General features: G+C 43.5%; 4 pseudogenes across 1 annotated transcript; 1 reads left to right on the forward strand and 3 right to left on the reverse strand.

The window, feature by feature from the left end:
- Positions 1-1,073: 1,073 nt before the first annotated feature.
- GYG2P1 (glycogenin 2 pseudogene 1) lies at positions 1,074-16,548 on the reverse strand (annotated as a pseudogene). Its single transcript, NR_033667.1, has 5 exons — positions 16,508-16,548; positions 15,274-15,412; positions 2,151-2,267; positions 1,754-1,895; positions 1,074-1,458 (listed from the first exon to the last, which is right to left on the reverse strand). The product of NR_033667.1 is annotated as a glycogenin 2 pseudogene 1 (transcript).
- A 17,014-nt stretch (positions 16,549-33,562) lies between these two features.
- Positions 33,563-102,567, reverse strand: LOC124905301 (glycoprotein Xg-like; annotated as a pseudogene).
- Positions 79,437-102,306, reverse strand: XGY1 (XG Y-linked 1 (pseudogene); annotated as a pseudogene).
- SHROOM2P1 (shroom family member 2 pseudogene 1) lies at positions 136,016-138,178 on the forward strand (annotated as a pseudogene).

Raw genomic sequence — 144,179 nt, forward strand, 5'->3', positions numbered from 1 at the left:
CCTCAGCCTCCTGAGTAGCTGGGACTACAGGTGCGCACCACCACATCTGGCTCTTTTTATTTTTTGTAGAGATAGGGTCTTGCTATATCACCCAAACTGTCTTGTCAAACTCCTGGCCTCAAGCAATCCTCCCACCTTGGCCCCCCTGAAGATGCGTTAATCAAATGCCTGAATTTGTTTCTTGTTCCCAATTATTAGTTGTGTTGTTTTATCTTTATGAATTTTTTTACTGCTGTTTGCTTTACTTTTTTTTATTTTAAAAATATTTGGAGCTGGGCATGGTGACTCACACCTGTAATCCCAGCACTTTGGGAGGCCAAGGCGGGCAGATCACTTGAGGTCAGGAGTTGGAGATCAGCCTGTCCAATATGGTGAAACCCTGTCTCTACTAAAAATACAAAAATTAGCCAGGCATGACGTTGGGTGCCTGTAATCCCAGCTACGCAGGACGCTGAGGCAGGAGAATCACTGGAACCTGGGAGGTGGAGGTTGCACTAAGCCAAGATCCCACCCCTGCACTCCAGCCTTGATGACAGAGTGAGACTTTGTCTCAAAAAATATATATATATATTTGAACGTATATATTTATATATATATTTAAACATATATGAACATACATGAACGTATACATAAACATATATATGTATATATAAAAATATGTATATATTTGAACTGGATGATTTCTTCACTGATTTAAATTTTCTTTCTTGTACCACTTTAGTTGCTGTCTTTGCTTTGTATAGGTAGCACTCACATTGGAATCATTTTCTGAAATAGTACGTAATTCAAGCTTTCATTTATACCCAGATCAAGTTATTTAGGAGAGCACTTCTAGTTTAAAATGTCTGAGGACACACTGGTTGGTTTTTTATTTGTTCTCTTTTTAGTTTAGCTATTAATGTCTGGATTTATTATTTCGTTGTCAAAGAATATGACATTCAATTCCTGCTACATCTACATATTAAATGCCTCCTCGTCCCATTCATATAAAATCACTTTTTCTAAGTGGTCCATGGTTGATGAAAGAAAAAGATTATTGCTTACATAATGTATGACATTTAAGAGAAGCCTTATGCTTTATTCATTAGATGCATTTATTTATGTATTTGCTTTATTTGAGAATTAAAGACAAAGGGAATTGTAAAAGGAAATTATTTTTAAAAAGACTCCTTGGCAGGGCGCCGTGGCTCATGCCTGTAATCCCAGCACTTTGGGAGGCCAACCTGGGTGGACTGAGTGAGTCCAGGAGTTCAAGATCAGCCTAGGCAATGTGACGAAACCCTGTCTCTACCAAAAATACAAAAAATAAAAATAAAAATAGCCAAGCATGCGGGCACATACTTGTGGTCCCAGCTGCTTAGAAGGCTGAGGAGGGAAGATCACTTGGGCCAGTGAGGGAGAGGTTGCAGTGAGCCGAGATGGTATCACTGCACTCAAGCCTGGGCGACGAGTGAGACCCTGTCTCAAAAAACAAAAAAAAAGAATTGAATTTTCAGTTTCCGTGGTTGGGAGAATGAACTGTAACCATACCCAGTATTGTTTTTTAAAGTATTGTGAAGCCGATCACACGCCTATATTTTCACATGATTCGAAGGTTCATTACAAATGTAAGATGCCCATCATGATTGCCAGCCATCCAGGCCGGTGAAGAACGGTGGTCAGTCATCAGAATAACTCCTAGGACCTCTTGGGGGAGAGGTGACCCTCCTTCTATAGGACCCATCTGGGCACAAGCCACATCTCTGAGCCTTACCTGAGCAGGCTGGACACCTGAGGAGTGATCAACACCACCAGCTTCCTCGTCAGCCTGTGTCTCCTCAGTGACTGCCCCAGGACCAGGGCGCCCTGGCAGTAGATGTCATCTGTGGCCAGTGTGACAAAAGCCTGATCAGTCACTGTGAAAATCAACAGAAACACCAGAGTTACACTCCTGAGGGACAGCAGGGGTGACAAGGCCATAGTCACCTCCTCTCCTCTCCCAAGATTCATGGCTTGGGCCAGATGTGGTGGCTCACACCTGTCATCCCAGCACTTTGGGAGGCTGAGGTGGGTGAATTGCTTGACCTAAGAAGTTCGAGACTAGCCTGGGCCACATGGTGAAACTCTGTCTCTATGAAAAATACAAAAATTAGCTGGGCATGGTGGCATACCTGTAGTTACAGCTACTTGGGAGGCTGAGGTAGGAGGATACTTGAGCCTGGGAGTTTGAGGCTGCAGTGAGCTGTGATTGTACCACTCTACTCCAGCCTGGGTGACAGAGTGAGACCCTGTCTCAAAAAAGAAAAAAAAAAATCACGACTTGCAGTGAATATTCAGTATTCTAATTCACAAACATTCTTCCTTTCATTCTAAACAAAACAAAACACAGGAGGAGAATGAAGGAACCTTAAACATGAGACAAAGTCAACCCAATGGCTATGCCCGTTTCCTGATGCTGCAATGCCATGGAAACTCATAGCTACTATCCCTTATTTTATGTTGTGTTTGACTCTTGAAAACTCACCCAAAGTGTTTAGATCTTAGGTGGAAACAAAAGGCAAAAAGTGGAAGTGATGACTTGATGACCTGAGTTACAGCAAAGATGTAATCCAACTCAAAGAACTGTGTTCTGGGCTAGATGCAGTGGCTCATGCCTGTAATCCCAGTGCTAGGGCTGAAGAAGGGGGACTAATTGAGCCCAGGAGTTTGAAACCAGCCTGGGAAGCACAGCAAGACCTCATCTCTACTGGAAAAAAAAAAATTAGCCAGGCAAGGTGGTGCACACCTATAGTCCTAGCTACTTGGGAGGCTGAGGGAGGAGGATTGCTTGAGCACAGGAGGTCAAGGCTGCAAAGAGCCATGATCACACCACTGAACTCCAGCCTGGTCAACAGAGTGAGTCCCTGTCTTCAGAAAAAGAAAAAAGAAAGAAAAGAAAAGAATCATGCTCCACAAAGAAGCAGCCAAACATGTTATTTAAATTCTGGACAGACCATTTCTTACAAAGACTTCAACTTCAACTCAGGGTTGTATGAGGTGGTACAGTCAACATAAGGAGAAGTGTATTGTTTCATTAGGTAGAATGTGCTCAGTTTCCTAATGCCTCAATAGGAGAGGAAGGAACTCTCACATTAGATATAATTAATGGCTTTTAAGTCTCTGTGCATAAGACTGATGTGAACTTTGGTAATGACTTTTAAACCACTCAATTCTTGGGCACCCAAGCCCCTGTTGCCAGGAGAAAGACAACAGTCAGGAGGGCAGCCAGCAACACCAACAAGTCCCACACAGTGTGCAGCCCAGTGTACTGTCTATGGAAATTAAAATGCTCAGCATGCAGGCAACCATGGCACCTTCCCCAGAAGCAGCACTCCAAGAGAAGCCAAACCACAATTCGCACTAAATATAACAAACACAAGTGTCCCAGACGTGTGGCCCAGGGCTGCCTCCTTGACCTTTACATTGCAATGGGGTAAATTCCAAAATGCGCCTGTTACAGCTGCTCCTGTAGATTCCTCTCCCTACCCTTGCAGGAAGGAAGAACAAGAATTCCTGACATCTCCACTGGGAGTGAGTATCATAGACAGCAAACTTTACAACTTAATTCTGTAGAATAAAAGATATCTGTCATCAGTCCATATCTATCCATCTATCCATCATCCATCCATCCACCCATCCGTTCATCTATCATCTATCTATCCGTCTATCATCTATCATTGGATAATATCTGTATTATCCATCTACCTATTATCTATCCATCCATTCATCCATCCATCTACCTATCATCTACCAATTCTCTGCACATCTATTACTTTCTATCTTACTATTATCTATCTCTATCCATCCATCCAGCTATCCATCTATCTCTCATTTATCCATCCTTCCATTATCTATCATTTATCCATCCATCATCTATCTATCCATTTATTCATGCATCCATCCATCCATCATCTACCAATTCTCTGTACATCTATTTATTATCTATCTTACTATAAATCTGTCTTTATCATCTATCAATCAATCATATATCTATCCATCCATCATCTATCTATCCATCTACCTATCATCTATCCATCCTTCCATCTATCCACCTATCATCTACCAATTCTATTCACATCTATTATTTATTATCTATCTTACTATCATGTATCTGTATATCTATCTAATCCATCTATCTCTATCATCTATTTATCATATATCATCTATGTAAATTTATCATCTATGTATCTATGATCTATCATCCATCTATCTCCATCATCTCTCCACCTATAATTTTCTATTATCCATTTATCTATCTCCATCTGTCATCTACCTATCATATATGTGTCCTCTCTGTATCTACTTCTTTATATCTATCAATCTTTCAAACATCTACCTACCTACAGTCTATAGATTATAAATTGTCTCTAGCACCATTATCTATAATCTATCTATAGTTTTCTTAATTACTAGCTTTAAAATGATAATAATGGTGATTATTACTCCTTTAGACATTTCCCAAGGCCTAAGCTCTGACCAAAAGTATTTCCCAAGAAAGGCATAGCTGTCATGGACCCGTTCAGCCATCTGTAAGGCTCTTTTGTCTCTAAGCAGAGGAGAGAGATGGGAGAGGAAGCAGACATTCAGGACTGGCATCCGCAAAGCCCAAAGCTGGCCAAGGTACTGTGTGAGCTTCACCCACAGACCTCGAAAATCACACAATGCCCAAAACAGAGCCAGAGATCCAATCCCCTACCCCGTCCTCACCAAGGTTTCTCTGACCCGTATCTTGAAAGATTGTGGAAACAGAAAGAATTACCAAGTAGAACCCCCAGTGTTGAACCCTAAGTGTGAACATATTTCTAAGCAGCATAATGGGTATCCCCACACCTAAACATACGACCTGCTAAGAGCTTCACCTTTCCATGCAAACTCTCAAAAAATTAACGGGAAATTAACATAACGTAAAACAAACCATTTTAAAGTGCACAAGTGACTCGCATTTAGTCCATGCGCAATGTTGTGCAACAACTAACTCCAGGCAATCCGAGGATATTCTCATCACTCCAAAAGGAGGCCCTGTACCCATTACGCAGTCACTCCCCATTCTGGCAACCATGAGTCTGCTTTCTGTCTCTACATTCCTATTTTGGATATTTCCTATAAATGGAATCAAACACTATGTAGTTTTTGAAAATGGAATAATTTTGTATTTCCTTTTTATTTATCACAGTAAACTTCAGATGACATAAAATTCACCATTGTAAAGAGCACAATTCATCACAATGTTGTACACCCACCACCTCTATCTAATCCTGGGACATTTCATCACCCCAAAAAGAGACCCTGCACTCATTAAGGAGTATCTTCCCTTTCTCCCTTCCCTAGCTTGTGACAACCACCAATCACTTTTTATCTCTGTGGATCTGCCTGTTCTGCATATTTCATGTAAATGGAATCAAGCATCATATGGCCTTTTGTGTCCGGCTTCTTTCCATCAGCATGATGTTTTCAAGGTCCATGCATTTTCATCAATTCAACCGTGTAATTAAAAGTGTAAACCAGGAATCTTCCAAGCAAAGATGGTGGATGCGGAGCTCCTAGTTTCTCTTTCCTTCCTTCTGAGATAAAAGGAGAACAAACTAAAAAGTGTGCTAAGGAAGGCAAGTGTGAACCCCAAGCCAACAAGGAGGCAGGAGAAAACTGTCAGCCAATAAGAGAAACTGGAGAAGTCACTGAAATTCTGCAGAATTCTCGAAGGCCAAATATACCCATCACGAGAGGCAAAATCAGATAATAGGACCTACTCTACAGGAAACCAAAAGCCCAAGAAAAAATAATTACCACCACACAGAAGTGGAATTCCTAACCTATAACATAACCTTGACAAATTCAGACAAGTCGGCAACCCTTGCAAGTAGGCACAGCTCAACTGACATTCCTCATTTTTATACATGTAGATATAAACCATTACAGGCATTTGAAAAACACCTTCAACACAAAAGAGAAAACTAAAAAGTTATGGGGTAGAATGGGAAGAACCCCATAAATACCAGAGAATTCATGGAATAGAAATTCAAGGAACAGACAGACAGACATAAAAATTCTGACTGCATTAATTAGTATTCTTTCAAAAGATTACAGGGAGAGGGATACATCTATAAACCAAGAATCAAATGCTATAGAAAAGATCACTCCAAGGATAAGAAATAGTTATTAGAAGTTAAAAATATGATTTGCTGAAATGAAAATGGAATAACAGAAGGTTTGGAAAATGTCAATGAGGAAATCTCGCAGAAAGTACAATTAAGGGACAAATGGAAAATTTCAGAAAGCTAGAAGCCTACAGGAGTGATTCAGAAGGTTCACCAACATAAGTTTCAGAGTAAGAGAACAGAAAAAAAAATAGAAGAAAAGTTTTCAAAGAAATTAAACAGGAAATGTTCTCAACAGCAGCAGAAAGTCAGTCTTCAGATTTTAAAAGCCCAGAGAGTATGCAGCAAAAGAAAAAGAAAAAAGAAAGAAAGAAAGAGAGAGGAAGGAAGGAAGGAAGGGAGGGAGGGAGGGAGGGGAGGGGAGGAGAGAGGAGGGGAGGGGAGATGGGGACAGAGAGACAGGGAAAGAAAGAAAGAAACTCAACAGTCCTTATCCTGACAATATGTTTCTGGAGTTTAAAAACACCAAGGATAAGGAGAACATCGTGATAATGCCAAGAAAATGAAAGTAAAATAAAAATACAGGTCAATCCTATTAAGGATGAGACTGAGACTTCTTATCATGAATAGTGGACACTAAAACAAAGCACCATATCTAAACTCTTTGAGTGCAATGGTCCTCAACCTAAAATTGTATACCCAGACCAAGTAGCTAAATTTCTAGGCCCAGGCCAATTAGCACATCTGCTGCACATTTATACGCCACATACCATTTCTCAGGCAGGTATTTGAGTATGTGTTTCACAGTAAGAATAGACTTGTATTCTTTTAATTTAAAAATACATTTTTTTGCACATGCCTGAAGTCCTAGCTAACTTGAAAAGCTGAGACAGCAGGATTGTTTGAGCCCAGAAATTGGAGGCTGCAGTGAGATATAATTGTGCCACTGCACTCCAGCTTGGGTGACAGAGCAGAGCCCTGTCTTTAAAGAGAAAGCGTGTGTGTGTGTGTGTGTGTGTGTCTGTGTAATTGCAAAGTAGATGGCAAAGTAAAAAATAAGATAAATCAAATAATATATGTTATGAGAAGAATCATCAGCAAAGTAATGTCAAACTGAAAACAAAGTGCCATTTACCATTTTTAGCCTTCCATTGGCAATATTAAGATTTCTTTGTGATCTCCAATGTATAGATTATTGAAATCTGAGGAACCATGTTTAAGGACCCTGTGAATTAAAGAATAGAAAGGAAAAGGAGTGCATCCTTTAGGAACTACAATGACAAAGGTAATAGAACTCCCGAGGAGGGGCGTTGTTTTGAGATTTCCTCCTGAGCTGACTGTTCTGTCCACCTTCGAGATGCTCAGAGGGATTGGCTCCCCTCTGAACTTCACCACTGAATCTGAGAATGAGGGCTAAATCACACTCCAAAGGCCATGCTTTGGGATTTTCCTCCAGAAACAGATGACTGAGGTTAGACCTTGCTATTTAGATGCTTGGTCCTGCAAGAGCAAGCTTTGCAGAATATTTAGCGTGCCAACTCCTATACCCTAGTAAGGAAGAGTCTACTGTTTCCAACCCCACTTACTGACCTGCGCTCTTAAGTAGCAGAGAAGAAGAACAGAGAATGTATAAAATGAAATTTGGCACCATCTGACCTGGGACATGGGCTCCACCGGGTAGATTCAGATCCCTGTTACCCACCTCCTAGGTCTCCCTGAGAGCCCTAGAAGCCTCGTCTGTGCAGAGCATTTATGACATGAATTCTGAGGTAAGGAGAAGTCCACTTGCCTCCAATCCCACATTCTACTCTTGCATAACTAACTGAGATCTTAACCGAGAGGCACAACAGAAAATGTTGGGGTTGTTCATTATGTTGTTGTGGTGGTGGTTTTTGAGAGAAGGTCTCCCTCTGTTGCCTAGGCTGGAGTGCAGTGGTATGACTTCAGCTCACTGCAGCCTCAACTTCCTGGAAGCAAGCAATCCTCCTACCTCAGCCTCCTGAGTAGCTGGGACCACGAGTGCACATCACTACGTCCAGCTATTTTATATTTTTTGTAGAGACAGATTATGTTGCCCAGGCTGGTCTTGAACTCCTGGGCTCAGGCAATCTGCCTGCCTCATGCTCCCAAAATGCTGGGACTACAGGTGTGCCTCTGTGCCTGGCCTTTTTATTCTTTTTTGACAGGGTCTTTCTCTGTCTATCACCCAGATTTGAGTGCAGCAGCAGCATCACAGCTCACTGAAGCCTGGAACTCCTGGGCTCAAGCAATCCTCCTGCCTCGGTCTCCTGAGTAGCTGGGACTACAGATGCTCACCACCACACCTGGTTAATTTATTTTTAATTTTTCTGTAGAGATGGGGTCTCTTGCTCTGTCACCCAGACTGGTCTCAAACTCCTAGCCTCAAGCAGTCCTCCCGTCCTGGCCTCCCAAAGTGCTAGGATTACAGGTGTGAGCCAGCCACCGCACCAGACTAGAAAACATTTAAAATGGGTCTCTGATCAATCACCCTGAGCCACACTTCTCTCCTTTGCATTCTCTGCTCCACCCTGTAGATTCTGGTTCCTGTTATCTGTTTCCTCAGTCCTTAAAAACCACATTTTCTCCCCCAACACAGAGTGAAAGCCATCAGCTGCCCTGAAAGCCAACCCAACACCAAGGGTTTTCTCATTGTCTGCAAATGTAAGCTGGGTTCAGGATGCTGGTCATCTCATCCCCCACACTAAGTCCCCACGTCCAGCTCCACCCCTCTGGGTCCTCAAGCACATCCTATGATGTGTGCTACTACCATGGGGCTACTACCACTCCCTTAACTCACCTGGAACTCACTCTCCTCCCAGCACATGGTGGCCATGGAAAAAACCACCCATCCCTCAGAGATCTTCCTGCAAACCCTGCTCCCCAAGACGACCCTTCTCATCACAGTCCCTCACCTCCTATGACACAGGACCCTTCATCTCTTGTGCCATCTTACCTGCTATGCTCATTTTGCTTACTGGTGGGCTCATTGCTGACTCCTTTCCCTAGCAAACCCATGAATGAGCTTCCTGGGGCTGCTGTGAGAAAGTACCACACGCTGGGAGACTTAAACAACACACATTTACTCTCTTGCAGTTCTGAAGGCCAGGATTCCAAAACCAAACTCTAGAGAAGGGTCCTTCCTGCCTCTTCCAGCTCCTGGTGGCTCCAGATGTCCCTGGGCTTGTGGCCACATTACTCCAATCTCTGCCTCCAACTCCACATGGCCTCCTCTGTGTCTGTGTCTCTTCTTCTATCTCTTGGGACAACACCTGCCATTGGATTTAGGGCCCACCCAAATATTCCAGGATAATCTTATCTTGAGATGCTTAACTAATTACATCTGCAAAGACCCTATTTCCCAATAAGGTCTGTAAATCTAAACTAAAATTCTAGGCCTCGCAACTACCTAATTGGCCAAGGGCATTCCAAAGTTAACCTGAAAAACGAGTTCAGGCCATAATGAGGAGAGGGTCAGACATGCCTCATCATACCCTCCTCCATTTTGGAATTCAGGAAAAGCTGACCACCATAAACATCCACACAGACCTCAAGTCTGATGAGAAACCTTTACAATCTATTCTCTCTGAAGCCTGCTACCTGGAAGCTTCATCTGCGTGATAAAACCTTGGTCTCTACAAACTCTTATCATAACCCAGACATTCTCTTCTATTGAAAATAACTCTTTCGACTAATCAGAACATTTAAAAATCTACCTATGACCTGGCACCACCCCCCGCAACCCCCTTGCTTCAAGTAGTCTCACCCTTTCAGATCAAAGCATTGTGTATCTTACATGTATTCATTGATGTCTCATGTCTCCCTGAAATGTGTAAAAGCAAGCTGTACCCCAACCACCTTTGGCCCATGTTGTCAGGACCTCCTGAGGCTGTGTCACAGGCATGTCCTTAACCTTGGCAAAATAAACTTTCTAAATTGATTGAGACCTGTCTCAGATACTTTTGGGTTCACAGGTCCCATTCACAGCTTCTGGGGAGATGTGAGTTTTATGGGGGGCACTGCTTACCCCAGTCAACAGTGCTGTCCCATAAGCTGCCCACACAATGGCACCTGCTTAGAGAAAGAGTGAAGGTTTGAAGCTGGAAGCAGAAGACAAAGAAGGTGAAGGGGCAGAAGATGTCTGTGTGGGCCTAATGACATGCTGTCAGTGCATTACACGTTCACTGTGGGTTCACGTCCCAGGCAATTCCCAGGCACGAGAATCTGCTACGTGCTGGGCCCAGCAGCTAACAAGGTACAAGCTCTGTCCTCAGACACCCACAACTCCATGAGAAACATCAGCCCTAAGAAATGGGTGTTTCAATACTGCAAGGCAAGTCCTATGGCAGGCAGCAGTTTTTGAAAGGGCACCATCCAAGCTCAGGGATAAATGGCCAGGAAGAACTTATCCATCAAGAAATCAGTGGATCAATAAACAAGAATGAATATGGCTCCCATCCATCCAGGAGTGTCTAGATGGGGCATACCTATGCACTATCATTAATTCCCTTTCCAACACAGACATGTGCTTCAAAAACAAGTAAACTGGGGCTTCAATGAGTAACTAAATGTCTGAGGTCACCTCTGACTCCAACACCAACAAAAGCCCTCAAAATAGCTACTCTCTCCTGCCTCCAATAAGAAACTAAACTAAAAATAATAAGGCAAAGAAGGAAGAGGCAGAAAAAGTCCATGAACCAAGATCAGAGGTGGAGATGATAGGTTGCATGCTGCATCCTGCATTCCTCACAGTGTAGCAACAGCAGCTGGAGAATAAGGACCCACAGGAAGAGATGGGGTCAGAGGGCCAGGATTACGAAGGTGATATGCAGCCTTTTCTATTATCCTGAGGCTTATGAGGAGCTATTTCAGGGTTCTAAGACCTGTAAGAAGGTCTCATCTCCATTGCCAGGGAGGGCCCTCTGGCTGTCTAAAGAAAAGGAGGATGCAAGTGAATTGGCCCAAAGCAAGGTGCAGAGGACAACACAGAGAAATGGCAAAGTGATCAGTGATTGATCGCCACCTGTGCTAGTTTTATAGTTCTTCATGAGGGCATCACTGACGACTAAGAGAAATGGCAAAGTGATCAGTGACTGATAACCACAGACACTGGTTTTTTACCCCTTCATGAGGATCTCAGTGACAACTGAAAGAAATGACAGAGTGATCAATGATTGATAACCATGTGCATGGCCTTTTTATCTCTTCATCAGGACGTGAGTGACAACTATGCGAACTGGCAAAGTGATCAATGATTGATAGCGAGGTGCGCTGGTTTTTTTAATCTCTTCATGAGGATCTCAGTGACAACTAAGAGAAATGGCAGAGTGATCATTGATTGATAACCACATGCTCTGGCTTTATAGCTCTTCATGGGGACCTCAGGGAAAACATGAGGATTAATGGGTGTTATAGACGGATGATAACCCATCCTGAAACGCCTAGGATGAAACCCTACCCCACAGAACCTCTGAATGTGTCTGCATTTGAAGATGGGGTCTTTAAAGAGGTGATTATGGTAAAATGAGGTCACTAGGGTGGGCCCTAATACAGTAGCACTGCTGGCCTCACTACAAGAGGAGATGAGGACACAGACACACACAGAGGGATGACCTTGTGGAGATACAGAGAAAGACCACAAGACCACATCTACAAGCCAAGGAGAGAGGCGTCAGGAGGAAACAGCCCTGCCCACACCCTGATCTCAGACTTCCAGCCTCCAGGGCTGTGTGAGAGTAAATGTCTGTTGTTCAAGCTTCCCAGTCTGTGGGACTTTGTTATGGCAGCCCCAGCAGAAAAAAACAGTAGTATTCAAATACATGAGTTATCCTATTATGGGCTGAATTGCACACCTCCAAAATTCATATATGAATGTCATAACCTCCAGGACCTCAAAATGTGAGTGTATTTGGAGATGGGGTCTTTAAAGAAGATATCAAGGTAAAATTAGGTCACTAGGATGGTCTGATCCAATAGGATTGGTGTCCTTATAAGAAGAGGAGATTACGCTGAGCATGATGGCTAACACCTGTAATCCCAACACTTTGGAAGGCCGAGGCAGGTGGACCACTTGACGTCAGGAGTTTGAGACCAGCCTAACCAACATGGAGAAACCCTGTCTCTACTAAAAATACAAAAATTAGCTGGGCATGGTGGTGCATGCCTGTAATCCCAGCTGCTCAGGAGGCTGAGGAGGAGAATTGCTTGAACCCAGGAGGCAGATTGCACCATTGCCTGGGTGACAAGAGCAAAACTCCATCTCAAAAAAAAAAAAAAAGAGGAGCTTAGGACACAGACACACACAGAGGGATGACCCTGTGAGGACCAAGCCCAGGAGAGAGGCCTCAGGAGGAACCAGCCCTGCCCACACTTACCTTGATCTCAAACCCAAAAGAGAATGCAGACAGGGCTGCATTTAGAGTGAGAGTTTTATGGAACTACTGGACACCCTGTTTCTCTCTTTGGTTTAGAGTTGGGGGAATACTGACCACAGTCACACAATGACAAGACAACACCAGTTGGCACAAGAGCTCTCCAGCAACAAGGTATCCGAGACTCAGACTTCTGCTTTGGAACAAAAATGTGCACCTCCTGAAGGTTAGCCACTTCCCATCCAGGACACTGTAAAACCCATCTAAAGTGCAAAGACAGACCAGCGGATTGAAATAGAACAGATCATGAAACATTGATTGATAGGTGCTTAGCTTCCACATCACCTTGCCCTGAAGAAACAACTGGTGATCAAGTCGTGGTGCGGCGCCACAGAACATCCACAATTATCCAATGCTGCTGCATTCAAAGAGGGAGTTTCCACTTCATGTGCCAGTGCGGCAGACTTTCAGCAAAGGCACGGAGTGGAAAAACAGCAAAAGAACTTGTCACTACACTACAGCCCACAAAAAGGAGACACTGTCACAAAATCAAGTCCAGCCTGGAGATTGCAGTGGCTTAGAATTTTATGACTCTGTGACAACAGTTTCTTTCTACCCCTTGCCTGCCCCCCTGCACTCAAGGAATCTTCTGATCACCCCTCAGAATATCCTTAGCATCTTCCTTCTCAGCCCTTCTCTACTCAAAGGCAGTTTCTGTTTTCTGCAAAGAGTTGAGTCTTCTCTTCTGGCATGAGGCTGACCAAGATGTATGCAAATGTCTGTCTTGAATGCTGTTATTATACAGACACAAGCAGGCTTGGGGAAACCTGTAGCTTTCACTTTAGAGAGCTCCAAACGCGTCCCTAGAACAGAGAATCTTTTCTGCTATTCCTGGGAATAGAGTCTTCCAGTACACCTCATGAAAACAGCCCTTAAGATCCCTGCCCCGAAAATTTTCCTCTCTAAGTCCAGAGTGAGAGAAAACAAGAGAGAAGCAGCTCTGTGATTTACCAAATCTCTCCTCTGAATTAAGAAGTCATCTGTTCTGTTTGTGTGTTTTAAATTGCATTCATGGCCAGGCGTGCTAGCTTGCCCCTATAATCCCAGAACTTTGAGACGCCAAAGGAGGAAGACTGCTTGAGCCTAGAAGTTCAAGACCAGCCTGGGCAACATAGCAAGACTCTGTCTCTACAAAATTTAAAAAATATACAATTAAGGGCCAGGCACAGTGGCTCACGCCTGTAATCCCAGCACTTTGGGAGGCCGATGCAGGCAGATCACAAGGTCAGGAGTTCGAGACCAGCCCAGCCAATATGGTAAAACCCTGTCTCTACTGAAAATACAAAAATTAGCTACTACAGGCACGCGCATCTGTAGTCCCAGCTACTCGGGAAGCTGAGGCAGAAGACTCACTTGAACCCGGAAGGCAGAGGCTGCGGTGAGCTGAGAATGCAACACTGAACTGGAGCCTGGGCAACAAAGTGAGACTCTCTAGGGAAAAAAAATATATATATATATACACATACATATATATACACACACACACACACACGTGTGTATATATATATGTGTGTGTACATATATGTATGTATTATATATTTATATATGTGTATATATGTATATGTATATTTATATGTGTGTATATATGTGTTTATATATATTTATATGTGTGTATATATGTGTGTGTATGTGTATATATGTATATATGCACATTTAAAAATAAATACATAAAATGCACTCATGAATGATCCAGTGTGGTCTAGTACAAAAAGGAGGTGTCTTAATGATTTAATGATAAAAAATAGAGCCAGCATCTTTCTTGTGGGATGAGGTTACAATCTATGTTCACATATCTAGGCCTCTTAAGTCAACCGGTATATCTGAAGTCCACAAAACCCAAGGACAGGGAGATGGGGCTCACCGGTCCTTGCGGGGCAGGCCTTTTCTGCCATTCCTGCCATTCCTGCCAGCCAGCCCTCTGCCTGCAGGAGGATTAACCTGAATTGTTATTTTTTTTAATTTCAATTTTTTTAGAGACAAGGTCTCACTCTGTCACTCAGGCTGGAGTGCAGTGGTGCAATCATAGCTCACTGCCACCTTGAACTCCTGGGCTCAGGACCCTCCTACCTCAGCTTCCCTAGTAGCTGGGACTACAGGCACGTGCCGCAATGCCCAGCTGATTTTTAAATTATTTTCCTACAGATATGGTCTCCCTATGTTGCCCAGGATGGTCTCAAAGTCCTGGCCTCAAGCAGTCCTCCCGTCTCAGCTTCCCAAAGGGCTGGGATTACAGGCCTGAGCCACCAAGCCCGGCCATCCCTTTATCTGTACTGGAAACAGAAATTAAACCCACGATCTGAACTTTAAGAACTCAAGGCAGCGTCTTCCCAGAGCTTTAGTTAGGGCCGTTTCAGAACAGACTTCTTCCCATGGGCCTTCCAGGCAGTGACAGGCTCAGACACTGCTATTGGGAATAGCCAATGCTATTCCGAAGAAACAAGCCCATTGAGTTTCAGGACTATATTTTACAAAAGGAAACTGGTGAGAACCCAAGGTCCCCTTCACTTGCTGTAAATCACCCCCTCCCAGCAGCTGAGGCTGGTATCTCCATTCCCTCCAGCCCCAGAGAGACCTGGGCGAGGGAGTGAGGGGGAGACTTGGGGTTTGGGGCAATCCTGCGGTCAAAGTGGGGTTCTCCCCAGTGCAGACCAATCTCTCACCCATGCCAGTAGGAACAGGCAGGCTGAACTGAAGGAGCTTGAGCTACTCACCCGACATGGTCCGTGGCGCCGCACGCAGTGGGCGCGGACCCGCAGACCTGCGCCCAGGCGCAGTGGGTGGAAATAAATCCTCGTCACGAACCCGCAGAACAGAGGCGCCGTCTTTGGGAAGCCGCGTGGATTTCCAGGCCTGGGGGCGACAGCGTGGCTGCCTCGACACCCTCGGCTGCAGGCCTCGCCGGTGTCACCCCCGGCCTCCTACTCACTCCATGTCACCTGCGCCCCATGGGGCCCCGGCCTCCCCCGACGCCCCTGAGACCCCCACGCCCCGCAATTCCTCCTCGGCGCTCTAGGTCAGCCTCGTGCCCTCTGGCCAGGGGCCCCTTGACCCCCTGTCCTCCCCACAGTCACCTGCGACCCCGCTGATTCTTAATACCCATGCGCCCAGCAACGACACCGCACGCGGAACACCGCCCGACCTCAGCGGTGTCAGCAGCTGCCCCGTCGCCCAGCGCACTTGCTTGGAGTACTGGTACATCCTCTTCCCCCAACCCAGCTGCCCCCCGACCCGGTCACCCCTCTCCACTCCCTGGCCCACCCCTGCGCTCCCGGACCCCAGTATCTGCACCTCCTCCGAGCTTGAGCTGCCTCTGCCCGTGTCCCCAGGCCAGGCGCCCCCTCCCCCGTCACTCCAGTGCCGCCCCACCCCAGCCCACTCCTGCGCCTCTCGCCGCCCCTCCTCCCCGTCCCGGCCTTCTGCCCATCCTCTCCAAGCGCCCCCGAATCCCCTCCACGCCCTGCACCTCTCCCTCCCCGCGCGCTCCCGCAGCCTCTGCCTTGGGCCTGCGCCTCCCTCCCCAAGCCTCTCAGCTCTACGTCCCCGCCCCCGTCTGTCCTCCATACTGAGGCAGCCTCCGTCTCCCCGTGCCCACTGCGCCTGGACCACCTGTACTCCTCAGCACTCGGCGCCTCGGCTCGGCCCACCCACCCGCAAGCGCCGCTAGCCTATCCCTGCGCCCCGCACCCCTCCCCGCCTTTGCTTTTGGGCAACCTCTCTCTGACCTCCAGCTCCCAGCGCCTCTCGCCCCACCTCTGCACTCCAAGGCCGGCGCCCCTCCCCCAGCCCCCAGCCTCTGCCTCTGGGTTCCGCCCGCGCCCCGCTGTACGCCACCCACCCTCGAGACCTCCTAGGCGTTCGGGCAGCCTCAGCGCCCCCCGGCCCCCAGCCGCGCCCAGGCCTCCTCCACTGCATACGATCCCCTGCACCCCGCTGCAGCCCCCGCACCTCTTCCGGCGCCCTGGCTGCCTCTGCCCAAAGCCGGCGCTGGGGGCCCGGAGGGCAGCGATTGGCCTCTGTCCTGAAGCCCGGCCCCGCCTCCGCCCAGCCCTGGTAGGCGCGGGTCAGCTCCTCAGCCCTGCAGCCCCTGCCCGCAAGCCCGCGCGCCTCCTGGTGTCCAGCCCCAGCTACCAAGGAGAGAGACCCAGGAACCGCCAGTGGCTGCGCTCCACGCCGGCGCCCAGCCCCTCGCCCACCGCGGCCCCCTTGGCAGTTGGCGGTTTCTAGGTTTGGACATTTAACCTTTAATTGGCCGGCCCCAAAGTAAATGTTTGCGATGACTTAAGGCCCTGGGCCCAAGGCCAGCGCGCAGCCCGAGTGGAGGCCGCTCTGGAAGCCTCCCAGAGGAGAAAGCAGAGCTCATACACTATCTTGTTGAATGCATGAAAAATACACGTGCGCAAACTTGCACGCATGAATGAATGAATGAATGCACGAAAGAGAGAAAAAATGAGTGTTCAGGCCTCAGCTGTTGAATACATAGCGAGTGAGTGGCTATACGCACGCGGTGAGTGCATGTATGAGTGACTGCATGTATGCGTGAATGCATGTGAGGCGAGAATGAACAAACAACAATTCGTGAATGAGATAGCGAGGAAATGAATGAACCAGTGACTCAACATTTGCGCCAAGGAGGGAATGAATGCATGAGTTGAAGGCATGAATGGGCCAATGCATGTATGAAGGAATTTAGAGATACATGCATGAATGGAGGAGTGACTGTGTGGAAAAAATAGGTGAATGCATGCATGCATGAATGAAGGCATGAATCTATGAATGAGGGAATGAATGAGTTGAATGCATGAATGATTGAATGAACAAGTGAATTCATACATGCATAGTGCATGAATTAGTGAAAGGTGAATTCATGTATGCATGAGTAAACAAATAAATTAATGCCTGCATGAATGAGTGCATGAATGAGTGAACAACTGAATTCATGAGTGATTGAGTGCATGAATGACTTAAGTGAATTCATGCTTGTGTAAGTGCATGTATGAGTAAGTGAACAGGTGAATTCATGTATGCATGAGTGCATGTATGAGTGAGTGAGCAAGTGAATTCATGTATGCTTGAGTGCATGAATGAGTGAACAAGTGAGTTCATGCCAGCATGAGTGAGTGTATGAACGAGTAACTAAGCGAATTCGTATATGCATGAGTGAGCACGTGAATGACTGAGTGAACAAGTGAATTCATGCCTGCATGAGTGAGTGAGTGAATTCATCCATGCAGGATTGAACGAGCAGGTAAAGTCATGCATTTATACAGGAATGAATGTGTGTGTGTGAGTGAATGAACAGAATACATGACAAGTGAATATGTGGATGAATGAATGAGTGAATAAATATGTATGAGTACATGAATAAGCTGAACAAACTAGCATGTGTGTTAATGCACACACACGAGTGAATGAGTGAAGACTGCATACATTTCATGAATTCATGTATTATGTATAAGTGAATGAATGAATTGAATGCATGAACAAGTTAATGGATGCATGAATGAATTAAGTGAAAGTGTGAATGCATGCATGCGTGAGTGAATTGAATGAATCAATGAATGTGTGAATGCAAGCATGTATGAATACATGAGTTGAATGAGTGATGATTGTGTGAATGCAAGTGTGTACGAGTGCATGAGTTAAGTGAATAAGTGAGAAACCCTGCTCTGTAGCAAGAGAGCGCCTTCTGGGTGGAAGCAACTTGGAACTGCACCAAGCAGAGCCACTGCCAGGCCCTAAGGAAAGACATGGGAATGCTGCCCCTTCCTCAACCTTCCTATGGCGTCTTCACCTTGTGTTTCCAGGTATTCCCAAAGTACAGTGACAGTTGTCACAATGAACCCAATGAACACAACCCCATGCTGGCATCCTCAGGATAGATTCTGTCAGCTGTCGAGCAGCTCACTGGCAGGGTAGACAGGCAGGGGCCTGCCTCCTGCCTCCTTCTAGGCAGCTCTTATCTCTCTGGCCTGGTGAACACATTTTTCTCCCCATGCATAACAGAAGCCTCTGATCTCCTTAACACACATCACCCACCCCTGGGCATCTTATCCAGAGCAGAAGTTGGGGAAAACCCATCTTCATTATGGAGTCCCAGTGCTTAAGGGCTTGAGGTCTTTGCGGTGGCATCATCCTGTGCACTACAGCGTGTTGAGCAGTGTCCCAGGGCTCCACCCACCTGATACCTGGAGCACCCCCACACAATGGTGACGACATCACCAAGAGTCCCCCAACAGAACAAAAACTTGGGCTTCTATTTCCTTATGATGTTTTTAATGCACTCCCTAAATTAAGAAAACAAAGTAAACAGAGCTTTCCTGTGCTTCAGCAAGGATGTGAAAAACTTCAAATTACACTGGTGGTTTCTTCAGCCTATGGCAGGCTTTCTCAGACTCTTCAACCATATTTGGGGCTAGATAATTACTGTGGAGCCATCCTGTGCACTGTGCCTTGTTTAGCAGCATCCGCTGGGCTCCACCTGCTACGTGCAGTACCACACCCCACCTAATCCTAACAAGCACAAGGGACTGCACACATTACCATGTGTTCTCTGGCATCAAAATCACCCAAGTGACAGCCACTGCCATGGTTAGATGTAGAGAGATGGATGATAGATAATAGAAAACAGATAATAGCTAGATAATCAATAGATGATAGGAAGATAATGATAGATATAAATAAACAGAAAATAAGTAGATGGTAGAAAAACAATGATAAATATAGAGGGATGACAGGTAGACAGATGATAGAGACAGAGACATAAATGAGGACTGATAGATTAGAGAAACAGATAAATAATAGATAAATGTTGATGATAGATAATAGATAAATGATGATGATGATAGACACATAGATAATAGATAAATGTGATGATGATGATAGGTAGACAGGCAGAAAGCCATAATAGATAGACATAGATAGATAAATGACAGGTAATAGATAAATGATAGATGGATGGGTGGATAGACATATAGATTGATGTTAGATACATAGATTATATGTAGACAATGGACAGATAAATGATGAGGATAGATTAGATTGAGAGGCAGAAAGACAGGGAGGCAAGCAGACAGATAGATAATAGATTGATAGAAGAAGATGAAGAAGAAAATGAGGAGGAGGAAGATAGGAAGACAGATACTAGATAAATGATAGATAATACGTAAATAATGACGATAGATGGATGATGGATGGCTAGATAGATGGACAGATAATAGATAAATGATACATAGGTAATAGATAAATGATGATGATAGATGAATGGATGGATAGACAGATAGATACATAGATAGGCAATAGACAGAATCTTTCTCAACTTTACTACTATTAAGTTGAATGACTGTGGGGGGCGTCCTGTGCACTGCAGGGTGTTGAGCAGCGTCCCTGGGCCCCACCCACCAAGTGTCAGGAGCACTGTTCTTCTCTCTGGAACAGGGGTCTCCAAAATAGAGTCTCAGGCTGCGTTTTGCTGAGAACCCTCACCACATCTTTTGATTTTGAATTCGGGGTAAGATGTGCAGGCTCAGTCCTGGTCCAGCAGCATCAGCATCACCTGGGAAACTGTGTCATGCACATTCTTAGGCATCCGAACTCTGAAATCAGAACCCTGCGTCTCGGGGCTTCCCCCAACCCCGCTATGTGAACCAGGCCTCCAGGAGTTCCTAATGCGCAGGCTTGAGAGGCACTGCTTGCATTTCTGAGATTTGAGGGTGTTGGGGAGGGGTAGCTGGAGCCAGGAGGGCTGGAGAAGGTGGGGCATGGATTTGGCAGAGACAGAAAAGGGTTGAAACAGCCACAGAGAAAGAGACGTTGGCCCAGTTGCAGGGATGTTTAAACAGCATGTTTAGGGAACGCAGGAGGCCTCAGTCTCCCAACACAAACAAGTGTAGGTGTTGCACCATTCTCTGCCCCATAAATCACCCCACCTCTCCTCACCCGCCTGTTTCTCCCATTCCACTGAGAATTGGTGCTCTGAAAGCAGAGTATAAGGCACCAAGTCACAAGGCAACATTCATGATCCCCGGGCAAAAGGGTAGCTCCGTCTTTAAACCCGGAGGAGGCATCTTCCCCTGGGGGTTGCCGGGCTTCTGTTCTTGTGTGTGTTGGTCTCCAGGAAGCCATGGAGAGCTTGACAGCAGGTGAGCTTTGTCATGGGTGCATTCAGAGTAAACATTTCTCTCCTCCCTGTTGGTGGGAATAGGTGAATGCCAATTTTCCTAGGGAGGCATTTGAAGAAAACGTCAAGACATTTATATGCCTGGGACAATTTTATTGGAGAGTTAGTTACAAGACCTTTTTAAAGTTACATGTGTACTGGGAAAGGAAGGATTGAAACCCAGCAGGCAGCTGGGCATGGTGGCTCATGCCTGCCATCCCAGCACTTTGGGAGGTAAAGGCAGGAGGATCGCATGAGCTCAGGAGTTCAAGAACAGCCTGGCCAATATAGTGAGATCCCTCTGTCTTTACAACAAATTTTAAAAATTAGCACAAAGTGTTGGCACACGCCTGTTGTCCCAGCTACTCAAGAGGCTAAAGTGGGAGGCTCACCTGAGCTCAGGAATTCAAGACCAGCCTGGCCAATCTAGTGAGATACCCCTCATCTTTACAAAAAAAAATTTAAAAAAAAAAACAGCTGGGAGTGTTGGCACATGCCTGTAGTCCCAGCTACTCAGGAGGCTAAAGTGGGAGGATTGCTTGAGCCTGGAAGTTCAAGGCTGCAGTAAGCCATGATCAGCACTCCAGCCTGGGTGACAGAGCAAGACTCTGTCTCAAACAACCACAAAAAAAAATCAAAAACAGATGTTTGTGCCAAGCTATTTCATTGCACAAAATGATTGTGACAAAGTTCTAAGAATTGAAGACAAGTACAGGATGAGGGAACACATTTGCGATACACAGAACATGCATCTATATGTATGTGTGTGGGTCACAATTGCAATTACTACTCAATATTTTATATTTTGATAATGATTAACATGATAATATATAAAGAACTACATTGGCAAACAACTTGACACAAAAATAAGCAAATAATTTGCAGCACATGCTGCTGGCTACCCAGTCAACCATTATTTTTCCTTATTGTTGGTGGAGCCTGTATTTTTTCCCAGGGTTCCTTCATGCTTTCTCACCTGATCCCTTTATTTATTTATTTATTTATTTGAGAGGGAGTCTCACTTTTTTGACCAGGCTGGAGTGAAATGTGAAATGGCACAATCTTGGCTCACTGCAACCTCCACCTCCTGGGTTCAAGTGACTCTCCTGCCTCAGCCTCCCAAGCAGCTAGAAATATAGGCGCCCACCACTATGCCTGGCTGATTTTGTATTTTCAGTAGAGACGAGTTTTTACCATGTTGGCCAGGTTGGTCTTGAACTCCTGACCTTAGGTGATCCTCCTGACTCAGCCTCCCAAAGTGTTGGAATTATAGTCATGAGCTGCCATGGCTGGCCTACACCTGATTACTTTTAGTTAGGGGCTGTGTGTAAATCAGGGATGAGGAATTGGGGGTGATACCTGAAAGAATGTCTTTGTTTTTAAAAGAGAAAATCTGAGAGGAAATGATCTTAACTGGGCCTCCGGATATTAGTGGATGAGGCTGTGATGTCTGGAGGTACAGCAGCTTCTGCCATGAGTGAAGTGGGCCAATGACATATGAAACACAGGACTGCAAGACACAGGGAACTGGCTACTGGAGGACATTGTTAAGCCCTCAAATTGATCCAGCCCAGAGGTCCTGAATCTAAGTACATCTTGTTACGGATGCTGTCTTTATTGCTTCAACCATTTTGAGTTGGCAGAGATAGAAAAGGACTGAGGCAGTCAGACAGGGAGGGAGACTGATAAAACTGCAGAGATTTCAGGGGGAAACTGCCATCATTTATAAAATCGAGCAGAAATTGTGAAACATGTTGGTCACAGAATTCCTTTGCCTTCTTTTTTTGTTTTGTTTTGAGACAGAGTCTCGCTCTGTCTTGCCCAGGCTGGAATGTAGTGGCATGATCTTAGCTCACTGCAAACTCCACCTCCCAGGTTCAAGCAATTCTCCTATCTCAGCCTCTCAAGTAGCTGTGATTACAGGCACATGCCGCCACACACAGCTAATTTTTGTATTTTTAGTAGTGACAAGGTTTCACCATGTTCGCCAGGTTGGTCTTGAATTCCTGACCTCAGGTGATCTGCCTGCCTCAACCTCCCAAAGTGCTGGGATTACAGACATCAGCCATAGTGTCTGATCACCTGGACCCATTTAGATTAAATAAGTTTACTGAGGCTCCAGAGGAAGGTCTTCAGGACTCAGACCTTAGTTATAGATTAGAAGGAGTTAATCACTGTTTTTAGATGAATGCACACTTACACGTAGACATACAACTTAGAAGGTATAGAAGCTCTAGAGAACTTTGTAATTTTGAGTTAGTCTGGCTGTAATGTCCAGGCCTTCTCCATATAACTGGTTACAGAAATAAACTTCCTTCTCTCCTAGTTCATCTGCATCTTGTTTTTGGGCCACCAGAATAAGCATCCCGACCCTTGGTTTAGTTCAGGAACAAAAATTCAAACCGGAGTATGACAAATTATCAACTTGAACCTGGGAGGTGGAGGTTGCAGTGAGCCAAGGTTGTGCCACTCTATTCCAGCCTGGGCGACAGAGTGAGACTCCATCTCAAAAATAAATAAATAAATAAATAAGTTATTTTAATAGCTTATTTTTCTCATTTTCCTACTAACGTACAAGGAATAGCAAATAGCATTGTTATTATCTATTACTCCTACTGGCAGTAGGTCTTCCTAATTAGAACATTATTTACTTCATTAGCTTTCTAAAATGCTATATTTTGATAGACTGCTTTATCATTTTCTGGGTGAAATAATAAATTATTCTTCATTTTCCAGATATAAAAGGATTACTTCTAAAATCACATTAAATGGAGAATAATTTAATGAAAGTAATCAATTTTAAAAAGATTGTAGGCTTTTGTAATGTTCAAAATACCTATTTTTTTCTCTTTTAGAGACAAGGTCTCACTCTGTTCCTCAGGCTGGAGTGCAGTGGCACAATCATAGCTCACTGCAGCCTTGACCTCCTGGGCTCAAGTGATCTTCCTGCCTCAACCTTCCAAGTAGCTATAACTACAGGTACACACCACTGCATCCAGCTTATTTTTACAATATTTTTGTAGAGATGAGGTCTTGCTTTGTTACCCAGGCTGGTCTCCAACTGCTGGCCTCAAGTGATTCTTCCATCTTGGCCTCCCAAAGTGCTGGGATTACAGACATGAGCCACTGTACCCAGCCTGAAAAATCTAATTTTTAACAGATCTTTGGGGATATATGAATTTTAGTGTGGTCACCCCTTGTAAAATTTTTAGTATTTTAATCATTAAATTTAGTGACAATTAATATCCAAAACTCCCTCTTTTTTATTTTGAATATTTTGTGAAATTGTTGTACAGCTTATTTTAAAAGAACTTTCATACTACAGACCTAAGAATAATACATTGAAAAAAATAAAATTTCTGAAGCTATAAGGACAACAGCTGCAAGGCCTCCTTAATACAATATATTGTTTTTATTTTTACAGGAGATACACACACATACACGTAATATACATATTTTTCCTTTTGCACAAAAATGTTGTGATTAAAGCTTGAATGTCATTAGAATCACAAGATAACACAAGTGTCCTCCTTAGCTAAACTAATGAGCCTATTTCCATTTGGATTTTTGCACCCCAATATTTTTTTTCTCTGCAGCCTCAAGGTCTCATTTGCAGAGAAAAGTTATGAAATGAAACAAAATCCATTGTCCTCACCACAAAACATGACTTCTGCACAGAAAACATACAGTAGGAAAAGTCTGAACTCTTTAGCAGGTCCTCAAAGGCAAAAAATGGCATCTGTGGATTCAAGAGGCAAGTATCACCTTGACTCAAATCCTTCATAGAACTGCAGAATCCCTCACTTTATCCATTTGAAGGAAAACTCTCAACCCTGTAGTTTGGATCAATGAAGCCTAGCAAACAGAACAGCTGCCACTTTTGCACGGTTCTCTAAGAAGATGTGTTTTAGATCTGTCAGATAGCATTGAAAAATCTCCTCTAGGTCTGGGTCGGTTGTCAGAATGATAAATTTCAGAAAAACCAAGCTGCCCACTTCTGACTGTTTTGAACTTCATAGTAGAAAATAATATCAGAATCTTGCCATCTGCTATTTCTACCAAACCAGGGCAGCTTTCCAAAACTGGTGTCTCATCACAAGTTTATGGGTGAAAAGAATCAAATTTCCTTCCCTTCCTTCCTTCCTTCCTCCTTCCTTCCCTCCTTCCTTCCTTCTTTCCTATGTACCTTTTAATAGTCTCACTCTGTTACCCAAGCTGGAGTGCAGTGGTGCTATCACAGCTTACTATGGTCTTGAATTTCCGTGTTCAAGTGATCCTCCCACGTAGCTGGGACTATACAGGTGTGCACTACGACGCCCAGCTAATTTTTTACTTTTTACTAGAGATGGGGTCTCCCTATGTTGCCCAGGCTGGTCTTGAACTCCTAGGCTCAAGCAATCCTCTCACCTAGGCCTCCCAAAGTGCTGGGATTACAGGTGTGAGCCACTACACCCAGCCTAAATTTTTGGAAAACTATACCAAAGCCACTAATTTTTCAGGGTTAGTTATTACCTTCAAATGACACTTAACTGACATTTCTGACCATCTAAATGAACTTAACTGAAAAAAAATCAAGGGCTGTATGAAAATAGCATGTACTGAAAACCTTGATGGGTTCAGAGCAAGAATTTGCTTTTGGTGAAAAGAATTACATGGTTCACTGCTGATGGTTTTAGAATTTGAATCCTAAAGAACTGTTAAAATGAGCAGGACTATATCTGTGCATGCATGAAAAGAAAAGTCATTGTTTCAAAATACTAGACAGGAAAAAGTTTGATGGTATTTGAAATCCAGTGGCCCTATCACAATACAGTTCAACATGACATTAATCAATGAGTAAAATGGAAAGACGTATGAGATTTAACAGTCTCACTTAAGATGGCAATAAAAGATGGTGTGAATGAAAATTTCCGTTTTCATAGATGCATAAACCTGATTTCCCAAGAAGCCAATGGATGCAAAGAAAGAGTGAGTGGATTTAATGAACAAACACAAACAATATTAGAAAATACTTGCTGAAGACAGATCAGACTGCCATTCTTGGAGATGATGCAGTGGATAGTGAGCCCTTGTCATTGAGTATAAATGCATTAGAAGGTGGAGAATTGCTAGAAATCAGAAGGAAAGTTGATGAAACTGATTTATGTGTTAAGGTAAATTAGTCTTTAAAATCTCTGGAAGAAAAAGCAATGAAATTTACACATAATTATCTGAAAGTGGATAAAATAACAGTATACAGATTGTATGAAAAGTCTCCAAAATGAACAAGACAGAAAACACACACACAATTTGAAAGTCAAATTCCAAAATGTCTGCAAAAACATAAAGTCTTAGTAAATTGTACTCCCCCCATCAACATAATGAATGATCAGCAAAGATTGAAGGTGAATTTACCCTGGAAAGAAGAAGGAGAATCTTTCCCAAGCAGCTGAAAAGATCATCTATTCATTCAGGGAAATGAATGCCTATGGAATTCAAGCAAAAATTCTTCCAGCAAAAAAATATCAGAAAGAACTACTGATTTTTAGCAATTACCCTGAGAGGATAAAGCTCATCTTGTTTGAAGACTTAATGAGAAAACTTGGGGACTTGTTTAACTTAAGAAAATGTATGTATCGGGAAAAAAAATTGAGGGGGAAATTAAAATTTTCAAAAAGTATCTTTATGTTCTTGGTGTTCAAGTAAAGCAAGGATTGGTGGATGTGTAAAGATTCTCACAGAGCTCCCAGGAATTCTTTGGATAACTGGATCCCCAAGAAAAATTTAAATTTAGATTATTCCTCAGTTATTTTTCGCATGCAAAAAACACAGGGAAAGGATTCCTCCATTAGACCTACTGGGTCCTGATAGCAATTTCTCCCCAAATGCAGGACTGACTCACCGTGGTGTTCCTCATCCTGGAAGACAATTTTTCGTTAAATCATGACAGTATCTTTCAGCTTCAGAAATAGAGGTAACTCATCATTTGCCAGAGTGCAGTCATGTGACTTCACCTACCCACAAGGGATGCTGGGAAATGTAGTTGAGCTGGGGAACCATGACCGCAGTTCCATACACTAGAAATACAGCACTGTTGAAATTATTAAGACAGAAAGAAGAGATTTGGGTGGACAACGTGTGCATTCTCTAAGACTCCGTGTTTTTAGTTAGGTTGAGCAGCCTTGGCTTCATGGTCTTGACTTCTGAAACAATTCTTTTATTTTTATTTGTATTTTAAGTTCCAGAGTACATGTGCAGGAAGTGCAGGTTGTTACATAGGTAAATGTGTGTCATGGTGGTTTGCTGCATCTATCAACCTACCCTCTAGGTATTAAGCCCAGCATGCATTAGCTATTTTTCCTGATGCTCTCCCTCCCCACACTCCACCTGCCAACAGGCCCCAGTGTGTTTTGTTCCCCTCCCTGTGTCCATGTGTTCTCATTGTTCAGCTCCCACTTACAAGTGAGAACATGCAGTGTTTGGTTTTCTGTTCTTGCATAAGTTTGCTGAGGATAATGGCTTCCAGTTCCATCCATGTCCCTACAAAGGACATGATCTCATTCCTTTTTATAGCGGCATATATATATACATATGCACACACACAGACACGTGTGTGTGTGTGTGTACCACATTTTCTTTACCCAGTATATTACTTTACCCAGTAAAGTACCACATTTTCTGTGTAAGTACCACATTACCCAGAAAAGTACCACATTACCCAGTAAAGTACCACATTTTCTTTACCCAGTATATTACTGGTGGGCATTTAGTTTGATTCTATGTCTTTGCTATTGTGAATAGTGCTCCAATGAACATACACATGCATGTATCTTTGTAATAGAATGGTTTATATTCCTTTGGGTATACACCCAGTAATGAGATTGCTGGGCGGAATAGTATTTCTGGGTCTAGATCTTTGAGGAATCACCACACCATCTTCCACAACGGTTGAACTAGCTTCCATTCCCACCAACAGTGTAAAAGTGTTTCTATTTCTCCACCATCTCGCCAGCATCTGTTGTTTCTTGACTTTTTAATAATCACCATTCAGACTGGTGTGAGATGTTATCTCACTGCGGTTTTGATTTGCATTTCCTTAATGATCAGTGATGTTATGTTGAGCTTTTTTTCATGTTTGTTGCTTTTGAGCCAATCCTAAGAAATGCTCTATGTATTTCGATGAGATTGATTTTATTTACACTAACAGAAAAGCTTGTTTTTTTCCCCAACCCCTGGGCAGCCCTTACTGCCTCCCAGGCACCACTGAGAATGCTTTTCACACATTAAGTCATTTCTTTCTTTTTTCTTCCTTTGTGACAGGGTCTCTCACTCTTTCACCCCAGCTGAAGTGCAGTGGTATGATCTCCATTTACTGAAACTTTGACCTCCCAGGTTCAAGTGATTCTTCTGCCCCAGCCTCCCAACTAGGTGGCATGCACAACCATGCCCAGCTAATTTTTTTGTATTTTTGGTAGACACGGAGTTTCACCATGTTGGCCAGGCTGGTCTCAAACTCCTGACCTCAGGTGATCCACCTGCCTTGGCCCCCCAAAGTGCTAGGATTACAGGCATGAGCCACCATGCCCAGTCTTCACACATTAAGTCTTATATCCTCAACACATCTTGGAGAGGAAGATCTTCTTAGCATACCTCTCCTTTGTTGCCCCCAAATGGGATAACCATGGCCCAGAGAGGTTGTATAACTTGCCTAAGTGTGCACACCTTGAAATGGAGAAACCAGGTTGTGAATCTGTAAATTGAGTGTCAGAGTCTGGAATTTAACCCTGAGTAATCTTGCGTACTACCTCTACAGGCAAGCTAAACTAATTCCTCATCATTTTTGTTTAATTAGGGGGAAGAAACATGTACACAGCATGTGTTAACGTATATATTCATTCCCTGGAACTGCTATAGCAAAGTATTGCAAACTGAGTGGCCTAAACAATGGACATTTGTTTATTCTTGCACAGTTCTGGGGGCCAGAAGTACAAAACCAGGGTGTCTGCAAGGCTGTGCTCCCTCTGAAGTCTCTAGGGAAGGATCTGTTCCAGGGTCCTCTTGCTCTTTGGGTTGTTCTCTGGCTTGTAGTAACATCACTCTACAGCCTTCTCCTTGTGTGACTACCTGTATCCAAATCCCACATTCTTATAAAGACACCAGGCATGTGGGATTAGGAACTCACCTCACTCCAGTATAACCTCATTTCAATAAACTAATTACCTCTGCAATAGACTTATTTTCAATAAGGCCACATTCTGAGGTGCCAGGGGTTAGGACTTCAACATATGAATTTGAGGGGACATAATTCAACTCATATCAGTGTGTTAATACTGTGCTTGTGTATGTGTGTGTGTTTGTATGTGGTGTGTTTCTGTGTGTAACTGGATATTCCAATTCCAGTAGTCAAAGGCAAATCAGCAGAATCATACTTTCCTCGCCCCCAAAACCAGAAGAATTTCATATAGTGGTTTATACTTGGACAAAAAAAGTTGTTATTTTTTCATCTGTGTAGAAAAAGTTAAACAAAAATATAGCTCGTATATTTGTCATTTTCCTCTTCACCCTACTAAAATTAGTCATGTCTTCTCTTCATTCCAACGTGAAGATATTTATCCATTGACCACCAAATGCATTCAAGTCCCCACAAAGAGAAGGTAAGTGTGGCTTTTAACATTATACAATTGACCCTTGAACAATGTGGGGTAGTGACGGGAATTGACCCTCCGCACAGTTGAAAGCCCATGTATAACTTTTGACTCTCCAAAAACTTAACTACTCATAGCATACTGTTTGACTGAAAGCCTTGCTGATAACAGTTGAACACATATTTTGTATATGTATTACATACCATATTATTACAGTAAAGTAAGCTAAAGAAAATGTTATGAAGAAAATCATAAGGAAGATAAAATTAATGAATTTACTATTTATTAAGTGGAAGCGGATCACCATAAAGGTCTTCATCCTTATCATCTTCCCATTGAGTAGATGGAGGGTTGGTCCTGCTGTCTCAGTAATGGCAGAGCCAGAAGCAAACTCACATATAGGTGGACCTGTGCAGTTCAGCCCTGTGTTGTTCAAGGGTCAGCTGTACAGTCAAGGTTATCCTTCTCTAAAATACATGGAGATGACGTTTTATCAAGGCTTTTCTCATCTGTTCAATTCTCACCTTCTCAGCATGAAAACAGAATGTCCAGCAGGTGGTCCTCATGACCCCTCAAAGAGAGGTTCCCCCAAGCAATCATGATTCAAATATTTTCATCTTAAGTAGCTTGAACGTTAGCCTTGTCACCCAGGTGAATTTAGTCTCATGATTAGGTAACTATGTATTTCATATGTTCATAGAGCTATATGTTATATATTTATATCTTGAGCTTTAAAACAGATTTGTTGCATCATATTCACAGCTATGAAGGTTCATAATTTTGGGGCCACTTCTACAGTCATTTCATAAAATTTATTTGTGAGATATAGAAAAAGCTATGCAATAATCAAATCCATTTATTTTTCTTTTACGTTTATTTAAAATGATTAAAAATGGTTTATGATAGTTTTAGAAAATGGAATGGATTAAAGGCTAAAAGTGTTTAGATTCCATTTAAGTAGGTATGTATGTGTGTACGTAACTAAAAGCACAGAGACTTATTCACAAGAATTTAATTAAGCTCATGCTGAAACTCTTATAGAGAAAACAGTAATTGAGCATCAGACATCACCACTCCTGAAAAAAACCTTCTACAAGAATTGAAAAGTGTTGCAGGACCTAATACTGAAATAGGAAATATGGACTATCTTCAAATTGCACAAATGATGCATGAATCTACATTTGAGACCCGCAACTCCGAGATACCTAATGTGAATGATTAAAGATATTTTACAAACCGGGGAGCTCTTTCAAGTGCTTTCCACTTTCAACCTTCTCTCTTTGAAGATCCCAATTCATATTGGTGAGCATAAAACATGCATACTGGGAATTTTTATGGGCCCCATATATACATTCCAGACTGTACATGAATGTCTTCATCTTTGGTTCTGATATTTATGGCAAAGTCTAAATGTTATATGAACATTAACCTTAGTTTACTCAAATTATACCAATATGCCCAAACCATCATTTTTCCGTACCCACAAGTGTTTCTAAAAGGGAAGGAAAAAGCTGGTACACTTCTTGGATGCCTAAGGATTTAAGATTTCCTACTCTGATGAATAGAAAAAGTATAAACCAAGGAATGCAATGTTGGTGCCTTAGGAACTAGTACTTACAGAGTATCAAAGACTAAAAACACTACAAAAAGGCTCAATGCCTGATAATCGCCATTTCTGTCTCCTATGTGCCAAAACATATCAAAACCATATGATTTCCTAGGAAAAAGTATCCCAAGATTTGCCCCAGATGGTTTTAACATCAGTCGTTTTGCACTTAACATTTCAAAATGCAGCCTTATTTTCTTCAGGTAATAATAATTTTATGTGCAGATATATCAAAGCTGAAAGGATGATCAAACCCTGCTTGTGGGTGTCAGAAATAATGCATCCCCACTTCACTGGCAATAATGAATGCTCAATGATTTTTTATATCACTGAAGAATTTAGCATCTTTGGAACCTCAACAATATTCTTCATCTCCCAGAAGCTGATAACATCCCCTCCCCACCAAGATACTCTGCCTCCCTACTGCTCACCGCTTTGTGCCATCAACATGGTTAAGCGTGTGTGTGTTATTGCACCATGAGGTAGCTGAAGATCTCACAACAGAGAGCCACAGTCTCTTTGTGCAAATCAATGGCCAAACCAACATTGCAAGCAATCCTTTTTTAGAATGCAGGGTCTAGCTGCCTAACTTATCTTTATAACCACATCACATTCAATGAGTTGGGAATGCTTAGTGAGAAAGCTCACGTACTTCACACAGAAGAAAACACACTTTAAGACATCAAGTTGTGTCAAGAATAAAAGGAAATTTCCACAACAGTGATAAACAGCCTTCTTGTTTTAGTTGTTTTTCCTCTAAGTAATCAGGGGATCTTAACATCTTCAGACATTTTCTGGTTCTGAAAGGAAGACTGGAAATAAATGACACTGTGGGGACAAAAAAAAAGTCTATTAAACAAAGTAAAAGAAAACCAAGATCCAACTCTATGTTGTTACAAGAGACGCTTGCTATATATTTAGAGCAAGAATATTTAGCAGAAGGAAGATTAGAACAGAAAAAAATACAGCAGAAATGAAGTTGCACATCTTAAATATATACAATGTTTGTTTATTATGCTTTAAAAAAATCTAGAAGAATGAAAAATCTATTTAAAAAAAAAGAAAACCAAGATCCAACTATGTGCTGTCTATATGACATTTGCCTTACTTTCAGCAGAAGGAAATAGATTAGAAAAAATAAATTATGCAAAAATGAAGCTGTGCATCTTAAATATATACAATGTTTATTTGTCAATTATACCTTAATAAAGCTGGAAAAATTAAAAATAGAAAATATTTGGGCCAGGCGCGGTGGCTCACACCTGTAGTCCCAACACTTTGGGAGGCCAAGGCAGGCAGATCACAAGGTCAGGGGATCGAGACCATCCTGGCTAACACAGTGAAATGCTGTCTCTACTAAAAATACAAAAAATCAGCCAGGCATGGTAGTGGGTGTCTGTAGTCCCAGCTACACAGGAGGCTGAGGTAGGAGAATGGCGTAAACCCGGGAGGCAGAGCTGGCAGTGAGCCGAGATCCAGCCACTGCACTCTAGCCTGGGCAACAGAGCAAGACTCCGTCTCAAAAAAAAAAAAAAAAGAAAGAAAGAAAATATTTAAAAATTGTTAAAATCATATCTGGAAATAAATATTAGTTTTCAAAACATTGTTTTTTTACATTTTGCCATTTGTTAAGGATTTTGATGATCTTAAATGAATTGAGTAACTTTCTTTTTGGTTAAAACTAATATTTGTAGGAAATTCTTTTTTAGAATATGGCCTTGTTGGTCTTTATAACTTCTGAAGTGATGTTGTCATTTGCTCCACTTTATAAAATAAAAGCAAAGTATGATTCTTAAAAGTCCACATCAAGTGACAGACATCTGCTTCTATCTGTGCAGCTCTGTTACTACAACTCTTTCTCTACAAAGTGTGCAAGCTTCAGTGTATGGCCTCAGCATGTACACAGTTCCACAGGTTGTGCACTGCATCACATCACCGTGGATATGGTTAGTATACCATGTACGTCATCCTTTAGGAGACAGAGAAAATTAATGACCTAACTAAGGAGAAGTGGACAGCTGGGTACCATTAGCAGCAGCCTGGAACTTTAGAGTCAAGTTCGCAGAGCTCTGAGCCCCATTTGATACCAAACCCATATGTATTTGCTGTCATGCACATATTTCCTAGATAGTATAAAGGCTTTACAGCCAGCGAGGTGATATAGGCCCAGGATCCACATAAATGTCACTGCTCACCCTTGAAGAGATCTCCCTAACATCAGCTCACTCTGTCTACATCCTCCTTTCTGATCTCAGGAACTTTAAGGGAGGGGAAGATAAACTTGGTGCTTGGGAATACCTGGTGAGGGTATCATCGAAGTACAATGGAGAAAGTAGACAAAAATACTTACCAGGCAGCCAAAAGGCATGAAAGAGCTTCAAGACATTATACCTCTTTAGCAAAAAAGTGCTTCCACCTCAGATAAATGGGGCATGCATCATCCACGTTTTTAAAACTACACCTATTTCAGAAACTCAACTGGCCCCCATTCCAATGATTTTCCTTTTAAAATATTGCACTAAAATATATTTGTCTTATTGAGTTTGTGGGGGACCCCTGTACCCCGCCCTTATATTTTGTGCTTGTGGAGACTGCCTCTCTCTGCTTATTCAGTTTCAGCCCTTGGTTGACAAAGGCTTACAAATCACTGCCACGAAGGCTACTGAAATTAACACATGGTGTTCGTTAATGATGGCTGCCACGTTGGGTGAAAGAGTGTTGTCACTGAACCCAAGAATCTGCTCTCAGATTGCCAGGAAAATAAGGCAGTTTTTCAGTAACTCAGTTTCCTCCTAAAATTTCAGGACAGGGCATAACATAGATGGAGGCTTACCCCAAACAGAGGTTCATTAGCTAACGGTTGATACTGCCCATTCACCAGCAGAGAGAGCGCATGGGAAGGTTTTAGGATTTTTGAGGCCAAATGCAAATCCTAAAGCAAACACCGTAGGAATGGGCACCCCTTTCTGGTTTCCTTCGGGGACACAAAGAAGGTATGAGTTAGAGGGCCCTGGGCAAACTCCAGACAGATTCTGACGTGGGTGGCCTGAGGTTTAAACCAAGCCTCCAGAGACACCCAGTTAAAGATCTGAGTCACTCTTTAGGCTATAAAACAATCCCTGACAATCCCTGACTGTTGTTTCAGAGATTTCTTTAGGGCATCCTCTGCTCTCAAATCCCAAGTGATTCTTCAAACCCAGGAGTGTGGAGCCGGCATTGAACCAGGAAGCCACAGCAGATCTTTCTTCTCTCCTATGGTCTGAGCACACCTTCTGAATTTCAGAGAGGCTTATAATTTAGTGTTTTGGTAGTTTTCTTTGTGGGTGGGGTTCTGTGCAAAACATTCACATTCAACCCAGATATTTTTCGTGACCCACCTGTGACGAAAATTTCACTGAATACAAAACAGGACTATATTTGATTAGTTCAATCAACTATCATGCTTTAGTCCTGCAATGTAGGTTAGTAATTTTTTTGTTTGTTTCTTTTTCTTTCCTTTTTTTCTCCCTCTCTTTTACATTAGACAGATAACGTGCCAGCGTCATTGTAACAAGGTTTAGAGGAAGGTACAGACTACACCTGACCATGAAAACCAAATCGTTGACCAGGCACGGTGGCCCATGCCTGTAATCCCAGCACTTGGGGAAGCCAAGGCAGGCAGATAATCACTTGAGGTCAGGAGTTCAAGAACAGTCTGGCCAACATGGGGAAACCCCATCTCTACAAAAAATACACAAATTAGCCAGGCATGGTGGTGCATGACTGTATTCCCAGCTCTTCAGGAGGCTGAGGCAAGAGAATCTCTTGAACCCAACCCAGGAGGTAGAGATTGCAGTGAGCCGAGATCATGCCACTGCACTCCAGCCTGGGCAACAGAGTGAAACTCTGTCTCAAAAAAAAAATAAATAAATTTTTAAAAATCACATTATTGGGCAAGTTATGTATATTGAACTTAACCAGGAATAACTTTGCTAGTGACAGACATCCAAAAGTAATTTTTAAAATAAAAAATCAGGCATCGTAACAAGGAAAACAATGTTTAGAGCCAAAGTTACCATGGGTCCTGAAACAAATTCCTCCTATTGTTTAGTTTGGAATAACTGGCTGCTGCTCCCATCAGTGTCACCACCACCATGGATATGATGGAAGACACAATTTTTGCTACCATATTGCCTGCAGGAGTGGAGAAAAAGCAAGCTCATCTGAGAAAAAAATATGGCTGCAGGAAAACTGCTTAAATATTAGATTGGTCCAAAAGTTATTACGGTTTTTGCCATTGAAAGTAATGACAAAAACTGCAATAACTTTTGCACCAATCTAATAACATCTCCATCACATCCCTTCCCACCCTTGTACCCACAGAAAAAAAAAAAGAGAAAGTTAATTTAAAAAAAAAAAAACCTTAGGAAGTAATTCTGTTTTCACAAAGAGCCAAGCTTGTCAACCACATCTTATCACTGAAGACATCCAAGGCCAGGATTTGCACAGACGAGGCACTTGGTATTTTTGTTTGTTGAATTCAATTCATGTATGCCTTTTAATTAATTTTATTTATTTATTTATTTATTTATTTATTATTTTCTGAGAAGGAATCTTGCTCTGTCGCCCAGTCTGGCATACAGTGGCGTGATCTCGGCTCACTGCAATCTCTACTTCCCATGTTCAAGTGATTCTCCTGCCTCAACCTTTCAAGTAGCTGGGACTACAGGTGTATGCCATCACGTCCAGCTAATTTTTGTATTTTTAGTAGATGCAGGGTTTCACCATGTTGGCCAGGCCGGTCTCGAACTCCTGACTTCAGGTGATCCACTCACCTGGGTCTCCCAAAGTGCTGGGACTACAGGCACAAGCCACCACGCCTGGCCTGATTTATTTTTTTAGAGATGGGGTCTCACTATGCCGCCTAAGCTGGTCCTGAACTCCTGGGCTCAAGTGATCTTCCTGCCTCAGCCTCCTGAGTAGTTGGGATGACAGGCACATGTCAAAACTATTTTGTGCCTTTTTAGATGTAGAATGCCCACTCATGCAAAAATATTGTTCCACTAAAAACTGCCAGATAGGCTTGCTTTCAAAGGCATGCTGGAACTCTAGACCCAAGCACACACTAGACACAAGCATCCTCAATGCCTCGATGGCAAATTGCTCCAGAGCTTTGGCACTCCTGCACAAAGAACAAGAAGGAGCTTGATGTGACAAAAATCAACACTTCCAAAGGGAAAAAAGGAAGAAATCACTGTTTCCATTTGAAATAGCCACCCTTTCCATGCATGGCTTTCTTCAGACAGGGTTGAACACATGGGCCAATACATGGCATGGCATAGGTGAGGGACACAAGACTGCTCCAAGAATGAGGCTGCCATGTTGGGGGGAAGAGTGTTGTCACTGAATGCAAGAACCTGCTCTATGGCTGATGCTGCCACCTGCCACACCCTGCCTCCTGGGAGAGACAGCCTTCTATTCTTCCCCTCCCTACATGCACACAATCCATAGTATGATTTCACAGTGTTCCCCGTCCAGAGGTGGAGCTGCATCTTCATTCTGAGAATCCAGGCTTTAGCCAACAGAATGTCACACAAGTGAAGACATGTGGCTCTAAGCCCAGGCACGCTTCTCTTCATGCTCTTGGTACCCTACCTGGTCTGTGGTGTGTGATGAAGCCTGGCCTGGCTTCCTGGAGGGATGTGAGAGTCCACATGAAGCTGAGATGAACCATTCCACCTAAGGCCCCAAATACATAAGAAGACCCAGGAAACATGGTCAAAGCGCTGGCCACACCTACAGCTGACTGCACACAAGACAAGTAGTTCAGAAGAGACCAGGAGGACCACTAGAATGGTTTCAGCCCAAATTGCTGACTCACATAATCATGAACATAGTAAATGGTGGTTATTTCCAGCCACTAAGTTTTGGGGTCTTTTGTGACACAGCATAGCTGACTGATACATACCTTTTCCTCTCTCCCATCTCTTACAAATCAGTCAAGTACAATCAATTGTCATTACCAAGTGGTCATCCAAGCTGACTGCTTCTCTTTGCCTCCCTTGCCCAGGCTTTAATTCAGCCTGTCATCATTTCCAGAGGGTACTAAACTGGTCTGAAATGGAGTCTCCCTGGGCCTTAGTGAGTCCCCTCAGGTCCATTCTTCACCTACACATCCAACAGGGGCAGGCTGTTCCCCATGAAGGTTCTAAGAAATGCAGACTTCACCTCTGCTAACCTGGTGGTCTTTCTTTGTCACCATTGCATCCTTCCCTGGTTCCCGTTGCATTCCACACTTTGGCTACACAATCTCTAGTGTCCCCATATGTGTATCCAGCTCTACCTAGCACACTATCTTCCCTGACATCTCGCTCTTCTCCTGGGCACTTCCCACCCATATTTTGGGGATTGGTTTGGATATTGTTCTCTCCAGGAAGCCCTACCTCCCTCACCTAACCCAGTCTAGGAGTATCCCTTCTGCCTTGCTACAGGATCCCATACGTTCCAGCAAATTATTCATCAGATTTGACTGCAATTACTTGTTTATTTGCCTTGCCCTTTCCATCTCTGGACCTCACTTTACACCACAGTGGGAAAAAGGTGAATCCATAAATTTGTTTAAGGATGCCAACATATCCCAAAAATATTGATACTAGTACTCTGCATGTTCATTGAAAGGTAGAGGTCACGTTCAATCACTTTCTCCTCCCCCATAATTGAAAACTCACAAGAGCCTTGGGGTTGAGTGCATTTACTCTCAACTTAAACTCAAGCAGGTGTCAGCCCAAATCTCTAAGAATATGACTCTTAGGGAATGGGGAACCTGTTCTCCCAGCAATACAGGACATAAAATCAGCCTTCTGGGCTTCAAGTTCTCCCTCCTTTGACCTGAGACGGGATTGACAGTGCATTCTGACGGCTTCTTTGGGCAGAGTGTTCATAACTTCCTTTCTCCTGTCCTTGGGTTTCAAGTTAGTGCTGGTCAAAGAAAGGGGAGTAATGGTGGTACTGGGAGAAATGTAAGTCTCAGCACTCATTCACAGCCTTGCTTTGAGAGCTAAGGGGCATCTTCTGCAGTGAAAACCAATGCTTGCCTCTCCTTTCTCTGAACTCTGATTGGTCCTGTTCTGAAGGTCAGATATTTTTATTCAGAAGCTACTTTATATACATACAAAGTATGAGTGCTCCATGAAAGTCATGAGGTTGGGAAACAGAAGCCCACACAGCTCCTCCCAGTGCTGATTTAGGAGAGTGTGCTCTTATTAAAGGTTGGGACCAGGTGAGTCAATCAGTTACCTTCTGGATTGCCATAGGTTGAATGGTGATCTCCACCTGTAAGCAGAAAAGGATGCTCGTGTTTATTCAGCAGAGCTTATGGAGGGCTTTATATTGCCGGGCACTGTTGAGGATGCAACTATGAACACAGCACACAGATCTCTGTTTTCAGGGAATTTACATTCTTGTGGGGGGAGGGGGACAGCCAAGCAGCATAAGGAGGAGGAATGTGAATGTGTATGCCATGTCTAATGGTCATTAGCGGAATGGGGATAATACCAGGGAGAGGCAGATTCAGCTTTAATTTCAGGATTGGAGAGTCTACATACATGCGCATGCAAAACACACACAGGCTGACAACCCCATGGACACACATGTACACACATACACGCCATTCATACACACTCACATGCAACACACACTGACATGCACAAATGTGTGTGCACGTGCATACACACATGCAGCATGCAACAAACGTGCAACACACAGGCAGACAAGCACACATACACATATGCACACACACATGCATTTACACACATGTGCAACATGTAAATACAAATGCAACACAGAAGCACACATGCCCTCAATGTGCACATCCACACACATGCACATCCCACATATCCCCACATACACACACATGCACATACCACACACACAGGCAACAAAAGCACATATAAAGCACAATTCGCCTAAACAAACACATGTACACATGTGTGCATATGCACACACTGATGTGTGCACATGTTAACACCTGTATGCATAAACACATGCATGTACACACAAATATGCACACACACATAAACACATTCATGTGTTTATGTGTGTGCCTGTACACATGCATGTGTACACACAATCCACATGCACAGATGCACATGATATATTCATGCAGTATGCACATACCACACGAGCACACCCAGATGCACACTCCTGCATCTATCCACATGCACACATGTGCTTGCACACCCCTAAATGTATGCATGTGAATGGACACACACGGGAAACATGCAATGCATATGCAACCCAAGCACAAACATGCACACATGCAAAATCCACAAGCACATGCCAACACATCTGTGCACATACACAAACATGCATCGCTCAATCCACATGTGTGCACACAGACACTTGCACACGTGCATATGAAATCCACATGCACTTATGCACATGATTACAAAATCCACATGCACATGTACACATGCATGCACACACAATACACACAAGCATACCTGTGTGTGAACACATATGCATACACACACACGTGCACACACATGCACCCAGTAAAACCTGTAAGTGGGCCATAGTTCCTTTCAAGAAATTAAGTCCTCAGGGCATGCACAACATCTTCCCCCAGCATGGATGACCAAGGAAAATGCAAATTAAAGACCGGAACGGCCAGTTAGTGGTTGTGCATTGGATAAAAGCATGAGCTTCACATCAGTGCAGACAGTGTGTTAGTTATTTGCAAATGGACAGTTTTGCCTCACATATTCTGTAAGACATAATTCTTTTTCCGTAAGTATTTCCATAACAAGAGTTGGGTCTATAGCCCCCTCTTCCTGCAGGATAGAAAAGAGACCATGAAATGCTAGCTATTGCTCAGGAAGTCTACGTGATCTTACAGAAACAAGCAGGTCAGCAAACCTGAAGCAAGATGCTCTTAAAGGCTGCAGAGATTCCAATGGCTCTCCCAAGGCTAGGGAAGGTGCACAGGTGCCATCTGGCCCTTGTTTACTGTTTACACTGGTGGCTGAAGGTGCATTAGATGTGCATCCCTGAGGGTCTGGAGGCCTGACATAGATGGCCAAATGTGTTTTATTTGGCATAAAACAAATGCCCACAAATGTTGGTTAAAAAAAAGAGAATAGGATGAAAACGCAGGCCATAAGTAGGAATCATAACCCATTAAAAAAAAGAGTTCCTCCAGGTTGGGTGTGGTGGCTCACACCTGTAATCCTACCACTTTGGGAGGCCAAGGCAGTAAGACCACTTGAGCTCAGTTGGAGCCCAGCCGGAGAAACATAGCAAGACCCCATTTCTACTAAAAATAAAATTTTTAAAAAATTAGCTGTGTGTGGTGATGTGCACCTGTAGTCTCAGCTACTTGGGAGACTGAGGCAAAAGATTGCTTGAACCCAGGAGGTGGAGGCTGTGATCTATGATCACATCCCTGCACTCCAGGCTGGGCTACAGAGTGAGATTTTGTCTCAGAAAAACAACAACAAAAAAGTTTTTCTATATTTTTCTAATGTGTTAAGAGCAATTTTTAAAAATACAGATTTGAGATTTTTAAAACTAATGCTTTGTGCTGATTTTGAAGTGGAACAACTTATGTGGATAGTGGGTTCTATGGGCTGAACTATATCCCCCTCCAAATTCACAGGTCGCAGTCCTAACCCCCAGGGCATCAGACTGTGGCTGTATTTGAACACAACGTCTTTAGACAGCTGATTAAAATAAAACGAGATCACTAGGGTTGGCCCTAATCCAATAGGACTACAGACCTTATAAGAAGAGGAGATGAGGACACAGACACACACAGAGGGATGACCCTGTGAGGACACAGGGAGAAGATGGTGTCTACAAGCCAAGGAGGGAGGCCTCAGGAGGAACCAGCCCTGCTCACACCTTTATCTTGGACCTCCAGCCTCTAGGACTGTGAGAGAACCAATGTCTGTTGTGTGTAAGCCACCCCGTCTATAGTATTCTGTGATAGCAGCCTGAAATGGACTAAGACATCTCATAAGAAGAGGAGATTGGAACACAGACACACACAGAGGGACGACCCTGTGAGGACACAGGGAGAAGATGGTGTCTCCAAACCAAAGAGAGAGGCCTCAGGAGGAACCAGCCCTGCCCACACCTTGATCTTGGACCTCCAGCCTCTAGGGCTGTGGGAGAATCAATGTCTGTTGTCTATAAGCCACCAGTCTATAGTATTCTGTGATAGCAGCCTGAAATGGACTGAGACATCTCATAAGAACAGGAGGTTTTAACACAGACACCCACAGAGGGACGACCCTGTGAGGACACAGGGAGATGATGATGTCGACGAGCCCAGGAGAGTGGCTTCAGGAGGAACCAGCCCTGCTCACATCTTGATCTCAGATTTCCAGTCTCCAGGACTGTGGGAGAAGAAAACCCTTTTGCTTCAGCCCTCCTGACTCTAGTAATTTACAATGGCAGCCTTAGCAGACAAGAGAAACTTGTCCACCAGTATTTAAAAACGACGAGCGCAACATTTTCTCCCCAGTCTCCGCAGGGAGGCCAGACTTTGGGCTTCCCTCCGCGGCCAGCCAAGGTCAGCCCTCACCCCTCAGTGCTCTGCATGAAGCCAGAACAAGCCTAACACTCTCTGCCTCCTTTGGGGATTCGGGGAGAAGCCGCGTGACTCATCCCATGGCGGCGGCTTGCATCCCAGCCGGCACCTCCATGCTGATGCTAATCTGAGCGCTGACTCACAGCCTCGCTCTGCCGGGGCTGGAGAGCAGGGGTCCAGGCAGGAAGGGGAGCACAGGCATCCTCAAAAACAAGCGTCATGCTCCCAAAACTGGGCTGTGCCTCATGCACGCCTGATGCTCTTGGCCCAGCTGCTGCTTCCACCGGGCCCTGGCCCTGCCAAGGACCACAGGGCTATCTGCTATATTCCGGCAGTTTTGCCCCAGGGATACAGCAGCACCCTGACCAGTAAGCTTTGATCCATTCGGGAGCCAGATAATGGTCCCCCAAAAATGGCACAGCGCAGACCTCCCGAGACTAACTTCACAGGAAAACAGGAAACGATCAGGGCTCTCAGGGGAGCCGCTTGCTGAATCATTTCTTTCTAACTGATGAGTATGCCAGAGAACAAAAGAACATGTCCTGAATAGCTCCTTACAGAGAGAAGTTTCAGAGAATCGTGCATGAGGTGAAAAGGCTCATTCGTAGGCTGTAGGGGTGTGGGGACGGCTCGCTTTATATAACACGCTCCAAGGTGGGCCGGATGTGGTGGTGCAGGCCTGTAATCCCAGCACTTATGGAGGCCAAGGTAGGAGGATCGCTTGAGCCCAGTTCAAGACCAGCCTGGGCAATGTGGCGAAACCACCTTTGCAAAAATTGTAACTGAGGAAATGATGACAGTGAAAGAGGCCAGACCTAACCGACTCCATCTTGTTTCTAACCCTTAAGCTGTCCTTGTTCATTCCTCGGCATAGGCCCAACTAACTTTGGGAAGGAATTCAGTTCATGGTTTGACTCTGAAACAAGATTGATCATAGCCTTTTCCTGAAAACACCTCCTTCTTGCCTGGGGACCAGCTGGACTTTGTAGAACGAACAAATTAGCTACAAGATTAAAAACTATAGGGCTGGGCGCACTGGCTCAAGCCTATAATCCCAGCACTTTGGGAGGCCGAGGAGGGTGGATCGCCTCAGGTCAGGAGTTCGAGACCAGCCGGAACAATATGGTGAAACCCCGTCTCTGGTAAAAATACAAAAATTAGCCGGGCATGGTGACATGTGCCCGTAGTCCCAGCTACTGGGGAGGCTGAGGCAGGAGAATTGCTTGAACCAGGGAGGCAGAGGATGCAGTGAGCCAAGATCACGCCACTGCACTCAAGCCTGGGCAACAGAGTGATACTCTGTCTCGAAAAAAAAAAGAAAAGAAAAGAAAAGAAAAATTATGGTTTAGAGGACATGCAGCCTCTGGCTCAAGAGTCTGAACCTCTGCAAATTGCTCCTGGGGGTAACATCACCATTGTAAAATGTAAGTGCGGTATTTGAGATATTTTGCAGCCTCTGCACTGGATGGATCAGCTGGCACCACCCAGCCCGGTAATCTGGCTCAACCAGTTCCGCCATCCACCCAGGAACAGAAAACAGCAAGAAAACCTCACTTCAACCCCCTATGGTTCCCTCTGCAACCTGACCAATCAGCCCTCCCCACTTCCCAAGCCCCTACCCGCCAAATTATCTTTAAAAACTCTGGACCCTGAATGCCTGGGGAGACTGATTTGAGTAATAATAAAACTCTGGTCTCTGGCACAGCTGGCTCTGCATGAATTACTCTTTCTCCATTACAATTCCTCTGTCTCGATAAATCGGCTCTGTCTAGGCAGGGGGCGAGGTAAACCCATTGGGCAGTTACAAAAGTGAGATCCTATCTCTACAAAAATTTTTTTTTTAATTTAGCTGGGTATGATGGTGTGTGCCTGTAGCCCCAGCTCCTCAGGAGGCTGAGGTGGGAGGATCACTTGAGCCCAGGAGTTTGAGGCTGCAGTGAGCTATGATTGCACCACTGCACTCCAGCCTGGGCAACAGAGTAAGACTCTGTCTCTAAATAAATAAGTAATAGAATAATAAAAAACTACTCCCAGTGGCTTTCTGTAAAAACATTTAATTTGGTCTTTGCCTGACATTTTCAGTTAAATTGAAACCGCCTTTGCAAAAATTATAACAGTAAGAAAATTACGACAGTGAAAGAGATCTGACCTAACCGACTGCATCGTGCCTGTAGCCCTCAAACAGCCCTAGTTCATTCCTGAACACAGACTCAGATAACCATAGGAGGAATGTCCAGCTTAACATTCAAACAAAGATAACAGCTCTTTTCTGAAACAAACTCCCTTCTTCCCCGGGGATCAGACTGCCTTTGAAAGACTAACAAATTAGTCACAAGATTAGAAATTATATTAATAGGTTAGGAGCCATGCAGCCGGAGGCCACAAGATTCCAAACCTCTTCAGTTGCTCCTAGGGATGGCATCACTATTGTAAAACCTAAGGTTGAAGTTGAGATATTTTTTAAACCCTGCATTGAGATGCACCAGCCGGCACCACCCAGACTGGTAATGCGGCTCAGCGAGCTCTGCCGTCCCACACAAGAACAGAAGACAACAAAAAGAATCCATGTCCATCCTCTGTGACTCTACTGCCAACTAACCAATCAGCATTCCCCATGCCCAGGTCTCCTACCAGCGAAATTATACTTTGAAAAACCCTGTGTCCACATTTTGGGTGAAGCTGATTTGAGTCGTAAAACTCCAGTCTTGGCTAGGTGCAGTGGCTCATGCCCATAATCCCAGTTCTTTGGGAGGCTGAGGTGGGAGAAACACTTGAGGCCAGGAGTTAAAGACCAGCCTGGGCAACATAGTGAGACCCCATCTCTACAAAAATTTTTTAAAAATTAGGCAGTTGTGGTGGCATACACCTGTGGTCCTAGCTACACGGGAGGCTGAGGCGGGAGGATCGCTTGAGCCCAAGAGGTTGAGGCTGTAGTGAGCTATGATTTCACCACTGCAGTCCAGCCTGGGTAACAAAATGAAACCCTGTTTAAAGAAAAAAAAGCAAAACCTCCAGTTGATATAGGAGTTAAGAAGGAATTACTTTATTACTTAGGCACATAGCAAGGGTATGGGAGTCCTTGATAAGGCTCTTCTTTTTAATGAAAAGCAGCCCCAAATCATTTCATAACAAAAAGCAGCCTGTAAAGTTGAGCTGCAGACATAGACAAGCCAGCTAGAAGCCTGCATGGGTGAATGCCAGCAGGAACTAGGGCCTAGACATGTTCAAGATGGCAGCTTCATCTTCCCTCCTCTTTGTCAGCCCTATGTACAGTAAGAAGCAGACAAGATGGCACTGACCAACTGGAAAGCCCATTTACATAACAAGATTAGGGTGGGGCCACCAGCCTTCCCCACACACTATGTAGAAGTCATACCTGATTGAACCAATCTGTGAGCCCTGTGTAAATCAGACACCGCCTCCTCCAGCCTGCCTATAAAAGCTGCTGTGGTCCACAACCTCCCAACTTTTTCAGACGTTTCTCTCTCTCTCTCACAAGAAGATGCTCTCCTCTCTCCTTTCTTCTATCAAACTTTCAACTCCTTAACCCACTCACATGTGTCCGTGTCCTGAATTCTTTCTCAGGATGTGACAATGAACCCCAGGGTATGTACCCCAGACAGCATAGCTGCTTCACAGGTTCCCGTTCAGTCAGCTCTGTGTGAATTAAACTCTTTTTCTATTGTAATTCCTGTCTTAATAAATCAGGTCTATCTAGGTAGTAGGTAAGGGGAACCCCTTAGGTAGTTACAGAAAGATGGTGGAAGGAACCCATAATATGTGGAGTTGAAGGTGGTCAATTCTTTTTTTGTGTTCTTTTTTTGTTTTGAGACATTCCATGGCCCAGGCTGGAAGGCAGTGGTGCTATCATGGCTCACTGCAGCCTCAAACTTCCAGGGTCACTTCAAACTCCTGACTAGCTGGGACCACAGGTACACACTTCCATGCCCAGCTAATTTTTGCTTTTTTTTTTTTTTTTTTTTTTTTTTTTTTTTTTTTTTTTTGGTAGAGGCAGGGTTTCACTATTTTGCCCAGGCTGATCTTGAACTCCTGAACTCAAGCGGTCCACCTACCTTGGCGTGGGATTACAGGCGTGGGCCACCATGCCCGGCCAAAAGTGGACAGTTCTTGACCTCAGGTAATAAGCACCTTGTCATGAGCCCCCTCCCACCCTGAAGCTTGTCTGTGTCATAGGAAGTGAGTTCTGAGGATGGGCTACATATAGGGCCACAGCTATTGCTCCTTTGAAGTGGACGGTTGAGTGTCGTGCATTGTTTTCATTTTGTTAAATGGATCTGATGACAATACTCGCTTCAGAGTGTAATGAAGATGACGGACATCAAAAAATTTTACTCCAAAATATATTGCTTTGCCTTATTTTGAAATTGCCGCTCCAGGACCAGCAGACTGAGGTGGGGAAATTGGCATCTGTAGAGGATCTTTGCTGTTGCAGCCAGGCCTTCCCTTTCTAAGCTTTTCCTGGATGTAGGAGAGAGAAACGGAGACTCTGACACCTTTACAGGTCTAAAAAGAAACATTTACCATGGTCGTCTCTAATGGCTGCTACCTGGGAACCTTCATCTGCATAACAAGGACCCCCTTGCTAAGCAGGCCTCTTCCTGTCTCCCTCTCATCACCTGGCTTGCCACCCATTAAACCTGCTTTACCAACATCACCTATTTGGGGCCATGCTCTGAGCCCACATTCTTCCTGCAAAGAACAGCAAATAGCAAATTCAAATAGCAAAGTCATGGTATCAACCTAGGTTCCCATCAATGGTAGACTGGACAAGGAAAATGTGGCCCATATACATTGTGGAATATTACACATCCATAAAAAAGAACAAGATCATGTCCTTTGCAGCAACATGGATAGAGCTGCTGGCCATTCTCCTAAGCAAACTAATGCGGGAACAGAAAACCAAATACCATGTGTTCTCATTTACAAGTGGGAGCTAAACACAGAGTACGCATTGTGAAAGGAAATTAAATTTTGTGATCCTGAACTCATTTAGTCAAAGGGAAAAGTCAAGCTGGGAAGTGGGTCACACAAACCTGCCTCCCCCTTTTGGTTCCTAAATAAAATGGCTACAAGATGAAAAGCTACATGTCTCCCCCATATTTTGCCCACAAGGAAAATCCTAATGAGCTGTTAAGATTTCACCATGACAATGTATATCGATAGCTTATCTTTACAGGTGCAGTAACCCCCACCCACCAGACACAAATCATATGTGATTGCTCCCCTGCCCCATTTTGTCCAGATTATCTTATGCAGCATGCAGATTCCCTGCATTTTCCCTCTACCCCATTTGTCTATGTCATCTTATGTAAAAAACACAGATTCACTGAGCCAGACAAAAGCATGAATAACTATTTTCCCTACCCACCTCTTCCATGAAAATTATGTACTTCTTAATTTCCCGCCCTTTCCCCTTTAAATTTGCAGCCTTCAAAATCGTCTTCGGAGAAGGCCACAGACCTGTCTCCTGGGTGCATGTCCTTAACCTTAACTTTGGCAAATAAATCTTTTACACTCGTCTCATCATTTTTCTTGATTGACAACATAGACACAAAGAAGGGAACACCAGACACCAGGGCCTACTTGAAGGCAGAGGGTGGGAGGAGAGTGGGGATGGGAAAACTACCTATCAGGTACTATGCTTATTACCTGGGTGATGACATAATCTGTACACCAATCCCCTGTGACAAACAATTTACCTATATAACAATGCTACACAAGGACCCCTGAACCTAACATCAAAGTTAAAAAAGATGGTCTATAAGCTTTTGCATCCCATTGGTGATTGAGTCTTGGTTCTGAAGGTTTGCATGTATATCCACTCAATAAATTTATACGTTTTTTTCTCCTGTTAATTAAGCTGCCTCATTTCAGTGATTCAGAGAAAACTTAGGGGGCCAAGAGCCTTGGCTCTCACAAAGCCTAATCAGACTATATCAAAAAAAAGAAAAGAAAAGAAAAGAAAAAAGTACTTCCCACATTACCAGAGCTCTTGGCACGTATTAGTTTTTGTTTGTTTGTTTGTTTTAGTATTTATTGATCATTCTTGGGTGTTTCTCAGAGAGGGGAATGTGACAGGGTCATAGGATAATAGTGGAGGGAAGGTCAGCAGACAAACATGTGAACAAGGGTCTCTGGTTTTCCTAGGCAGAGGACCCTGCGGCCTTCCGCAGTATTTGTGTCCCTGGGTACTTGAGATTAGGGAGTGGTGATGACTCTTCACGAGCATGCTGCCTTCAAGCATCTGTTTAACAAAGGACATCTTGCACCACCCTTAATCCATTTAACCCTGAGTGGACACAGCACATGTTTCAGAGAGCACAGGGTTGGGGGTAAGGTTATAGATTAACAGCATCCCAAGGCAGAAGAATTTTTCTTAGTACAGAACAAAATGGAGTCTCTCATGTCTACTTCTTTCTACACAGACACAGTAACAATCTGATTTCTCTTTCTTTTCCCCACATTTCCCCCTTTTCTTTTCGACAAAACCGCCACGTCATCATGGCCCATTCTCCCTGGTCGCTGTCTCTTCGGAGCTGTTGAGTACACCTCCCAGATGGGGCGGCCGGGCAGAGGCACTCCTCACTTCCCAGACGGGACGGCCGGGCAGAGGCGTTCCTCACTTCCCAGACAGGGCGGCCAGGCAGAGGTGCTCCTCACTTCCCAGATGATGGGCAGCAGGGCAGAGGCGCTCCCCACTTCCCAGATGGGGTGACGGCCGGGCAGAGGCGCTCCTCACCTCCCAGACAGGGCGGCCAGGCAGAGGTGCTCCTCACATCCCAGACGCGGTGGCGGCCGGGCAGAGGCGCTCCTCACTTCCCAGAAGGGGCGGCCAGGCAGAGGCGCTCCTCACATCCCAGACGCGGTGGCAGCCGGGCAGAGGTGCTCCTCACCTCCCAGACGGGGTGGCCGGGCGGAGGCGCTCCTCAAATCCCAGACGGGGTGGCTGGGCGGAGGGTCTCCTCACTTCCCAGATGACGTGGCGGCCAGGCAGAGGCACTCTTCACCTCCCAGACGGGGCAGCCAGGCAGAGGCACTCCTCACTTCCCAGACAGGGCAGCCGGGCAGAGGCACTCCTCACTTCCCAGACGGGGTGGCGGCCGGGCAGAGGCACTCCTCACCTCCCAGACGCGGTGGTGGCTGGGCAGAGGTGCTCCTCACCTCCCAGATGGGGCGGCTGGGCAGAGGCGCTCCTCACATCCCAGATGATGGGCAGCCAGGCAGAGGCGATCCTCACCTCCAAGACCGGGTGGCCAGGCAGAGGCGCTCCTCACCTCCCAGCCAGGGTGGCCGGGCAGAGGCTCTCCTCACTTCCCAGACGGGGTGGCCGGGCAGAGGCGCTCCTCACTTCCTAGATGGGGTGGCAGCCAGGCAGAGGTGCTCCTCACTTCCCAGATGGGGCGACCGGGCAGAGGGGCTCCTCACATCCTGGACCATGGGCGGCCAGGCAGAAATGCTGCTCACTTCCTAGACGGGGTGGCGGGCGGGCAGGGGCTGTAATCTTAGCACTTTGGGAGGCCAAGGCAGGCGGCTGGGAGGTGGAGGTTGTAGTGAGCCGAGATCACGCCACTGCACTCCAGCCTGGGCAACACTGAGCACTGACTGAGCAAGACTCCGTCTGCAATCTCAGCACCTCGAGAGGCCGAGGCAGGCAGATCACCCAAGGCCAGGAGCTGGAGACCAGCCTGGTCAACATGGCGAAACCCCGTCTCCATCAAAAATACAAAAACCAGTCAGGAGTGGCGGCGCGTGCCTGGAATCCCAGGCACTGGGCAGGCCGAGGCAGGAGAATCACGGGAGCCCAAGGCAGGGAGGTTGCAGCGAGCTGAGATCATGGCAGTACAGTCCAGGCTGGGCAAGAGAGGGAGACCGTAGAAAGAAGAGGGAGAGGGAGACAGAAGGAGGGGGAGGGGGAGGGGAAGAGGGAGAGGGAGAGGGGCATGTATTAGTTTTAACCAAAAAGATGGTTACTCAAGGCTGGGTGCAGTAGCTGACGTCTGTAACCCCAGCACTATGAGAGGCTGAAGAGAGCAGATCACCTGAGGTCAGGAGTTCAAGACCAGCCTGACCAACATGGTAAAACCCCGTCTCTATTAAAACTAAAAAAATTAGCCAGGCACAGTGGCTCATGCCTGTAATCCCAGCGCTCTGGGAGGCTGAGGCAGATGGATCACCTGAGGTCAGGAGTTCAAGACCAATCTGACCAACATGGTGAAACCCTGTGTCTACTAAAAATACAAAAATTAGGGGGAGCTGGTGGCACATGCTTGTAATCCCAGCTACTTGGAGGCTGAGGCAGGAGAATCATTTGAACCCGGGAGGCCAAGGTTGCAGTGAGCAGAGATTGCACCACTGCACTCCAGCCCGGGCAACAAGTGAAACCCTGTCTCAAAAAAAAAAAAAGAAAGAAAAGATGGTTACTCAATTCATTGAAGGTGTGCAAAACTGTTAACAAAGAGAAAATGTTAAACTCAACCAAGCGAAGAACCCCTGTTTATGGCTCCTGTAGAACACTGCTTTAATTCTGGGCATAACCACCACCCAAAAGTGTTTTCTTGCTTTTTTCTTTTCTTTTATTTATTTATTTATTATTATTATTAATTTTTTTTTTGAGACAGGATCTCAGTCTGTCACCAAAGCTGGAGTACAGTGGCACAATCTTTTTGTTTGTTTTTTGAGATGGAGTCTCGCTCTGTCGCCCAGGCTGGAGTGCAGTGGTGCGATCTCGGCTCACTGCAAGCTCCTTCTCCCAGGTTCAAGCCATTCTCCTGCCTCAGCCTCCCGAGTAGCTGGGACTACAGGTGCCTGCCACCACGCCCGGCTAATTTTTTGTATTTTTAGTAGAGATGGGGTTTCACCGTGTTACCCAGGATGGTTTCTATCTCCCGACCTTGTGATCCGCCCAGCTCGGCCTCCCAAAGTGCTGGGATTACAGGCGAGAGCCACCACGCACGGCCGGCAGGATCTTATCTCTCTCTGCTCACTGAAGCCTGGACCTCCTGGGCTAGAGGGATCCTCCTACCTCCGCCTTCTGAGTAGCTGGAAGTACAGGCACGTGCCACCACGCCTGGCTAATTTTTGCATATATATATATTTTTTGTAGAGACAGGGTTTTGCCATGTTGCCCAGGCTGGTCTCAAACTCCTGGGCTCAAGCAATCGCTCCCACCTCGCCCTCCCAAAGTGCTGGGATGACAGGCATGAGCCACCGCGCCCGGCCATTGAAAGTGTTTTCTATTCTGTTTGAAGTAAGTGAACTGCGCCCCTACTCTCTCTCTGTAATTAGTTGTATAGTTCTTTGCTCTGTTTACTTTTACCTAAAGGGGTGTGTGTGTGTGTGTGCGTGCATGTATGCGTGTGTGTATGTGTGGCTGCACCCACCCTCCTGGGGAACAGAAGCGGAACAGCCCAGCACAGACAGGTTCTCAGAAGACCAGACACCAGCACACAGCACCCTACTCACCAAAGACTCTAGGTAGAAGGCCCAGGGCAGAATGCAACTGGGAGCCCTAGAAAGATGACCCATCTGGCCCTCCGCCCACCGCGTGCCTAGATGTGGGGGCACCGTGCGTGTTGCCGAACTTGTTATAACTGGAGTAGCCACCGCCACCACCTCCTGTTAGACAGAGAAGGTAGAGCTGAGGGATGTTCAGGTGTCCGAGCGTGGGGTTTCCTGCAGGTGTTGGTCTGTCCAGCTCGTTGGGAATGGCAACAAGTCGTGTGAACGTGTCACTGCCAAGAGAGCTCCAAAGAGTGACCAGCAGGGGAGAGTCAAGGGTGGCCCCACCAAAGCTTCCTCTTCCCCGTGGGAAAACTCATGCCAACACTGAGCTCTAGCTATCAAAAACACTTGCCGTCACGGGACTAACATTTACCCTGGGGACTCCAAATTCACGCAGGCGCACCCGCTTCCTGCCGAGAAACTGATATGAGATCAGCCACCCCGACGCCGGATTAGGAGGACCTTCCAGCAGATGGTCTCAATCTTAAATGTTCTCAGTTTCTCCTTTCAAAAATAACTAGTAATTTTTAATTTATTCCTGATCGTTATTGTAATAAATTCTAAGACAGTGCTTTTATTTATTGCAAGTAAACACGGCAGAAAAGGTGACTGGATGCAATCTGGTTGTCTGAAGGATGCAGATCCAGCTTTGCAAAACAGCTGGGACAAGTCCTTTACGTCTTCTAAAATAATATTGCAGAACTAAACAGACCAGAAATCTCACATGCTTGAAAATAAAGCCTCAAACATCACACTCTTCAGCCCAATGTTGCATGCATCTCTATCTCCTATTGTCTGTACTTGTATTTCTATATGAAAGATTCTTGGCAGACATTCACCTCCAATTATAGAGAAAATTTTATATTAGAAGTGTTTATATATGTCTGTGTGTATAAAGATACACGTACATATATAAAGGTATACACACACACACACACAAAAATACCTAAATGTATATACACATATACATGAAGGGACCTATACACACATATATAAAACAGTATGCATACATATATAAAGGTACACACATACATATAAATATGGAAACATATGTAAGCTATATATGCATACATATATGGAAAGACATATACAAAAGTGTGTATATACGAAGAATGCATATATACACATAAAATATATACTTATATAAGATATGTATACATATATAAAGGTTATATATAGATATATAAATACATTTATGAAGATATTTATACATATAAAGACATATGCATATATAAAAGTGTATATATAAATGTATGCATAGATACATAAAGGTATATATGTACATATATAAAGATATATAAAGATATAATTATATATGTATAAAAATATATATTTATATAACATACACATAAAATATAAAATGTATATGATGTATATAAGGTTATATTAAAGATATATATAAAGATACATTAAAAGATATACATATAGACCAGTTGCAGTGGCTCACACCTGTAATCCCAGCACATTGGGAGGCCAAGCCGGGTGGATCAGGAAGTCAGGAGTTCAGGACCAACCTGGCCAAAATGGTGAAGCCCCATCTTTACTAAAAATACAAAAATTAGCAGGGCGTGCTAGCAGCACCTGTAATCCAAGCTTCTTAGGAGTCTGAGGCAGAGAATTGCTTGAACCCGGGAGGCAGAGGTTGTAGTGAGCCACAGTCATGCCACTGCACTCCAGCCTGGGCAACAGAGTGAGACTCCATCTCAAAAATGTATGTGTATATATATAGTTAGATACATATATAAAGACATTTATATACCTATATAAAGATATATACACATGTATATATAAAGTTTTGTGTATATATAACATATATAAAAGTATATACACATAAAGGTATATGTGTATGTGTACATAGGTACATTTATACACACATATAAAGAAAAACATATGTATTTATAAAAGTGTATATATAAATATATACATACATATATAAAAGCAAATAGACATAAAGGTATGTATGTACATATGTAAAATATACATAAAGGAATATATTTAATTATATATGTAAAGATATATATAACACACATAAAATATAAAAATGTATATAAAATGTATATGTATTTAAAGATATACATGAAGATATATATTTTAAAAAGATATATTAAAAGATATACATATAAATACATAAATATATATAAAAACATATATCTGCATATAAAGATATATACAGATATAAATCATGTACCTATGTAAAGATATACATAGGCATACATATAAAGTCAGGAATATACATATATAAAAACATAGAAAGGTATCTACATAGTGTATATATACAAAAGCATGTATTTATACACATGAAAAAACCCATATACCTACATATGCAAATGTATTTATATCCATTTAAAAGTAATATACACACAAATATAAAGATATATAAACATTTATATACACACAAATGAAGATTGATAAGCATGCAGATACACAAAGGTGTGTCTGGACATATACACCCACACTTACACATATACAAGTCTAAACAGAAATGACCACAAGTGTTTCAGTGGACCCTCCAGGTCTACCTTTTCATTTTGTTTCCATCCAATTCACTAGCCTGGGGAAGAAGACAGATGCCCAGACTGCAAACCCCACTGATACAGCCATGGAGCCTTCTCCTTCATCCCCTGCACTAGCCTGTAGTCTACCCGTGACCAACTTTTCCCCAATCTCAGGCCTCTCATCCCACCTTCTCTGCACAAATTCAACGTGTCGCATGTGGAGAGGCTCAGCACCTACCTGCAGGCGTCACTCTGCCCAGCTAATTTTGTATTTTTAGTAGAAACGGGTTCACCATGTTGGCTGCTGGTCTCGAACTCAGGTAATCCATCTGAAGAGACCCTGGCCTCCCAAAGTGCTGGGATTACAGGTGTGAAGAACATTTTTTTTTTTTTTTTTTTTTTGAGACAGGGTCTTGCTCTGTCTTCCAGGCTGGAGTGCTGTGGTGTGATCTCGGCTCACAGCAGCCTCCACTTTGTGGGTTCAAGTGATTCTCCTGCCTCAGCTTCCCAAGTAGCTGGGATTACAGGCATGTGCCACTATGCTCGGCGAATTTTTGTATTTTTAGTAGACACAGGGATTCACCATGTTGCTCAGGCTGGTGTCAAACTCCTGACCTCAAGTGATCTGCCCACCTTGGCTTCCCAAAATGCTGGGATTACAGGCATGAGCCACTGTGCCTGGCCCCAAACACTTCTAAAATGGATTTTAATACTCATTATCAGGCTGGGCCACAATAGCTTGTGCCTGTAATCCCAGTATTTTGGGAGACTGAGGCAGAAGACTGTTTGAGACCAGGAGTTCAGGACTAGCCTGGACAACATAGCAAGATCCTGTCTCTGCAAAAAATTTTAAAAATAGCCACACATGCTGGTGCACCTCTGTAGTCCCAGCTACTTGAAAGGCTGAGGGAGGAAGATTGCTTGAGCCCAGGAGTTCGAGGCTGCGATTACATCACTTCACTCCAGCCAGGGCAACAGAGCGAGACACTGTCTCCAAAATAAACAATAAAATAAAATAGTAAAATAACATAGTATCAAATAAAATACTAAAATAAAGTAAAATAACATAGAATGAAATAAAATACTAAAATAAAAAAATAAAAATAAATAAAAAATACTCATTACCTCCACTGTTGCCAGAATTGCTGGGGTTGAGGGCATGGCTTCAGCTTTGGGTAGATATCTGTTGGGAAACAACAGGATGATTTCAGAAAATAATGATATCTTTCGGGGAAATACCATCTATAAACAAGAATGCCAAAATACAGAAAAGGTGTAACCATCCATCGCTTTTAAGGAGCTTATTAATCATGTAGACAATATTCACAATACCACCTCAGAGCTTACAATTAAAAAAATAAACTTCTATTTTTGTACCCTAAACTTACTCCCTTGGTCCTTTTGCAAGAAGTCCAAGGCTCTCTGAAATTAACAGGGCAGGAAGTGTGTTGTTGACCTTTCCCTGTTTAGGGCCATTACAAATGCCAGCATGGTTTATAGAAGTCACTCACCAATATTAGGATGAAACATCTGACCTTTTGATAGTGTGTTATATTTCCATCTTGCTTGAGTTACACCCTTTCATTTGAATTTGTTTTGTTGTTGTTTGTTTTGAGACAGAGTCTTGCTCTGTTGCCTAGGCTGGAGTGCAGTGGTGCAATCATAGCTCCCTGCAGCCTCAACTTCCTGGGCTCAAACAATCCTCCCACCTCAGCCGCCCATGTAGGTCAGACTACAGGTGCACACCACCATGGTTGGCTAATTTTTTAAAATTTTTGTAGAGACAGCGTCTTGCTTTGTTGCCCAGGCTGGTCTCAAACTCCTGGCCCCAAGCAATTGTCCCATCTTGCCTTCCCAAAGAGCTAGAATCATCATAGGCCTGAGCCACACTGAGTCTGGCTTCATTTAAATTTCTTAAAACTTTTTGTAATGACTTTTACATGTTCCTGAAGTTTACCATCAGCTTTCTGCCCCAGGACATTTTTTTTAAGATGCAGTCTTACTCTATTGCCCAGGCTGGAGTGCAGTGGCACAATCTTGGCTCACTGCAACCTCCACCTCCTGGGTTCAAACAGTTCTCATGCCTCTGCCTCCCGAGTAGCTGAGATTGTAGGTGGGCACCACCATGCCTGGGCAATTTTTGTATTTTTAGTAGAGATGGGGTTTCACTATGTTGGCCAGGCTGGTCTCGAACTTCTGACCTCAGGTGATCTGCCCACCTTAACCTCGCAAAGTGCTGGGATTACAAGCATGAGCCCCCACTCCCAGCCCTGCCCCAGGACTTTTGCAGGTGACATTACTTCAGTCATGACCCCTCCTGTTCCCTGTCCACCACTTTACATGCTCCCTAAATATTTGAAGAACACATTTGTCACCTGGAAAAACATTAGCTCGTCCCTCCTGTCTCAGCTTAAATGTCTTTTGACCCGATTCAAGCAGCCGAAATGAAATAATCAGTGCAAGCTCTTTGTACAACATGAGTCTGTATCTTCAGCACCTTTTTTGTCGCTGGACTAGAAACTTTATTTTCTGTACCCATTTTATATTCCTGGTACCTGGCACTGCCAGTACCTGGCAAGTGCTTATCCACATTGGCTCAAGAGTGAAATTACTTTAATTCACAAAAAAGGCAAGGGTGCTGTTCTCAAAGTCCTTCCTCAGGACAGACGTCTCAGAACACTGGAAATCTAGGCTGAGAATGACTAGTTTTTCACTTCTCAAAATAGTCTCTCTCTCTTTCTCTTTCTCTCTTGAGACAGGGTCTTACTCTGTTGCTTAGGCTGGAGTGCAGTGGTGCAATCATAGCTCACTGCAGCCTCCACCTCCTGGATTCAAGTGATCCTCCTGCCTCAGCCTTCTGAGTATAGCTGGGACTGCAGGCATGGAGTATCATGCCTTGCCAAGATTCTCTTTTTTTGTTGTTTTTTGAGACAGAGTCTTGCTCTGCTGCCCAGGCCGGAGTGCAGTAGTGCTATCTCAGCTCACTGCCACTACCACCTCCCGGATTCAAGCAATTCTCCTGCCTCAGCCTCTTGAGTGGCTGGCATTACAGGTATGCACCACCATGCCCAGCTAATTTTTGTATTTTTAGGAGAGTCAGGGTTTCACCATGTTGGCCAGGCTCGTGTTGAAATCCTGACTTCAGATGATCCACCCACTTCAGCCTCTGAAAGGGCTGGGATTACAGACGTGAGCCACAACACCCAGTCTAGACTCTCTTTTGAAGTCTCTAAAATGATACAAATGTGGGAAATTATGGAAACTTGGGGGCCAAAGAGAGAGTGGGGATGGGACACAAGGGAGCTTTGGTTTCCAGGCCAGAAGGCACTGCCCAGAGCTCATGAGCTGCATATTGGTGGCTTGGTTCAGGAAGTCTCTTGGTACCTCACTTTAAGGTCAGTCCTCCCTCAAAATGCCTTCTTCTGTGAGCTTCCCTCCTCCATTCACACACAGAATCACCAACTGCATTGATTCCTGGGCTTACTGCTGAGGCCTTTCTCCTTGGCTTGTAGACACCATCTTCTCCGTGTGTCCTCACAGGGTCGTCCCTCTGTGTGTGTCTGTGTCCTCATCTCCTCTTCGTATGAGGTGTCTTAGTCCATTTCAGGCTGCTATCACAGAATACTATAGACTGGGAGGCTTGTAAACAATAGAGATTGATTCTCCGGAAGTCCTGGAGGCTAGGAGTCTGAGATCAAGGTGTGAGCTGGTCTGGCCTCCTAAGGCCTCTCTCCTGGGCTTGTAGATGCCGTCTTCTCCCTGTGTCTTCATATAATCTTTCCTCTGTGTGTGTCTATATCCTCATCTCTTCTTATTAGGATACCAGTCCTATTGGGTCAGGACCCACTCTAGTGACCTTATTTTACCTTAATCTCCTCCTTAAAGACCCTGTCTCCAAAGACAATCATATTCTGAGGAAACTGGGAGTTAGGACTTCACGCTCTGAATTTGTGGGGAGACTTAATTTATCTCATAACAGATTGCATCAAATGGAATCCTTGCCTGTCTTGCTACTTTTAAGACAACATGGAGCCAGACATGGTGGGTCACGCCGGTAATCCTAGTGTCAGGCCTCTGACCCCAAGCTAAGCCATCATATACATACAACATATATGTATACATGTTACCTGCATGTATACATCCAGATGGCCTAAAGTAACTGAAGAATAACAAAAGAAGTGAAAATGGCCTGTTTGTGCCTTAACTGATGGCATTCCACCACAAAAGAAGTGAAAATGGCCAGTCCCTGCCTTAACTGATGACACTACCTTGTAAAATTCCTTCTCCTGGCTCAAAGGCTGAAGGGGTGGGTTGCCCCTCCACACCTCTGGGTGCTTCTCCTTAGGTGGAATGAGAGACTTGGAAAAGAAAAAGACACAGAGACAAAGTATAGAGAAAGAAATAGGGGGACCCAGGGAACCAGTGTTCAGCATATGGAGGATCCCACCAGCCTCTGAGTTCCCTTAGTATTTATTGATCGTTCTTGGGTGTTTCTCAGAGAGGGGGATGTGGCAGGGTCATAGGATAATAGTGGAGAGAAGGTCAGCAGATAAACACGTGAACAAAGTTCTCTGCATCATAGATAAGGTAAAGAATTAAGTGCTGTGCTTTAGATATGCATACACATAAACATCTCAATGCCTTACAGAGCAGTATTGTTGCCCGCATGTCCCACCTCCAGCCCTAAGGCGGTTTTCCCCTATCTCAGTAGATGGAACATACAATCGGGTTTTATACTGAGACATTCCATTGCCCAGGGACGAGAAAGAGACAGATGCCTTCCTCTTGTCTCAACTGCAAAGAGGCATTCCTTCCTCTTATACTAATCCAATTCAGCAAAGACCCTTTACGGGTGTTGGGCTGCGGGACGGTCAGGTCTTTCCCTTCCCACAAGGCCATATTTCAGACTATCACATGGAGAGAAACCTTGGACAATACCTGGCTTTCCTAGGCAGAGGTCCCTGCGGCCTTCCGCAGTGTTTGTGTCCTTGGGTACTTGAGATTAGGGAGTGGTGAAGACTCTTAACGAGCATGCTGCCTTCAAGCATCTGTTTAACAAAGCACATCTTGCACCGCCCTTAATCCATTTAACGCTGAGTGGACACAGCACATGTTTCAGAGAGCACAGGATTGGGGGTAAGGTTATAGATTAACAGCATCTCAAGGCAGAAGAGTTTTTCTTAGTACAGAACAATGTGGAGTCTCCTATGTCTACTTCTTTCTACACAGACACAGTAACAATCTGATCTCTCTCTCTTTTCCCCACAAGACTCCCCCACTGAGCACCTTGTGACCCCCGCCCCTGCCAGAGAACAACCCCCTTTGACTGTAATTTTCCTTTACCTACCCAAATCCTATAAAACGGCCCCACCCCTATCTCCCTTTGCTAACTCTCTTTTCGGACTCAGCCCACCTGCACCCAGGTGAAATAAACAGCCTTGTTGCTTACACAAAGCCTGTTTGGTGGTCTCTTCACATGGATGTGAGTGAAACCTAGCATTCTGGGAGGCCAAGAGGGGGTTGGATCATGAAGTCAGGAGTTTGAGACCATCCTGGTCAACATGGTGGAACCCGTCTCAACCGAAAATACAAAAATCAGCTGGGCATGGTGTCGCATGCCTGTAATTTCAGTTACTTGGGAAGCTGAGGAAGGAAAACCACTTGAACCTAGGAGGTGGAGGTTACAGCGACCTAAGATCATGACATCATGCCATTACACTCCAGCCTAGGCAATAGAGTGAGACTCAGTCTGAAAAAAAGAAAAAAAAAAAACATGGATAGGAGCTGTTGTGGTCAGAGAAAAGAATCGGTAAACAATGCTGACATCTCTCAAAGGGACAAGCACAGACATGAGAAGCAGAGTCAACAGTTGGGCTGAGAAATGCCTCAGGGACTCAGGGAAGCCAAGAAAAATGTGCTGAATTTCAAAGGACACAGAGAGAATCTTGGGTTCCTCCAGATCAAATTCTAAGGGAAAGAGACCACTGGGCTCCAAGCATGCCCGGAGTCATCCTGAGAAAGCTGGTTGGTGTGTGGTGAATACTTATAAATCCCCCAGCCACCTGTCAAGTCACTGGAGGAAGAATAAGAAAGAGAACATGGAAAGGCCTAGAACATTCCATCTCTGGGGTCTTCCCAATGTTGCCCATAAGCGATTGCCTTCGTTGTCTGAGAGAACGTTCCACCCCGTATTGAAGGGACTTTACACATTACTTTCTAGGGCACTTCTTCCTTCTCAACATACACATTTGAGAACCTAGGCTAGCCTAGGCTCATTTGGGATATCCTGGGCAGGAACACTGGTTAAGGGGAATTTCTGCTCATGTACCACAGTATCTGTAGCTATGTTCCAACCAGCTTCATGTTTCCTCTTCCTTGGGTGCGTAGGTTAAATTTGACCATTTCCTGTGCCAAATACTCCATGTTCTCATGTCCAATTATGAAAGGAAAATAATTATTTATCTTGGGACCCCAAAATATTAAGCCAAGGGAAAAATCAACCCAGAAAAAAAATGTCAGTCAGCCCTGCCTCCCATTTTCTTTCTAAATACGATAACTACAAAAAATAATTTTTTTTAAGTTTTTTAAAAGCTACATACTGTCCTCACAACTTGAGTAGATTGTTTTGTTTACCCTAAAACAGTTCTGTGGAATTTCACCCTGGCAATGTACACTGATAGCTCATCTTCACGGGTGTGGGACAGAAAGTCATCCCCTCTGCTCCCCTGAGACACACATGTCTGATTTCTCCCTCTGCCCTATTATTGATGTAAAAATGCAGATTCACTGGGCCAGACTGAGGTATAAGTAACGATTCCTTTGCCCTGTCTCACATGTAAATTGAGTTATCAGTGAAAGCCCAATCAAGGACTTGGAAGAAGGCAACTAGTTGTCTCTTAACTTCCTATGACCTGGAAGCCCCTGCTTCCGGTTGTCCCGCATTTCCAGATCGAACCAATGTACTTCTTATATATATTGATTGATATCTCATGTCTCCCTAAAATGTGTAAACCAAGCTGTGTCCTGAAGACTTTGAGCACTTGTCATCAGGACCTCCTGCGGCTGTGTCACGGGCATGTCCTTAACCTTGGCAAAATAAACTTTGTAAACTGATTGAGACCTGTCTCAGATATTTTGGATTCACACGGTATTAATTAATAATTCAGGACTGCCATGTTAAAGGCATCAGCGTGGCTGGATTTAAGCACAACATGAAAAACCAAAGTCGGAAAGGAAGCCTCCTCTTTGTCAAGGCAAGCATCAGGAGATTGAGGCTTGAGTCATGGGGGGTCACCTCCCCAGCCTGAGCCTCTCTTCCCCTACTCCTCCTCCTACTGGGGTTCATGAGTCACTTTGCTGTGGAAGGAGGTGAGTGTTCAGACTCTGAAGATGCCCTTCCTTAAAAGATCTTGCATTTTAAGCTTTCTTTTCTTTTCTTTCTTTTTTTAAGACAAAGTCTCTCTCTGTCCCCCAGACCTGGAGTGCAGTGGTGCCATCTCAGCTTGCTACAACCTCTGCCTCCAGGTTCTCAGCCTTCTGAGTTGCTGCAAATACATACCAAGACTAATTTTTGTATTTTTCGTAGAGATGGGGTTTCACCATGTTGGCCAGGCTGGTCTTGAACTCCTGACCTCAGGTGATCCAACCGCCTTGCTCTACCAAAGTACTGGGATTACAGGCATAAGCCACCATGCCCAGCTGAACTATGCATTTTAAGTCCTGATGAATTCTCTGGGAGGGAAGTCCAAGGTAGTCTGTTTAACCAGGCATTTCCCAAGTCTGTTTCAGCAAGAAACACGTTCCCTGTGGAATTCCCATGACTGCCTTGCAACATAGCCATGACCTATGGGACAATGGTTTTTAAAAGACTAGGAGGAAATAGTAGGAGAAAAAAGTTGGGTGGTATTTGGGATTTTCATCGTGAAGTGGGGGGATAAAAGAAAGACTAGCTGGCTCAACCAATACAGTTAAGGGTGAGGTGGTGTTTTGGGGTTTTGTTTTGTTTTGGTTTGTTTTGTTTTGTTTTGTTTTTTGAGACAAGCCTCATTCTGTTGCCCAGGCTGGAGTGCAGTGGAGCAATCTTGGCCCACTGTAACCACCCTTTCCTGAGTTCAAGCGATTTTCATGTCTTAGCCTCCTAAGTAGCTGGGATTATAGGTATGTGCCACCATGCCCAACTAATTTTTGTATTTTTGGTAGAGACGGGGTTTTGCCATATTGGCCAGACTGGTCTCGAACTCCTGACTTCAGGTGATCCACCCGCCTTGGCCTCCCAAAGTGCTGGGATTCCAGGCATGAGCCCCTGCACCTGGCCTGAGGTGTTGTTTTTCAAGTGGGTGTCATCTCCCTTGGGTCTTGGTCTCTATTTTTAATGATTCCTTGTAAGAGGAGATAATTTCCATCCATCTGGATGTGCTGTTTCTGCATCATATGGACATGCTGTTAAGCTGTGAAAGTTTAAAACCAGAACAAGCTACCAGGAAGCTTCCAGAACACCTCTTGACTTAGCCAGCTTCACGCTGCTCTGCCTGGCAAATATTTAAGTTTTTAAGGTTATTGAACTGCTGGTAACATTAACGGCCAGAATCTTTCTCTTCCTTTCTTCTTTCCCCTTTCTTTTCTCTCTTTCTCTTTCTGTCTCTCCACCCCAACCCTGCTTCTCTCTTGCTCACTTTCTTTTTTTGACTTGCATATTTTTCAACGATGAAAGTAATAAATCTGCGGAAAAAAGTGTCTGCCAGATGTTACAAAAAATGGAGAGAAACCAACTCTAAAACACATGAAAATGCACAGCACACTTGGGGTTTCATGAATGGTCAAGCCAAAGGTATTTGGAGCACTGAAAACAAGTGAGAAAAAAGACTTGTCTCTCAGCCTGATTAGCTTTCTGTGATGATAACATAAAGTGTCCTTTGAGTATAAAGCCACCTTTGTGAAAATTATGACTGAGGAAATGATGACAGTGAAAGAGGTCAGACCTAACCAACTCCATCTTGCTTCTAACCTTTTAAGTTGTCCTTGTTCTTTCCTGGGTGTGGGCCAAACTAGCCTTGGGAAGGAGTTTAGTTCATGGTTTAACTCTGAAACAAAATTGATAATAATCCTTTCCTTAAAAGAACACTTCCTTGCTTGGGGACCAGTCTGCCTTTGCAAATTAGCTACAAGATTAGAAATTTCAGTTTAGGGGTCATGCAGCCTCTGGCTCCAAGAGTCTGAACCTCCCCAAGTTTCTCCTGGGGGTAACATCACTATTGTAAAGCCTAAGATCAGAACTTGAGATATTTTGCAGACCCTGCACTGGATGGATTAGCTAGCAACACCCAGACCTGTATTCTGGCTCTATCAGCTCTGCTATCCACCCAGAAGAGAAGACAGCAAGAAATCCTGACTTCAACCCCCTATGATTCCATTTCTAACTTGACCAATCAGCACTCCCCACTTCCCAAGCCCGTACCCACCAAATTATCCTTAAAATCTCTGGTCTCTGAATGCCTGGGGAGACTTATTTGAGTAATAATAAAACTACAGACTCCCTTGGAGCCAGCTCTGCCTGGATTACTCTTTCTCCATTACAATTCCCCTATCTTGATAAATCAGCTCTGTCTAGGCAGCCTACAAAGTGAAGAAATTGGGTGGTTACAAGTATGCCATAGTGGTTTCAGATATCAAAGAAAAGGGAAAATATGATTGTTTCTCTCTACTGAACTTTCTTGCTACCCCCAAGTGAGGAAGGAAACTACATTTCCAGTAAGGTAGCTATTACACACATGTATTTCAAATGCAGCCAGGCTAAACCTGCTAGCAAATAAAAAGGGAAACATCATCAAACCAGAGTTAGAAAGAGTTTCAACTCCACAGATTCTTACTTCCACCACTGTAGAGATTCTCACACTGTGGGTAGCAAGGTGGTTTTAGCTTTGGGTAGATATCTATGGAGAAAACAACATTGCATTGTTATAAAAGAAAATTGTCCTTCCCTTAGGAGCAGCCTGCAGAAACAAGCACATCAGTGTGTCTATCAACCTTGCAGTTTGTTCTCATTTGCTGCCCATGGTGTGTTTATAGATTACCATTGTCCAGTTAAAAATCACTTTGCAGATAGAATTAAAACCTTGAAACCTGAAACTTAAAAAAAAAAAGGTTTCTGTTTTGTTCCTGAAGTTTGTTTCCATGGCAAGAATCCAGTGTAGCTGTCTGCCATGATGGAAGCAAGTAATACAAAAAAGAAATCTAGGAAGAATTGTCATGGAATAAATTTACCAACAGTTTGATGCCTGTGATGAAAATAACACCAACCTTATATTCCTGGACCAAACTAAGGGTTGGGCTGCTATTTCTCATGGCCCTATAATGAGACGCAGATGAACTGGGGAGGAAGAGAGTTTTTATTCTGCAACCAGTTACAGGGAGAAGGCCTGGAAATTATCACCAGACTGTTAGAAACAAATGCTTGTTCCTTGGTGCCAAAAAAAAAGAACTAGCACTCAGATGAAGAATTTTCTCAGCAAGGCAATTTTTACTTCTATAGAAGGATGTAACTTGTGGATGGAGCAATGGCAAGAGCACACCAGAACAAGGGAGGGGAAGGGGTTTTGATTCCTGTTGCAGGTCACCTCTGCTGATGAGTCATTCCTCTATCTGGTATGGCTGGGCCACACAGCCTAAGCTAATTCTGATTGGTTATTTTAAAAAGAGCAGGGGTATGAGTCAGAGTGGTGTGGTGAGTAGTTTCATGAGAAGGACGGTTACAGAACAGGTGACTCAGGATGAGTCAGGTCAGAGCAGGTGACCAGGGGTGACTCAAGATGGAGTACAAGACCAGGGGATCAGAGGTAAACTACTGATTAGAACTGACAGGAAAGTTGTTTACTGAAACTAGAGGCAAGGGGGTGAAGAGAACCAGGAAGTTGAACTTTAAAATGGAAAACAAAGAATAAAATAGCTGAACATATTGACATACTGATTCTTTGAAGAGAAACTTGGAGTTCACTATATTTAACAATCTCCCATCTTGAATTTTTACAGTTCTTTCTTCAAACTTCCTTAACATGTCTTGATTCAGTTGTTCTACTTGATTCTCTAAAAGAAGCTTCTCTGAATAAGGTGAAGAGTTGAGGAAGGTTTTAGTAAGTGCTGTCTCTATGAGTCTGTGCACCTGCCCATGATTCATGGTATGGCACAGCACCCTACAAGAATAAGTACAGCTGCTATGGCTGCGAGAGAAGTAAGAATTGAGGTTGTGATTCTTTTCCATTTACCAAAACATTTTTCTAGCCACCCTGTGAAAGGGTCATTTGCCCCCAAGTTTTTGGCTAACTCACTGGACAGAGCACTTAGACCTTGCAATGCCTTTGTTATACTTCCATCAGGAGTGGTGTTGTTTGTGATGAACGTAGTACATTGAGTTTTAATCATGAAGCAAACTCCTCCGCTTTCTGCTAATATCATGTCTAAGCCTATCCTATTTTCCCAAGCCATCTGGCAAGCAGCCCCTAATTGCTCAGCTATTCCTTTAACAGCATCTCTAGTGTAGTTAATAAAGTGCTGTTTGTTGTATAAATATAATTTATCTAATCTACATGCTTATTAATTGTCACCCACCAAAATATTGACAAAAATCCTGCAGCTATTTGATTGTGGGCTTTAAATTTATCTGGTACTCCTTGTGGGACTCCAATTGCATCTAGATAGATGTGTAGGTTAAAAGACCCATAAGGGGCTTCTCTTGCTTTATGATATTGCATTTTTCTTTCCTTTGGCTGATAAAATGCCAGTGTGAAAGGGATAGCCAATTGGATTAGAGCACAAGTGCTGCTCCAGTTACTCAGCAGAGTGTCCAGTAAAGCTCCACCACAGTGCCACCACACATCTGCTAGGGGATGAACAAGGGCCGACTGATTGATAAGCTCTTGAAAATTCTTACACTCACAGCATCCCCTCAGGTCTCCAAGGATTACTAAGTTTCCTCCTTGTCGTGAGAGACACGAAGTAACTTAGTGTTGGGAGACAGAAGCTGGATGGCCCTCAGGGGCTGGCCTGCAGGGTGTCAACCTTTGGGATATAGCAGAGAGAGAGCTTGGCACAACTTGTTACCCCAGACTGTGGAATCCTGGAAAAGAACTACCATACAGCCCATGCCTGGTCAACTGGAGGACCATCCTAGTCGAAATGTGACAATCTGGGCCTCTGGCCTGCCATGCGCACAAGCGTAACAATTGCTTTTGTTTAATGTGTGGACAGAATATTTGATCCATTCCAATCAGGCATTTGCATCTTGATATCCTGGCTCTATTGCCAGTTTGTTATAAATCATTTACCTTTTACAACATCTACTCTGGTCCTATCATTGGGTATGGAAAGGATGACAGTTTGATCAGAAGAAGTTCTAAACAGAGAAGAGGAGCTAGGGGGTGAAGAGGGTGAGGGATTAATAAAATGCATTTCAAATGAGTCTATGAGGTCTGTGCCAGCCAAGTTAGCTCCCATGTCATAGAAGCAACATAAAGTGGCGTCAGGATCAGTAGAGGTAAGAATAGAAAGCTGCATCAGATTGCATTGATATTATTGACAATTAGAGGGAACACTTTATTTGGTGAAATGGAGTAACGGTTCTAGAGAGGTGCAGCCCTTTGAGGAAGTCCACCCTTGTTCCTCAGTGGTCCATAGGAGGGACAGTGCTATGGAGGTCCATAGGACCTCATTAGTGCTATGGACCACTTGTTCCTCAGTGGTCCATAGGAGGGAGCTAGAAACTAGTCCATGTTTTGTTCCTAAAATGTGAGAAACATAAGGGAGTTGGTCTCTATGAAGCAAGAGTTGCAGAGGTCAGATGTGCCTTTGGAGAGACAGATATTTTTCTGAGGAGGCCAGTTACCTTTGGTTTTGGAGATCCCTGCAAGGTATGGTGAGCAAGCATCAAATGTGATTGTCTCAGGAAAAGGTGACCTGGTTACATTAATAACAAGGTGCTCAGCAGTAGAGCAAGGAAAGGAGGAGTTATAAAATAAATGGAGGGTTAAACTTTGCTTAGCTTTAGTTTGGTAGAGTTTTGTCCTGGGACTATGGCCCATGACTCCAGAGGGGACAGTGCTCTTTTGACTCAGGTGTGATGGGTCCAGCCTCTTTCTGCTGTCCAAACTGCAGTTTCAGTAGTTAGGAGCACTAAGTAATGTCCTTCCCAGGCTGGTTTGAGCTTTTTGCCTTCCAGCTTTTGATGAGGACATGATCCCCAGGTTGATATTGTTGCCTTGCGAACTCCAGGGGTGGCAACTGTGCTAAGAGACCTTTAGTTTTATGGAAGAGAAAATAGATGACAGACCAAGTGTATAATTTTTAAGAAACTGATCTTTTGTTTCAAAGGTAGGAATGTCAGCAGTGGCATGTAAATAAGGCAATATGTACTGCCATCTCATAAGGAGAAAGACCAGTCTCTTTCTGCAGGGAAGTTCAGATTCTCAGCAGGACAATAAGAAGGCATTTGGTCCATGGTAACTGAATCTCCAGAACCAATTTGGTTCAGTGGTTTTTTAGAGTTTGGTTCAGTCTTTCCACTCTTCCTGATGAAGGTGGGTGCCAGAGAGTATGATATTCCCATGTCATATCCAGTACCTGGGCTAATTTTTAATGACATGTGCAGTAAAATTGTAGCAGGACAAACCACAGACAAGCACCCCTCAGACATCAACTTGTGGAAGGAAAGGCCTTTATTCAGCTGGGAGCATTGGCAAACTCACATCTCCAAAAACCAAGCTCCCCAAGTGAGCAATTTGTGTCCCTTTTAAGGGCTTACAACTCTAAGGGACTCTGCATGAGAAAGTTATGATCTATTGAGCAAGCATGGGGTATGTGACTGGGATCTGCATGCACCAGCAATGAGAACAGAACAGTACAGGACAGGGATTTTCACGGTACTTTTCCATACAATGTCTGGAATCTATAGATAATATAACCGATAAGGTCGGGGGTCAATCTTTAACTACCAGGTCTGGAATGCAGTGTTAGGCTGCCTGACTAGTGATTTCATTTCTGTCTTTTCTTTAACTGCTACTTTTCCTTTGAGGCAGAAATTTAGTCATAAAACAATATGAGAGGTGGTCTCCTCCCTTGTTCCCCCACTTTGAAACCTCACTCATTAGTGGGAGTTCTCACTTTCATCCTCACTACTCATGTCTTCTTGCAAGACAGATCGATAGTGATTCATATGGTACACTTGTGCTGACACATTTTGGTGAACTTGGGTAGTGATGAAGCTTTTTATCCTTTGAAGAAGTACAGGTAGCAAACAAGGGAGTAGTAAGCAGGTTCCTATTACTATTATAACTCCTATTATAAGAGTTTTAAATCCTCCTAGCACTGGGAACCATTTTCCAAACATGGCCCCAGGATCAAATCCATGCCACACTTGCATGGGCACATGTGCCAGTTTTGTCATATCTCTAACAATGTCTTTAACTACTTCCCCTTGATCATCTATGTGTAGACAGCAATTACTAAGGTTAAATTTCCCACAGACCTCCCCTTCAGCTGCTAGCAAGTAGTCAAGAGCCAATCTATTTTGATAGATAGCATTTCTCTTCTGAGTTTCTTGCCAGGCCACAATAGTCAAGGCTCTGCGGTTTTATTAGTGATGATTTCTAAGACAGCTTGTAACCCTATGATTCGGTTGAGCATGTAAATGGGGCTCCAGTATCCCCATAAGCCGTCTTGCGCCTAAGTAGCAGGCTCATAATAGTGTATGATTCTCTGAGGGGGCCATTCATCATCTTTCCAATTTCCTACAGCCATGCTTCTCTTTTCATGAGAAGCATATACAGGGAAGCCCAGGAGTTCACCTGTTTTTATGGGCAGTAGGAAGAAAGATGGTTTAATAGTGCCAATAACACAACTACCTGCCCGTTGGTCGGGTAATTTGGCATAAGCTATATGCCCACATATCCAGTATAATCCATTGGGGGCTGTCCAGTCCCGGTGGGACTCCAGGTGGGTCCACACAGTTTGCAACTTTGGAAATTTATTAAACAGATTCCTCTCTGTGTGATTTGAACTTCACCAAGTGACAATTTTGGGGTATCATTATACAGTTTCTGTCCCAGACAACTAAGTCATCCTACAGGGTGAGAGAATTATTTTTCTTCTCCAGTATGGATTATTGTCCAATAATATAGGCTTTTAGGACCCAGAAATTATCACGGTGATTCTTTTGAGCCAGCAATTCATCAGTAACTGGGTCTATATTATCGAATTTCTCATGGCCATTGATCTCCCATCACAGTTCCTCCACATACATAACACGAAGTGACATTGAGAGACTGGGCTACATGCTCGGCTAATTGCAAAAATAAATTTCTTGTTTTTCCTGGAATTTCTGGTACTGGCACATTCATCATAGAAAGTTTGAAACACTGGCTCAGGATAGGGTTTAAAAGGAACATGTTCCTTTTAAAGTTCCTAGGCATTCATAGTAACTATAGAACAGAAAGATTGTTTTAACTTGCTGCCCTACCTTGGTAACCTGATATATACACTGAGAGCAGTCCTCCATGCGGGGAAAATCAGTGGAAGTTTTTACTATACAAGTCCAAATTATAAGGAAAATGAGTCCCATGATGATCCTCCTCATGCTTCAGCCACGTAGACCAGTCAGCTTCTGGGTGTGACTGGAACAGGGCTTGTCGTCCTCCTCAGAGTCACTTTGCAGGGGTTGTCCGGGCTCGGTTTTGCCTCCCAGGTTTCATTGGCTGCAGGTTTCACACGGCTGTGGTGGATCCAGGCTGGGATTCCTTCTACCTTTACAGCCGTGGGGGTGGTCAGGATGATGGTCTGAGGTCCTTTCCACCGTGGCCCCAAAGGGGCTACGTTCCAGTCCTTGATCCACATGCGATCACTTGGAGAGAAAGGGTGAACTGGAGAGAATAAGCTGATGGGACACCTCTCATTTGCCCAAGTTGAGATTGTCTGTGTAATTTTTCCCAATGCCTGTAGCTGTCAGTGTAATTCAATTCCACCTAACTCTCAGGGAGTGCCTGGAAGTCCCCACAGTATAGGAGGAGGCCTATGATACAGTATTTCATAAGGGCAGTATCCTGTTTTCTTAGAAGGCATGAGTCTTATTTTAAACAATGCCATAGGAAGGGCATGTATCCACCTTAATCCTGTTTCCTTAATTTTTCCAAATGTATGAGCCACTGCAAGACATACTTAGAATAAGTATAGATAGTTCCTTCCTGGTTTTGTATGTACTTCAAAACTTGGCTGAGTGCAAACAGCTCACATGTTTGACCAGACCAATTATTAGGCAATTTTCCTGACTCTATTATTATAAGAGTTTCTCTGTCAATTTACTGAATACCCATTGTGTCTTTTTCCCTCAATCACCCAGGAGGAACTATCTATAAATAAGTGTCATCCCATCCTGAAGGGAGTTTTCTCCTAGGTCTGGTCAGACCTTTATATGGTAATTATTTAAGGATATGATGACTTCAACCAATTCAAGCTCAATTTTCCATTTACTTTTGCTAATTAAATGACTTTTTCTAATATTTGACTGAATAAATTTGGAGACTTCGTAAGACTTTGGGTAAGACTGTCTATCAGTTTTACTGTTTTTGACTGCAGTGAGGTCTTGTCTCTCAAAGGCAAATAACTCTTGTCTGTCTTCTGCTAACAGAAAAGCCCAGAAGGCATCTTTTAAATCTATTACTGTAAACCACTGGTGACTGTATGGGAAAAACAGGGTGGGTAGTTTGGACTATCTGATTAATAATAGCTCTAAGGTCTTGCACTAACCATCTTGCTTCTTTACAGGGAGTATTGGAGTCTTATAGGGAGACTTACAGGGCTTAAGAAGCCCATCACAGAGAAGACCTTCAATTATCAATTGCAGGTTTTAAATTTACCCTGGCTTTTAAAGGAATGGGGTACATTGCTTTCTTGTTCTACTTTCCCAGGGGTGTTTAACTTTTTTAATTTAGCAGGAATTGGAGGAATCTGTAAATTTCCTCGATTCCCATCTTTTGTTATGGTGGTGAGAAAGTTTAGGAGATGGAGGAATTTTCTAAGATTGATTTAGAGGCCTAGGCCTAAGTGTAACATTAACTCCTGTTATATATAAAGTTTCAGTGCCACAAAAGAAATAGCAGTCGAATATAAAATTTTCTTTTAAATTCTCAGCAAGGCAAGTTACTTTTATAGAAGTTTGTCCATTACAGATGGAATAATGGTGAGTGCATACCTGGACAAGGGAAGGGAAGGGGTTCTTATTCCTGATGCAAGTGGCCCCTGCTGCTGTGTTGTACCCCTATTGGCTAGGGTTAGATTGCACAGGCTAAACTAATTCTGATTGGCTAATTTAAAGAGAATGATGGGGTGAGTGCCTGGTGGGAGTCAGGGCAGAGCAGGTAGCAGGTAATTGGAATGAGTTAGGGTGGAGCAGGTGATTGGAATGTAGGGTGGAACAGGTGATAGAAGGAGTCAGGGTGGAGTAAGTAATCGAAAAAGCTTGCTTTATGAGGAAGTTTAAAAGTAGAAGGCAAAGAATTGAACATACTGACATATTAATTCTTTGAAAAGAAATTTAGAACTCATATCTAACAATCCCTTCCTAATAGATTTGTACCTGCTTCCAGAATTAAAAGAAATTTAATATTAGCTGATGTGCTTTTATATATGACTTTTGTTCTTTTTCCCATTTGGGACATTCTCTTTTGAAGTGACCTATTTTTAATTTGAAGCATTTGTTTTGTCCTCTTTCTCTCCCTTTGCCTCTCCCTCTCTCTTTGCCTCTCTGTATCTCTCTCTCTCTCTTTCTCTGCCTCTCTGTCTCTCTCTTTCTTTCGCTCTCTGACTCTCTCTTTCACTCTCTGACTCTCTCTTTCTCTCTCTCTCACATATACATTTTGGGCTTCTCTTAGAAGCTCTTCTATAGGTTTATCTTTCTAGTTCTCTATATTTTGTAATTTCTTGTTAATATCTGGCCAGCTGTTAGTGACAAAATGAAATTTTAACATTCCCTGCCCAGGAGGATCCTCAAGACCAGCATATTTTCTCAATTGTTTCTTTAATCTGTCTAACAATTCTATAGGCCTTTCGTCTTTGTCTTGCTGTATATCAAATATTTGGGTAAGATTCTGGGTTCGGGGTACTGATCTTTTAATCCCCTTTATTATCAATTCCTTAATGTCCTGCACATTTTCTTGGTGAGCTGCATTGTTATTGTCTCCCCAGTATATGGAGTTCACTATATTTAACAAGACTAACCTAATATTAGTTTTCCAGAGCTTATATACCTTCCAACCTATATGTATACATGTAAGTGTGCATTTATCTAATGATGTAAGTGATTAACTTCTTTTAATCTATAACTAAGGTCTGAGTCCTGAGGACCTTCCTCTGGAGCCTCAGTAAATTGACTTAATCTAATGGGTCCAGGTGCCAGGGTGATTACCCATATGTTGTCTCCTGCTAAGTCACAGAGGTTTAGGGAGTTCCTTCAAACCCCCAATAAACGTGTTAGTGGAGGCCTGGGGAGTTTTTGCAGACCCCCAATAAAACTTGTTTAATCCTAAATGGGTCCTGTTAAGAATTCCTTCATTATTTTGTCACGCTTTAAGGCCCGGGAAAGTCCTGGAAAAAAACTCCTGGTGGGCTTTTTTTACATTCCAGCCTTTGTATAAGGGCACTGGCTTTTAATATTTAACCACTCAGTCTATACTGAATCAGGTGTTGTAGGGGCCTGTGTTAGTGAGAACTGGCCTGCCACACTTCCACTCTGTTTCCAAGTGCTCTCACTCATGCACTGTGAAAGGAACATAAATCTTGGGGCCCCCAAGTCAGTAAGTTAAAGGGAAATGTCAAGCTGGGGACTGCTTAGGGCCAACCTGCCCCCCATTCTGTTCAAAGTTATCCCACTCCTCACTGAGATAGATGCATATCTGATTGCCTTCTTTGGAAAGGGTAATCAGAAACTCAAAAGAATGCAACTGTTTGCTGTCACCTATCTATGACCTGAAAGCCCCCTCCCTGCTTGGAGTCTTCCTGTCTTTGCTTCAAGCTGTACTGCCTTTCCAGACCTAACCAATGTACTTCTTACATATATTGATTGATATCTCATGTCTCCCTAAAATGTATAAAACTAAGCTGGGCCCCAACCACCTTGGGCACATGTTGTCAGGACCTTTTGAGTCTATGTCACAGGTGCATCCTCAACTTTGGCAAAATAAACTTTCTAAATTAACTGAGACCTGCCTCAGATTTTCTGTGTTCATAAAACTGATTATCTTCCTGCCCTCTGAAGCACTATGAGCTTAAATTAATAAAGATTAGATTTTGGCCTGGCACGGTGGCTCACATCTGTAATCTCAGCACTTTGCAAGGCTGAAGAGGGCGGATCACCTGAGGTTGGGAGTTAGAGACCAGCCTGACCAACATGGAGAAACCCCATCTCTACTTGTTGTAACCAAGCGAATTATAGAGAAACGCCACACTGTGAGACTAATTCAGGGGCCCTTTATTAGACAGCGACCGAGACATGGCTAGCGCTAAAAATTCTCTCAGCCGCGAAGAAGGGCCTATATTTTCTTTTATACTTTGGTTTGGAAACAGAAGGAGGAATTGAGCTGAAGCAATCTCACAGAAGTAAAACAGGCAAAAAAGTTGAAAAGACACATGGTTACAGGAAAACAAACAGTTCCAGGTGCAGGGGCTTTAAACTCATCACAAGGTGATAGGTGCGGGGGCTCTGGGTGCTATCTGCCAGACACAAAAGCGGGGGCTTAGGGTACTATCACCCAGGTGAATTCCTGGGAACTGTGGACATAGCTTGCCACCTTACCTTATCAGTTAATTGCACTCTTTGATGTGCTAAGTGTCAGCTTGCACAAGTTAAGTCCTTGAGGAAGGGGGTGGGTAACGAGCCCTTAATGTCTTGCAAATGAAGGAGCCAAATGGAATCCGTCCGGCTTTTTCAGCTAAGAGAGAGTCAATAAAATTAATACAAGTTACGGTATCACTTTCTAAAAATACAAAATTAGCTGGGCGTGGTGGAGCATGCCTGTAATCCCAGCTACTCGGGAGGCTGAGGCAGGAGAATCGCTTAAACCTGGGAGGCGGAGGTTGTGGTGAACCAAGATTATGCCATTGCACTCCAGCCTGGGCAACAAGAGTGAAAGTCTGTCTCAAAAATAAATAAATAAATAAATAAACAAATAAATAAATAAATAAGATTAGATTTCAATTAAAAAAAAAGAAGCAGTGAAAACACCCAAAAAGAAAGAAATTGTAGTTTACTTGCAAGTATTTTCTCTTTTCAAAATAGTAACTCCTAGCTCACCAACCTCTTTCCTAGAAAAAGTAAGGTAAACACTAAACACTACTCAATAGTAGGTGGGTGCCTCTCTATGTAATTTTTTAAAAAAACTTCTACTACAGGCTGGGAATGATGGCTCATGCCTGTAATCCCAGCATTTTGGGAGGCTGAGGCCAGAGGATTGCTTGAGGCCAGGAGTTTGAGACCAGCCTGCATAATATAGCAAGAACTTATCTCTACAAAAAATATAAATAAAGAAACAATAACTGGGTATGATGATGCATGCTTATCATCCGAGCTACTTGGGGGGCTGAGGTGGGAGGATCACTTGAGTCAAGGAGTTTGAGGCTTCATTGAATCGCGATCATTCCAGTGCACTCCAGCCTGAGCAACAGAGCAAGACTCCATCTCTAAAAGAAAAAAAAGCTTTATTACACAAGTGTGTGTGTGTGCATGTTCATAATCAAGCTATAGTTTTCTTTGGTGCATGTTAAGATAGACATCAATGTTGTCTTCCTTTGGTTACCTTTCTTCTCCTTGTCTTTTTAAACTGCTTGTGATATTTTTGAGAGGTATTCCTATTGGTGCTATAGACCCACTTCATTCATATCAGCAGCACCATCGCCCAAGTGTCCCGCGATGATGTCACTGGTGAGCATTTCATGTTCTTTCTTTTTCTTATGAACAATGGTGCCACCAGCTTTCCGAGCTTTCCCCCATGCCCACGTGGTTGCGCTGTTGCTGTTTGTGCATGGCAAGCAGAATCAGTAAGGGAGATTGCTCATATTCGAATGCCCCTGAAGGTCTCTTCAGGACTTTGATGGGGTTATAATCCCACCAGTAATTGGTCAGATCTTGGGCTGTCTCAAATTGCCATTGCCACACCTTTACTTGAACGTTTTTAAAAATAAATAAATAAATAAAGCCCAATTGTTTAATTGGTTTAAATTTAAACAGTGGCTTAAATTGGTTTGCAATGGATATGTGTGACCCTGAGGATTTCACACACATGTCAGTTGGGCAACTCTGTGATTCCCTCTTTGAATTTTTCTTTTCAGTGAATGGAATGATCATATCTCTCTTCTTTTAGTTGCCTCATAGTTTCTCTCCTCCATTTTCTTTCTTTCTTTCTTTCTTTTTTTTTTTTGCCATCCATCTGTTTTGGTAGGAGCTATCTATACATAGTTTGCGCTCTATAACCAGAATTTCTGCATCTATAGATCCAACCAATCTTGTATTGAAAATATTTCAAAAATAAAATATAGCAATCCAATAAAAAGTAATACAAATAAAAATAATATAGTATAACAACTATTTGCATAGCATTTACACTGTATCAAGAATTATGAGTAACATAGGGATAATTTAAAGTATAGAAAGGGCTGGGCACCATGGCTCATGCCTGTAATCCCAGCACTTTGGGAGGCTGAAGGGGGTGGGTCACTTGAAGTCGGGAGTTTGAAACTAGCCTGTCCAACATCGTTAAAACCCATCTCTATTAAAATAGAAAAATTAGCTGGGAGTGGTGGTGCATACCTGTAACCCCAGCTGCTTGGGAGTCTGAGTCAGGAGAATCTCTTGAACCGGGGAGGGGGAGGTTACAGTGAGCCAAGATCACACCACTGCACTCCAGCCTGGGCAACAGAGTGAGATTCTGTCTCCAAATAAATAAATAAAAATATACAGGAACATATACTTGCATTATATGCAAATGCTACACAGTTTTATATCAGGGACTTCAGCAGCTGTGGATTTTGGTGTCTACAGGGAAGCAGGGGTCTTAAAACTAACCCCCATGAATACTGAAGGGTGACTGTATTTTGCATATTAAACTTTGCCTGATGATACGAGCAGCAAGGAGCCTCTTCCAGTTGACAGCTCATCTTTTAACGTTTTTAGACCCTGAAGTGGAACATTATTATTATTATTATTTTTAAAATATACATATAATCTAGTTTACCCATTTTTAAAGGTTGTGTTGTGTTTTTTTTGTTTGTTTGTTTTCTTATGATAGATTCTCACTCTGTAGCCTCAGCTGGAGTGCAATGACGCGATCTCAGCTCACTGCAACCTCCACCTCTCGAGCTCAAGCAATTCTTATGCCTCAGCCTGCTGAGTACCTGAGACTGCAGGCGTGGTTATGCTTTTTGTATCTTATATAAGAAAAACTTCCTGACACTGAGGTTATAAGACATTTCCCTCTATTTACAAAAAATTGTTTTCTTCTACATTCACATATGTAATCCACCTGTAGTTAATTTTTAAGTATCACATGAGTCCCAGCATGGTAGTTCACACCTGTAATCCCATCACTTTGGGAGGCCAAGGCAGGAGCATCACCTGAGGCCAGGAGTTCGAGACCAGCCTGGCCAACTTTGTGAAATCCCGTCTCTACTAAATATACAAAAATTGTCCAGGTGTGGTGGCAAATGCCTATAGTCCCAGCTGAGGCATGAGAATTACTTGAGCCCAGGAGGAGAAGGTTGCAGGGAGCCTAGATCACACCACTGCAGTCCTGCCTGGGTGACAGAGTGAGACTCAGTCTTAAAAAATAAATATTGCATGAGATTGAGATTTCATCACATACAAGAACAGCCAATTGTCTCAGTCCTGCCTATGTGGAACTTGGTTTCTTCTTTCATTGTTTTATAGCTGCGACCCCTCTCATATGCCAAGACACAATTTAGTCAGTCTGTTTCAAACCCTTCTGAACCTATGCATTGCTCAGTTTCTTTGTCTCTGAGCTACGGTTTTCATTTCTTTCTTTCCTTTTTTTTTTTTTTTCTTTTCTTTTGAGACAGGGTCTCGCTCTGTCACCCAGGCTGGAGTGTAATGGCATGATTCTAGCTCACTGTAGCCTCAACCTCTTGGGCACAGGTGATACTCCCAACTTAGCCTCCTGAGTAACTGGGACCACAGGTGCACACCACCATGTCCAGTTAATGTTTTATTTAATTTTTGTAAAGATGGGGTCTCACTATGTTGCCCAGGCTAGTCTCAAACTCCTGGGCTCAAGAAATACGCCAGCCTCGGCCTCCCAAAGTGCTGGGATTATAGGCCTGAGGCACCACGCTCAGCTCCACATCTTTATTCTAAATAACATTTCCATCTACAGATCCTGGTATTTCAGGGGAAACGCTTTTTAATATCTCACACTTAGATCTTTAAATTTCCACTTTTAACTTAACCTGGGGTGCAGGCTGGGTCAATACTCCATTATCATTCAGGGAATCATTCTTTTACTGGGAAGAACCTCTATTTGGGCCTCAAAATTGTTTGCGCCTTGAAGGTTATTTTGTCAGATTTTGCTAGCCCAGCTTGGCTTTCTTTCCATTGATATTTGCTTTGTGCATTTCTTCCTGGGTATTTTCACTTTCTCTTTGGCATTTTGTTGCAAATGCTTCTCTTGTAAACAGCATGAAACATTTTAAATTGTACCACCTAATTTCCGTCTTTTTACAGATTTATTAAATCATTCAACATCTAACAGAACTAAGGATACTATTCCTACTATTTTACTTTATTTTTCCTTTTTAACTCCTTCCTTCCTAACTTCCATTTACTATTCATGTTTTTTATTTATTATTATAATTTTTTATTTTTGAGACAAGGCCTGGCTCTGTCACCGAGGCTGAAGTGCAATGGCATGATCTTGGCTCACTGCAGCCTCCAACTCTGGGCCTCAAGTGATCCTCCCACCTTAGCCTCCCAATTTGCTAGGACTACAGGCGCTCACTGAAACAACGTGGCTAATTTTGGTATTTAATTTTACTTTTCACTTCTTGTATTTAATTTTATGCTTCATTCTTCATTTTCCTCCACTAGTTCAGGAGTTATACGTTCAATTTCTATTTGTGTGTGTGTGTGTGTGTGTGTGATGGAGTTTCACTCTTGTTGCCCAGGCTGGAGTGCAATGGTGCGATCTCAGCTCACCGCAACCTCTGCCTCCCAGGTTCAAGCAATTCTCCTGTCTCAGCCTCCGAGTAGCTGGGATTACAGGCATGCACTTCCACACCTGGCTAATTTTTTTTGTATTTTTAGTAGAGACGGGGTTTCTTCATGTTGGTCAGGCTAGTCTCGAACTCCTGACCTTATGATCTGCCTACCTTGGCCTCCCAAAATGCTGAGATTACAGGTGTGGGCCACTGCGACCCGCCCAATTTCTATTTTTAACAGGAATATTTAACATTAAAATATCAAAATCTAGCAATATCTAACTACTTTTACTCAGTTCTTCCCTTTCTTATCCACCTGTGAAGGTAGCCTAATCTTTAGAAAATAAGGTTCACTTTATTGTTAACACCAGTTATTATTTTTTTTAAAACAGCTAACAATCACTTAGTTTTACCAGCTTGTTTGCAATGTCTTTGGCTGGCATTGCTATTCACATCCTGCTGTGCTATTCAGGGTGTGAATTTCTTCTTACATCAGAGCATAATTTGGAAGATTTTTTCAGCAAGAATTGCAGAGCTCCTTGTTGGAAATCTTTACACCATCATCACTCTCCAACAGCAATTTAGCTGCATTTTCAATTCTTGCTTAATAGTGAACATTTCCTGAACAACCTATAAACGCCTGTCTATTTACTTCCTGACATCTCTCATGGCCATCAAGGAGTCTGCTAGAAGTCTGGGAGTTATTTCTTTTTCTTTTTTTATGAGATGGAGTCTTGCTCTGTCACCCAGGTTGGAATGCAGTGGCGTGATTTTGGTTCACTGCAACCTCAAGTGATTCTCTTGCCTCAGCTTCCTGAGTAGCTGGGATTACAGGCATGTGCCATCATGCCCAGCTAATTTTTGGTACATTTAGTAGAAACAGGGTTTCGTCATGTTGGCCAGGTTGATCTCAAACTCCTGACCTCACATGATCTGCCTACCTTGGCCTCTCAAATTGCTGGGACTACAGGCATGAGCCACTGCCCTCCGCCAAAGGTTACCTTTTTAATCAAAAAAAATAAATTGAGGTGAAATTTGCATATAAATAACCATTTAAAAGTGAACAATTCGGGAGCATTTAGAACATTCACAATGTTATGCAACCATCACCTCTGTGTGCTTCCAGAACACTTTCATTTCCCCAAAAGGAGACCTAGAATTAATTAAGCAGTCACTCTCCTTTTCCCCTCCAGCCCCTGGCAGTCACGACACTACTTCTGGTCCTGTGGATTTGCCTAGTCTTGAAATTTAATATTCATAAAAATATCCACTATGTGATCTTTTGTGTCTGGCTTCTTTCTCTTTGCAAAATGTTTTTGAGGGTCAACCATTTTGCACAATTTTCAGTGCTTCATTCCTTTTCAAGGCTAAATAATATTCCATTGTGTGGATGGACCACATTTTGTTTATCCATTCCTTCCACTGTTGAACATGTGAGTTATTTCTACCTTTTAGCTATAATGAATAGTGCTGCTCTGAACATTTGCATATATGTTTTTCTTGGAACACCTGTTTTGAATTATCTTGAGTGTATACCTAGGAGTGGAATTGCTGGTTCATAGAGTAATTCTATATTTAACTTTTTTAGTATCCACCAAAACATTTATTCACAGTGACTGTACCATTTTAGACTCCCACCAGCAACATACAAACATTCCAGTTTCGTCACATCTTTGCCAACACTTGTTATTTTCCATTTTAGATTTTAGCCAACTCAGTGGGTACGAAGTGGTGCTTCACTGTGGTTGTGATTTACATTTGCCTTATACCACATTTTGCTTTCAATATCTGCTATCTGGTACAGTTGTTGCATCTCCTTCATACACCCTACAGTTCTGTAAAACTTCCTCAACCATCCCTCCATAAGCATCAGTTCAAGGACATTGCCTCAGTTTTCCCAGCCAAAGAGTCACTCACCTGAGTTTGGCTTCTTGGTGGGTTCTGTGAACAAAGAGAGAAAATAAATGCAATATGCATTGAAGTGTCACTGGAAGCACAAACAAAGGCCATAAATGCCCTGATGAAAGATGAAAAGGGAGTGACAAAGCAATACAAAGTAAATAATATGGACACAAATTCCATGTTGAATTCAGAAAAAAAGCAAGAAAACACCCTTAAAATTCATTAAAAAACAATCAATCCACCCTTGAGGCTATGAGGATGCCCACAGGATGGCTGAAGTAGCTGAGAACATCCAATACAGGTAAGTGAGCCACCTGCCCATAGAGCCACCATAGAGCTGGACGGTGGAGGGCGGGGCAGGGGGAAGGCAAAAGAAAAGATGGAGAAAGACTTGCAGCTTCCAGAATGATGGCTTTTCTCACTTTCTTTCATTCATTCATTTATTCATTCAGCAAATATGTATGCATGGATGTGGATATCAGGTCAGGAGTGCTCACAGTGCAGCCTGTGACTGCCCTGCTCAATGAACCTGGGTTTGCAGTGTGGATGGGCAGACAAGGGCAGGAGGAGGTTTGAGGAAGATGGCTCACAGGAGGCAGAGTCAGCCATAGCTGGGAAAATTGGAGCTTCAGGGCTGTGCAGGCCAGACTTCTTCCAAACAGAGGAAACAGTGTATTTGAAAGCATGGTTTACATAACAGCCTAGCATTGCCTTGATAGGAGGCAGCTAGAACATAGGGGTGTGTGTGTGGTGGGGAAATTCACTGGGAGTGCAGAGACTGCAAAAAGGAGAGCTTGAAGCTCCAAATGCAGCATATGGTTTCACATGTCCTGTATTTTAATTGAAGGTTTCCCATATCCTTTTCTCCCTATTGCCACCTCCCTCTCCCTCCCTGCCCTCCCTACTTCCTTCCTCCTCTCCTTCCTTCCTTCTCTCCTTTCTTCCTTCCTCCCCTCTTTCCTTTTGCTCCTTCTTCTTGCCTTCTTCCACACCTTCCTTTCTTCTTTCCTCCCTGTTCTCAATCCTTTCTTCTCTTCCTCTCTCCTTCCTTCCCTCCTTCCTCACCTTATTCTTTCCTTCGTTTCTTTCTTCCTCCTTTCTTCCCCAACTTTCTGTCTTTCCTTCCTTCCCTCCTTTCTTTCTTTCCTCCTTGCTTCCTACTCTTCTTCCTTCCTTCCCTCCCTCAGTCTTTCCTTATCTCCTCTCCTTTCTTCTTCCTTCCATCCATCCTTCCCTGTCTCTTTCCTTTTCTTCTCTTCTTCCTTCTCTCCTATTTTCCTGCCTCACTTCCTCTTTTCTCCCTCCTTTCTTTGTTTTCTTCTTTTTTGCTTCTCTTCCTTTTCCCTTTCTCCCTCGTCCTACCCTCCCTCCCTCTCTCCCGTCTTTCCTTTCTCTGTCTGCTTTTTAAAATGTAAAATTATAACGATTTTTTAAAATAGTGATACACTCACAGAGTTTCTTAAAGCCCAGGCAGTATAGACAGTGAAAAGTGAATTCCCCACAGTCGCCATGCAGGTGACTGTGGTTCCTATGCACTGGGGCTTCCTTCCCATAAGGAAGGGCTGTCTATGAACAGGCACATGCCTGCCCATTCATGGGAGGCTCTTGGTAGCAAAACGATGCTTTCAAAGATGTGTTTGCAGGCACTGGCAGTCCTCTAGGTGAGCAATGAAAATGTAGTAGCAGGTGAGTGGAAAGGGAGTTTATTTCTGTGATTTTTAAAAAATCAATGTGAAACTCACATATCATAAAATTTGACATTTTAAGGAGTACAATTCAATGGTGTTTCATATATTCACAATATTGTACAATCACCAGCTGTATCTAGTTCCAGAACAGTTTCATCCCCCCAAAAGGAGACCCCATAACCGTGAGCAGTCCCTCCCTTTTCTCCCCTCTTCCAGCCCAACAATCGCTAATCCACTTTCTGTCTCTCTGAATTTGCCTATTCTGGACATTTCATATTAATGGGATCCTACACCCTGTGGCCTTTTGTGCCTGGCTTCTTTCACTGAGCACATTTTCAAGGCTCATGTAGCACGCATCAGAACCCCCTTCCTTTTTAACAGCCAAATCATATTCTGTTGCCTGGAGGGACCACATTCTGTTCATTCATTCATCCCCTGATGGACAGTTGGGTTGTTTCCACCTTTGGCTTATTGTGAATATTGCTGCTGCAAACATGGGTACACAAATAACTGTTTGAGTCCCTGCTCCCAATTCTCTTGGGTATCTGTCTAGAAGTGGAACTCCTGGGTCACATGTCAGTGATCTTTCAGATCAATAACGTCTCGTTCTTTATCTGAGCCTACCAGCCAGCCCCTCCTTCACTATTGCACAGGGTTCTCTTGCAGATATGCCTCATTCTTTATCCAGACCAAACGCTGGTGCTACATACTCGGTCTGAATTTTGGAGATAATCCCCCAATGCTTCCAAAGTGGTTGCAACCACACACCTGCCTCCAACCCCCACCCCTCAATCTGCCTTGACAGGGTAGGATTCAACCTTCACCTTTTCTAACTTCATGGGAGAAATGGCATCTCCATGTTGGGGTGAGTCATTACATTTTCCTGTTGCACTGACAACAATTTTGTATCTGCTTTGTAGGATAATTATTAGCAAAAACATCACAGTGTGCAGAAAACTTGGAGAGAGATGAGTTCCTATCATCTTGTTTTTGGCTTTTTAGGATCAGATCTGGTTATCATTCTCTCTTCCTCCAACAAACACCATTATGCAACTGCACTGGTCAACCAGTTGTTCCCAATGCTAAAGCCCAATGGATTCTTCCTCTGTGTACACAAAAGTTTATTTTTCTTTCAAAATAAATCTTTGCATTGGAAACCAAATCTTTCCCTTTCTCCCAATCACCACTATCAGAATACACCTGAATCTCAATTAGACTCTCTGCCTCAAGCAGGACATTCTCCTGGGTCCGGGATGCATATTTTCAGCTTTCCGTTGAGCCACTAAGTTTCCAGCTGAACTTGGATGGACAAAAAACACAGAATGGGAAGATTCCAGGCCCTAAGTGCCCTGGAATAGAAAAATTCACAGCCTCATGAGTGAAGGTGACCAGAGAAGCCAGTGGGAAAATGGAATGTAGTGTGCTCTGGGAGGGTGTGCGACAATGAGGGATATGAACTGAACTGTAAGAAAAGCAGGTCCTGGTCCAGGCATGCTGGTGCACCTCTGTAATACCAGGATTTTGAGAGACCAAGGTGGAAGAATTGCTTGAGCCCAGGAGTTTGAGGCCAGCCTAGGCAACATAGTTGCCTACAAAAAATAAATAAAAATAACTGGCATGGGGGCACACACCAGTAGTTTCAGCTGCTTGTGAGGCTGAGGTGGGAAGATTGCTTGAGCCAGAAAGTTGAGGCTGTGTGTTAAGTTATGATTGCACCACAGCACTCCAGCTTGGGCAACAGAGAAAGACTCCCATCTCAATAAAATAATATAAAATAAAATAATAAGATACTAGCATATTCCTAAACCACAGGCTTCAGAAGTACAGACCTACCAGGAAATGAGTCTGAGAGTTTCAGAGAGTGTGTAAAGGTTTGTCTCAAGGTGTCTGCAATCTCCTGTGAAGAACAGAGATCTCAAAATGAAGAAATTCCCAACACTGGCCCAACCCAACCCCAAAGTAACTATACAGCTGATGCTGTTAGACTTGAGCTGAAAAAAGAAGGCTCCCCTTGAAATATCAGCTCTTACCAGGGTCAACAAGGGCGTCTGCTAAGTCTCTTTGACCTATTGGGAGTAAACAGGGCATAAGTCACCCCATGATGGAAAGGCCAGAATCACCTTTGTTCCTCACCTCACGCTGCTCCCCTCCTACTGCAAGCCTAAGGTCACCCAGAGGACTCAAACTAACCTGACCATGAGCTATGTGGGAGATGCAACCACCACCTCCACCTAGTCCCAGAGCATACTCATCACCCAGTACAAGACCAGTGTCCCCATTCAGCAGTCAATTCCCCTCTGCCTCCCCAGCCCCTGACAAACACTAATCCACTTTCTGTCTCCATGAATTGTCTATTCTGCAAATTTCATGTAAATAGAATCCTACAATATGTGGTATTTTGTGCCTGGCTTCTTTCACTGAGCATGATGCTTCCGAGTTGCATTGACATTGCAACTTGTGTCAGAGCTTCATTCCTACTCATGGCCAGGGAACTTTGAAGGAAGCTTCTCTCCAAGCACATAGACTTCTCTCCAAGCACATAGACTTCTCTCCTGGACTCTCCCACTCACAGCTTAAGATTGGGATTTCCCTCATACATAAACAAACACATACACACATACACACACACACACACACACACACACACACACAGAGTATAGGTTGAGAGGGGCTGCCTTAGGAGAAGGTGAAGCAGAACAATATGAGGGTCCCGGATCCCTGAGAGACTATATGGAGCAGAGGACTCCTTTGCCACATCCCCTGGATGCAACACAAGGGACAAACTTTTAATTCTTTGGGGGCTGTTTGTTACAGCAGCTAGCCTACACTGACAAATACAGATCAGGAAGCAACCTGTGTGGACAAGCTGAGGTTCCTACCTGATCCAAAAGCAGTTAACCTAATGAATGTGTCTGCAGCAGAGAGATGAGAACATTCACATCTTTGTGACTCATCATTAAAAATATACTGCAGAATTTGTGAGGGTGACGGGTCCCTCTTGCTGACATATATGCACACCTTGCCCTTGTTTCTCCCTTAACCCCTGCAAATACCAACCCTGCAGAGAAAATACCACTGGAGAACTTACCAGGAAGTAGAGGATGCAGCTGGGAGGGCACTGAATCAGCATTCCTATGCATTGAGTTCTATTGCAGTAATGCCAGGCACCAAAGCATCTCATCTGCCAACCTGAGGATGCTGGTATGACCAGCATGCATATTTCCCAAAGGAAGAAACTAAGTTCTGGCAGGTTTAGGGCAAGACAGGAGCAGTCAGAATTTTCAGAATTGTCCAGGGGTGAAAATGTCTTGCTCAAACACTAAGCCCTGGAGGAGGCTAAGCCTGGAGAACCCAGTGAGCTCTTTTTGGTGGGTCTCCCCCACCTCTGTTATCATCTCCCTTGCAGAAATCCATCTGCCTGGATGATGTTTACTCTGGGGTAAGGTTCAAGGGCTCCCATATAGATTCATACAGTCTGTGGCATGACTGCAACCAGATGCCACCAGGCATGCTTTATAGCTCCTTGTGGAGGCAATTAGGGCCTCTCCAGAGCAGAAGGTGCATCCCCAAGCAGGAGTCCCTAAGTGAGGACAAAATTACAAACCTTGGAGGGAAGGGGAACTCTGAGCCCAGGGTGCACACAACAGCCGCCCCGGGCCCAGACTGGAGGCTGGGAGCTGGCGGTGCCATCACAGGTCAAATCCCACACGGCCATTTCTCTCAAACTCTGGGAGCCCCCATGTCCCTCTCAGATGACGTTCTCTGTTACCAGTGATCACTACAGGCTCCCCTATAAGAACAACCTGGCCTGTCTTTGATCTCCCCAGCAATCTCCCAATTTTTTTTTTTTTTTTTGTATATTTGGTTTTTTAGATGGAGTCTCACTCTGTCGCCCAGGCTAGAGTGCAATGGCATAATCTCAGCCTACTCCAACCTCCTCCTCCTGGGTTCAATAATTCTTGTTCCTCACCTCAAGTGATCCACCTGCCTCAGCCTCCCAAAATGGTGGGATTACAGGAGTGAGCCTCCACATCTGGCCTCCTCCAACTCTCTTGGTCATCACCGTCCAAGCTGCTCAGACTGGGCTGGGGGACGGGAGCCATGTCAGTCTCTTGGATCCATGAGACATCTCCCCTCTGAGGCTGTCAGCAGTTCCAGTTGAGACACCTGTCCAGGACCCCAGAGTTAAGTGTCTTGGCTATGCATACACCCTGAGAATTTAGATTCCGATTTAGATTCACCATTGACCAATATCTTTCACTGTGTTATATCTTGGCACATCTCAGCAGTTCCAGGCATCCCCTCAGCAACCACTTAACAATCTCCTCTAATCTCTGCACCCAGACCACTCCCTGCTGTTGCCCTAAATAACCAAAGGCCTCGGTGTTATCTCTCCCCTCCCAGCCCCTCCTCTCGAAATGCTGTTGCATAAAACAGGCAGGTGGCACGGGAGGGCTGCAGACAGCTCGTCTCATCCTGCAGCAGGAGGCCAGGTTGCAGCGGAGGCTCCTTCAGCTTTGAGATGCTCCGGATGACCCTGAGAGATGACAGGAATTAGGGGTGGGGAGGATCACAGAGGAAGCGGAGCCTGGGGTTTTAGGCTTTGCTTGGTTTCCGGGGTTGCACTGCAGCCAGAAGTTGCTGCATGCGTGACTCACACACATGAGGCTGCTGTCGGTCACACCTAGACCTCGTTACATAAACCAGACAGACTCTGGCCAGCATATGGCCGCCTGAGCACTAAGAGTCTCCAGTCTTGCACACCAGGCAGGGCCCCCTGACCTCTCTCCTCTCCAGGGAAGTTATAGCAAAGCCATGGCTGGGGTCCTCATGGGCCTGGAGTAAGACCCCTGGGCTGGGAGATGTCTCAGGTAAACAGCGCTAACTCTGGTGTCTCTGTCTCCAAGGTCGGGTTGCACATGACACTATTGCTTTTGCAGGGTTTATTTTCTTCTGAGAACGTAAGATGGGGCAGGACAGGAGATCTGTTTCTGATTTGTTTTGCTTCTACTTAGTGAACTTAGCAGTTTTTAATCAAACCCTTGTGTTCTGGGATCCCTAAACCCCCAAGAAGAAAGCAATCTCATTTTGTGCTGCGACTATGGCATCCTGGAGATGTAGATTAAGTGGCTCACCTCAGGACCCTTTGGAGCAAAGCCATGTGATGTAGTGCTTGGAGGCATTCTTCTGTAGCCTGGAGTCACCAAATCCCTCTTGAGTTCAAATTCCACCCCTGCCAGATTCAAAGATTCTTCTTATTAGAGTTCCGCCACCCTCTGAATTCTTTACATTGATTCAGACATACAAGTTGTTCAGGTTCAGAAAATGATACCCCCAAATGCAGGCCTTAGTAACAGCCTCAGAAGCAGAAGCTTGTCTTAGAACTTCTCCAGCTCTCCTGTCTCTGAGTCCCATTCTCCTGAGGCACTGTAGGGACGAGAATCCATCTTCCCCAAGGCAGGTCCCAGAAACAAGAACGACTTTTTCCCGAAGCCAGCCATAAAACCTAAAAACAGGACTCTAACTTTCCCTCTATTCTATCTGTACAAAGACTGGCCATGAGGAAATTACCTGACCTCTTCTTGTTTGGGCATCCTAAGAACCCCATTCCAGAGAGGGTCCCGCCTCACACCCAGAAGGAAGGAGTGCTGCTCAGAGAGGCCAAGAAGAATCTAGACACACAGGTCTGGCTGGGTTTCCCCACTCAGACCATTAGCATTGGATCAGGCCCTTTTTGTCCAACCCTATTTCTACACAGCTGTCCAGACTTGGTTGAACTAAAGCATAAAAATGGACCATCTCCCCTTGTATCTGGGGTCTTCATTCTGAATGCTCCTGTGTATACACGTTAAGTACATTTGTTATGTCTTTTCTCCAATTAATCAATCTGCTTCATGTCCATGATTTTTAGCAAATCTTCAGGGGCCATGACCCCACAAAATCAATATAACAAACAACAATTTTGCAAAGCAGAGTGCTGTTGTTGGAATAATAATTACACAATGTCAAGGTCAATGCCCACTGAACATTACCTGCCTCCAGGCAATGGTTGCCACATAGCACAGAAGAGCAATCAGCCCACACCCAAACCTCCACTTCCCATTGAATTATTTACCTCAATCTAAAGAAGAAAATCAGCTCCCAGCAGGCTCTGAGCAGAAAATAAAAAGGAACATACAGAGACTGTCTAAATCCCTGACACCAATTATAGCTATTATCAGCAGAATTTATACACTGCGGAATTGAATGAGAACCAACTGCAATCATTACGGGACGTGCAACCACATTAGTAAATTCAGACAGGCTCTTCTGTTTCATTATTAAATCCAATGTCCTTTGATCTGTGTGTCCAGGAGAAACATCTGCCCTTTAAAGTAATTGTTTTCTTCTTTTTTTTTTTTTTTTTTTTTGGATACAGAATCTCACTATGTTGCCCAAGCTGGAGTGCAATGGCACAATCTCAGCTCTCTTCAACCTCTGCCTCCCTGGTTCAGGTGATTCATGTGCCTCAGCCTCCCAAGTAGCTGGGATTACAGGTGCGCACCACCATGTCCAGCTAATTTTTGAGGTTCCACCATGTTGGCCAGGCTGGTCTTGAATTCCTGGCCTCAAGTGATCCACCTGCCTTGGCCTCCCAATGTGCTGCAATTACAGGTGTAAGCCACCACCTCTGGCTTGTTTTTTATTTCTTTACATAGGATTGTACTGGTTTCCTGTGAAGTGTTCATTTAAACCAATCTTTCTGGGATCAGCTGCTGCAGTTGAAGACAGTGGGTCTTAAACCCATAGAACCCTTCTCACCTTGAGGAAACTCACAGAGGGGAAAGTTCTGAGGTTTTACAAAGCTGGCACAGGGACCCCAAGAAGAACAAATCTTGACTTCCTTTAGGCAAATCCTAAGGTTTCTCTTTGACTCCTGTTCAGCAATTAAAAAATATATATGTGTATATATAGAAAGCATATGATAATTGTTCTTAGGGGTCTGGAATCAGACCCCAGGAGAGGGTTCTTGGATCTTGCACAAGAAAGAATTTGCAGTAAGTCCATAGAGTAAAGTGAAAGCAAGTTTATTAGGAAAGTAAAGGAATAAAGAATGGCTGCTCCCTAGAATACAGCCACTGGTGGCCCATTTGTATGGTTCTTTCTTGAGGATATGCTAAACAAGGAGTGGCTTATTCATGCCTCCTCTTTTTAGACCATATAGGGTAACTTCTGATATTGCCATGGCATTTGTAACTGTCATGGGGCTGGTGGGAAGATACCAGTGAGGACCACCCGAGGTCACTCTCGTCGCCATCTTGGATTTGGTAAAATTTGGCCGACTTCTTTACGGCAAGCTGTTTCATCAGCAAGGTCTTTATGACTTGTGTCTTGTGTCAACCTCCTATCTCATCCTGTGCCTTAGAATGCCTTGACCATCAGGGAATGCAGCCCAGCAGCTCTCGGCCTCATTTTACACAGACCCTACTCAAGCTGGAGTTGCTCTGGTTCAAACACCTCCCACTAACTCAACTTAGGTCCACCGGCCCTGTGCAGTAAAGCCGAACACTGCCATCAGGATTGCAGCGTGAGGAAGTGAGGCGTTTATTCCAAGCTATTTAGAAGGCATCAAGCAACCTCCTTGATGCCTTAAGACCCAACCTCCTGGGTGGCCAGTAGGTGGGGGTTTTCAGTGGCAAGGAGGCAGAGGTTATAGGCAAAGCCATAATACATGCAGGCTATACATTGCTTTGATCTAAAAAGGCGGGATACCTGGAAGCAGGGGCTTAATGTGGATTCAAAGTTTCTCTGATTTGTCATTGGTTAAGGAGGCGAAGTTTGTCTGAGCATTTGGGGTCAGCAGAAATCAATGTTAGTTCTGGCCCATGGGTGTGACTTCCTCCAGCTCTCCACCCTCCATGTCTCTAGGAAGGAATTTACAGCAAATATTGGTAATGAGAATTCAGTTTCTCTTACCTGAGGTCTATAAGCCAGCAGATGGCATTTGTCATTTGGTGGGGGTCTGGGTTCCTGCAAATCAACTCAGGACCATATATTAAGATGTTATTTTGGCTGGGTATGGTGGCTTACACTGGTAATCCCAGCACTTTGGGAGGCCAAAGGGGGTGGATCATCTGAGGTCAGGAGTTTGAGACCAGATGAACATGGTGAAACCCCATCTCTACTAAAAATAAAAAAATTAGGGAGTGGTGGTGCACACCTGTAGTCCCAGCTGCTTGGGAGCCTGAAGCATGAGAATCGCTTGAACCAGGCAGGCAGAGGTTGCAGTGAGCTGAGACTGTGCCACTGCACTGCAACCTGGGTGATAGAGCAAGACTCCATCTCAAAAAAGATGTTATCTTTAGTCTTTACAGGAAACTAAACATCTTGAGGCTCTAACTTCCTTGGCTATTGTTCTACACTACAATCACCTTGCTTATCAAGCCGCTCCATGTACTTCTCAAGGCCAGCCAGGTGCCTGGAATTTCCCTTGAAGGAACTCAAGATTTTCCTTTATTTCCATGCTAGGGAGAGTGCCTGGCAAGCCCCTAAGAGGGGTGTTCTTGCTCCTCTCATTCTCTCCCAGGACGGCATGATTCACAGAGTAAAAAAAATTAAATCATATGACTAGGTTAGGACCGTAGGTTGCAACAGAAAGTGACAAGGAAGGCTGCTGCCCCAGTGGGGAATCTTATTCCCAGGGGGCTTGTTTGCCAAGGGCTGAATTCTACTTTAGCCCCATGGATAAGATGAAATCCATTCTGTTCTCTAATTGGTTAAGAAGTTTATATTTCCAGCAGGACAGGAAATCAAACACAGCTGGAGTCTCCTCCTCCACACCTCAACATGAATATCCAGGGACTCCCTAATGCTCAAGCTCACCGGGGCTGCAGACACCAGAGCTGAGCAGGCCGCCCTGGTGCATGATCTGCTCCTCGGAACCCATGAACCCTCCACGGTCTCAGCATCCAAGCAGCCCAGCCTCTCCCCAGAAGGTCAACCAACTGGCCCGTTCTTGACTTCCCAGTGACCATATTATGCAGTTGCAGATTGAAGCTCTATTACAGCAAACATTAGTAATGAGAATTCAGGCCTCAGTGTATGTCTGTAACACAACAGACAGGGTCTGCAGGGGTCGAAGTATTTTGTCATCAAAGAGGAAGGAATGATCATTCATCATAAAAGGCAAGACATCTTTGGTGCAAGGAAAACTCAAGAAAAATACCGCAGACCATGCAATGAGGCACTGGTCGATGGAGTGTTGTAAACCCGTCTTCCCAGAGTGGCATGCACATGGATCCCTCAGCACATGGGTGACACACAGACTATGCTTCAGCAGGTCTGTCTGGGCCCAAGACACATTGTTTCTCATCAGCTCCCAGGGGATGTCAAGGCTGCAGATCCATGGATCTCACTTTGCAGGACAGAGACTTGGTAATGGCTTCCCAGAGTTGTTACAAAGAAATCCCAAAGACTGGGCCCCTTAAACAACAACCTTGATTCTCACAGTCCTTGAGGCTAGAAGTCTGAGATCAAGCTATGGCCAGGGCTGGTTCCTCCTGAGGCCTCTCTCCTTGGGTTGTAGATGCTGTCTTCTCCCTGTGTCCTCACAGGGTTGTCCCTCTGTGTGTGTCTGTGTCCTCATCTCCTCTTCTTATGAGGTGTCTTAGTCCATTTCAGGCTGCTGTCACAGCATGCCGTAGACTGGGTGGCTTATCAGCAACAGACATTGATTCTCCCACAGTCCTGGAAGCTGGACGTCTGAGATCAGGGTATGGGCAGGGCTGCTTCCTCCTGAGGCCTCTGTCCTGGGCTTGTAGATGCTGTCTTCTCCATGTGTCCCCATGTGGTCATCCCTCTGTGGGTGTGTCTGTTTCCTCATCTGCTCTTCTAATGAGATGTCTTAGTCCATTGCAGGCTGCTATCACAGAATACCATAGGCTGGGTGGCTTATAAACCACAGAGTTTTATTCTTCCACAGTCCTGGAGGCTGGAATTCTGAGATCAAGGCATGGGCAGAGCTGGTTCCTCCTGAGGCCTCTCTTCTTGACTTGTAGATGCCGTCTTCTCCCTGTCTTTACAGGGTCATCCCTCTGTGTGTGTCTGTGTCCTTATCTACTCTTTTTATAAGGACCCCAGTCCTATTGTATCAGGGCACAACCTCCTGAGCTCATTGTACCCTTCTCACCTCTTTAAAGACCCCATCACCAAACACAGTCATGTTCTGAGGTCCTAGGGATTAGGCCTTCAGTATATAAATTTTGGAGGCACAGAATCCAGCCCTTACAGAAATAACTCACTCATTGGAATACAAATATGTTTGTCTGCTGGGGCTGCTGCCATAGCAAAGTCCCACAGACCAGCCTGCTTAAATAGTGGACATTGATTCTCCCACAGATCTGGAGGCTGGAAGTCTGAGATCAAGGTGTGGGCAGGGCTGGTTCCTCCTGAGAACTCTCTCCTTGGCTTGTGGATGCCATCTTCTCCCTGAGTCCTCACAGAGTCATCCCTCTGTGCATGTCTGTGTCCTTATCTCTTCTTTATAAGGTCCACAGTCCTATTGGATCAAGGCCCAACCTAGTGACCTCATTTTACCTGAATCACCTCTTTAAAGATCCCATCTCCAAACCCAGTCAAAATTGGAACTTCCATTTATAAAATTGAGGAGGGTACAATTCGGCTCACAGCAGATTTAAACCATGGGACACGGTCAACTACTACCGCTGGACAGCCTGGTTCAGTGGAGACAGCCAGGGTTTGGGAATCTGGAGAGAGAGTTTCATCTCAGCTACATCACAGGCCTGGCCCATGCCCTCAACAATACTCTTCCTTAATGATTTTTTTTTTTCTGAGATAGAGTCTTTCTCTGTCACCCAGGCTGGAGTGCAGTGGCACAGTCTCAGCTCACTGCAGTGCAATGGTGCAATCTCAGCTCACTGCAATCTCCACCTGCCAGGTTCAAGCAATTCTCTCACCTCAGCCTCCTGAGTAGCTGGGATTACAGGCACACGCCACCAGGCCCAGCTAATATTTTGCATTCTTAGTAGAGATAGGGTTTTGCCACATTGGCCAGGCTGGTCTTGAATTCCTGACCTCAGGTGATCCGCCTGCCTCAGCCTCCCAAAGTGCTGGGAGCCACTGTGCCCGGCCTCTTCCTTAAAGTTAATGTCAGTATCCTTTTCTTCATTGGCAAACTCAGGAGAACCATGATTCTGCTGAACACACAGGGCTGCGGGGAGAGGTGGGTGAGATAGCTTAAGGAAAGAGATTTACAAAACTAGACGTTTTTCAGCATGGAGGAACTGTCATTAAATATATAGAAACCCTGGCCGGGCGCGGTGGCTCACGCCTGTAATCCCAGCACTTTGGGAGGCCGAGGCGGGTGGATCATGAGGTCAGGAGATCGAGACCATCCTGGCTAACAAGGTGAAACCCCGTCTCTACTAAAAATACAAAAAAAAATTGGCCGGGCGCGGTGGCGGGCGCCTGTAGTCCCAGCTACTCGGGAGGCTGAGGCAGGAGAATGGCGTGAACCCGGGAAGCGGAGCTTGCAGTGAGCCGAGATTGCGCCACTGCAGTCCGCAGTCCCGCCTGGGCGACAGAGCGAGACTCCGTCTCAAAAAAAAAAAAAAAAAAAAAAAAATATATATATATATATATATATAGAAACCCACCCAGCTGTTAAGTGATGATTCCGGAAGTCATGACATTCCTGTGCCCTGAATGAAAAAGAAAGGCTTCTTGGGAAGATCTGTGGAGCGCCAGGTTTACACAAGAATTGTTCCATCCACCTTGTGACATCTGCCTCAATGCCTCTCAGATCCTAAAGAGTGTGAGACTCAGACCAGAATCCAGCCACGTGCAGATTCTAGATCAGCAGGTCTGTGTGGGGCTATAATTACGTTTTATTGTAATTAAAATAAAATAAGAAAATATTTTTTAGGAAAACATCAGGAGGCATCCATTTGGGTTTAAGGAAATTGTCTTAGGTTGAAAAGTACTTTCCTCCTTCCTTCCCTCCTTCCTTCCTCCCTCCTTCCTCTTTCTCTCTTGCCTTCCTTCCTTCCCTCCATCTTTCTTTCTTCTGCTTCTGCTTATTCCTCTTTCTCTTCCTCTTCTTCCTTATCCCATTCCTCTTCCACTTCCTCCTTCCTCCTCCCTCTCTTCCCTCTTCCTCCTCTTCCTCCCTGCCGCTCCTGCTGCTGCTTCTTCTTCCTCTCCTCCTCTCCCTCCTCCTCCTTCTTCTTATTCTTCCCCTTGTTCTTCTTACTCCTCCCCTCCTCCTCCCCTCCTCCTCCTGCTGCTGCTTCTTCTTCCTCTCCCCTTCCCCCTCCTTCTCCTCTTTCCTCCTCTTCCCCTTCTCCTCCCCTCCTCCTTCCCCCTCCTCCCCCCCTTCCCCCCCTTCCTCCTACTTCTTCGTCATCTTATTCCTCCTCCTCCTTCCCCTCCCCCTTCTCCTCCTCCTCCTCCTGTCCCTCTTCCTCCTCCCCCACCTCCTCCTCCTCCCCCACCTCCTCCTCCTCCTTTTCCTTCTCCTTCTGACAAGGCCCCGCTCTATTGTCCTGGCTGCAGTGCAGTGGTGCAATCATAGCTCACTGCAGCCTTAACTCCTGGGCCTCCCAAGTAAGGAAAACAAACATGTTTTAGATAGATAGGTCAATAGATAGGTAGATGGGATAGATGATAGATGCATAGATAGATACATACATACATACATACATACATACATACATACATACATAGATACATAGATTAGATACATAGATATTGAAGATAGATATTGGAGATAGACAAAGATAGATGAACAGGTAGATAATAGAGAGATAGATAAACAGATAGATGGATAGATGATAAATAAATAGGTAGACTTTTGAGATAGATGAAAGACAGAGATATAGGTAGATATGGAGTTAGATATAAATGTATCTTATTGGTTCTATTTCTTTGGAGAACCTTGACTCATATACATATTAACAAACATCAAGAAGAAGAAAATTCTAAAAATCACCCCGCTCCCCTATCATGCAGAAAGCAGCATGTGCTGTTTTTTGGGAGATAGATTTGCAAACTTTTTTTTTAGTTTTTTCTACATAATTTTGCCACATAAAAATACGAACATTTTTGTGGATGAGATGACTCCTCTTGGGTTTTTAAACATCTGAAGCACTCCCAGAGGTTGGGATTCACAGACTACAGCAGAGTTTCCCAGCCTCAGCACCGTGGCTGGACACATCGCTCACAGGTTTAGGTGCCTCTGGCCCCTGATCCATCGGGGGAATCCCCAGGAGCTTAGCCATGTCTGGCAGAGCCCCACCTGCAGGCAGAACCCCACTTTTCTACCCCCTGTGTGCCAATGAGAAAGAGGAAAATGGCTGGAATGAGGGGGGCCCTCACAGGAAGGGTCAATTGTTATCCAAGAAAGGGGAGACATTTCTTGGACTCCGTGCTTGTCTGGTAATTGGCTCCAATATTTGCCAGATGTCTTCACACTCAGGTGCCAAACAGCCATAGACTTTTTCTGCACAGCCCCTTCCTACTCCAACAAGGAAACTATGGAATGCTTAGCTTCTGGGTTATATGTGCCATGGCTCTATGCCCTATGGGAAAAAGATCCTACAAGTGCATTCTAAAAGATCCATTTAGAAATGCCCAGACAACTATACCGTGCCTCCTATACTGTACAGGACAACTATACCTCCAGACAACTATACCTCCAGACAACTATACCTCCTACAGTGTACAGGAGCATGACATTTCCAATCTGTCCCCTTTCGCAGGGTTAGAAGTTACAACTAACAGCAGGTTCTCCGCTACAGTACTAATGACACTTGGGGCTGCATAACTCTCTGTCATGGGTGCTGTCCTGTGCACTGTAAGGTGTTGAACAACATGTCTTATCTCCACCCACCAGATGCGAGAACACCCATCCCAGTGCAACTGCCAAAATTGTTTCCAGACATTGCCAAGTGTTACTTGAGGAACACAATTATCCCTGAGTAGCAGAAGAATGTCATAGATAGATGATGGACTGCTAGATAAATAGATAGATTGATAGAGGGAGGGATAGATAGATAGATAGATAGATAGATAGATAGATAGACAGACAGACAGATACATAGATAATACAGATGAGAGTTGGATACAGAAGTAGGTATAATGATAGATAGATAGATAGATAGATAGATAGATAGATAGATAGATAGATAGACAGACAGACAGACAGACAGACACACACATAGATAATACAGATGAGAGTTGGATACAGAAGTAGGTATAATGATAGATAGATAGATAGATAGATAGATAGATAGATAGATAGATAGATAGATGATAGAAGACAGAAAATCATTGACAGATTAGGTAGATGATAGGTGTATATAATAGAGACAGATAGGTCGATGGATAATGGTAGATGATAGATAGATCTAGAGATAGGCAGACAGACAGACAGGATCTCTCATGCTAATGCAAGATTCCTCAGCCTCAGTCCTACTGACATATGAGGTTGGATCACTCTTTTCTGTGGGGCGTCCTGTGCACTGCAGGGTGTTGACCAGCATCCCTGGGCTCCACCCACTAGATGCCAGGAGCATCCCTGCTATCAGTGTGGCAACTCAAAGCCTCAAGATATCAACAAGTGTCCCTGTGGATAAACATGATCCCTGGTTGAGAATGGCTGGATGGCAGCATCTGTATCTGGGGGTGTCACCTTGGGCCTGCTTAGAGTGAATGACACATCACCGAATTGGAGAGCACAGAGCTGCCTCCCCACTGTGGCAGTGATCCATGAGACTCCACCCAAAGGTAACCACATGGTTGCACACAGAGTCATCATCTCTTAAAAGAAGCACATAGCTCCGCTTGGGCATCACCTGGGGTGCTTCTTAAAATGCAGGTCTCCCAGCTCCCAAATGCCTGACCCACACCTGCTGAATAAAGACCTCAGTGGGTGGGGACTGGGTGGCGCTTTTAATACCTCCTCCCTTCAAGGTGATGACCTGCACATCAAAGACAGAGAATCACTGCACGAAATGGCTACATGCTCGAGGTGACAATGGCAGGGAAATGACCCATTTGTGGTTCCCTTTCCACACCTACAAATTTGCTAGATCCTTTGCAGGGAAGGAGGGGGCAGGGAGAGAGGGGACACCAGAATAGAAACAAGTCAAGAAAAATATAACTGAGACGTAGGATGAGGCTGGCGTGGTTTGGGGTTCTGTACGCTGCCATGGTATGGCTTCTCACCTTAGGCGATCATCATAACGTTTTTTTCCTTTTTTTTTTTTTTTTTTTTTTTTTTGAGATGGAGTCTTACTCTGCCACCCAGGCTGGAGTGCAGTGGTATGATCTCAGCTGATTGCAACCTCCGCCTCCTGGGTTCAAGCGATTCTCCTGTCTCAGCCTCCTGAATAGCTGGGATTACAGACACCCCCCACCATGCCTGGCTAATTTTTGTATTTTTAGTAGAAACAGCGTTCTGCCATGTTGGCCAGGCTGGTCTCAAACTCCTGACCTCAAGTGATCCGCCCAACTCGGCCTCCCAAACTGCTGGGATTACAAACATGAGCCACTGTGCCCGGCCCACAACTTCCCCATATCCCAATTTTTAGAAGTAAACTAAACAGCCTGTGACAACCTAATGCAGCAAGTAATGAAAAATACTTGGCACAATCCTCACTTACCTTTACTCAACAGGAAGTACTCAGAAATATGATGTGCTACTGTTCAGAGGTCTGAGTGATCTTTTTCATAAGTCTTTTCTAGTCTTTACATAGAAACACAGCTCTATACAAATGCATACACATTTTAAGTCATGTTGATAAGGACAGGAGGCAGGAAGATACTAGTTAGAAGAGGGCAGTTCCCCAGCAAAGGCCCCGCCCTCAAGCCTGGAACCTATAGTCCTAAATGGAAACAGGCATTCCTATTTTTGTGCCCAAATGTTGCCTTTTGACCCACCATGCCTCCCTGTCCTGTACCCATATAAACCCCAAACCCCAGACCCCATGTGAAAACAGACAGATGAGCAGAAAAGGCGAGGAACCAAAGAGCAGCACAGCAGAGAAGGAGAGAAGAGAAGGAACAGCTGAACACTGAGAGGTGTTCAGCTGGGGTGGTTGAAGAAGAGATTAGCTGCAGAACAACTACACTCCAGGGGAAGATCATCTTCCCACTCCATCCCCTTTCCAGCTCCCCAACCATCCCACTGAGAGTCACCTCTACCTGGCAACAAAGTCTTCTGCATTTACCATCCTTCAGCTTGTTCATGTGATCTGATTCTTCCTGGATGCCGGACGAGAACCCAGGTACCAAGACGGCACTGAGCTGGCTAACACTTAAGCCACGTGCGGATGGCAGAGCTAAAAGAGCACCGTAACACACCCACTGGGGCTTCGGGGGTCACAGGCACCCACCCCTAGATGTTACCGTGGGGCCCAGAGCTCAAAAACACTCATGCTAGCTGCTGCACCTGCCCATCTGCAAGTTCTGCGTCCCATAAGAGGTTTCAGTATGTGGCGGTCAAAGAGATGAAGCACACCCCTGTCGCACATTCTGTGAGGGGGGTCAGGGAACTCTCAGGTTTTAAATCTGATAAGGGAATAATGTACAATAGACTTGGAAGAGACTGTCTTAGCTGGTGTATATCCTGGACATTATCCTTTTCTTTTAATTTATTTTTAATTGATACATAACAGATGTACATAGCTTCAGGATATATGTAAAAATTTACTACATTTATATAATTTGTAAAGATCAAATCAGCCTACTTGGGATATCCATCCACCTTAAATATTTGTCTTTCCTTCATATTAGAACCATTCTGACTCTTCTATTTTGAAATCTACAATAGATTATTGTAAACTAAAGTCACCCTACTGATTATGTAAACACTAGTGCTTATTTCTTCTATCGAACTCTGTCATTTTCTTTTTTTTCCCTCAATAAATGACATTTCATACACTGCCCTTTGGGGTTTCCACTTCTGGTTCTCAGCTTCTTCTCAGCTGTTAGAAGACCTGATTTTGTCTCGTGCTCCTTCATGCCCCTCTGGATTGGATGGCGAATACTAATTAAATACAGTGGAAATGTAGGGCTGCTAAAATGTCAACCTCTATTAGGAATATGGCCGTCTTGCTATTATCTTCTTTTGTATTGATAATTTAGTAATCATCATAATGATTTACAGCATATTAACGATTAACAATATTCTGTCTTCTTTATTTTATTTTAAGTTCCGGGATACGTGTGCAGGACGTGCAGGTTTGTTACATAGGTAAACATGTGCCATGGTGGTTTGCTGCACCTATCAACCCGTCACAGAGGCATTAAGCCCCACATGCATTAGCTATTGATCCTGAACAATAATCTGTTTTCTTAAGTACTTCGTAGCAATCATCGCACCAGCCTTGCAGAATGTTTTTGGGATCTTGGGAATGTGCTCCATTTCCAGCTGGTGATGGCTGGGGATGAAACAGGGTCGTCTGTGCATTTAACTAATTTTTACCCAGGACATACCCAGCTGCTGCATGTACATCATCTTATTTACACAGAAGGGCCCTGATCCAGACCTCACTTTCTTTCCAGGCCCTCCTGTAACCTCCCTAAGGGGCGCTACTTGTGTCAGAGGCACTGGAACCAGAGCGACTCCATCTTGAATAGGGGCTGGGCAATAGAAGGCTGAAACCTACTGGGCTGCATTCCCAGATGATTAAGGCATTCTGAGTCACAGGATGAGACTGAAGGTCTGCACAAGATACAGGTCATAAAGACCTAGCTGATACAACAGGATGTAGTAAAGAAACCGGCCAGAACCCACCAAAACCCAGATGGTGATGAGAGTGGCCTCTGGTTGTCCTCAGTGTTACCCTCCCACCAGCACCATGACAATTACAAATGCCACGGCAATGTCAGGAATTCTGCATGGTCTAAAAAGGGGAGGCATGAATAATCGAAGCCTTGCTTAGCATATCACTAAGAAATAACCATAAAAATGGGCAAGCAGTAGCTCTAAGAGCTGCTCTGCGGAGTAGCCATTCTTTTATTCCTTTACTTTCCAAATAAACTTGTTTTCAGTTTACAGACTAGCCCTGAATTCTTTATGGAGCGAGATCCAAGAACCCTGTCTTGGCGTCTGGATCTGGACCCCTTTCCTGTAACACTTGGAGGAGGGATGATTCTGATTTTCAGAAGACAAGGCTTGGGATAGAGCAGGATGCTCACTGGAGTCTTCCCAGACAGAGCTACAGGACAGCTCAGATTCCGCTGCCGGCTGCCCCCGTCCAAATCCTCAGTGCCTCAGTTTACCCATATCTGTGATGGTTAATACTGAATGTCAACTCGATTGGATTGAAGGATACAAAGTATTGATCCTGGGTGTGTCTGTGAGGGTGTTGCCAAAGGAGATTAACATTTGAGTCAGTGGACTGGAAGGGGCAGACCCACCCTCAATCTGGGTGGGCACCACCTAATCAGCTGCCACTGTGGCTAGAATATAAGCAGGCAGAAAAATGTGAAAAGAGACACTGGCCTAGTCTTCTGGCCTATATCTTTCTCCCATGGTGGATGCTGGAACATCAGACTCCAAGTTCTTCAGTTTTGGAACCTGGACTGGCTCTCCTTGCTCCTCAGCCTGCAGACGGCCTGTTGTGGGACCTTGTGATCATGTGAGTTAATACTTAATAAACTCCTCTCTATATATATATTTCTATTGCATTAGTTCTGTCCCTCTAGAGAACCCTGACTAATACACCATCTGTAAAATGACATCAGGCACGACACTCCCGTCATAGGGTTGAGGGACAATCAACTAAGTTAATCCATGCCTAGTGCATAGGAAGTGCTGCTGTCATTCAAAGAATTTAGCGCAGGACAGGGTGTGGTGGCTGATGCCTGTAATCTCAAGATTTGGGGAGGCCAAAGCAGGTGGATCGTTTGAGCTAAGATGTTCAAGTCCAGCCTGGACAACATAGTGAGATCCCGTCTCTACAAAAATTTTAAAAACTAGTCAGGCATAGCGGCAAATGCCTGTAGTCCCAGCTACTCTGGAGGCTGAGGTGGGAGGTTTGTTCGAACCCCTGGGGTGAAGACTGCAGTGAGCTATGATGGAAACACTGCACTCCAGTCTAGGTGACACAGTGGGCCCCTCCCTCAAAAAAATTAAAACACATTAAAAAAAAGAAAACATTTTATGTCATAAGTGCATTTAATACAACTACCCTACCAAATGCCATAGCTTAGCCTTACCTGCCTTCAAAGTGGTCAGAACACCAGCCAACGGATGGACAAATCATCTAGCACACAGTCAACTTTATAATGAGGTGTTGCATACCTCACATAATTTGTTGAATATTGTACTGAAAGTGAAAAACAGAATGGCTGTATGGGGCCGGGCATGGTATCTCACATTTATAATCCCAGCACTTTGGGAGGCCGGTGGATCACCAGAGGTCAAGATTCAAGACCAGCCTGGCCAACATGGTGAAACCCAGTCTCTACTAAAAATAGAAAAATTAGCTGGGTGTGGTGGTGGGCGCCTATGATCCCAGCTACTTGAGATGCTGAGGCAGGAGAATTGCTTGAACATAGGAGGTGGAGGTTGCAGTGAGCTGAGATTGTGCCACTGCACTCTAGCCTGGGCAACAGAATGAAACGACACGACACCTCAAAGAAAAAAAAGAAAAGTTGTATGGGTACTCAAAGTACAGTTTTAGTTTGTACTGAATGCATACCAATTTTACACCATTGTAAAGTTGAAAAATCTTAAATTGAACCATCATGTCAAACCATGGTAAGTTGGGAACTGTCTGTATCCGCACTTTGTAGAAGTTGATTTGCCCAAGGGCATATGGTTAACCTTTGGCTCTTACTGTGAATGATACAAACTCCTGGAAGTACTTTTCTGGGGAGGTGGGTTTGCTGTTGAACATCTCCCTGTAAACAGAAGCTAATGAATGCACGGCCGCATTGTCCACTTACTAGGTGAGATCTGAAGACAGCACAGAATAATAAAAAATTCTCACTGCAGATCCTAGACTATGTCCACCAGGATCTATCCATCCCGACACCGCCTCCGCCCATAAACAACCAACTCCAATCTTAATGACGTCCATGTCTTTAAATAGGATAAACAGGAAATGCTGCCACAGGGACATCTGAATGATGTGTTTTAACTCCTAACAGAAATACTTCTCTCTCTTAAGATGCGCCCAGGCGTTCCCTTCTCTGAAATCGCCACATTAAAATGACCAAAGAAACTTACTCAACCTTTGTTCAAATCCTATACTTTATGAGTTCGTTGGAGTTTCTTAAAGAGGTCCTCGCACGGAACTAAAAAATCTAATCTTGGAGTCTGGGACAGCCAGTCTGCAAGTTTATATTGAAGTTTTTGATGTGAACAATTCAGGTGGTTTTAATTTGCAAGAATGAATGACAGTGTTTAGGAAAAGGTTTAAAAATCTGAACAAATGCAACCCTTCCGGCAAACGAATCTCTGGTAATCTGCCCCACGGGATGAAGTAGTTTCAACTCTACTTTTACTGTATGGAAATGGTCAGAACTAATTTTTAAAATCAGAAAGAAATGACTGACATTCCCCACACACCCAGTCATGCTTGAATCATGGAGTTAAATAGGTCATTTTTTAAACGCTTGGGACACATGGATCAAAACAGGACAATATGGCGAATATCTAGATGGTATCAGCTAACATCCTGCCCTTCTGGATCTAATTCCCAGATTCCAAATGGGAGCAGCCCGTCTTCTCCCTCCCCTCTCAGCCACCCATCGCTCTTAGTCTCCTTTCTAATCCCATTGGGCAAATTATCCCCATTCACTTCATAGCAACTCCTTTGGAAAGAGTTTCTTAAAGCAAGAATAGAAAAATCCACGCCCAGGCAGATCTCCCTCAAAGCAAAATGCCTCTTACCTCGGGCGTGCATTAGAAAACACAGGAACGCAAGACAGGGAAGTCCCCACCAGCTCTCCATGGTTTGCTTCAGGATGCAAGAACCTCAGTGGACTCCCCAGCCAAGGGGATTGTGAGATCCAGCCTCTCCACCCTCCTGTTGTTGACTTCTGGTCTCCCAGCTTGGAAGGAAGGGAGGCGATGTCTTCAAGTGGAAAATATGAGCCGAACTGCCAGAAACAAATGGGCTCCAAGCTCAGATCCCAAACTCCACAGCTGAAAACCTGTGGGACCAGTGTAGGCACACTCAGTCGTGTGTCGGAGCCAGTCTCCCCGGGCTGCCCCAACCAATCTGCAGCAGCGCAGAGGATGGGGAAACTGGGGTGGTTCCCAAGCACCAATGGGCATCTCAGGCTTCTGGAAGCCGGCACACTTGCTGGGCAACTCTGCTCGCTGCGGGTGTGGGAGCTGTAGCAAGTTCAAAGTCACCAACCCAGAAATCAGAGAAGACACTGGCCGCCTGTAATCTTCCTCCTGCAGGACGTGATTGTACAGTGATACCCAGTGTGGGGTTAATGTACACATCAGTGCAAAGACCTCAGTTGAAGTCTTGGCTTTTATACCTAACAAACTCAGTGACTTCCAAGAGGCATTTTTTATCCTCAGCCTTCAGTTGTCTTTGTAGGTGGCAGAACTAATATTTCAGCAGAGACGGTTGTTCAGGAAAAGCAGATGACATGTGGCTTTTTGTGTCTTTCACTTACGCTGCATTGGAGATGATTGAAAGTCCCTGATTTGTAAAATTCCAGGCTTTTGCTTTCTGAGTGTGCAGTATCAAATTAGTTGATGCATTCATTCAACAAACATCCAATGCATACCACTCTTTTTTTGTAATTTTCTTTTTTATTATTGTTATACTTTAAGTTCTGGGGTACATGTGCAGAACGTGCAGTTTTGTTACATAGGTATACACATGCCATGGTGGTTTGCTGCACCCATCAACCCATCACCTACATTAGATATTTCTCCTAATGCTATCCCACCCACAGCTCCCCACCCCCTCAAAGGCCCTGGTGTGTGATGTTCCCCTCCCTGTGTCCATGTGTTCTCATTGTTCAACTCCCACTTAGGAGTGAGAACATGCAGTGTTTGGTTTTCTGTTCCTGTGATAGTTTGCTGAGAATGATGGTTTCCAGCCTCATCCATGTCCCTACAAAGGACATGAACTCATCCTTTTTTTATAGCTGCATAGTATTCCATGGTGTATACGTGCCACATTTTCTTTATGCAGTCTATCATTGATGGACACTTGGGTTGGTTCCAAGTCTTTGCTATATACCCAGTACCGGGATTGCTGGGTCAACAGGTATTTCTAGTTCTAGGTCCTTGAGGAATCACCACACTGTCTTCCACAATGGTTGAACTAATTTAAACTCCCACCAACAGTGTAGAAGTGTTCCTATTTCTCCACATCCTCGCCAGCATGTGTTGTTTCCCGACCTTTTAACGACCACCATTCTAACTGGCATGAGATGGTATCTCATTGTGGTTTTGATTTACATTTCTCTAATGACCAGTGATCATAAGCATTTTTCCATGTTTGTGGCTGCATAAATGTCTTCTTTTGAGAAGTATCTGTTCATATCCTTTGCCCCTTTTTTGATGGGGTTCTTTCTTTCTTGTAAATTTGTTTGAGTTCTTTGTAGATTCTAGATATTAGCCCTTTGTCAGATGAACAGATGGCAAAAATTTTCTCCCATTCGGTAGGTTGCCTGTTCACTCTAATGATAGTTTCTTTTGCTGTGCAGAAGCTCTTTAGTTTAAATAGATCCCATTTGTCAATTTTGGCTTTTGTTGCCATTGCTTTTGGTGTTTTAGATATGATGTCTTTGCCCATGCCTATGTCCTGAATGATATTGCCTAGATTTTTTTTCTAGGATTGTTATGGTTTTAGGTCTTATGTTTAAGTCTTTAATCCATCTCGAGTTGATTTTTGTATAAGGTGCACGGAAGCAGTTCAGTTTCAGTTTTCTGCATGTGGCTAGCCAGTTTTCCCAACACCATTTATTAAATTGGGAATCTTTTCCCCATTGCTTGTTTGTGTCAGGTTTGTCAAAGATCACATGGTTGTATATTTTTCCCCCCAAACTTTGTATATTGAAGCGCTACCCTTCAGTACTTTAGAATGTGACTTTCTTTGGAAATAAGATCATTTGCATATGGACGCAAAAGGAAAGGCATGAAATCGATTCTACCTCACAGCCTCAGAAGAAATTAGCCCTGCTGGCTGGGTACGGTGGCTAACATCTGTAATCCCAGCACTTTGCGAGTCCGAGGCAGGCAGATCACTTCAGATCAGGAGTTCAAGAGCAGCCTGGTCAACATGGTGAAACCCCATTTCTACCAAAAATACAAAAATTAGCATAGTGTGGTGGTGCATCCCTGTAATCCCAGCTACTTGGGAGCCTGAGGAAGGAGAATTGCTTGAACCCAGAAGGCAGAGGTTTCAGTGAGCTGAGATTGCACCGCTGCACTCCAGACTTGGCAACGGAAACAAAGTGAGACTCCGTCTCAAAGAAAAGAACAGAGAGAGAGAGAGAGAGGGATATCAGCCCTGTCTGCCCCTTGATTTCAGACCTCCGTGCTCCAGAACTGTGACAGCTTAACTGTCTGTTTTGTAAGCCCCCTCCCCACTCAAGCATGTTTTCGTGACAGACCCAGGAAGCTAATATAGGAAACAACTGCTAATGAGATTTCTATTTCGGGCAGTGAAAATATCTTGGAACTAGTTAGAAGTGGTGGCCACACAACACTGTGAAAGCAGCAAGTACCCTGAATTGTTCACTTTAAAATGGTGAATTCTCCTGTCATCCTGGCACTTTGGGAGGCTGAGGCAGGTGGATCACCTGAGGTCAGGAGTTCGAGACCAGCCTGGCCAACACTGTGAAACCCGTCTTCACTAAAAATACAAACATTAGCCGAGTGTGGTGGCACATGCCTGTAATCCCAACTGCTTGGCAGGCTGAGGCATGAGAATCGCTTCAATCCGGGAAGCAGAGGTTAAAATGAAATGACAGCACGCCACTGCACTCCAGCCTGGGTGACAAAGAAAGACTCTATCTCAAAAAAAAAATCTTAATTCTAAGACTTGTGAATTTCACCTTAATAAAAAAAAAGTTTCCCAAAAAGTAGTGAGGAATTAGATTAAATGGTTAAATTCGGGAAAGCCTCTCAGATGAAATGAAGATGCAAAATAATTGCTACGATTTCCACCATGCCTAACATGTGCCAGTGTTGTAAGTATTTTACATGCTTCTTGAGGCAAGAGTAGATAAGCTTTCTGTAGAAGGTCAGGTAGTAAAGGCATTTCTCTTTGCAAACTGTATGGATTCTGCTGCAATATGTAACCAATATCTGTACAACTGGACTTTATTTATGGACATAAAAATTTGAGTGTCACATAATTTTCATGTATCATAAAATATTGTTGTTCTTTCATGTTTTAAAAATTATTCAGACATATAAAAACCATTTTTGGCTGGGTGCCGTACCTCATGTCTGTAATTCCAGCACCTTGAGAGGCAGAGACAGGCGGATCACTTGAGGCCAGGAGTTCGAGACCAACCTGGCCAACATGGTGAAACTCTGTCTCTACTGAAAATACAAAATGTAGCCGGGCGTAGTGGTGCATGCCTGTAGTCCCAGCTGCTCAGGTGGCTGAGGCAGGAGAATCGCTTGAACCCAGGGGCGGAGGTTGCAGTGAGCCGAGATCATGCCACTGGACTCCAGCCTGGGCGACGGAGTAAGACGCCATCTCAAAACAACAATAACGACAATAATACAAAAAAATTCTTACCTCGAAAGCTGTACAAAAACACACCGTGGGCAGATTTGGCTGCCGGGTTCTAGTTTGCCGACATCAAAGCTGTGTGTTGCGGGAGTCCTGAGAAACCCAGTTTTATCACCTCTGCTTCACTAAAGTATGGTCAGGGCAGGCCGTGTGCCCAGCGGTAATACACGCAGGCTCCAGATCAGAGCACGTTAGGGGAAAAGCACTCTACTTTACCGCTCGAAGCCTCAGCTGATCAAATGCTGGGAGCTCACAGACACGGCAGAATTTACAAAGCCGACTTTAATTTTCACATCCTCGATAACCTTAAAAAGCGTGAATGCATCTCCTTTTCAATGTTCGTGGGATGCTCCTGAAAATTCACAACTGCACTACAAAGAAAGCTTTAGCAAACTGTTTTTTTAAAGTAGAAACAAGACAGAAGACATTCTGTTGCTGTAAAATTGGAAATAAGAATATTCTAGGCCACGCATGATGGCTCACACCGGCGATCCCAGCACTTTAGGAGGCCGAGGCGGATGGATCACCTGAGGTCAGGAGTTTGAGACCAGCCTGGCCAACATGGTGAAACCACATTTCTACTACAAATACAAAAATTAGCTGGGTGTGGTGGCATGTGCCTGTAATCCCAGCTACTTGGGAGGCTGAGGCAGGAGAATCACTTGAACCGGAAAGGTGGAGATTGTAGTGAGCTTAGATCAGGCCACTGCACTCCAGCCTGGGGGACAGAGTAAGACTCTGTCTCAAAAACAAAATAAAAAGTAATAAAAAATAAAAGAATCAAGATATTCTTATTCTGTGTCACAGTAACTTCCTGACTTTGTGATTCACCCTGGCACACATACAGACATGGATACAACAGGTTTTTAGATATAAAATCATGAAAAAAATCGATCTGTTTCTTTCTCAGGAGCATTTGTGAGGAATGGGCATTAGGTACAAAGGTGCGTGCATGTTTCATTGTTTATGGACAATGCCTGTGATGGTTCATACTGACTGTCAACCTGATTGGACTGAGGGATACAAAGTATTGATTCTAGGTGTGTCTCTGAGAATCTTGCCAAAGGAGATTACCATTTGAGTCAGTGGGCTGGGAAAGGCAGACCCACCTTTAATCTGGGTGGGCACCATTTCATCAGCTGCATCATGGCTGGAATATCAGTGAGGAGAAAAATGTGAAAAGAGACACTAACCTAGCCTCCCAACAGACATCTCTCTCCTGTGCTGGATGCTTCCTGCCCTGGAACATCAGACTCCAAGTTCTTCAATTTTGGGACTGGGATTGAGTCTCTTTGCTCCTCAGCCTGCAGAATATACACACACACACACACACACACACACACACACACACACACATATATATGTATATATAAAATATAATATATTATATAATATAATGTATATTATATATTATATTATAATATATATTACATAATATACAATGTATAATATATTTATATATTATATAATACTACATAATATGTTATAATACATGATATACTATATTATACATTATATATTATATTATATAATTATTATATATTATATAATAAATAAGATATTATATATTATATTACATATAATACAATATATTATATAACATATATAATATATAATATACAATACTATATATAAAATATCTTATATATTATACATATTTATATATAAAATAATAATATATACATTATATATTATAATATATAATTATATATAAATATATAAATATATAATTATGTATAAATTATATAACATATAATTAATATATATTATAATAATATATATAAATTATATTATATATTATATTATATATTTAATATTTAATATATATAAATTTATATATATTATTTTTATATATGATATATAATATATAAATATATTTATAAAGAAATATATATTTATAAATAAATATCTATATGTATGAAGAAACATATATTTATAAGTAAATATCTATATGTATAAATAAATATATCTATATTTATAAATAAATATCTATATGTATAAATAAATATATATATTTATATATAAATAAATATTTAAATATATTTATACATATATTCATATATTTATATATATATTTATAAATAAATATATATATAAATAAATATATACTTATAAATAAATATATAAATAAATATATAAAATATATATAAAAATAAATATATTTATAAAAATATATATAAATATATATTTATAATAATATGTATTTATAAATAAATATATATATTTATAAATATATATTTATAAATATATATGTATAAATAAATAACTATATATTTATATATATATTTATAAATACATATATATTTATAAATATATATATAAATATATATATTTAGAGTATACATACTCTAAATATATATTTATATATATATTTATAAATATATATATTTTTTTATTATATATATATTTTATATATTTTTTATATATATAAATTATATATATAATTAATATATATATAAATTATATAAATATATTTATAAATATATAAAAATTAGTATATATAAAAATTAATAAATATATTTTTATTTATGTATAAATAAGTATATAAAAATAATAAATACAATATATAAATATAAATATAATGTATTATATATAATATATATCATATATTAAATATAATTAATATATTATTATATATGATTTAATAATCAATATATAATATTCTATATTAATATAATAATCAATATATTATTACATATAATATAATATGGTATAATAATATATATCATGTATTATATATAAAATAATATATTATTTGTATATATAAATATATATTTATATATAATATTATATATAAAATAATATATTATTTGTATATATAAATATATATTTATATATAATATTATATATATAATAATATAATATATAAAAATATATAATATATAAATATATAATAAATAATAATATGATAATATATATTATATAATAGGTTAATATATTATATATTAATATATAATATATTCAATATTATATATACCCGTGTATTATATAATATGTTATATATTATATAATATCTTATATATTATATAATATACATTATATATATTATATATTATATCATATATTATTATATAAAAAAAGTAATATTACATAATATATAATATAATATATAATTTAATAATTAATATATGCTCTTATATTAATATATATTATATATTATATAGTGTATATATTATATATATAATATATTATATGTCTGTTTGACATGAATCCTGCTTGTCTGGGAACTTAGAATACATATTCTGCAGGCTGAGGAGCAAGGAGCGCCAGTCCCAACCCACATAATATTCCATTAGTTTTGTCCCTCTAGAGAACCTTGACTAATATATTGCCAAATCATTCCCACGGAGGTTGTGCAAATTCACAGCAGTAAAATTGAAAATGGATAATGAAACCAGGAAAGCAAACAATGCAACAGTATTACCCGGATGTTTTAAAAAACTTTTAATGTTGGGTTGACAGGAAACAAAAACTGAAAATGCTAAATACTAGAAAATGACCATGATATAAACTCCCCATGAAAGACCCGTAAAGCTTGCTTTTAGCAGTGCACAGATGAAAAGTTAGAACCTCACATGTTTATAACATTAAACAAGAAAGAAAGAAAATAAATGGCATGAACATTCAACTCAAGAAGTCATGCCTGTGGGGAGAGTGAGTATCACGTTAAACCTCAGAAAAGCAGGAGGAGGGAATTAATGAATTAAAAATTGAGACATTATTTGTTAAATAATTTAAACATTATATGAGAAAACTAAAATTGACAAAGATAAATTAAAATAATGATGGCACTAAACAAGAAGAATGCGAGCTTCTCCATACACTTGGAGGATGCACAAGAATTATAAACAACTACTTTGCTCTAATCTGCACTGTGATATTGGAAAACTTAAGTAAATATGGATGACTTTCCAATGAAGAAGTAGAAATACAGAAAGTTTTTTAAAAAATTCATTTCCCAGCCGGGTACAGTGGCTCATGCCTGTAATCCCAGCACTTTGGGAGGCCAAGGCGGGCAGATCACTGGAGGTCAGGAGTTCGAGACAAAGCTGGCCAACATGGTGGCCCATCTCTACTAAAAATACAAAAATTAGCTGGGCGTGGTGGTGTATGCCCGTAATCCCAGCTACTTGGGAGGCTGAGGCAGGAGAATCACTTGAACTTGGGAGGTGGAGGTTGTAGTGAGCCAAGATTGCACCACTGGACCCAGCCTGGGTAACAGAGTGAGACTCCATCTCTAAATAAGCAAACAAACAAACAAACAAATAATTATCTCTCCATCGGAGAGAAACAAAAACCTTTTGCCCCTTCTAAAACACACACACACACACACACACACACACACACCCCATGCCTAGAAAAGTTTAGCCAATCAGATTTTCCACAATAGAAAGAAGAAAATCTACCAAAATATATGTATGAAGAAAGTACAATATTGAAATTTATTATGTGCAAACACATAACATACATGAATTTGACTTTCGAATATTGACACAATAATCCTAAAGAAAATAACAAAACTAAGGCGTAATACCAAATAAGATTGAATTGTAGAATGGAAAGATGGCTAACATAAGGTTATCTATTATATGTAATTATATTTAATTCACCATATTAATAGATCAAAGTAGAAAATCATACAGTAATCATGATGCATCCCCAAAAAGGCACTTGATTGAATTTAATACCCATTTCTCAATAATGTTCTTAAGAAAGGAGTAGATACACTTTTTCATGATTTTATATATGAAAACCTGTTGTATCCCCACAAAGGTGTTAGAAGAATAATTTTTCATGGTTGTATATATGAAAACCTGTTGTATCCCCACAAAGTGCTAGAACAGATACATTTTTCATGCTTTTATATATGAAAACCTTTTGTATCCCCACAAAGTGTTAGAAGAATAGATACATTTTTTTCATGATTTTATATATGAAAGCCTGTTATATCCCCCAAAATGTTAAAAGAATAGATACATTTTTTCACAGTTTTATATATGAAAACATGTTGTATCCAGGACTGTATGTATGCCCATATGAATCATGAATTAAGGAAATTAGCAGGGCACAGAATTAACATAAGTAGGTAGTTTAAACGTATAAAATACTAAAGGTAAAAATCAATATAAAAATACGAAACCACTGTGAAGAAATACAAAAGAAGTAACTAGAAAAAGAGATGTAGCTTATTCTTACACTGACTCTAGATTACAAACATTCCTACATTAATCTGTAAATTTAATGTAATTCTTACAAAAATATTAATTGAGTTTTTCTTAGAATGGGCAAGTTGATTCTAAAATACAAATGAAAAATTAAACAGCAAAGGATGGCCAAGAATATCCTGAAAATATGAATGGGAAAGGCAGTGAGTCTTGTCACATATGAAAAACTATAATTCTCAAGCAACTGTCATTAGAATCATGTGGCATTACCTCATTTGCAAACAGAGTGATCAATGAGAGACAGGAGAGGTTGGAAAGTATCCCCACCAACTCCTGGACATACAGGAAGTTAGTGCATGATGTAAACTGCATTTCAAATCAGTGGAGAAAACATAAGATTACCTCATTTTGGGGAAAATACTGGATAGAGAAGCATCTCTTCCTCACTTCCTATACAAAAAGTGCATCCCTGGAAACCCAAATATTTTCATGTAATAAAGAAAAAAAATTCCCACAAAAGTGTTAGAAGACTATGAGTGTTCTTTTTTTCAATAAAGAAAAAAAATATGGACAGAGTATGTTCTAGTATGTTTGAGTATGGACAAAGCATTTCTAAATATTACACAAAGACCAGAAACCACTCATTTTACCACACAAAAATAATAAATACTAGAGTAAAAAATAAAATGCCACTTAAAGATTCAAAAGGCTAAGGATAAAGTGGAAAAGCATATTTGCTGTCTACTTCACTAAGGGCATTATCTTTCACATGTAAAGGGTTCCTATAGCCCAATAAGAAATGGACTGATAACACATAAAAATGAAAAAAGTGCAGTTCAGATGGTTTCTGGTAATGGATTCTCAACACACAGACCCTCAACCTCACTCAAGATATGAGAAATGCAACGTTAACAGAGTTGATTTGATTCCATTTTTCAAATGAGAGATTGGCAGTGACCAGAAAGTTTGGAGGGCTCCTAGGAAAGAGATCTGAAGCATCCTTCCAATCCTGTGAATTTGTACAATGTGTAGGGGGAGTGATTTGACAGTCTCCATAAGCAATTAAACATGCAACACTTTTTTACCTAAGAAAGCTACCTTTAGACATTTATTACAACAAATTCATTTACATAAGCTCACAATCATGTACTTCCTAAGATGTTCATGGCAGCATTTCCCCAACAGTAAAGACTTGACCACAGCTTAAGTGGGTTGGTTAAGTACATTGTGGTCCAGGTAGCAATGAATCCTCTGCCTTCTTTAAAAGAACAAATGAGTCAAGGGGCTTTTTCTTTACTGACACTGCCAGCATGTACTGAAGCTTAGTAAGCACATGCAGAATAAATCACATAAAAAGTCTCTCTTCCTTAAGACGTTAGGGATTGGCTCTGATACCAACAACTACCATACTATTTCAAATACTATTATTTTAAAAATTTATAAAGTATTTTATCCTATGTTCTATTACCCCTTAAATAACTTCTTTTTTTCTTGAGACAGACTTTTGCTCTGTCACTCAGACTGTAGTGTAGTGGGGCAATCTTGGCTCACTGCAACCTCTGCCTCCCAGGTTCAAGCAATTCTGCCTCAGCTTCCCAAGTAGCTGGGACTACAGGGGCACACCAGCACCCCTGTCTAATTTTTGTATTTTTATTAGAGGTGGGTTTCACCAAATATTGTTCCATGTGTTTAGAAGCATGGTCGATGTTATTCTTTTTTTGAAGTAGAAGTAGATATGTAATGATAGAGGTAGACATTCTGAACTCTGTTGAAAGGAAAGCCTTCAGGCCACAGGAGATTTGGTTGATGGGAGGAGAGAGAAAAGGCCTCATGACATTTGCTAGCTGGTTTCACTGAGTAGTTGCTTAAAGGACTCTTGGGAAGAGGGATTAAACTTTTGCTCTGAAGGATCCACAGAAGCGACTGTGTAGAATCCCTATTTTGTGTTCTGCAGAACTACTTTCCTTTAAATGAGTGGTGCAGACAAAATGATAATGTGGTTTAGATATAATTTTAATTAATACATAAAATTGGACATAAAGCAAACGAGTTTATTTACATACTTTTATGTTCACACAGACTTTCTTTTTTTCTCTCTCTCTTTTTTTCTTATACTTTAAGTTCTACGGTACATGGGCACAATGTGCAGGTTTGTTACATATGTATACATGTGCCATGTTGGTGTGCTGCACCCATTAACTCATCATCTACAATAGGTATATCTCCTAATGCTTTCCCTCCCCCCTCCCCCCTCCCCCCACCCCATGACAGGCCCTGGTGTGTGATGTTCCCTGCCCTATGTCTAGGTGTTCTCATTGTTCAATTCCCACCTATGAGTGAGAACATGCGGTGTTTGGTTTTTCATTCTTGTGATAGTTTGCTGAGAATGATGGTTTCCAGCTTCATTCATGTCCCTTCAAAGAACATGAACTCATCATTTTTTATGGCTACATAGTATTCCATGGTGTATATGTGCCACATTTTCTTAATCCAGTCTATCACTGATGGACATTTGGGTTGGTTCCAAGTCTTTGCCATTGTGAATAATGCCGCAATAAACATATGTGTGCATGTGTCTTTATAGTAGCATGATTTATAATCCTTTGGGTATATACCCAGTAATGGGATGGCTGGGTCAAATGGTATTTCTAGTTCTAGATCGTTGAGGAACCACCACACTGTGTTCCACAATGGTTGAACTAGTTTACAGTCCCACCAACAGTGTAAAAGTGTTCCTATTTCTCCACATCCTCTCCAGGACCTGTTGTTTCCTGACTTTTTAATGATCGCCATTCTAACTGGTGTGAGATGGTATCTCATTGTGGTTTTGATTTACATTTCTCTGATGGGTAGTGATGATGAGCATTTTTTCATGTGTCTGTTAGCCATAAACGACACTTCTTTTGAGAAGTGTCTGGTCATATCCTTCACCCACTTTTTGATGGGGTTATTTTTTTCTTGTAAATTTGTTTGAGTTCTTTGTAGATTCTGGATATTAGCCCTTCGTCAGATGAGTAGATTGCAAAAATTTTCTCCCATTCTGTAGGTTGCCTATTCACTCTGATGATAGTTTCTTTTGCTGTGCAGAAGCTCTTTACTTTAATCAGATCCCATTTGTCAATTTTGGCTTTTGTTGCCATTGCTTTTGGTGTTTTAGACATGAAGTCCTTGCCCATGTGTATGTCCTGAATGATATTGCCTAGGTTTTCTTCTTGAGTTTTTATGGTTTTAGGTTTAACATTTAAGTCTTTAATCCATCTTGAATTAATTTTTGTATAAGGTGTAAGGAAGGTATCCAGTTTTCAGCTTTCTACGTATGGCTAGCCTGTATTCCCAGGACCATTTATGAAATAGCGAATCCTTTCCTCATTTCTTGTTTTTGTCAGGTTTGTCAAAGATCAGATAGTTATAGATGTGTGGTATTATTTCTGAGGGCTCTGTTCTGTTCCATTGGTCTATATCTCTGTTTTGGTACCAGTACCATGCTGTTTTGGTTACTGTAGCCTTGTAGTATAGCTTGAAGTCAGGTAGCATGATGCCTCCAGCTTTGTTCTTTTGTCTTAGGATGGTCTTGGCCATGCGGGCTCTTTTTTGGTTCCATATAAACTTTAAAGTAGTTTTTTCCAATTCGCTGAAGAAAGTCATTGGTAGCTTGATGGGGATGGCCTTGAATCTATAAATTACCTTGGGCAGTATGGCCATTTTCATGATATTGATTCTTTCTACCCATGAGCATGGAATGTTCTTCCATTTGTTTGTATCCTCTTTTATTTCGTTGAGCAGTGGTTTGTAGTTTTCCTTGAAGAGGTCCTTCACATCTCTTGTAAGTTGGATTCCTAGGTATTTTATTCTCTTTGAAGTAATTGTGAATGGGAGTTCATTCATGATTTGGCTCTCTGTTTGTCTGTTGTTGGTGTATAACAATGTTTATGATTTTTGCACATTGATTTTGTATCCTGAGACTTTGCTGAAATTGCTTATCAGCTTAAGGAGATTTTGGGCTGAGATGATGGCGTTTTCTAAATATACAATTATGTCATCTGCAAACAGGGACAATTTGACTTCCTCTTTTCCTAATTGAATACCCTTTATTTCTTTCTCCTGCCTGATTGCCCTGGCCAGAACTTCCAACACTATGTTGAATAGGAGTGGTAAGAGAGGGCATCCCTGTCTTGTGCCAGTTTTCAAAGGGAATGCTTACAGTTTTTGCCCATTCAGTATGATATTGGCTGTGGGTTTGTCATAAATAGCTCTTATTATTTTGAGATACATCCCATCAATACCTAATTTTTGAGAGTTTTTTTAGCATTAAGGGCTGTTGAATTTTGTTGAAGGCCTTTTCTGCATCTATCGAGATAATCATGTGGTTTTTGTCTTTGGTTCTATTTATATGCTGGATTACATTTATTGATTTGCATATGTTAAACCAGCCTTGCATGCCAGGGATGAAGCCCACTTGATCATGGTGGATAAGCTTTTTGATGTGCTGCTGGATTCGCTTTGCCAATATTTTATTGAGGATTTTTGCATCGATGTTTATCAGGGATATTCGTCTAAAATTCTCTTTTGTGTGTCTCTGCCAGGCTTTGGTATCAGGATGATGCTGGCCTCATAAAATGAGTTAGGGAAGATTCCCTCTTTTTCTATTCATTGGAATAATTTCAGAAGGAATGGTACCAGCTCCTCTTTGCACCTCTGGTAGAATTTGGCTGTGAACCGGTCTTGTCCTGGACTTCTTTTAGTTGGTAGGCTATTAATTATTGCCTCAATTTCAGAGCCTGTTATTGGTGTATTCAGAGATTCAACTTCTTCCTGGTTTAGTCTTGGGAGGGTGTATGTGTCCAGGAATTTATCCATTTCTTCTAGATTTTCTAGTTTATTTGCATAGAGGTGTTTATAGTATTCTCTGATGGCAGTTTTCACTTCTGTGGGATCAGTGGTGATATCACTTTTATCATTTTTTATTGCATCTGTTTGATTCTTCCCTCTTCTTTGTGAGTCTTGATAGAGGTCTATCAATTTTGTTGATCTTTTCAAAAAACAAGCTCCTGGATTCATTGATTTTTTGAAGGGTTTTTTGTGTCTCTATCTCTTTCAATTCTTCTCTGACCTTAGTTATTTCTGGCCTTCTGCTAGTTTTTGAATGTGTTTGCTCTTGCTTCTCTAGTTCTTTTAATTGTGATGTTAGCATGTGGATTTTAGATCTTTCCTGCTTTCTCTTGTGGGCATTTAGTGCTATAAATTTCCCCTCTACACACTGCTTTAAATGTGTCCCAGAGATTCTGGTACATTGTGTCTTTGTTCTCATTGGTTTCAAAGAATATCTTCTGCCTCCATTTTGTTATGTACCCAGTAGTCATTCAGGAGCAGGTTGTTCAGTTTCCATGTAGTTGAGCGGTTTTGAGTGAGTTTCTTAATCCTGAGTTCTAGTTTGATTGCACTGTGGTCTGAGAGACAGTTTGTTATAATTTCTGTTCTTTTACATTTGCTGAGGAGTGCTTTACTTCCAACTATGTGGTCAATTTTGGAATAAATGTGATGTAGTGCTGAGAAGAATGTATATTCTGTTGATTTGGGGTGGAGAGTTCTGTAGATGTCTATTAGGTCTGCTTGGTGCAGAGCTGAGTTCAATTCCTGGATATTCTTGTTGACTTTCTGTCTCATGGATCTGTCTAATGTTGACAGTGGGGTGTTAAAGTCTCCCATTATTATTGTGTGGGAGTCTAAGTCTCTTTGTAGATCTCTAAGGACCTGCTTTATGAATCTTGGTGCTCCTGTATTGGGTGCATATATATTTCAGATAACTAGTTCTTCTTGTTGAATTGGTCCCTTTACCATTATGTAGTGGCCTTCTTTGTCTCTTTTAATCCCTGTTGGTTTAAAGTCTGTTTTATGAAAGGCGAGGATTACAACCCCTACCTTTTTTTGTTTTCCATTTGCTTGGTAGATCTTCCTCCATCCCTTTATTTTGAGACTATGTGTGTCTCTGCATGTGAGATGGGTTTCGTGAACACAGCACTCTGATGGGTCTTGACTCTTTATCCAATTTGCCAGTCTGTGTCTTTTAATTGGAGCATTTAGCCCATTTACATTTAAGGTTAATATTGTTATGTGTGAATTTGATCCTGTCATTATGATGTTAGCTCATTATTTTTCTCATTAGTTGATGCAGTTTCTTCATAGCATCAATGGTCTTTGCAATTTGGCATGTTTTTGCAGTGGCTGTTACCAGTTGTTTCTTTCCATGTTTAGCGCTTCCTTCAGGAGCTGTTGTAAGTCAGGCATGGTGGTGACAAAATCTCTCAGCATTTGCTTGTCTGTAAAGTATTTTATTTCTCCTTCACTTATGAAGCTTAGTTTGGCTGGATTTTAAATTCTGGGTTGAAAATTCTTTTCTTTAAGAATGACGAATATTGGCCCCCACTCTCTTCTAGCTTGTAGAGTTTCTGCTGAGAGATCAGCTGTTAGTCTGAAGGGCTTCCCTTTGTGGGTAACCCTACCTTTCTCTCTGGCTGCCCTTAACATTTTTTCCTTCATTTCAACTTTGGTAAACCTGACAGTTGTGTGTCTGAGAGTTGCTCTTCTCGAGGAGTATCTTTGTGGCGTTCTCTGTATTTCCTGAATCTGAATGTGGGCCTGCCTTGCTAGATTGGGGAAGTTCTCCTGGATAATATCCTGCAGAGTGTTTTCCAACTTGGTTCCATTCTCCCCATCACTTTCACGTACACCAATCAGACATAGATTTGGTCTTTTCACATAGTCCCATATTTCTTGGAGGTTTTGTTCATTTCTTTTTACTCTTTTTTCTCCAAACTTCTCTTTTGCTTCATTTCATTCATTTGATCTTCAATCACTGATAACCCTTTCTTCCAGTTGATCAAATTGGCTACTGAAGCTTGTGCGTTCATCACGTAGTTCTCGTGCCATGGTTTTCAGCTGCATCGGTTCCTTTAAGGACTTCTGTACACTGGTTATTCTACTTGGCCAATCGCCTAATCTTTTTCAAGGTTTTTAGCTTCTTTGCGTTGTGTTCAAAGTTCCTCCTTTAGCTCAGAGTAGTTTAATCATCTGAAGCCTTCTTCTCTCAAGTCGCCAAAGTCATTCTCCATCCAGCTTTGTTCCATTGCTGGCAAGGAGCTGTGTTCCATTGCTGGCAAGGAGCTGTGTTCCATTGCTGGCAAGGAGCTGCGTTCCTTTGGAGGGGGAGAGGTGCTCTGATTTTTAGAATTTTCAGCTTTTCTGCTCTATTTTTTCCCCATGTTTGTGGTTTTATCTACCTTTGGTCTTTGATGATGGTGATGTGCAGATGGGGTTTTGGTGTGGATGTCCTTTCTGTTTGTTAGTTTTCCTTCTAACAGTCGGGACCCTCAACTGCAGGTCTGTTGGAGTATGCTGGAGGCCCACTCCAGACCCTGTTTGCCTGGTTATCAGCAGCGGAGGCTGCAGAACAGCAAATATTGCTGAACAGCAAATGTTCCTGCCTGATCGTTCCTCTGGAAGCTTCGTCTCAGAGGGGTACCTGGCCATGTGAGATGTCGGTCTACCCCTACTGGGCGGTGCCTCCCAGTTAGACTACTCGGGGGTCAGGGACCCACTTGATGAGGCAGTCTGTCTGTACTCAGATCTCAAACTCCAAGCTGGGAGAACCACTACTCTCTTCGAAGTTCAGTCAGAAATGCAGAAATCACCTGTCTTCTGTGTCACTCATGCTGGGAGCTGTAGAGTGTAACTGTTCCTATTTGGCCATCTTGGAACCAAGAATTCCACACACACTTCCAATAACTGTGTTAGGAAAAAACTCACAAGCTGTTTTTTGTCTGCCCTCACACAACAATCAACACAGAAGACTTCCGTGACCAAATCTGTGCATGGTGAGACCTTCTAAAACTACAGCTATCTACTGTTTGTTTTGTTTTATTTGTTTGTTTGTTTGTTTGTTTGTTTGTTTTGAGACAGAGTCTTGCTCTGTCACCCAGGCTGAAGTGCAGTGGTGCGATCTTGGCTCACTGCAAGCTCCGCCTCTCAGGTTCACGCCATTCTCCTGCCTCAGCCTCCCGAGTAGCTGGGAATACAGGAACCCACCACCATGCCTGGCTAATTTTTTGTATTTTTCATAGAGATGGGGTTTTACCATGTTAGCCAGGATGGTCTTGATCTCCTGACCTCATGATCCACCCACCACAGCCTCCCAAAGTACTGGGATTACAGGTGTGGACCACCATGCCCAGCCAACTACAGCTACCTTTTTAGGTGGTTATCCTTATTGCAAAAGCAGCAACAGATACTTTCAAAATTGATCTTCTTAAAGCCAGAACATGTATACTCCTCTATGTAAATTTAAATCTCTCTAAATCTCCCTTCTCTTTCTCCATTCCTAGGCAACCACTAATCTGCCTTCTGTCTCTATGGATTAGGTAGCATTTTCTAGCATTTTAAGTAGAGTTCCAGGATGGAGTGTGTACCTTTATAAGTGGCTAGCTCATGAAAAGAACACTGCAGGTAGTTCACAGATTGAGACACCAACATATTCCTATTCTATATTGCTCCAATTAAAAGCATGACCAGATGGTAAACTAGCTTGCCCAAGCCTTGTTTGACTTGTTGCAATTGCCTGCCCCCATCTGCAAAAATGTGGTGAGTTATAGAGGTACATACATCTCAGTGTAAGGTGCAGATATCTATGGTTTTTTTGTTTGTTTGTTTGAGACAGTTCTTGCTTTGTTTCTCAGGCTGGAGTGGAGCAGTACAAACAATCATAGCTTACTGGAGCCTCTAACTTAGGCTCAAGCAATCCTCTGAAAGTGTTGGGATTACCAGCATGAGCTATTGCACCTGGCCTCTCCATGGTTTTTTATTTTAGTTTTTAGTCCCTGTCACCCAGGCTGGAGTGTCGTGGTATGATCTTGGCTCATTGTAACCTCTGCCTCCCAGGTCCAATCGATTCTTCTGCCTCAGCCTCCCAAGTAGTTTATTTTTCCCACCACCACAATCAGCTAATTTTTGTAGTAGAGACAGGGTTTTGCCATGTTGGCCAGCCTGGTGTTGAAATCCTGACCTCGGTGATTCACCCACCTCAGCCTCCTAAATTCTCTACATGGTTTTTTAAACATCACTTGAACGGTGGTTCATATATAAACTCTCCTCCCTGTAGTGGCAGCTGCTATGTGTCTTATTTTGTAGGCTCATTTTATCTTTGCATGTGTGGGGACCAGGCAGCCAGGATAGGGTTGTGATGGACCACTTTCACAAAGCAGTGGTATCTTGTTTCACAGGCATGGGCAGCACAGACTTTGTGGTCCTTGAGAATCTGCTGCTGGGAAAGCAATGCAGAAGGAGACAGGCAGGTAGCTATATCCCCAGACAAATGAGAGCCAGTGCTTCCTCTTGCCCAGGGCACGGAAAGTTCAGGGCAGACATGTGCCCTTTTATTGTGTGTATGTGTGTGTGTGAGAGTGTGTGTGTGTGTGTGTGTGTATCCAGTTTTCATCTGTACTGTTTTCCTAGGTCCCAGGTCCACTGCAGAAGAGTCCTGGACAGGTCTTGAATGGATCCAGGCTCTGAGATTTTCACAGAGGCTCACAGGCTATTTTGACTGGCAGAAAAGCAGTTCTACCACTTACTGCCTTAAGCACATGTGCTTAGGAAGGTTAAGGCTGGAAACCTGGTGGCCTATTGGCATTTTCCTCATAACTTAGCCCAGCTGGGTCAGTGCAAAAGGGAGGTCAGCCTGATGCCCTCGAGCTGCACTGGAGGAGAGGGAGCAGCGTGGTGAAGGACGGAGAAAGGGATGGCAGGTTCTAGCTTAGCTGAGCTTGTCCTACCACTCAGTGCTACGGTTGATGGCTGTTGTCTGTTGTCGTGGTCTGTTGCTATTCTCTCTCTGGCATCTGTATTAACAACTCTGGGGACACAGTAATCTATTTTTCCTACTTCATAGGCAAATTGCCAAAAGTTCAGCCTCTAAAAAACACCTATAATTTCAAACACCCTGAGGAAAATTTCTTTTAAATATCATATCATAAATCATTTTCTAAAGCTTTACAATTACCCTTTTGATCTTTTCCCAAATTTACATTATTAGTTTTGTTTACAACAAAGTCTGCCTGCTGCCTTGTCATTGACCCCACTCTGGGGAGTTTCTCTTGAACCGATCAAGTGTTGCAAGTCATTTTGTGGGGGCCAAATCCTGGATAGGGTCAATTCAGTTCATTTCCTGCCACTTTGCTGGCAGTGCTAAACCCTCTTGTGAATCTAATTACATCTGCTAAGCTTGCATTCAAGAGCAGCTTAGAAGCAGAGGGGAGGGTTTTCTGCAGCAGGCTGTAAGGGTTTGTAAGACTGTGTAGTGTGGTCCTACCTTTGAAGAGAAGAGTCTGCACATTGAGGGACAGCATTCGTCTTGCTAGGAGCAAGTTTCTTACAACATGCACACCCTCTTGGCCATTGCTAAGGTGCCCTGACTGCTGCTCCAAGCCCACATTGTGCTGTGCCCCCCTCTGCTGCTGGCTCCTTGGAGCTGTCCTGGAGCAGGTGGCCCTGTGGCCCCAAGATTGATTAGCACAGATGTTCCAGCAGCTGCTACTTGAAACTCTGGCAGCCAGTAACGGGCCTGCCTAATATGTCAGCAGGTTTACATCCCCACCCCATCTTTCCCAGCCCTCCCTACTCCCTCCAAAGCTACTCCTGGGGCAGAAACTGTGTATGTTTAGATGGAGAGTATGCTCCTTAGTGGGGACACTGGAGGATGTCTGGTGAAACTCGTGCCTTGAAGGCTGTCTGATATCATTGATATCATTTGTCTGTGATTCAGGAGTGGGTATTTTGTTTCTTCTTTTTTTTTTTTTTTTTTCAGATGCACTCTCACTCTGTCACCCAGGCTGGAGTGCAGTGACGTGATCTTGATCTTGCCTCACTACAGCCTCCACTTCCCAGGTTCAAACAATTCTCTTGCCTCAGCCACCCAAGTAGCTGAGACTATAGGCATGCACCACCATGCCTGATTAATTTTTTGTGGTTTTGGTAGAGATGAGGTTTCACCATGTTGGCCAGGCTGGTCTTGAGCTTCTGACCTCAGGTGATCCGCCCACCTCAGTGTCCCAAACTACTGGGATAACAGGTGTGAGCCACCACACCTGGTCCAGTATTTATGTTCTATGAGCATTTGGGGGCTTATGGCTGTTTGCTACTGTGCTTATTTTCTTGTTAAAACAAAAGAGACCATGCTTTTTTGGCTTATTTTCCATTATTGTTTTTATTTAATTTATTTTATTATGAATGCAGGAAGGGAAGGAGAAAGGGAGGGAGGATACAAGGAAGGAAGAACAGGATCTCACTCTGTTACCCAGGCTGGAGTGTGGTGGCTATTGATAGGCATGATCATACCTCATTACAGCCTCAAACTCCTGGGCTCAAGCAGTGCTCTTGCCTCAGCCTCCTGAATAGCTGGGACCACAGGTACATTCCACCATGCCCAGCTTATTGTTTTTATTAAGTAAAATGAGGAGAAAAAAGAAAACCACATAGATCAGAATTGTTTTATTTCAGGGAAAATTGTTAATACTTCTATTTGGGTTTTGCCTTAATGTGTGGCTTAAGTAATTTAACCAGATGAATCTCTAAATACTTGCGGCATTTCATATTGTAAGTCAAGTAGAGAATGGTAAATAGTTAAGATTTTGCTTTTCATGTCTCCCCTTATTAGTTATCATAAAAGAACTAGAGCTTTATAAGGCATATAATGCATGCTAATAATAACCAAGACATAAAAGTGATGTCTTTAAGATTTAGTTTGGAAGCATTGGTGGTTTCTCATATAGTAAGACTTATGGAGAATGTTTAGCTTATTTCTTGGTTATTTGGGATATCTATAGTACCTGTGAATGTTGTGCAGTGGGATCCACACTATACAGGTTAAGTTTATTTTGAGGTTTGAGGAATTGAGAGGTTAGTAATAGCATTTGCAAAGAAGCTTAAATGACTTATTTTTGTGTGTATTCTGCAAATGGAGTAGACTTAGGAAAAGAGATTTACCCAAACTGGTCGAATTCCTAGTTTACTAATGGATTGGAAGAAGAGTGTTCTGGTGAGATTTTAAGAGCAGACCCTGGAAATGTCCTATCTTGAGACTTGAGGGCACAGGGATCTGGGGACAGGTCTTGATGTCTGTTGTCTGGAAGGTGGTGTCCTGTAAGAGGCAACAGACACCAAGGGCCCCTGGGCCGATATGCCGAGTTCTTAATGAGCTTGGCAGGGCAGGAGGCCTGCATATGGCTTCTGTCCAGTGTGCTACTCACCCTTGCAGTTACCTCTAAGGTACAGGTAGATCAGCCCTTTCCAGGTAGAGAAGCCTCCAGAGGCTCTCTTTGCCCACATGGAACACAATGAGCAGGTCCGCTTTCTGTCCATCCCATCCTTGGCTTTGGCAGCACTGGCACACTGTGATATTCTGCTCTGTACTGGCCACTTTGTTCAGATGGAAACAAACATGCTTTCAAAGTGTTGCCAAGGTGCAGGGAGAGGTGATGTTGGCTGAGCCATGAGTGGTGGCTGCCCAGTAGCTTATAAAGCTGGAGAAAATGTTGCCTCTTGAAACTTTTACCTCACGCCCAGCTACCATGAACACCCCTGGGTTCTAAGGTAGGTGAGTCTTTGGGGGAAGAAATGAAGTTCCCAATACAGCCTTGGCTATTTCTGCAAAGTGAGGGGCATACTTTATCTGTAAAAAAGCCTGATTTTGTTTTGTTTTAGCATCACTCGCTAATTTATTCACACAAAGAAAGTGCTCCATAATGAAAACAACTTCATCCTATGTCTCCGTCCCAAACAGACACACTCACCTCCCACCTGTCCCCAACTGCAAAGATGTGTCTTGGCTATCTCAAGGTACTTTTAGAACCAAATCCTCATAAAAACAATTTGGAATAGTTGCCTGATAACATGGTTTTATTGCTGAAGAAAGCTTGTTTGTGGCAGTTAGAGTCCAAAGGCCTTTTGAATTGAATGAAGTGGCATGTTTAAGTAGAGTGCTGAGAAGGATTTGCTGAGCGGTAATCATGACAGCATTGATGGGGATATGAAATGGGCTGATCAAATAACTGGGGCAGTTCTGCCATCCAGACTATGTTTCTGTGGGGTAGCCAGCATCATGCACAGGGCAGGTGCCAAGAGTTCTCTCCACCATGGAGGGTGTTTTGCCATTTTCTCTGCTGGTGGTGGGTGTGCTTGCCTTTAATAATATGGAAAGCAAGATCATTGGTCTGTAGCTTCTAGTAAATAACAAAAAAGAGGAAGGAACCAGATCTTTCTTCAGTGATTTCACTACTTTGATTTGCTAACTATGACATGATCATTTATTAAATCTAAAGACACAAAGAAAATTTCTCTGGCTCAATGCTCTTGCAAAGAAAAGGATGCCTCTCACCCTCTTGGTGAGTTGATAAGTGATCAAATAAGGAAAGATTTTTATCAGCCACTTGGCGTATATTGATGAACACATGTGAGTGGATGGCTGGCTTACCATAGTGACCACACATGTGTGGTGGTATTTAATAGTTCTCTGAATGTGTACAGATCTGTAGAAAGTTTGCAGTAAAATCACAGGCTTCCTTTGGAGAAATGTTATTTAATCATTATAGCATTTCACTATTGCCACATTTAGTTAACCTACATTTAACCTACAGTGCCTACAACTTTACATTTAAAGGAATTCGTGGACCTTGTTGTTGTTTTTTTTTTCCTGATTTGCCACTCAGTTTCACCTCTTTTCATGATCATGGCTCAACGTTTCTTTGCTGTGCCATGACTCCAAAGTCTGTTTTACTGGTTACTTTCCCTAAACTTCATATCTCTTCTATATACCCTGTTCCTTGTTTTTGTTTTTATTTTTTTCTAGGAGGAATATTTTCTTAACTCTTCTAGTACCATGAGTAACCATGGGTCTTGGGAAGGGAATTTGAGGACAAATTGCATAAATATACAGTAAATTGCTATGGGCTTTCTGTAGTGAGCAGAATTCCAGAATGGGATAAAGGAGATTGTTTCACATGATCTTCTGCTGGGCAGAGAATTCCAGAAAGGGCTAGGATAGATTGTTTCTTTAAATCTCATTCCTTTCCCTTTACATATATTTATATAGCTAGAACCCATTATACACAGCATTTAGATGACAGTAGTTGGCAATCTCTAGTTGCCTTGTCTTTTTTGTTTTGTTTTGTGTTTGTGGTTTTTTTTTTTTTTTTTGGTGTGGCTTTTGCTATGTTTATACTGATATGTTGACTAAGTGAAACTTTTTGGCCTTTATTCTTATATCCCTGGTGTTCATTCTTAAGGCTATATAGAACTAGTCATATTAATGATTGTGCACTTGGATATGCTGAGTTTCTTTGCCAACAAATTCATTCTGTTGAAACATAGCCAAGAAGCTGTGTAGATGCCCTTCTTTTTTTTTTCTTTTTTCTTTTCTTTTTGAGAGGGAGTCTCACTCTGTCACTGAGACTGGAATGCCATGGCACGATCTCAGCTCACTGCAACTTTTCCTCCCAGGTTCAAGTAATTCTCCTGCCTCAGCCTCCTGAGTAGCTGGGATTATAGGTGCCCGCCACCGCACCCAGCTAATTTTTGTATTTTTAGTAGAGATGGAGTTTCACCATGTTGGCCTGGCTGGTCTTGAACTCCTGATCTCAGGTGATCTACCTGCCTCGGCCTCCCAAAGTGCTGGGATTATAGGCATGAGCCACCATGCCTGGTGGGATGCCCTTTTTAAAACCTCAGGCTGAATGAAATGATTATTTGACACTTGGGGTATGTTGAACTCAAATGGTTTGGATACCTGGAGAGAGATCTTTTTTTTTTCCTTTTCTTTCTAACAGTAATGGGTTTACCAAAGTGAAGATTACAGAGGTCAATAGGAAAAAATAAGTCATTGAGGTCTGCTCCACTCCTCTGTTTCATGCCACTCTGTTTGGCCTATGGATTCTGTGGCATTTCTCTGCAGTCTTTTCTGCTGTAGGACCCAGGTTGCACACCAGAGGCTGAGGACAGAGGTGGGGCACGCTCTTGCTAGGGGAGAGAGGGAGAAGCCTGGTGGGGCACAGAGCAGCTCTGGGGCTTTCACACCCATGAATGCTGCTGCTGGGCCCTGGTATTTGCTTACAGTAGAGCTCTGATATCTTGTCTCAGTCTCAGCTACATAAGTCATTAGGTAGTTTTTATCTTGCCCCAGTTCTCTTCAGGTATAAAAGCAGGAACTAGTTTCCTCTTACCTTCTATGACCTTATCAGCCATGCAGGCAGTGGCCTCACCATGCCTGGAAAAAGACACACTGTGTATAAATCTTCCCAGAGTGCCCTTGGGGGCCAACTTTTTTCTTATAAAAAATATACACATGCAAAATTGTGTGTGGCTCATGCCTGTAATCCCATCACTTTGGAAGCCCAGGCAGGCAAACCACATGAGGTCAGGAGTTTGAGCCCAGCCTGACCAACATGGCAAAACCCCATCTCTACTAAAAATACAAAAATTAGGGTGGCCCATGCCTGTAGTCCCAGCTACTTGGAAGGCTGAGGCAGGAGAATCACTTGAACCCAGGAAGTGAAGGTTGCATTGAGCTGAGATTGCAACAGTGCACTCCAGCTTGGGCAACAGAGCCCCTGTCTCAAAAAAAAACAAAAGAAAGAAAATACACCCACACAGAATTAACCATTTCTAGTTAACATATTGTATGCACTACAAATTGTATTGTACATTATGAATTTGTATTGTATACAAATATGAATGGCATATTTGTATACATTCATGTAATGTATGTGAGAAGCACTCCCGCCACATGGCTGTGATCATTCCTTTAGGTCCTGCCTCATGGGAGTTTGCAGGTGAGTGGGCTGAAGAGCTCTCACCAGTGTGGACTCAGAGAGGAAGGAAGGTTAGAAGCCAACCCAGGAAAATCTTTGCTGAGGACAGGCCAGCAGAGCTGGGTCATTCATGTTGTAGCATGTGTCAGAATTTCCTTTTTATTTCCTAGTAATATTTCATTTTGTGGATAGACCACATTTTGTCTGTGCATCCTTCCATCCGTGGAGCAGTATATGTTTTGATAAAATGGCTAGCTGTTAAAGTCCATATTAGATGTAAGCCAAATAACATTACAGAGTAAACATCTAATGTAAAAGAGCAAATCTGAAATAATAATATTATTACAATTTCATTTTAAAACATAATATCCGGATTTCAACAGAATGACATTTTGGTCCAGGAACAGAACTGTTTAGGACTCTCAGCTGCAAGAGGGCTTCTGTGGTCATTACCTTACTTGTTCCCAACACTTAATTAATTCTTCTTTTAGCCTGAGGCCAGTGGAAGGGTGAGATATGTTTTGGGTTTTTAGCTAACTGCTAGTATAGGTTAATGTTACTAACAAGCTGCTATCTCCTCTGATGTAACTGACCAAGCTAGAGAGCTAATTCCTGTTCATACTTGGATTTAAAGAATCAGTGCATGGGGACAATTCACTTTCTTTGAAACAGTTCTGCAAAATGAAGCTCTGTGTACATGGGAAGGAAGATGCTTCCAGGACATTTTCAGAAGCAGATTAAAGACATGCCTGTAATCTCAGCACTTTCAGTGGCCAAGGCAGGAGAGTTGCCTGAGGCCAGGAGTTTGAGACCAGCTTTTGTGACATATCAAGACCCCATCTCCACAAAAAATAAAAATAACTTTTTTTTTTTTGAGACGGAGTCTCACTCTGTCGCCAGGCTGGAGTGCTGTGACGTGATCTCAGCTCACTGCAACCTCCGACTCCCTGGTTCAAGGGATTCTCCTACCTCAGCCTCCTGAGTAGCTGGGATTACAGGCACGCACCTCCACGCACAGCTAATTTTTGTATTTTAGTAGAGACAGAATCTCACTATGTTAGCCAGGATGGTCTCGATCTCCTGACCTCGTAATCCGCCCGCCTCGGCCTCCCAAAGTGTTGAGATTACTGGTGTGAGCCACTGCACCCGGCCAAAATAATGTGTTTTAACGCACATTGAATATGGTTACTCTACAGAGCACCCTGGTGCCCCTAGTGGTGTAAAATAGAATTTCTAGTTGTAAAATTGAGCACAAAGCAGTTGGCTAACATGAAGGTACTTAGAAGCGTTCTGTCTATTCCGGGCTGGCTTTTGTTTTGTTTTGTTTTGTTTTGTTTTGTTTTTGAGACAGAGTCTCGCTCTATTGCCAGGTTGGAGTGCAGTGGCGTGATCTCAGTTTAGTGCAATCTCCATCTCCTGGGTTCATCTGCCTCAGCCTCCCAAATGGCTGGGATTACAGGTGCCCAGCTAATTTTTGTATTTTCAGTAGAGATGGGCTTTCACCATGTTGGCCAGGATGGTCTTGATCTCCTGACCTCATGATCTGCCCACCTCTGCCCCCCAAAGTGATAGAATTACAGGCGTAAGCCACCGTGCCTGGCCATATTAAAAATATGATTAGAAAATCTCACTAGAGTGGTTATCTGCACATTATGGAAGGGTGGTAGGGAAAGATGTGGTGCAAGTGGATAGCAGTGTTCCTGCCATGCAGAAGAGATTGACTTACTGTATCTCTAAGGCAATGCTCCAGCTGCAAGGTTACAGATGGCTCTTATCTGTGCTACCCAGTGCAGTAGCCACTGTCCACATGGCCACTGAGCACTTCCAATGTGGACAGAATGACCAAGGAACTGAACTTTGGATTTTGTCATTTAAATAACTCCATGTGCAGCTGTGGCTGCTGGATGGCACAGCCAATCCCTGAGAGACTGTCCTTATTCTACCTCATGACTTGTCAGTGGCCATACCCAGGACTGACATACATTCTATTTGGGACAAAGCTAGGAATGGAGGCAGGGCACAGCAGAGACTCAGTGTCAGGCCTCTGAGCCCAAGCCTGCACGTATACATCCAGATGGCCTGAAGCAAGTGAAGAATCACAAAAGAAGTGAAAATGGCCAGTACCTGCCTTAACTGATGACATTACCTTGTGAAATTCCTTCTCCTGGCTCAGAACCTCCCCCACTGAGCACCTTGTGACCCCCATCCCTGCCCACAAGAGAACAACCCCTTTTGACTGTAATTTTCCACTACCCACCCAAATCCTATAAAACAGCCCCACCCCTATCTCCCTTCACTGACTCTCTTTTCGGACTCAGCCCACGTGAACCCAGGTGATTAAAAAGCTTTATTGCTCACACAAAGCCTGTTTGGCGGTCTCTTCACAGAGACTCAAGTGACATTCAGTCTCTCCCTTCCCCCATGGCAGAGGCCTCTACAGGGCTGACTTCAGCAGCTACAGAGGCTCAGAAGCTTTGGGCTTTGGTTCTGGCTGCCAGCTGAGTTCCTCAGTCTTCTTCCATGTTCCCTTTGCAGGTGCCAAATATGCAAATGACTTCTTTCCCTCCTGTGTCTGACGCGTGGGCCAGGAGGCTGGACAACAGCTGGACCTGCCTGGTATCACTGTCTGTGTAGCATTTCTGTGTAGCTCACTTTGGCTTCCTCACACCATGGCATCACAGGGTCAGTGGATTCCTCATAATCTATCACATGTATATATTTTTTAAGAGACAGGGTCTTGTTCCATCACCCAGGCTGGAGTGCAGTAGTATGAACATGGCTCACTACAGCCTCAACCTCCTGGGCTCAAATCATCCTCCCACCTCAGCTTCCTTAGTAGTTGTGACCACCGGTGCACACCACCACGCCTGGCTTTTTGAATTTTGTGTAGAGAGAGGGGTCTCACCGTGCTGCTCAGGTCAATCTCAAACTCCTGACCTAAAGCAATCCTCCCACAGCAGCGTGGCCATTTACACACATACTTTGTGAGACAAAAATCTGTTCCTAATATTTTTATACATGCTTGCTAATGATGGTTTATCTGGGAGAACTTTTATTGTATCCATGGGGAACTGCTGTCCCACTAACCCAGCTGGTAGCCCAGTTTTTCCCACAGCAGGGTTGAACTAGCATCTTGAGTGTCAGATGTTTTCTCTTCCTAGCTTTTTCTTTTTCTCCCCTTTCCTCCAGTTTCAGTCAGTCTAGCTTATTTTCTTCATTAATTAACTGTAAAAGAAGATGAAAGAAGTTGTGGATATCATAGCACAGAGAAACCCAGCTGAAAATGAAATTAACATGGCTAGACCCTGCCTTAAAGGATTTTGAGAAATTCCATGAGGTATAGTCTGGGTTTTACAATTGCTTTCCTTCTGTGGTGTGATGAATTTGTCTTTTATACTTTCTCTTTGGCTCCTGTGAAAGTATCATAAAGTCAAAATGTTCCACATTTTGCCACCCATATACTTTTCCTCGTTAAAATGATCTGAGTCATCAAAAGTTTTGTGTTATAAATGCTTTTCAGTTTTCTTTTGTAAGATATTCTTTATTACATAATACTCTTCAATATTTTTGCCTGCTGGGAAAAATGTCTGATCTCCACAGAGTACTTAAAGAGGCCCCACATGAGCTCTTTCTCCATTCTTGATTGGGCTATCAGTGTCAGTACTGTCCCAAATTAGAGAAAAGTAAAGTTGGCTTCCCACCGTGAAGCTAGAGAAGTGAGCTCAGGAGGGTCTCCATGCAGCATTCCCCTGGAAGCCATATTTCATCACCAACATCCATTGGGATTTGCAAATGGACACACCTTATCACAGCTGGGCAGGTGTGGCCAAGATACTAAGAAGCCACACATAGGATGGTGCAGACTATGGCATGGAAGCCCAGGAAAGCTCCCCTGTCAGGAGTCCTGGCTAAAGGGACTCTAGCTTGTTAATGTAGGTCGTCATGACTCCCAGGGGGTATCCTTGGTTGATGAGACAGATACAGACTGAGTGGCTCAGGGGAAGTTGTGGCTACTAGTCTCAGTTAACCAGAAGGCAGCTGTCTTTATTTAGTTACCTAGGTAAACAGCCAGATACGCTGTGTGAACTCTGTGACCCAGCCTCCTGGGGTACCCATATGCATTTTCTCCAGCAAAAGATAGGAGATTCTGTTTGTGTTCATATTGGGGCAGGGAGAGGGCATGATTTGCTTGCTTTTTTATCTATTTGGAATAAAAGTTCTTTACGTATTTTTACATATGTAAGATTTTAAATGGACAACTAAGAGTGTCCATATTTTTGAAGAAATACGTTTTAAAGATAAGGATAGCTGAATATCTGGAGGCTGTCATTCGTGCTCTGCCTCAGGGCAAATGGGAGGCGAACAAAATTCTAAAAAGAAGGTATCTGGGCCCGGATTCAGTAGGCAGCTCTTGAATACAGTGCTGTAAACCCGCCTGAGTCCCTGTGACCCAGCGTCTGTCCCAGCGCCCGCACATTGTTCAGTCCCTGAGCACCCTGCACTGTTTGGCATAAGCAGGCATGCTGTATGCAGTCCGCGAGCCCACTGCACTGTTTGGTACAAGAGCACCCATCTTGTGCGGTCCCTGAGCCCCGGTGCACTGTTTGGCACGAGCTCTTGTGCGTGTGCAGTCCCTGAGCCTCCGTCCACTGTTTGACACGAGCGCGTGTGCCCTGTGCCATGCTTGAGCCGTCTGCACTATTTGGTATGGACATCCGCCCCGTGTGCAGCCTCTGAACCCCCTGCACAGTTTGGCAAAGAGCACCCACTGGGTGAGGTCCCTGAGCCTCCCGAGCACTGTTTGGCAAGACCGTGCAAGCCATGTGCAGTCCCTGAGCCTCCTGAACTGTTTGGCACGAGCGCGGGCGCCCACTGTGGTCCCAGAGTCCCCTGAGCCACCATGCACAATTTGGCACAGGGGGCTAGCCATGTGCAGTTCCTGTGCCTCCTGCAGTTTTGCACAAGCGCGCGCATTGTGTGCGGCCCCTAAGCCCCCTGAGATGTTTAGCACGAGCGCCCGTGCCGTTTGCGGTCCCCTGAGCCCCCTGCACTGTTTGGCACGAGCGCCCGTGCCGTGTGCGGCTCCCGAACCACCTGCACTGTTTGGCACGAGAGCGCGCGCCCTATGCGGTCCCTGAGCCTCCAGAACCACCGATCACTGTTTGGCACAAGCGTGCGCGCCGTGTGCAGTCCCTGAGCCTCGTGGACTGTTTGGCACAAGAGCACCCACTGGGTGCGGTCCCCGAGCTTCCGTGCACTGTTAGGCACGAGCGCGCAACCATGTGACCTCCGTGAGCCTCCTGCACGGTTTGGCACGAGCGCCCGTGTTGTGTGCGGTCCCCGATCCCCCTGCACTGTTTGAAAAGAGCACGCAAGCCATGTACAGTCCCTGACCCTCCTGCACAATTTGTCACGAGCGCGTGCACCGCCTGCGGTGCCTGAGCCTCGTCAGCCACCGTACTCTACTGGACAAGGGCGCTTTTGCCGTGTGCGGTCTCTGAGCCACCTAAGCCACTGTGCCCTGTTTGGCACAAGAGCCGTGTGCCGTCCCAGAGCGCCCTGCGCTGTTTGGCAGCAGTGCGCGCTGTGTGAAGTCTTTGAGCCCCCTGCGTTCTTTTCCAGGAGTGAGCTGGGCTGGAGTCCTCACTCCTGGCATGACACCAAGTTCACCAACAACCACCCTGAACTAACGGCCTCACGGTTCCCCTCCGCCAGCTGCTGCCCTTCCTGGCCTGGCTGTCACCACTGGAGGTAGACAACTGTTCCTGTCCGACGCCAGGTTTGTTCAGGCTTCTGCAGTCTCCCAAGTTTTCAGGCTTGTCCGACACTTCTTGACTGAAGAATGATAATGTTTTTGGTAAGACTGTGCCACTGACAGATGATCACAATTTGAGCGCTGTGAGTTTTTCATTGAACAGGCAAGCGTGTGACGCTGAGAAACAAAATGACATGGCAAGACAGGGCATGAGTGACAAGGAGATTGCAGGACGGGGCTGCCCAGCGAGATGCCAGGTATAGGGTTCTTAGCCAGTGGGGCAGGGTTCATTGCACCCCCGTGTCCGCAGCCACCATCCTCTTTTCCAGGATTTTACGGGTGGACTGGAATGCAGGAGATATTTGTGGGGCGGCGGGTGTATCCTGTAAAAGCTCCCAGGAGGTTCTGTTAAGTTTTGGCAGCCTCTCCTTGAACCTCAGGGCATTAGCGGCAGTATCCTCACTTGTCTCCTGTTAAAAGGGTGGCAGTAACAGCAGATAGTCTCGTTTTGGTGTGTGTATGTGGATATCCTCCTGCTTGTGTGAGTGTGCATATCTGTGTGTGTTTGTGGTTGTGTGTATGTATGTGGGGGGTTGGACATGTATGTTTTTACATGTTTGTGTGTATGTATTCATGTGTCTATATGTATATTTGTGTCTATGTGTGTGTGCATGTGTATCTCTGCTTGTATGTATGTGTGCACATATGTATCTGTATGTGAGTATATGAGTTTGAGCATGTTTGTGTGTGTGCAGGTATGTGTGTGAATTTAGAGCTAATGTAACCACTCAGTTTTGGCTGTTAGTAACTGGTCTTGGCTGGTCACAGTGGCTCTCGCCTGTAATCCCAACATTTTGTGAGGCTGAAGTGGGAAGATTGCTTAAGGCCACAGAGTTTGAGACCAGCCCGGGCAATACAGCAAGACCACATGTCTACTAAAAATTAAAAACAAAAAACAAAACAAAAAAAAACTTGGTTGGGCATGGTATCTCATGCTTATAATCCCAGCACTTTGGGAATCCAAGGCAGTCAGAACATTTGAGGTCAGGAATTTGAGTGCAGCCTGACCAGCATGGTGAAACATTGTCTCTACTAAAAATACAAAATAATTAGCTGAACTTGGTGGCACACACCTGTAGTCCCATCTACTTGGGAGGCTGAGGCAGGAGAATTGCTTGAACCCAGAAGTTGGAGGTTGCAGTGAGCTGAGATGGTGCCACTGCACTCCAGCCTGGGCAGCAGAGAGAGATTCTGTCTCAAAAACAACACCAACAACTCCCTTTTAGGTAGCCAGGTAGGATGCCAGGCAGCAGGGTTCTGATCCAGTATGGTAGTGTTTTGGTGCACACCTGTAATCCCAGCTACTCAGCATATTGAGGTAGTAGGATCACTTGAGCTCAGGCATTCAAGGCTGCAGTAAGTTGTGATTGTGCCACTGCATTCCAGCCTGGGTGACAAAGTGAGACCCTGTCTCTATAAAAAGAAAAAAAATACTGGTGTGTGAAATTGCAAGGTAAAGATTTATGTGGCATGAAGGAAATATATTGAAATACAACATTACCTACCTAAAGTGACAAAAGATGATGGTACTTCGAGCCAATTTTATTGTTGAAAACAACCAAAGATTCCCAACTGAGTTGTAAAACTTAAGTGAACAGTGGGCCTTTTATTTTATTCCTGAAGTGACTTTTAAGGTAAGGAGATCTCCATTAAGCCCATTTGGCAGTCTCTTGATGAAATAAACATGCACACTGCCCACATATCTGTGGAAACAGTGCTCAATGTTCTCTAGGTCTGCTTGGACTTGGTATTGCCTGGAAAAATCCCCTCTGGAATATTGGTGAGTAGTCAGGAGCATGCCCCATGTTTGAGGATATGTGGTCTGTTCTTATAGAAGATGGTGGGAAACCCAAACAGTCCTCTCCCTCCCGCGGATGACAGCCAGTCATTCTCTAGTGTTCTGTCCTGGTCACGCGGTTCTCTCATCCTCACTGTCCCCCAACCTAGTGGAGCCACAGCTTCTTCCCCTTGAAGGGTCAAAGTCTCAGCTTTGTTGAGCTTTAAAGAAAGCATTTTACATCCTGGATAAATAGTTTCACCATTGAGAACTCTCACACAATTATCACCTTTCAGAGGAATGTCTCAATGTCTCAGTCACTTTATTTCATCTTCTTACATGCCATCCTATTAAGGAGCCTGTTTCTTGGTGTTCACATATAGCTTCAATAACTTCACAGCGTGCAACTACTCAGCTGAAAGCTAAACACAGCAGTTTATGGTATTTCTGTAGATTGGTGGAAAAGTAATTGCAGTTTTTGCTATTACACCAACTTCCTTCTCCCCCTCCTCCTCCTCTTTCTTCTCCTATTGAGACAGAGTCTCAGTCTCCTGTCCAGGCTGGAGTGCAGTGGTGCAGTCTTGGCTCACTGTAGCATCATGTGATCCTCCCACCTCAGACTCCTGAGTAGCTGGGACTGTAAGAGTGTGCCACCACACCTTGCTAATTTTTGAAACATTTTTATAGAGACAGGGTCTTCCTACATTGCCCTAAATGCTTTGAAACTCCTGGCCTTGAGTGATCCTCCCACCTCAGCCTCTTAACGCACTGGAATTTTAACCCTGAGTGACCAAGCCTGGTCTATATAACAGGCTAGATAATACGTATTTTCACTTCACTTACGAACTGAAATTTGAATTTCAGATCATTTTTATAGGTTAAATAGGAGAAATAGTATACCTTTATTTCTTCCCCCCACCATTAAACATATAAAAACCATTCTTAGCTTTTGGGTTGTCATGTGCCCACCTCTGCACTTAACTATTGATTGACCATAGATGTGTAAATTCAGACTTTACCTGCCAGTAATCTGGGCATCAGGCTGATAATTTGCCCTACTATTGAAAGGCATCTGTTTGTAAAAAGACATGCTACCGGGAGGACACGTTCTTTTCAGCCTGCACTTTCTTTCTGCCTGTCTCTACTAAAATCTATGTGTGTTAAGCTGAAACCTCAGCCCCAGTGATTTGACCCTGAGAAGTTACTGTTTGGCATTTTGATATTTCCACAGAGGGCCAGCTGTGTACGCCACGTTGCTCTTTGCCAATTACTGACACTAAAGAACAACATGCCTTGTACTTCTTCTTGTTCTTGTAGTTCTTCCTCCCACAACCTATCCAGTTCCTGGGAGCATACAAATCTACAGTGTACCTTGGATCACTTCAGCTCCCTGGGGAGTCTCGACAGCCTGGACCCCTCTGGGCGCCTCTTGGTGGCCAAGTCCAACAGCAACATCGACCACCTGGGCAGCCACAGCAAGTGTGACTCTGCCTATGGCTCCTTCTCCACCAGCAGTAGCACTCCTGACCACACCTTGTCCAAGGCCGAAGCCTCCTCTGCAGAGAACATCCTCTACAGCCTGGGCCTCTGGGAGACTCCCAGGCAGGGCAGCCAGCAGGCACAGGCCACAGGGGCCCCCCAGGGCTTGGAGGAGAGGCCTGGGTGTTTCCTGCCTGTGGTTCTTGGTGACAGTGCCAGAGGCCCCAGGCCAGAGTACAATGCCGAGCCCAAGCTAGCTGTCCCTGGGATGTTCAATTTTGGGCCAATCTTGTATGTTCCTTATAAGGAGAAGGCACCAGCTTCCCCCTTCCTCCCGCTTCCCCTCTGCACAGTGACAGCTTTGCTGCCACCAAGAGCCTTGAGAAGGCCCAGGGCCCTGTGCTTGTAGAGGTGACCATAGCACAGCACGTTATGACCCCAGCCCAGCCTCAGCCCTGCAGCGACTGGAGACCAGAGCCCACCAATTAGCTGTGGAGGCCAGGGAACCGGGGAGCTTGGGGAAGGGAGCAGGAGGCACAGGCTGCCCACAGGAGGCTCATGCAGACTGCAGCTGGCCATCTACCAAGGACGGAGCTTCAAGTAGGCTGCAGGCCTCTCTATCCAGCTCACACATGCACTTCCCGCAGTCTCCCCATGGCAGCTGTCACCCTCTTACAGTGACTACAGCCCACTCTGTGCTGACAGCCTCGGGCAGGAGCCAGCAGCCGTTGGCTCCCAGGACAACAGCTCTCCTCACCTGAGCCAGAGCCCACAGCATCACCTACCTCAGCCCAAGGGTTCTCTGGATGCCTGTGAGACATGACAGTGTTACCCACTGGACACAGTCTGGGTTGTCCCACAGGAGCCCAGGAGCCTCCCAGGGCTAGCCATGCCGAAAAAGCCAGCCAACTGCCAGCAGCCGGCTTCACATGGGCAGACATGGAGAGCAGCAGGATCTCCCCTCAGGAGATACCCCTGTTGCACTCCCTGACCCAGGAGAGGAAGTGTTGGCCACAGAGCAGCCAGGAGGGCAGCTCCAAGAGGCCACCACCATTTGATGCCCAGGTGGACAAGCCCACTTGGAGAAGAGACCACTTTTCCACCACCTTACAGAATGAGATCCAGATGCATAGAGCCAAGCTGCAGAAGAACTGGAGAACAGTGGCTCTGACTACAGTAGGTGACACAGAGGATGCCACTGATCGCTGGAGGGCAGGGTTGGGAGGTGGCACCCAGGAAGGACCCATTGCTGCTCCTATAAAGACCACCTGAAGGAGACCCAAGCATGGGTCCTGAGGGCCACTTCAAGTGCTATGACTTGGACCCCAGCCCAGAAGACCCTTACCCAGAGTCACTGGAACACCAGACAAAAGATCTGGATGCTGCCCCCACTTCTAGGAGGCAGGCGTGGCCCAGCTGCCCTCATCTGCAGGTTGCGGGTGGTCCCACCCGTCCTGCATCAGAGCCTGAAGACAGTTCATGGCTGAGCAGAAACTGAAGTCCTACTCAAAACCTGAGATGAACATGGTGGGCCTCACAGAGGGCAGCTGTGGTCCTTACCAGTATCTCAGGACATCTGAGGATACCATGGCACGTTTGCCCACAGGTGCAAGTTTTTTGAGGAAGTGGGCAAACTCATTCCCCAGAGGCCTGCACAGAGGCAAGCTCTTCAGGGGGTCCTCAGAGACAAGCCGGAGAGGTCACGGACAGTGGACCGCACATGTGAGGGCATCGAACCCTGGTCGCACACTACCTCCCTTGTGGAAAGCCTCAACAGTCACAGCACAGCAGAGAAAGCAGGGATGTTGGACGTCTTGGCACCTTTGCAGAGTATCAGGCCTTCTGGAAGGAACAGAGGAAGCCTCTGGAGGCTAGGAGCTCTGGGCGCTGCCACTAGGCAGATGAGATCCTAGAAGTGGGCCTGGACCAGAAGGAGAGGCCACAACACATTCACAAGAGGTCCTGGTTGCCCTCCATACACCACTACAAGCTGGTAAGCCATGGAGCCAAGCGAGGGCATGACCCCCCTTTGACCATCATCTTAACACATGGACAGGACACACCCAGGATGCAATGGCTGAGGCCAGCGCTACTTAGCTCCAGCTGTTCAGGAGTTTACCTTTCCCATACCTCCTAGTGTCCACTGTGTCAGAGTTACTTGGGGACAAAATCAACATATTCAAGGTAATTTAAAATGCCAGGTTCTCAAAAACCCACTTTTTTCATTCCCGTTCTTGCTGCCATAATCTCTGGCTTTAACTGTCTTTCACCTTAAGTAGCCTGTTCCTACCTTCAGACTCAGCAAAGAACTTGGAGAGAAACTGTCGAAAATGATAACGAACCACCTTGACCTGGAAAAATGTGTGGTTTATTTAAAGGCTTAAAACAACATACAATAGTCACCAAACACTGATGATATTTAATGTCTATGGTATTTGGGTTTTTATACTATTCTGTTTTTTATCTGCAAATATTTTTAAGGATTGCTCTGGAACAAAATGTAGTCTTTTTTGAAAACACCTAAAACACATTAAGTTATTGCACATTTTTAAGGTGAGAGTTTTGATGGTCAGAGTTTACATCAAGCTTTCTAGAAAACTGTGTATTTCACAGCCCTGCTTCAAAGTTGACAGTCCCTTTCTCTCTTGCCCCTGCCCCTTTGAAAGCTTTTTCTCCCTATTACATCTGCACCTGTATATTTCAAAGAAAAAAAGTTCTGCAGTGATAGATACAGTTCCTTTTTAAAAGAATAAGAGGTGAGTGGGCTGGTGCATTTGCAGTCCTACCAGTTTGGATGGCCAGGAAAGGATGATCACTTGAGAACAGGAGTTCCAAACCAGTCTGGGCAACAAAGCAAGACCTTGTCTCTACAAAAAAGGAAAAAATACTTCGCCAGGTGTCACAGTGGTGCCCAGGAGGTATAGGTTTCAATGAACTGTGTTCTCAACACTATACTCCAGCCTGGGCAAAGGAGCAGTAAGTAGTACCCTCTCTCAACAAAAAAAAAAAAAAAAAAAAAAAAGAACCACTAATAAATTTAATAGAAGATATTTAATATGTGCATGGAAAGAAAGCTGCTGGTTTGCTCTGTGGTGTCCCGGCTCTGAAAATCCATGCAGATGGTGTGAGTGTGTGTTTTCAGCATTGGAATACCCTGGCTTGTGGGCTATTCAGCATTACCTCTGAGAATATCATGCTTGCTCTTTCAGGAGCAAAGAATCTGGGGCCCTGACATCCTAGAGCTTGAGGTTTCACCACTATAATTTGTGACCAGCTATATTTTATTTTATTTTATATTTTATATTCTATTTTATTTTAAATTTTTTATTTTGTTTTATTTATTTTATTTTATTTTAATTTCTTTTGGCCAGTTGTGCCACACGGTTTTACAGGCTTCACGTAGGAGTTCTGTTTCCTGCCCAGAACAGAAGTGGTTATGGGATCTTAGTTGTTTCAATGAAATGCTTTGTAGAGCTGCACTGGCAAGGTGAACGCACAAATGACGGCTTTCATAATCACAGCCAGCTGTGGACTTAGTGTCTCATTGTGTTACCCTTTGCAGGATGCTTCCGTCAAACTGCGAAGGCAGGCAGAGGACCCCGGCAAGCACATAGAAGAGCTTCCCTCTGCAGTCTGGGCCAAAGAGGAATAGTCCATGCCGACGTGGATGAAATTTGGATTCAGAGTTACTGAAGAAGTGTCTGGAGGTGGGCCTCAGTACGTATGGTGGGTGACATCTGGTTTTTGCCCAACATAAAGCAGCTGAAACCCGGCATGATTTCCAGCATCCCTGATGCCCTGGAGGTCTGGACAGAACCTGTGCATCCTGCAGCCCTGCCCAGAGACACATCCCTAGGGCAGGAAGGCCTTCTTATGCAGCAGTGACATTTTTGGTTCTTGAAATAGCTGCTGTGTTTTCTGCATAGTAAGACTGTTTTTGGAGACAGAATGAGAAATCCAGTTTACCACACTGGAGCTGGACACTTTTCACAGAATGCCTGGTGGAAGGTCAGCTTTAGCTGTCTAGCACACAGCTGTGTGCCTAGCCATGGCGTGGAAATCAGAGTTTTCTCTAAGGATAATCAGTCAGAAAGGAATAGGGCAGTCCTTCCTAAATTGGATCTAGTTAATGAGTTAATTTTGAGCTTTAAAATAGAAATCTAGTCAGTTGACTCCCAGAGAGGCTGCAAGCATCTGCAGGAACCATGGCAGGAGCAGCAGATTAGAGCATTTTGTGCCATAATTCCAGAACATGCCTTGTAGCTGCTTAGCTGAGGCAAGGACAGAGTTAGATAAAATATATAGTATAATCTGGGCCAGGCATGGTGGCTGACACCTATAATCCCTGCACTTTGGGAGGCTGAGGCAGATGGATCATTTGAGTCACTCGCTTGCTCAAGATCAGCCTGGGCAACATGGTGAGACCCTGTCTCTACTAAAAATAGAAAAAAAAAATTAGCCAGGTTTGGTGGCAAGCACCTGTAGTCCCAGCTACTCAGGAGGCTGAGGCATGAGAATCACTTGAACCTGGTAGGTGGAGGTTGCAGTGAGCTGGGACTGCGCCACTGCACTCCAGCCTGGACAAAAGAGTAAGACCCTGTCTAAAAAAAAAAAAAAATAGTATAATCTTGCCCTTCATTGTACAAGGAGGGAAGGAAGAGATAGTGTGTGTCTCTGGAGAAGATGTGGTGCAGTCTTGTTACGGGAATAATTGTGCATATGGATTTTTCTGTCGCTTTGAGAATCTTGTGTGATTGCCGTGACTTTCAGATTAAACACTGACCTCAAAACTCAAGGTTCTCTTGCAGAAATTGCAAATTAAAAAGTTTACTTTCAAGCACCTCATGTTACCGGGTTTTATTCATTTCGCTTTTTTTTTTTTTTTTGAGACGGAGTCTCACTGTTGCCCAGGCTGGAGTGCAGTGGTGGAGTCTTGGCTCACTGCAAGTTCTGCCTCCCGGGTTCGCGCCATTCTCCTGCCTCAGCCTCCTGAGTAGCTGGGACTACAGGAACCCACCCCCAAGCCCAGGTAATTTTTTGTATTTTTTATAGAGATGGGGTTTCACTGTGTTAGCCAGGATGGTCTCGATCTCCTGACCTGAAGATCTGCCCGCCTTGGCCTCCCAAAGTGCTGGGATTACAGGCGTGAGCCACCGCGCCCAGGCCGGCTTTTATCTTTTTTGAGACAGAGTCTCACACTGTCACCCAGGTTGGAGTGCAGTGGCATGATCTTGGCTCACTGCAACTCCACCTGCCAGGTTCAAGTGATTCTCTTGCCTCAGCCACCCAAGTAGCTAGGACTACAGGAACACACGACCACACCTACTAACTTTTGTATTTTTAGTAGAGATGGGGTTTCGCCATGTTGGCCAGGCTGGTCTTGAACTCCTGACCTCAAGTGATCCACCGGCCTCGGCCTCCCAAAGTGCTAGGATTACAGGCGTGAGCCACCGTGCCCAGCCTCATTTGGCTTTAAACTGAGAGCTGGTAGCCTTCTACATGGGGATCAAATATTAATGTGACTCTGCAGCAACGGGATTGATATTGTGTGTGTGCTTGTGTAGGAAGTCTCTGTAGTTACTTAATTGACTCTGAGGCTGAATCCAAGAATGTATGTGTCAGAAAAGCTGACGAATAATCCACCTACAGAATGTAGCTGTGTCTGAGAAGCACAGTTGGAGCTTTATGACTGTGGATTCCAAGTAGGTCGGGTGCTGAGGGCCAGATGCTGTCTGTTTTCCAAGCCAGCTCTCAGACGGTGGAAGACGGCTGTGTAGTGCATTGCGTGCAGTGCTCAGTGAGCTCTGCACTGCGGGCCCTTGCTCTGCTGCTGAGCTCTGCCTGATGCCCCAAGAATTTCAGCTGTGCAGAGGGCATCCATGCTGGTGGGGTTGTATATCTCTTCTGTGCATGGAGAGGGTCACCCTGAACAGCTGTCATGTGCAGACTGTGTGTGTGTGAGTGAATGGCAGTATTAATGCTGTAAAAGGTCGAGAGGAGGTGGGGGTTGCCCATGCTTCATTCATCAAGGCCATGTCTTTCAGCAGACTGCATAACCACTCTGAAGAAATTAGTTCCAGGAACTCTGCTTTTGAGCTACCAACTTAGCAATTTTCAGAATTGTGTGCGTGTTTTTGAATGGCAAGACATGATGATATTCCAGCATATGTAGGTTGAAAAGGTATCTCCAGCTTATTTCAGAGACTCTAATTTCTGAAGGGTCAATAAGAAAGAATACACTTCAAAAATTAAAATGGAGAATAACAGAAGTCAGAATTCAGGCTCACCAAAAAAAAAAAAATCTAAAATACAAAGGTTTGAAGATACCCAATGTTTTGTATAAGTTTAAAGTAACGTAAACATGTCTGGGTAAGTCAGATAAAGTACTGCTGTGATAACCGATGCATAACAAGAAAAAGTGTTGGTTGTAGTGTTCTGTTTGGATAACAGAAGCACGTTAAGATTGGAATTATTTTTTGTTGTTCTTGGTTGTTCATGGGAACCAAATAGAGGTAACATTTTTTGTAAGGTTCAAGATGCTATGTTAATATAAAGCAAAGTAGGGTAGATTGAAGTGATGATACATACATATTTGTAATTTTTTTTGGAACAAAGAGGAATGTTTCATATAAGTACAATATCTCAAAACATGGAATGACCTTGAACCCTTTTTGCACCACACACCATAGCTACCAAATAGATAAAGCAAAAACTGTTGATACACTGGGTAAAAATGACAAATTCATAACCATTATGTGATTTTTCTGAGGAAATCTATTTATGACCTGAAAATGAGACCCAGACTTTGTCTTACATAGGGTTTTGGGAAGAATGGAGATGCTAAGGTATTGGTGGATTTTTCTCAAAAGTGGGAATGTTCAGGAAGTGCTTGCCCTTTATCTGTAAAAGTGTGGATATTCCAACAAGACTTGCTGATTGGTTGATATAAAATGAGCTCATTAGGGTGAAGCTGTTACTGATTGGCTTTTTTTTTAATCTGTTTTTAATACTTTAAGTTCTGGGATACACGTGCAGAACGTGCAGTTTTGTTACATAGGTATACACAGCCATGGTGGTTTGTTGCACCCATCACCCCATCACCTACATTAGGTATTTCTCCTAATGCTATCCCTACCCTAGCCCCCCACCCCACAACAGACCCTGGTATGTGATGTTCCCCTCCCTGTGTCCATGTGTTCCCATTGTTCAACTCCCACTTATGAGTGAGAACATGCAGTGTTTGGTTTTCTGTTCTTGTGTTAGTTTCCTGAGAATGATGGTTTCCAGCTTCATCCATGTCCCTGCAAAGGACATGAACTCATCCTTTTTTATGGCTGCATAGTATTCCATGGTGTTTATGTGCCACATTTTCTTTATCCAGTCTATCACTGATGGACATTTGGGTTGATTCCAAGTCTTTGCTATTGTGAATCATGCCACATTAAACATATGTGTGCATGTGTCTTTATAGTTGAATGATTTATAATCCTTTGGGTATATACCTAGTAATGGAAGTGCTGGGTCAAATCGTATTGCTAGTTTTAGATCCTTATGAAATTGCCACACTGTCTTCCACAATGGTTGAACTATTTACTCTTCCACCAACAGTGTAAAAGCATTCCTATTTCTCCACATCCTTTCCAGCATCTGTTGTTTCCTGACTTTTTAGTGATTGCCATTCAAACTGGTGTGAGATGCTATCTCATTGTGGAAATAAGAGAGAACATAAAGAAATGGAAAAACATTCCATGCTCATGAATAGGAAGAATCAATATCATGAAAATGGCCATACTGCCCAAAGTAATTTATAGATTCACTGCTATCCCCATCAAACTACCATTGGCTTTCTTCACAGAATGGGAAAAAACTACTTTAAAGTTCATATGGAACCAAAAAAGAGCCCTCATAGCCAAGACAATCCTAAGCAAAAAGAACAAAGCTGGAGGCATCATACTACCTGACTTCAAGCTATACTACAAGGCTACAGTAACCAAAACAGC

Source organism: Homo sapiens, chromosome Y, assembly GCF_000001405.40.
Source record: "Homo sapiens chromosome Y, GRCh38.p14 Primary Assembly".
In the NCBI taxonomy this organism is placed as follows: domain Eukaryota; kingdom Metazoa; phylum Chordata; class Mammalia; order Primates; family Hominidae; genus Homo; species Homo sapiens.